The sequence below is a fragment of the Solanum lycopersicum genome, chromosome 8, assembly GCF_036512215.1.
Source record: "Solanum lycopersicum chromosome 8, SLM_r2.1".
Taxonomy (NCBI): domain Eukaryota; kingdom Viridiplantae; phylum Streptophyta; class Magnoliopsida; order Solanales; family Solanaceae; genus Solanum; species Solanum lycopersicum.
The window spans coordinates 66,949,221-67,078,054 of NC_090807.1; the positions used below are offsets into that span (position 1 = coordinate 66,949,221).

The 128,834-nt window shown below is 30.8% G+C and overlaps 11 protein-coding genes, 2 long non-coding RNA genes and 2 pseudogenes across 19 annotated transcripts; 9 read left to right on the plus strand and 6 right to left on the minus strand.

The window, feature by feature from the left end:
- Nucleotides 1–762: 762 nt before the first annotated feature.
- Nucleotides 763–5,614, minus strand: LOC101267333 (cation/H(+) antiporter 18-like). 2 transcript variants are annotated; one of them, XM_010327072.4, is made up of 5 exons: nucleotides 5,292–5,612; nucleotides 5,133–5,193; nucleotides 3,556–3,818; nucleotides 2,271–3,272; nucleotides 763–2,180 (listed from the first exon to the last, which is right to left on the minus strand). In XM_010327072.4, the coding sequence occupies exons 3-5, from the start codon at nucleotides 3,751–3,753 to the stop codon at nucleotides 972–974; spliced, it is 2,409 nt and encodes an 802-aa protein (XP_010325374.1). In that variant the 5' UTR covers nucleotides 3,754–3,818; nucleotides 5,133–5,193; nucleotides 5,292–5,612; the 3' UTR covers nucleotides 763–971. The 2 variants fall into 2 exon arrangements, with proteins under 2 accessions (XP_010325374.1, XP_004245551.1); XM_004245503.5 differs by lacking the exon at nucleotides 5,133–5,193 and having other exon boundaries at nucleotides 5,292–5,614.
- Nucleotides 5,615–12,880: 7,266 nt separating this feature from the next.
- Nucleotides 12,881–17,627, plus strand: LOC101266852 (uncharacterized protein At5g41620). The gene is made up of 3 exons (XM_004245502.5): nucleotides 12,881–13,665; nucleotides 15,018–15,143; nucleotides 15,691–17,627. Exons 1-3 carry the CDS (start codon nucleotides 13,273–13,275, stop codon nucleotides 17,206–17,208), a joined length of 2,037 nt encoding a protein of 678 aa, XP_004245550.1. The 5' UTR covers nucleotides 12,881–13,272; the 3' UTR covers nucleotides 17,209–17,627.
- A 3,268-nt stretch (nucleotides 17,628–20,895) lies between these two features.
- Nucleotides 20,896–21,724, minus strand: LOC104648942 (microRNA miR319a/b precursor). Its single transcript, XR_742876.4, has 2 exons — nucleotides 21,425–21,724; nucleotides 20,896–21,346 (listed from the first exon to the last, which is right to left on the minus strand). It is a non-coding gene; the product is annotated as a microRNA miR319a/b precursor (long non-coding RNA).
- A 6,952-nt stretch (nucleotides 21,725–28,676) lies between these two features.
- On the plus strand, nucleotides 28,677–33,429 carry LOC101257291 (BTB/POZ domain-containing protein POB1-like; annotated as a pseudogene).
- A 1,051-nt stretch (nucleotides 33,430–34,480) lies between these two features.
- LOC101256997 (uncharacterized) lies at nucleotides 34,481–35,407 on the plus strand. Its single transcript, XM_004246056.3, has one exon. It carries the CDS (start codon nucleotides 34,481–34,483, stop codon nucleotides 35,405–35,407), a length of 927 nt encoding a protein of 308 aa, XP_004246104.1.
- Nucleotides 35,408–37,829: 2,422 nt separating this feature from the next.
- LOC138338090 (uncharacterized) lies at nucleotides 37,830–40,486 on the minus strand. Its single transcript, XR_011211335.1, has 2 exons — nucleotides 40,269–40,486; nucleotides 37,830–40,172 (listed from the first exon to the last, which is right to left on the minus strand). It is a non-coding gene; the product is annotated as an uncharacterized lncRNA (long non-coding RNA).
- A 960-nt stretch (nucleotides 40,487–41,446) lies between these two features.
- On the plus strand, nucleotides 41,447–42,716 carry LOC101256698 (BTB/POZ domain-containing protein POB1-like; annotated as a pseudogene).
- A 1,655-nt stretch (nucleotides 42,717–44,371) lies between these two features.
- Nucleotides 44,372–51,536, minus strand: ABCC7 (ABC transporter C family member 7). 4 transcript variants are annotated; one of them, XM_026032456.2, is made up of 13 exons: nucleotides 50,576–50,910; nucleotides 50,456–50,485; nucleotides 48,301–50,334; nucleotides 47,869–48,189; nucleotides 47,703–47,789; nucleotides 47,011–47,598; nucleotides 46,766–46,930; nucleotides 46,192–46,486; nucleotides 45,908–46,122; nucleotides 45,521–45,826; nucleotides 45,132–45,195; nucleotides 44,725–44,964; nucleotides 44,372–44,632 (listed from the first exon to the last, which is right to left on the minus strand). In XM_026032456.2, exons 3-13 carry the CDS (start codon nucleotides 50,323–50,325, stop codon nucleotides 44,496–44,498), a joined length of 4,443 nt encoding a protein of 1,480 aa, XP_025888241.1. In that variant the 5' UTR covers nucleotides 50,326–50,334; nucleotides 50,456–50,485; nucleotides 50,576–50,910; the 3' UTR covers nucleotides 44,372–44,495. The 4 variants fall into 4 exon arrangements, with proteins under 4 accessions (XP_025888241.1, XP_004245548.1, XP_025888240.1 ...); XM_004245500.5 differs by lacking the exons at nucleotides 50,456–50,485; nucleotides 50,576–50,910 and adding an exon at nucleotides 51,402–51,536; XM_026032455.2 differs by having other exon boundaries at nucleotides 48,301–50,485.
- Nucleotides 51,537–53,193: 1,657 nt separating this feature from the next.
- LOC101266248 (translation initiation factor IF-2) lies at nucleotides 53,194–60,254 on the minus strand. Of its 2 annotated transcripts, none has more exons than NM_001366428.1 (8): nucleotides 60,035–60,254; nucleotides 58,686–58,736; nucleotides 58,047–58,170; nucleotides 57,512–57,581; nucleotides 55,345–55,678; nucleotides 54,163–55,233; nucleotides 53,893–54,042; nucleotides 53,194–53,798 (listed from the first exon to the last, which is right to left on the minus strand). In NM_001366428.1, the coding sequence occupies exons 2-8, from the start codon at nucleotides 58,710–58,712 to the stop codon at nucleotides 53,364–53,366; spliced, it is 2,211 nt and encodes a 736-aa protein (NP_001353357.1). In that variant the 5' UTR covers nucleotides 58,713–58,736; nucleotides 60,035–60,254; the 3' UTR covers nucleotides 53,194–53,363. The 2 variants fall into 2 exon arrangements, with proteins under 2 accessions (NP_001353357.1, XP_069143720.1); XM_069287619.1 differs by having other exon boundaries at nucleotides 58,047–58,594; nucleotides 60,035–60,251.
- A 635-nt stretch (nucleotides 60,255–60,889) lies between these two features.
- On the minus strand, nucleotides 60,890–66,149 carry LOC101265947 (V-type proton ATPase subunit E). The gene is made up of 6 exons (XM_004245498.4): nucleotides 65,851–66,149; nucleotides 64,020–64,120; nucleotides 63,072–63,234; nucleotides 62,375–62,568; nucleotides 62,052–62,151; nucleotides 60,890–61,197 (listed from the first exon to the last, which is right to left on the minus strand). Exons 1-6 carry the CDS (start codon nucleotides 65,950–65,952, stop codon nucleotides 61,162–61,164), a joined length of 696 nt encoding a protein of 231 aa, XP_004245546.1. The 5' UTR covers nucleotides 65,953–66,149; the 3' UTR covers nucleotides 60,890–61,161.
- A 2,576-nt stretch (nucleotides 66,150–68,725) lies between these two features.
- On the plus strand, nucleotides 68,726–76,155 carry LOC543789 (beta 1,3-glycosyltransferase-like protein I). Of its 2 annotated transcripts, none has more exons than NM_001247070.2 (12): nucleotides 68,726–69,071; nucleotides 69,541–69,604; nucleotides 70,522–70,571; nucleotides 70,674–70,867; nucleotides 71,154–71,217; nucleotides 71,334–71,406; nucleotides 72,488–72,611; nucleotides 73,537–73,624; nucleotides 73,712–73,762; nucleotides 74,412–74,483; nucleotides 74,813–74,925; nucleotides 75,761–76,155. In NM_001247070.2, exons 1-12 carry the CDS (start codon nucleotides 68,956–68,958, stop codon nucleotides 75,781–75,783), a joined length of 1,032 nt encoding a protein of 343 aa, NP_001233999.1. In that variant the 5' UTR covers nucleotides 68,726–68,955; the 3' UTR covers nucleotides 75,784–76,155. The 2 variants fall into 2 exon arrangements, 1 of the variants encoding a protein (NP_001233999.1); XR_011210957.1 differs by having other exon boundaries at nucleotides 68,729–69,071; nucleotides 74,813–75,504; nucleotides 75,761–76,106.
- A 3,080-nt stretch (nucleotides 76,156–79,235) lies between these two features.
- On the plus strand, nucleotides 79,236–83,405 carry LOC101265664 (putative glucose-6-phosphate 1-epimerase). The gene is made up of 8 exons (XM_004245497.5): nucleotides 79,236–79,949; nucleotides 80,051–80,125; nucleotides 80,513–80,569; nucleotides 80,667–80,830; nucleotides 80,976–81,110; nucleotides 81,462–81,564; nucleotides 82,693–82,792; nucleotides 82,985–83,405. Exons 1-8 carry the CDS (start codon nucleotides 79,842–79,844, stop codon nucleotides 83,152–83,154), a joined length of 912 nt encoding a protein of 303 aa, XP_004245545.1. The 5' UTR covers nucleotides 79,236–79,841; the 3' UTR covers nucleotides 83,155–83,405.
- Nucleotides 83,406–88,137: 4,732 nt separating this feature from the next.
- On the plus strand, nucleotides 88,138–93,402 carry LOC101265354 (probable inactive receptor kinase At4g23740). Its single transcript, XM_004245496.5, has 2 exons — nucleotides 88,138–90,854; nucleotides 92,568–93,402. The coding sequence occupies exons 1-2, from the start codon at nucleotides 89,591–89,593 to the stop codon at nucleotides 93,230–93,232; spliced, it is 1,929 nt and encodes a 642-aa protein (XP_004245544.1). The 5' UTR covers nucleotides 88,138–89,590; the 3' UTR covers nucleotides 93,233–93,402.
- Nucleotides 93,403–94,571: 1,169 nt separating this feature from the next.
- On the plus strand, nucleotides 94,572–98,005 carry LOC101265051 (ubiquitin-conjugating enzyme E2 10). The gene is made up of 5 exons (XM_004245495.5): nucleotides 94,572–94,731; nucleotides 94,829–94,912; nucleotides 96,589–96,716; nucleotides 97,045–97,149; nucleotides 97,609–98,005. Exons 2-5 carry the CDS (start codon nucleotides 94,843–94,845, stop codon nucleotides 97,750–97,752), a joined length of 447 nt encoding a protein of 148 aa, XP_004245543.1. The 5' UTR covers nucleotides 94,572–94,731; nucleotides 94,829–94,842; the 3' UTR covers nucleotides 97,753–98,005.
- Nucleotides 98,006–117,422: 19,417 nt separating this feature from the next.
- On the plus strand, nucleotides 117,423–119,225 carry LOC101264747 (ethylene-responsive transcription factor CRF1). The gene has a single exon (XM_004245494.5). It carries the CDS (start codon nucleotides 117,946–117,948, stop codon nucleotides 118,963–118,965), a length of 1,020 nt encoding a protein of 339 aa, XP_004245542.1. The 5' UTR covers nucleotides 117,423–117,945; the 3' UTR covers nucleotides 118,966–119,225.
- The last annotated feature ends 9,609 nt before the right edge of the window (nucleotides 119,226–128,834 follow it).

Here is a 128,834-nt window from a genome sequence, read left to right on the forward strand (position 1 = left end):
TTCAACAACAAAAACTATAATTGAAACGTAATTATAAATGATATTAATAAAAATGACCAAAGTCATAAATCTTTATCATCTTGCATTATACAATCTAACATTCAATAATGAACAACTAATGACTTTTATTTGTTCCTTTTTTCATTTAATCTCACGATTGGGATATGCAAAGGTCAATATATCGTAAATAAAATTTGTATGTACATCATAAAGAAACTGTTTTCGGTAGATCCTCGGCTCATTTAAAAACAGTACAAAGCAATTTGGAAAGAAAGAAAAAATAGGTATAAAGAGTCGGAAAAAAAATACTAAAAAAAGCATGATACATATACCTATTAAAATAAAATATTCACTTTTGTAAAATAATATAATAATCGAATCGAATTGCAACCAATTCTATGACTACTAGTACGAATGGCTGAGCTAGTGTACAAGATAGTGGTTTGACAAAAAAAGATAATTACCATAAGATTTGAACACATGAATCATGATTGTTATTAATTAAATGTACTTTTCTATGATGATGAAGACACTTAATAGAAGACCAAAAGTTTGTTTTCCTGCATTATTTTCCATAATGTCATAGAGTGGAACAAGCAACAAGAATCTTCCTAGGTGACTAATGACATAATTATAACATTTTTACAATTTTATATTTTGAATAATCTTCTCCATACATTTGCTGGTCGAACTATTATATTGATTATGTCAAAACATAAATTTTAGATACGTTAAAAGCGCGATACGCTTAAAAAGTAAATATAGAAAACAGATAAGTGAGATAGATTAATGAAAATATATACAAGCAATTAGTAATATTGTGCAGCTATTACAATTTACATAATAAGAGTAATGCAGAAGGGAATGCCAAATTATATATATTGTTACAAGTTTCCTTGTTTGGCAATTCCCTCTAATCTAGTATGATAATTATTATTATTTTTTATGCAAATGTATAGTACTTGTGAATTTTAGTTAGATTCATTTCCATCTGATGTCTCACCATCCTCCAAAGAATTCAATGCGTCTTGTGATAACTGGCTGCGATACTGCTGCACCACCAGAAGAGAGGCTGTTGTTGAGAACTCAGATGATGTTAACAAATTTCCGATAGGTCCTAATTCTGGACATTCACTGTTTTTGTTCAAAGATGCAACAACTTGTCCCTCAGGCATTCTTCCAACAAGGAATAGATTGCATTTGTTATATGATTTTGTTGCTTCAATAAGTTCTGTGGAATCTTTAACAGTCTTCTCTTCATATTTGATGGATCCGTCTGTTGAGATGCTCTCTTTCAACTTGGAAATAACAACTTCGTCTTCAGGTTGAACCTCAGGATTGGAGTTGTGGCTCATCTTTAGCTTGACACTGCCTCCAGCAAGCGCAGGGTCAACAGCAAAGCGTACCACAGCTAGGGTAATACCAGGGTGCTCAGCCATGCGCATACCATAAGCAAGTGCTTCACGGTCATCATGGCCTCCGAAGAACAGGATAGTTATTGTAAAGTCAACATTGCTAGCTGGTACATGAGATGCTCCACCAAGACCTCTGTCTACTAATATGCCAACGGAACATGGTGCTTGCTGCAGAACTTTGCGGTTCACATGCCTTAGATCAGTTCTGGTGGTTTCAAAGTGTCCATCGAGTCTCTGGTGCTTGTGGAATGGGAGGATTATCATGGCAACCCTCTTGTTCTCAGCACTTGTGATGATGTCCTCGTGCATGCTGTTCATGGGAGAGATTGCTGTGGTTGGTCGAATGGATACTTTGCTAAGGTGCTCAAATGTCTCGAAAGCAACCACTACTTGGTTAGAATCAGAAACCTCCCCTTTATTCCAGAAGGGCAGACCGTTCCTTTTAACCTTGTGGACCATCAAGATTGCTGATGACCTTTCAGAAAGCTCCATAAGATGCATGGCATACACACGAAGTCCTTCCTTTTTAGCAGTTCCACGAGAAACTTCAATGAGATTGATCAGCGTGGGAATGTTTCTTGTGCTGTAGAAACAGGACAAGATTCGGACTTGTTTGCTCGTGTCTTTCCTCTCTATGGTTCTATGCTTGTATTTAGTCACAGCAAGTTTAGCTGGCCTGTATATTGATATCACAATAGGAGTTGTGATGAATGTAGTGAAGAGAGCCATCAACACCATGATGGCGAATGTTTGATCATTCAGTACCTGCAAAATGATCAGTCAAAACCATGTAAGCTTAGAAATTAAATAAACTCGATAATCAACAAATTAGATGTGAAAGTGAAGATACCCCACCCCTCTGTCTTTGCCAATATTGAGAACAATGAGCTCGACTAAACCTTTAGTGTTCATCAAGAAGCCAAGAGTCAGAGCCTCTTGTACAGGCATCTTGCAAAGGAGTGAGACCACAATCGTGCCAACAATCTTCCCAAAGCATGATGTAAATATAACAAGAGCAAGAAGACCCCATGATTGAGCCCCCTGAATAGTTGCGACATTTGTTTTCAGTCCACTGGAGACAAAGTAGAGTGGAAGGAATAAACCCGATACAAGGTCCTCAACTTTTTCCACTAGTGCGCCTGCGAATGGTCCTTCCTTTGGTACAAGAACTCCAAGCACAAAAGCCCCAAATAGAGCATGAATACCAATACTGTCAGTGACAAATCCTGCAGCCAAAACTGCTGCCAATGTACCACACACATAGATCTCATCTACATGCTCCCCATCCGAACAACGTTTAGCCATCCAGGTGAATATAGGAGGACCAATGAGTATGCAGAGTAGCACAAAACCAGCCCCAGACAAAAGGACCCAAAGCGAAATAAAGGGTGAACTACCATTACCTGAGAGGGCAATGGCAAGAGCAAGTAAAATCCATGCAGCCACATCATTGACTGCTGCAGCAGACATGGCCATTCGGCCAACATCTGTTGTTAAAAGTTTCAGTTCAGCTAGAATACGAGCCAACACAGGAAACGCAGTGATAGAGAGGGCCACTCCCATAAACACCAAAAAAGGGCCTTGATTAACCCCTTGTGATATAGTTGCTCTCAGAGCAAAGGATGTTCCTATTCCTAATACAAAGGGGACACTGATTCCAGCAATGGCAATACATAGAGCTTTCTTTCCAGTCCGACGGAGAGACTTTGGGTCCAACTCCAGCCCAACCAGGAAAAGAAAGAAAAGAAGGCCAAAGTTGGCTAAAGTATCCAACACTGTCAGGCTCTTTGGTGGAAATATTGTGTGCAGATACTTCTCACTGCGGCCTAGAGCAGATGGACCAAGTAAAATCCCTCCCTGCCAAAACAAAAATCCAATGTCACCTCTTGCTCGCGCCAGGGCTAAGTTATTGGTAGGTACTTCTATGGAGCAATAAATCATGCGCGTAGAAATATGCAAAAGAAATCAAATTTACAACCACTAACCTACCTTCAACCACAAACTGTTCAGAGCACAAGAAATTGAATTACTGAATTAGACTAAGTACCAAATTTAACACATATCATCCTTTTCCATGCACATAGAGCCAAATGTAAATGCGTTCATTAATGAAAGAAATCCAAAAGCAAGAAACACTCACAATAATCTCAGCAACAACACGCGGTTGTCTCAATGGACGAAGAATATAGGCAAGGACTCGGGTGAGTACAAGTACTAAACATATCTGCACAATGGCAAGAGGAAGTGCATAATCTAACGGATCATCCCCTTGGAATACTCCATTAGATGTAGCCTTCATGGGCTTTGGACAAGTCAGGGGTGCTGCAGGTGTAGCCATGTTGGCTTTAGTCCTTATATAAAACAACTCCAAATCAACAAGAAACAGCCAAAACCTTCAAAAACCTGCATTTTCATGATCATGTCCAAAACCAATCAGACTATCTCGAATTACTTTATAACATAACATATCCGCGTGACAAACAAATTATAAAATAAGAACTCTAAATCATGATCCCTTAAGGCCATAGATTTACAAAATATCCCATTTGACAAAGTAACTCTAAATTATCCATAGTGCTCGCACATACACTTTATCCTCCCCAGACCCTCAACACCAGGAGCACGTACTTCATATGCAATTGAAATCAATACTTAAAAAAAAGGGGTTGGCGAAACATATTACTATACGTCCCACGCAACTACAAAAGAACATGTACTAATATCAAATACAGGGGACCCAAAGCATCAAGCTAAAACAACAAATTTTAAATAAACAACTTTGAGAAGAACCACACATTGTGGTAATCACATAATGCTTGAAAAAGGAACAATGAAACAATGACATCTACTTTATTCTATTTAAGGAATCTGGAAATAAAAGTCCCTAGCCATTTATAAATCCTCAAAACTCAAAACATATATTTTTTTTTATGAAAAGTGCACACACTATTAATTTCCTAATACTAAATTTTCGTCATGCCGTAATCAGCAATGAACTTTTTAGTGTAAAATGAAATCATTGATCAAATTAACTAGTAATAGAAAATAAAACCAACGTAACTTCTTATATGTTCGAGCCTTGATGGACAGAGTTACACGTAACACCCCATGCAACTTTTGTTCAAATCCAAAACAAATTAATGCTAGCAAAAACTATATGAGAAAGAAAACAAAACTCCATAAATGAACCACCTAGATCACCATGAAAACTCATTTGACATGTAGCCAAATGCTGATATCACAAAAACTACATAAAAAAGTAGCAAAAAAATTTACAATAAAACAGTAAAATACAACCCTCCCTGCCATAATCACTAGTCTGTTTATAGTCGCGACTGTTATCATAGTCAATAAAAAAATTTTAAAAATTCATTTCCAAAATCTGCACAACTGCAGTCTAAAACGTGTTATTTCCTTCTATTTCCACGAAACTCTGCCAACTTTAATATTTTTTAAAAATTACACAAAATATCCAAAAATCACCACCAACCACCCTACTACAATTCTTCCAAAAATCGAATAACAAAAAAACTTAAAATTGACATATTCAATTTAAGCATAAGATATTCGAGTCAGAATTTTCACTAAAAGTTACATAATATTAAAAAATTAAACACACACCAAAAAAAAAAAAAGCAAATAGGATTTCACGTTATTATATATAAAATATAAATATAAACTAATTTTAATCGGTTATAAATAGTATAATTTTCCGACCTTATTATCATAATGCAATTTTTTTCCTCTCTGACATTTCATCAGTCAACATGCACTCAATCTGTCAAAATTTCGTTCAGACTTATTCAGGCCCATTTCGTTATTTCTTCGTATTTTTTTCATATGAGTTTAAAATAAAATGGTTTATTGTATGCATACCTAAATTTTCAAGAGAAATGGTATACACAGAGAGAGAATCTGAATCTTGAAAACTTGGAGAGTTTATAATAAGATAAAAAAAAGTGGGATAAAGAGATAGTTATAGAGAGAAAAAATGGCGTTCAATTGAATCAATTTTTTCTCTGAAAAATTTTGTTAGGAAGGAATCAGAAATTTATATGTGAAATATTTTTGGAAAATGTGAAGAAGAAACAGAAAAATCGGGAGACGAACGAAACAGAAAAATATGAAAAAAAAAAATTAACAGTTCCAAAGAGTGAGGAAAAAGGGCAACGAGAGATAGAGAAAGAGAAGAGGCCCATACATGGAGTTTTCGGTTCTCCGTATTTGTAGAGTTTGAAATATTTTTTTTGTTCCGGTTATACCCTTGGGTGGTTTGGTTATTTACAAGAATAAAAGAATATTTCCCAGAAAAAAATCGAGTTCTTTTAAGTTCGCTTTTAGTCATAAATTTTTGATTTTTTTTTTTTAACTTTTGCGGAATTTATTTGAGTTTTAGTTGAAGATGGAACTATATTTGACTACACTTTTCTTCTATAATATTTATTTTTGTGTTGATTTATGTGTTACTCTCTCCGTTTTATAAAAAATGACTTAATTTGACTTGGCACGGAGTTTAAGAGTATAAAAAAGACTTTTGAATCTTGTGATTCTAAATTAAAGTTAGGTCAAATGTACAAAATTACGCTTTGATCTTGTGGCCTTAAACATGCAACGTAAAAAATTGCTACCCAAAAAGAAAAGAGGTCCTTTTTTCTTAAACATACTAAAAAGAAAAGGATGTCATTCTCTTTTAAGCAGAGAAAGTATTTTTTTTCATCTATTTTTCAGAATCTCAATTAATTTGATATTTACATTACGTAGAACTCTCATTATTCCCATTTTCAAAAGGTTGAATCAAAATTGTCTCGCATTCAAATTTCTCTGCTTGAATATATCGATAGAATAATGTTAAATGATTAAAAAAAATTTGTCGCAATTTGATCAGAAAATTAAAAAATTACAATATTTTTTTTATTTTAAAATAAATTAGTTTTTTAAATTTTTAATTAAAATATATTGAAATTAAAAGAATAATAATATTCAAATAGATATAAATACCAATTTTATGGCTAATAAGATTTTTCCATATAAATTTTAGATTCTAACAATACGTAGATATCTTGCACGCTATTTTATATAGATAATGTCTCCAAATCTTCGGAGGAAATATAACTACTATATTCCTTTTAATATATAGTCATCCTTTTTAAGTGTTTTGACAAATTATATTGGAGTTGCAAAGTGATCATTTTCTAAACTAATTTAAACTTTGGAATTATAACAGTCCACTTTGTTGCACATGAAAGCTAAGTCAATTAGAACTTTGCATTATTAGAGGATCATCAAATTAATGTAGTAATTCTAGTGAAACATTATTTAATACTTTTTCTATCTCAAAAATATTTGTTATATAGTTTATTTTTAAAAAAAAATATAGTTGAACTATATATATATTTTTTATATTTTAAGATATATTTATTACAATCATGTAATTCTTTAAATTTTTTTAAATATAACAAGTATTTAGATATTAATCTTTTGGCACCATAATGATAAAGTTCAATTGCTATAATTTAAGATAGTAATCTTTATTAGTTAGCATAAAATAAATTTTGTTATCTATATTTATGATACATGGCTAAGTGATGTTAGCTAGATTATCTCCTTATTTCTTCTGTAGTTTGTTATAAATAAATATTTATTTATTCACATATATAACAATAAAACCAATAAGTATATAACACAATTCAATAGATTATCATAAAAATTAACATGTTTTATTGTATGTTGTTCTAATTGAATACGATTTATAGCAGAAAATTAAATATGTTTATAGAGTCTTATAAAATATTGATATCTACTATCTCATTTAAATTACACTATTGCACTCTAAAAGTTGATGAATTTATTTATGTTATTTTTTCCTCTACGGCACCTTAACTCTCTCTTTACTAGTATTAAATAAAACTATAATAAAATCATAATTTTACATGGAATAATGTTGATAAAGAAATGATCTTCGTGATTTGCAATCAGTGAGCACATGTGTTCGATAACTTAATGAGTACTTTGCTCTCCTAAAATATCGATTAAATTTAAATCACGTGTGATGGTTATAAAGAGGAACGTTTTTAATATAATTTTGTTTATTTATTATTTAAATTTGATATTTTAATTAAGAATGAAGCAGCATAATCATTTTACTAGTATTATGTTGATTATTTCATATTAATTGATCCATGTTGATTTGAAGTTTTGAACATTCTTTTTTTAAAAAATAATTAGAAGTGTATTTTATTAAATAATATAAAAAACTCAACTCTCTTTTAAGTAATTTGTTAAAATGTATAAATAAAATGAAATTTTGTGAGTTTAAATCTAATATTTATGTCGATCGTGAACAATCACTTGTACTTATGTTTAATTTATATCAAAAAATATTAAATTAAGATCGAATTCATTAACAACGGTTATATTCATAGTAATTTTTGCTATTATAATTTTACGCATACATTCGATTATAGTAAGTTCATAAGGACATTAATAACCTTTAACTCATAATGATAAAATTCTATCTTTTTCATCAATATTGTTTTGATACACTTTACATTTATGGGAATTTTTTTTTGTTGTAGTAAGTTACAGGTCCAAGTCAAAATGTGAAAGCAATCACCTAATAATTTTAGGGGCCATGTGTATTTTTGCTCATATTTTATTTTAGTTTTTTAGTATTTTTTTATTATATTATAAATTTATTTTTTCATATCGTTATATTTTACTAGTCATACCAGGGGCCATGTGCATTTTTGCTCATATTTTATGTTAAGTTTTTTAATTTATCTTCTCGTAATAAATGATTTCTTTTACTAAATATAAATTTATATTTCTCATATATATCGCTACATTTTACAAGTCATACCAGAGGATACGTGCATTTTATATTAGCTTTTAAATTTATGTTCTCGTAATAAAATAATTTCTTTTATTAAATATAAATTTATATTTTTAATTTATATCGTTATATTTTACGAGTGATACTAAGGGCCATGTGCATTTTTGCTTATATTTTATGATAGTATTTTAATTTTTGTCCTTATAATAGATTTTAAAAATTACTAAATACAGATATAACTTTATGTTCTCGTATCGTTATATTTCATAAGTCACACTCAAGTATCAAAATACTTTAATTGACATAAATTTGATTTTCATAGAACAAAAATTTAAAACTAACTATTCAAAAAATAAAACGTCCAATTTTTGTTAATAATTATACACCTTTTCGGTATATATTTAATTTACTACTAAAAAAATTATTATTTTATATTAAAAAATATTCAATAAGTTATTTTTCTAAATATTTTAAGTGAATCAATGAAAAAAAGAAAAAGTAATTTTAGTGAAAAGTTATTTTTCCTCCATGCATTATTTCCGTGATTTGGGTTCGGTGAGAAAATTATACTTTATAACATAATTTTTTCATCGATTAACGATGAGAACAACTTTTGTTTGTAATAAACATTTATAGTACTATATTAATATCTTTGTAACAAATATAATAATTCCAAAGTGTAGCTATCACGAGTAATCTTAATAACTATACACTAACAAGGGACAAGGATTGTGATAGAGTGATAAGTATTCATTCATCCTTAATCAAGAGATTTCGAATTCAAGTCTCCTTGATACGAAATTTCCTTTGTTAGGGAGCGTTTTACTCTCAATGTGGACTTTCCGACGTGAATTCAAATTCAGTCGAGCTTCAATGTAGGTACTGAAAATAAAATACAAAAATCTTAACAACCATTCCAATTACCATAAATAGACTCCCCTTCAATAAATATAAAATTCCTATGTCTTCATAATTTTAGTGTGAAATTTCGTTTTATCTTCGATATTTTAATTGTATATCTTATTTACCCCTATTTTCATGATATTTTTTCCATTTCAAGATATAAAAACAAATACAATCTTTCTTTTTTAACCATCTTTTTTTATAATTAATTACCCTTTATTATTTCTATTAATGAGAGAATATAGTAATGGTGTTTCAAAAATGTCGCAACACAAACAATTGCCCCCCACCCAAAAAAATGAAAAATAAAATAAAGTCTAACATTGTATAAGAAAATATTTTTCAAGTGCTATATTTGCACGACTTCAAAATTGGAACAAATTTTAAATAATAACGTAAAAATGAAATTTACATAATCAGCCTAAAAGTTCCCTAAACATCAAATGGGCTTAGTTAAAAGAGAAAATTTTAGAAATAGCAAAAATAATAGATATAATAAGGTTGTATAATTATGGTTTCAATAATTGCTCTTCATAGTTATGGTTCTGTTTTGCTATAGAATTTACGGTTTGTATATGCTTTCGTCATTTGTATATTTCACTTACAAATGTACATGCATAGTAAGTATATACAAATGGAGGTTGAAGTTTGTATAATTCACTTGCAAATATACAAACAAGATAAGTATATACAAATGGAGGTTGAGGTTTGTATAATTCACTTGCAAATATACAAACAAGATAAGTATATACAAATTATATATTCATACTTTTACAATTTTTCTAGAACTCCGTTTGTATATTTCACTTGACAATATACAAATAAGATAATTTATTATTATGAATTTTTCATAAATCATATATATTGATACAATTAGAAACCGAATTATACAAATTCTAAATTTATACCATTATAAACTAAATTATATAAATTCGAGATTTATACAACTGATAAATCAAATATCAAAATTTCAGGAAACTATAGATACTAATTAAAAATAATTAAAACTATAGCTATATCACATAATATACTTTTTCATTTCCCCTAATATCATTTCTACTTTTATAGCTTATAAAATTGTTTCTTTATGAAATATCTAACAGGTCTAAAGCCCATCAGTACCCATCTTTAGTAAGCCCAGTCCACGTGCTTGGGCCTAGCAAATAAGGACTTTCTTTGTTCTTTCTCTAAATAATGGCGAGTAAATTTTAGGTTTAACAAACATAAAAATAATATTTGTATATTATAGTTATAGTTTTCGTTTATATGATTGAGTTTTATAGAAAATTTTATATTTTCTATGATTATTAATTTGTATATTTCGGTATAAATATACATAAAAAAATAATACAAATGAATCGTGCATTCTTATATTTCGGTATACAAATGGGTCTTTTATATATTTCAGTTTATTTGTATATTTCGATATACAAATGAGTGCTGCATTTGTATATTTTGATATACAAATGGATCTTGCATTTGTATATTTTGATCTATTTGTATATTTCTGTATACAAATGGGTCATGATTTGTATATTTTGGTATACAATTGGGTCCTACATTTGTATATTTCCATATACAAATAGGATGACAAAAAAATAAAATAAAATGTTTGTTGAGAATTATAAAAAAAAACAAAACCTATAACTATAATATTTAGTTTAAATCAATAATTTGCTATTTTATACAAATTTTCCAATAATTTTTCTTTTCATGCCTTAAAGAATCAATTCTTTATTATTTCAATAATCCTATTGCTGATCATCAACTATAATATCAATTTGCACATGCTAAATAAACTCAAAGATATATAATTAGGATCTTAACATGGTGACACAAACTTCGATTTGAAAATTCACACAATTTTTTTACAAAATACCTCTTATTAGGAGTCCTCATACATTATATATATAGCTTCATTTTTTCTTACAATTTTCAAGAAAGGTTATATTTTAACTATTTCGATAGTTTGAGGACATCTTTTAATCAGATAACTCATTAACAACAAGAATATTTATGAACAATTATGCCTTCATACCCTACAACCTTGACTTGGTTGAGATAGCAGGACATTCACCATATTCAAACCTTAATCAATGCTAATTATTACATATAGTTAATTAATAATTAAATACTCTTCTTTAATCAATGCTTTAGTTTTTTTTTCTTTTATATTAAAGAGATTTCAATGAGAAGAAGACACATGTATAATTTTCTGTGCCTTTTGTTTGACATGCTTCCTACATATTTCTTGGTATAATAAAACATAAGTGAGTGTGGTGTTATATTTTATTCGTTTTTACTTGTTATGTTTTATTTTAAGATATAATCAATTTGATTTATCTTTATAAAAAAAATTAATCAATTTAAATAATTTAAGTTTATAATTATATAAAAAATACTACCAGTTTAGAATATAATGTGTTTTTATATTGGTTTTAGGAATTTCATCGAGATTTGATTTTCTTGTTTGTGTTAAAAGACGAGAATATATATACTTGTAATGTGCAAAAACTCTTTCAATATAATTTATGCTAATCATAATTTAATCAGTTATTTTGTCACATACTACTAATTACTGTGTTGTAAGGTTTGTATATTAGAGTAATTATTTAAGGAATAAGTATTACGATTAAAATAAATATTTTGGGTATCATTGGTAAAATAGTTTGGATATAATAATTGAAATAATTAGTAAAAGATATTACGAGAGAATTTGTCTATAATCCTATCTTTTGAGTTAATAATAATATTACTAATCCTGTTACTTTTGTCTTTTGAGATAATATAATAATAAATTCTACGCCTTAGCCCGTTTCTTTCATTTTTTTTTGACTATTTAATATTAATTTTCATATTTTTTATTTTTAAAATCAAATTATAAAAATTTTAATTAACATTTTATAATAATTTTTTTCATTATATTGATATGCAAAAAGTTACAACATATAATACTTTTCATATAACTTTAATAATCTAATTTTTTCATTTAAATTATCAAATTAATCTAATCTAATTTAACTTTAAAAATAATTGACTTTCAAAAAGCAACATCACAAATAAAAAAGACGATGGGGGTAACTATATATTGAGTTATTCACAAGTCAAAATTCGAAAGTCCACGTTAAAGTTAACTTCCTTTAATTTTTTCATGCATTTTAATTGTTAATCATGACTGACATGTTTAGAATAAGTGTTGATGAAAAAAAAAGCCAAGAATTGAAACATGTTTCAGTCGTCAACTTTCTTCTTTTTTTAACACACCATTATCACCTTTTTCTTGTTCTTTAGATAATATACCATTGAAAATATATAAATATAAATATTTTTACTTTTTACACACGTATATATATATATATATATTTCAAAATCATTATTTTCTTTTAGTTACCTTTTCGAATAACATTGAGATAATAGTAACCCAAAAAGGTTAACATGCATGCTAGGTTAAAGAAAGTGTAAATAAAAGCAAGAGTAGCTAGCAATGTCAACTTTCACTTTCTTTTTCCCGCTCGATATTCAATACACATATTAAAGTTTAATTAATCAAAATTCAACCAAATAAAACACTATTCAGAGATACACCTTCTTACTAAAATAGAAATTTTTTCAAACTCAAAAAATTTTAATTAAAAAAGAAATAATTTTATTAACTGCACCGCGTCTTTGACATCAACTTTCACTTTCTAATATTATTACTCTATCCATATCAATAAAATACTTTATTATAAAAAATTGGTTTATCCAAAAGGAGGTAAAATGAGTTGTACTATTTAACATATTAGTCAACAAAATTAAAGGCCTATGTGTCTACACAACATAGAGTTGTTCATTTAGATTTAATCTATGCTCAATGCATACACCACAACACCTATAGAAAAAAACAAAAAAACCATACAGTTTCTTCCCCTATTAAAGTCTTATTTTTGGTTTTTGGCCATGGATGTTGAACTTAAACAACACAAAGAATCTGAATTCAAAGACTCTACTGATGTACAATACAGAGTAGCAGTAGCTGTAACAGTTACTACAGTGAGTTAAACTCAAATGATAATGGGTTGTTGAAGGGGGGGAAAAAGAAAAAGAAAACAATAGAAAATTGTGTAGATGTGAGAGAGAGAGATGAAAAGTGGACAAGGGACAGCAGAAAAGCAAGAAAATTTAGGGGAAAAGTTGAAGAAAATAGGGAAAAGAGGGGGACACACTACACCAGTAATACCCTTTTTGAGGCTCCAACATAATCATCAACAAAGTGTTGTTGTTGTTCAAGAAAGTGATAGTATTAAAGAAAACCCTTTTCAGAATTCTTGTGTTTCTGCTAGAAAACTTGCTGCAATTCTTTGGGAGCTTCATCAATACAAGATACCTTTTTCTGAAATGCATCATGTTAATGGTAATAATGTTACATCTTCAAGAATCCGCCGTCTTCAGCCTTATCGCCACCATAGACACCATATTTATGAGGATAGTAGGGTTCTTGAACATCCTGATCCTTCACCAAGTTCACCTGACCTGGTAATTTCTCTGGCCAAAACCCTTTTGCTTAGTAGTGACAGGACTTGGTAGTAATCTTTTTGACTAGATTTTCTTGATTGTTTGCGGTAAAGTTTGAATCTTTGAGGTGATTTGGATAACCTGATGTAGTTGGAGTTGCTAGTTCATCAGAAGTCTCTTCATTTTTAATGGCTCTGTGAGTGGCAATTACCCTTTTGTTTAGTAGTGGCAGAGCGTGGTAGTTTTGCTAATTTTGTGTTATTTGGTGATTAAATTTTCTTGTTGTTTGTGGTAAAGTTGGAATCTTTGAGGTTACTTTTGAGCTGACTGGTGTTGTTGGAGTTGCTGGTTGATCTGAATTCTCTACTTTTTTTTTTCTTTTGAAATGAAAAAAAGGAGCTATATGTCAATTACCTTTTTGTTTAATAGTGGAAGAATTTGGTAGTTTAGCTAATCTTGTGTCATTTGGAGGTTGCTTTTGATTTGATTTTCTTGATTGTTTGTTGTAAAGTTGGAATCTTTGAGGTTACTTTGGAGCTGACTGATATGTTGAAGTTGCTAGTTCATCAGAATTATCTCCTTTTTCTTAATAAGCTCTTGAATGGCAATTACCCTTTTGTTTAAGAGTGGCAGAACATGGTTGTTTAGCTAATCTTGTGTCATTTAATGGATCCTTTTGATTAAATTTTCTTGATTTTTGTGCTGAAGTTGGGACCTTTGAGGTGACTGATGTTGTTGGAGTTACTGGTTTTGCTGTCCCCTTCTGTTTTTCTGTCTCTGCTGTTTTTGTTCTTATTTGATCTCAATTTGATCCGCAAGACTCCAACCTTTACCATCCATCGTCTGTCTAAGATTCTTTATTTACTCAAATACTCCCGAAATTGGTTCTATGATTCAAGTATCTTAGCGTGCAAGAGATACCGCTAGCCTTTTGATTTGGCAGCCTAGAGTTGATCATCAGGTTAACCCCGAAATAAGTTGATCAACAGTCGCGTCCAAGTAGATAGACTCTATGCCTATTCTGCACTAGAAATTGTATCCTTGATTCCTCAGAGAATTTCAGTGCAATAAGCTTTTCCGGACCAACATATGGTTATGACTCTAACTCAGTCTCCGTCAAGGACTAGAAAACTTGTTTAGCGATCGCGTTGCCTGACTTTGTTTTCATGCTTTTTAGTGCTGTGCTGCCTTTGGACTTAGGCTGAGATGATGTCTCTTTTGTATTCATATAGGCTACCGTAAGTTTGGCATTAATGCACATTTGTTATATTTTTCAGTTCTCGTCTCTCTTCTAAACTAAAGTTCAATTTGAGCTTGCAAAATTTTGAAATTGCTCAGCATTCTCCGTTAACATTTGTGATTTGTTTTGCCAGCCAGGAAGTGCTGGCAGTTTGAGGCGGCATGTTGCTGCATCGTTGATGCAACATCATCGATTGATTGAAAGGACCAATCATGCGATTCAACCTGTATCTCCTGCAAGCTATGGCAGTTCAATGGAGGTAAAGAGAGTGCTAATCTGCATTGACGATATCTTTACGAGTGATACTTAAATTAAACTCCTCTCTAGGTCATTTCAACACAACATTTCATTAAGGAATTTAGAGCTGATGAAAATCTCAAAATAATTTTAGGTAATAAGATTTTATAATCTTTAGCATCTGGAATTCCCAAAGACTTTAGTTTTGACTCCCTGCAGCAATAGAACATTCTAATCTTCGAAGATTCTCTCACCGCAAACATCTGGAGAGCATTAGCTCCAGAAAGTGACTATTAACTTAAAACATTGGCTCCATATATACTATCCCCCTCTTGGTAACTAAGGAACAGTTATCAGCCATCTCTAAACCAACATGCCGCATGCATGATCTTCTCTTTAGTTCATCTTCTACATCTGTTTTCGTCCTAGTTATTGTTAGACCAATATAATCAAATGTCTGTAAACTAGTTAGTGAGGATCAATTTTCAGGAGGGTGGATATGTTAAAAGGTTTTTGCTAAAATGAGCAAAAACATCTTTGCAGTAACTCTTGTGATAAATTTTTTTCAGATTGCACCTTACAACGCTGCAGTTACACCGTCTAGTTCTATAGACTTGAAAGGGAGGATTGGAGAGACAGGCTACAGCCTCAAAACATCTACAGAACTTCTAAAAGTGCTGAATAGAATCTGGGGCCTGGAAGAGCAGCATGCGTCAAACATGTCACTCGTGAAAGCATTAAAGAAAGAACTAGATCATGCTCGTGTGCGGATCAAGGAGCTGGTGCGAGATCAGCAAGTAGATAGACATGAAATAGATGAATTGATGAAGCAGATAACAGAGGATAAAGTGGTAAGGAAAAGTAAGGAGCAAGATCGAATTAGTGCTGCGGTTCAGACTGTCAGAGATGAACTGGAAGATGAAAGAAAGCTAAGAAAACGCTCAGAGAGCTTGCATAGGAGACTGGCCAGGGAGCTGTATGAGGTGAAAACATCTCTTGCCAATGCTTCAAAAGAGTGGGACAAAGAGAAGAAGTCTCGACAACTTCTTGAAGACCTTTGTGATGAGTTCGCTTGGGGAATAAGACATTATGAACAGGAGTTGCATTCTGTAAGACATAAATCTGACAAAGATTGGACTGAAAGGACTAATAGTGATAAACTAATTCTGCACATTTCCGAAGCATGGATTGATGAACGGATGCAGACAAAAATGGAACCTCAATATGGTCAAGGTGAAAAAAGCTCAATCATAGAAAAATTCAGGTCTGAAATAGAGACATTCCTTAAAACTAAACAAACCGGTATTAGGAATAATGTTAACTTAGGGGATACCACCTACCGACGAGGTTCTCTGGATTCTATCCCTCTTAATGTTGCTGGCAGCGCTCCTCAAGACGAGGGCGATGAAGAAGATTCTGTTAGCAGTGACTCGCATTGTTTTGAGTTGCAAAAACCAAGTGCTTCTGACTTGAGATCCCGCGAGAATGGTGCCAAGGAAAAGAGTGCTGAAGAAACCATAAGGCCTAATTACATATTGAGGAAACCTGCATTACACGAAAGATCAAAGAGTAGCAGCATGTCCAATTTACAGGTGAAGTTTGAAGAACAGATGAACCGGGCTGCATTACCAAGTGAAAGCAGGAACAAGTTTGACGAGAATGATCTGGGAGAAACTAGTGAAAAGAACCAAGTTGAAATAAGCACTTCGAACAAGTTTGAGATATGTGAAGTAACAGAAGAAGGTAGTTCTGGGAAAAAGAACAAAGCTGATGGAACTCCTGGAGTTAACTCAAACTATATGATTGATGAGTTAATTAGAAGCCATTATTTATTGTCAGAAAGTGGAAACATGCCACCTGAAAATGATTATGAGTTAACTTCTTATACTACTTCTGTTAGAAGGGCTCAAGCTAGTCCGGTCAGACAATGGACGGAGAAGCTTCCCTCACACGAGAACATCTCCGAGTCATCAACTAAAATGCCACCAGATTTAAAGGAGAACACTTTGAAGGCCAAGTTAATGGAAGCAAGAACAAGAGGTCAACGTTCACGATCACGATTGAAAGGTACCAAGATCTCCCTCTAGTTATACAATCAAATGTTTTGGTAACTTGAAACATTTTATTGCATGCCACAAGGATCCGTTCTATGTGAATATTTTAATTCGTTCCTAATAACCACGAGATGATACACACATATTTGGACCTCTCTTCTTGCTTTACATAAAGAGTCATTGTATAAAACGAGACGAATCAAGTGGATCCTTTTATAATGATGGACGAGATGGCAAGTTCAAACACAACAGAAGATCCGTCAGTGCTATGTTCGAGTGCCTCTGCAGATCTAGATGATAAATGTTACATTAGCTGCAAATCATGTACATTTCTCAGAAGGGTACTACAATGGGCCTTTGATCTTTGGATGATTTTTATACCTTAAATGTTTCATTCAGCTTTCAGTACATTCATGCAGAGACAGTTACATGAGAAATTTGCTTCTAAATTACATAGGATTCTTGTTCTGGTGTTTTTTTTTTTGTTTTGTTGGGGGTTGGGGGGGGGATCCATATATAATTGGTGTTGTTCTTTTCATATAAGTCTGCAACAACTGTGCATAGGGTATATTAAGTACAACTTCATAATCAAACAAATTTTGGTACTTGTATGGGGTAGCATGTCCCCGTGGAATAGTTGAGGTGCATGTAAGCTAGTTCAGACACCATCATGTGTCTATTCGGAGGTAGTAGGTTCGGAATGAAATAATCGAACATCTTTCATAGACAAGGCTCCCTTAATTTAAGAATCTTTCACATAATGGAATTTTTAGATCATCGTTGTCGAAAGATTCCTTTTGAGCAAATTAAAAAATTTATGAGAAAAATGTTAGAATATGGTCAATTTTTTGTTAGTTTGTTCGATGGTATTTAAAATTATAATATGAGCAGATATTAAATCCGATTTAATGTTATTCAAGGGAACAATTTCAAAAATAGAAATGGGCCTAAAAATAGGTATATTTTTGCATAAATCAGTCCTCTATATTGTAAAATTTTCACTTTTATAGTTTATAAAATACTTTATAGCTCAACTTCTTGTTTCAAGTATTTTTGTTTTTTATTTTTTATAAAATGGGCTTCTCTATTAGTGTGTTTCATTTATCAATATATACTTTGGCCCTCACTCCAACAAAACATGGAAGTATCGAACAATCAAACAACTTCTTATGTGTTAAACGAATTTAATTTTTAACTGGGCACGTGTCCCTTCGTTAGTATTAGAGGTTAATTTTTCTAAAGTGATGATGATTTTAATCTATTGCGCATAATATAGAGGCATATCAGATCATTTTTATCGTTATTATTATTATTGACGATTATAATCCGATGGATAAATTTAATATTATTGCCCTCTCATGTTTTTGCTTGCGATATGTATTAATTAATTAATTGTTCTATTATGCTCTTGCTTTAGTTGGACAAAGATTATGAAATCTTAACTTAGCTAGTGGAGTTGACTAAATATGATTTTTTTTAAAAAAACTTTGTTGAAGACAAATCAAAATGATATCTTATTGAAAGGGGCATTTTTATGTTGCATGATCTTTGAATTTATTTTGTAATTATGCATCATTAGTGGACCAAAATTCCCAATAACAATTTAACAACCAACTCCAAACTTTAAAGGAGATATTGTAGCCAATCGTATTGATTATGCCAAAAATTATAGCTAATAATAAAGTCCTTCAAGTTTCAAATAAACGTCACGTTCAATCATGACTCTGACCTAAACCATCCTGACCGCCTCATAAACCTTGTCATCGGCACAATGTTGGTGTTACCCAACAATTATGCTTCCAAAAATCTGTCTCATGCATTATGTTGCTCTTGGTAATCAAACTCATGACTACTACTTAGCACATGGATGTGTTTCAAATACTATAAAAGATTATTTGGTTAAATCATGAAGAGATAGATAAGGATATCTTATGAATCGAGATATCCCTGGAAATAAGTTAAATCACTTTCTATATGGTATACATAGTTAATCTTATCATTTTAATACAAAATATATCTTGAGACTAATTAATGCTCAGAATCAAACACTGAATAAAATAATCTCACATTTTTTTTTATATTTTTATCCCATACACCACCTACTAAAAGATCATTAACATTAATTATTATGTGATTATAAGAGACTAGAAAACACCATTTGTAAATTCATTTTTTGGTGCTAGGTAGTTGAGACCCACTACAAGTTTTGACTTTTTTATTTTCTTGAATTTGTTTATAATTAATTACCCATTTCAATATAGATTTGCAACACTTGTCTATGTAATATTCAAGATTTTTTATGAGATGATGCTTGAAAAGACAGTAGTGATTAATGAACTAATCAAGTTCAATTCACACTAATTTTTTTTTCTCTTAATGGGTTAAAATACATAGGCCCCATTATATAAAGGTAAATCAAACTTTAAAATCTTCCATGTCTTGAAACCAACTAGCAAAATTTAATTCTATGTCATATCAAAGGAATTTTTTTTATGTGATACATTTGCTTTTTCATAATTTAAATTATGTGAATTCTAATTAGTTAAAAATTATATATATTTTTATGGAAGAAGAATTGAGAAAAAAATTATTCCAACAAGGAAAATTATAAATTAACTAGTATAGAGACAATACCTTTGAATAGACTTTAGGTGCATTCGATATGAGGAAAATATTTTGCATAATCTTTTTTTTTTTTTATATTCGAATGATTAAAAAAATTGGATAATATTTTTTTTTTAAAATTAAACTCCTTAAAAGAAGAAGAAAATTATTTTCTTAATGAAAGTAGAAAAAACAAGTTTCATAAGTAGATTTCACGTTAATTATGTCTTTTTCACGTAAAGAGGCGGACCTAGATTATAGCGAACCCCCTCGACAAAAAATTACATTATATATTTAAGGTATTCTTCAGAATTTTTATGTTTATATATTGATTTTGAACTTCCTGAATATAAGATTAAAGGTTGGCTTAGTGATTTATAGGTTCAAATCACTATTTTCTTTTTTCCAAATCCCTTTAATGGAAATCCTGAATCTGTCACTACTCACATACCCTTTCATGATTATCGAATCTTCACCCGAGCATTTGTATCGGCCATGGTATTTGTTAAGATTATAAACAAATATTCTAGAATAGTATTTCTTACTTAGATATCAAATGTAAATAAATTTCTTTTTCTTTTTTTATGAGTATTTTTTGTTGAAATATTTCCCTCCATATCATTTACACCCTTTGTGTTGGTTAAAGATGGTGCATATCCTTCAATTATAAACTTTTAGATTATTTTTTGTTGAATTATGGGAAAGTAGGACCAAAGCCCTAACCATTGTTTAATTTGAGTTTTATGATGCATATCCTAAATAACAAAATGTTCAAGAAATTAATTTACATCATGTTAAAACAAATATATAAAATTAAAAATATCAATCTTTCAAAGATTCCTTTTAAAGGAAAGGAGAAATAATATGTGGTAATTTTTGAATGTTTCTATTTTAATAAAAAATAATGGTTAGTAAATGTTAGTATTTCAATCAAAATACTTATATTTTATCTGATCTATTGAAGTCCTATTTGATTTGAAATATGACTAGTAGGTCAAGATTCTCAATATCAATTATATGCATTGATAAAAGTTGATAAATATTGATGAAATATAAAAATAATATATAGAAATAAAATAAAATTTACAACACGTTCTCATTCCACAAATGTATATATTGGAAAAGAATAATCGATCATCACATATATATATATAACAATATAAAGGGAAGTATACAAAAAAGACAAGAAAAAAGGTCGGACAATAAGAAGAAAATTAGTACAACTTTTTTTTTTTTTGGTTTTCCATCCGTACCATATATTACATAATAGGATAAACCGTTCTAATAAAAGTACTTTCATACTCATAAAATTTAAACTCGAGATCTTTAATTAAGAATATAGAAACACTTTATTAAACTAAGAATCAAAAATAAAATAAAATTGTATTTGAACTTTGTCATCTTATCGTGAGGTAGTATATATCTCTAACAATATAATTAAAAAAAAAAATCCATTGGAGAGCTTCACAAAAACCCTAAACATCCTTGATATCTTCAAAGTCAGAATTGAAATTTGAAATTTAGGAGTTATTGAAATTGAAACTGAATTCATACTCCGTCTTGATCACTGAATTAACAATTAAATATTTATAATACAAGTGTAAAGTTTAAAACAAAAAATTATTGAATTTATCTGAATTCGTACCTAATATGGTAGCTCCGGCCCGGCATCAATAGCTAAAGCTTCACATAAAAACAGCTCAAGGTTAAATTAGGATCAGGCAAACATAAGCTGCAAAAAAAGAAGAAGAGAAAAAGATAAAAAATATTAATTAGTGTGTAAACCTTAATTAATTAACCAAGAAATTTCAAGTGTATATTTAACCCTAGCAAGTTAAACCATGCATGACCACTACTATATATATGTTTAATTTGTCGAATAAATATTAGATACTCAACAAAATAATCGATATTAAAAAAAAGGTAAGAGGGAGCTCCCTTCAGTCCAAGTACAGGAAGCTCAAGACTCAACTTGTACTCCCGCTTCATTCACTCAGTTGCTGAGGTGGCACTCGATTATCAAGACCTCAACATTTGGATGAATGAGTCGGCAGCAAATTGAACCCTATCGTTCCCCATGTGTGGACTAAAGAAAGCTCTCTTCATATATATATCTAATCAGAAAACAATAATTATTATGCCTCAATCAGATATACGTCGATCCATTTAATACTATAAACCTTAACCCTATGACACAAGACATTTGCATATTAATTTTTTTTTAATGTAGATGATATGAGAGAAATATATATAAAGGGTTAAAGAGGAAATGTGGAGTACTAGCTAGGTGTAAGCTCATGAGATTTATTAGTAGAAGAAATGGGCTTTATATAAGCAAGGGAAAAGGCAATGACAAGACAAATATATGATGGTTAATCAATTGAAATATTGATAATATATTTTATTGTTATTATAGCATATATTATTATTATATGGAACAAAGTTATTCATATTCTTCATTTTATTTTTTAAATTATTTTTTCTTAGTTGCCTTGCTTAGCTAGCCTTTGTATTGTACACTCCTTCCAATCTTTATGCATTATGGAAAAGCCCATCACTTCCTTTGCATATGCTTTGCTTTTTATGATTTTAATATTGAAAATATATGCATTAAACTCAAATATATTGTTAATTTCTTATTATAATAATCATTATTTATAACTATATTTTATTATAACAGCTAAATATTTTTTGAAATTGTTTTTTTTTTCATTTTATGTTATCTATTATAACATTTTGTCATTATAGTAATCAAACGATATCTGAACAGATAATATCGTTATAAAAGAACTTGATGATTTATATGGACCTTAGGCAAGAAAATGAAAAATAAGCTGTCTTGCACTTACAATTAATCAACCACTTATAACATTTGATGTTGGGAATTTGTATTTATTTATGTATGTGAAAGTTTTGGTCAAACATTTTATCACTTCTCTTAGTTTTTTTTTTTTTTTGTACATTCAACAAACTAAATATAATAATTAAGCTTTTATATACGTTAATGGGAAATTTAGGTCGAATAATAATAGGACATGACTATGTTATCATGTATCACAAACACTAAAAGTGAGCACGTATAGCTAGAGAGGAGAAGTGTTCAAATTTTATTTAAAACTCTTCAAATCGATTTGATGTAAGATTCTTTCTATCAACGTTACTTTTACGTCTGGATATGGATATTTTTTATCTAGAGTTTTACCATTTATTTCGAAAAGTGGCATTCAAGGGCCAAAAAGGATATCTATTCACAACCCTCACCCCTCCAATTTCCAAACACACAAAAAGAGTTTGTAGGTGTTACAGAAGACACGATAAATCTAATTATGATGTTATGTCAAATCAAATCTTGAACGTACTATATAAAGTTTTGAAAAAAAATAATTAAATGATGCATCATAGAAAGTTATGATGTGCGTAATTGAAAATCTTCATTTTCATCGTCAAATTATTCATGGTCTATTGAATAAAAGACCCGATTCACAAAACTCATGATACGCATAAAATTCATAGAAATGCCAAATTTAACCTTGTAAACGTTTTTTTAATAATCTTACAAACATTGTATTTATGTAAAAGGTTATCTTTATGACTTCAACTCGTGATCTCCTAATCATACGAAAATAAATTTTTTCGTATGCCGATTAATGATTAAATTAACCAACTCTGTTGATAACAATCTTAGATATAGTATAATACATTAATCCTCATTTAGCAAAAAGATTAAGCACCTAATTAAGACAAACCACTTTTGATGTACAGAAAAAACCTAAAGATTTTATAATAGACCCTAATTAGCTCTTTCTTGATTATTGCCAATTAGTATATTAATCCTAGTTTGACAATTACTCTTAGTAGCCTTTTTGTTATGTTCATTCTTGTCTCTATGTGTCTCTAGCCTACTCTTTTTATTCTCCTAGCTATATATATATATATATATATATATAGATATGTAGATAGATAAATAAAAATAAATTAATCTTATAATTATTAATTAATATCAATATTACATGTGTTAAGTATACATTTTCTTATTTGATTATTATTAAAATACACACTTTCTTTAGTTTGGTATAGTACTTCTAGTAGGTGTTTCAACAATAATATTTAATTGAAATTTCAAATTCGAGATCTAGAAATAAAAAGACTTCAGTTAAAAATCTACTAGTTTTTACTATATAACATATTTTACGCATACTAAATCTATATTAATTAAATTAATAAATATCGATATCGAATAGTACCTAAACTAAAAGTAATTCTTTTATGTGTCATTTCATATAATTGATCACACCAAATAATGCACCTTGCCACTAGACAAATACCTCCAAAAGCTTGTGCAGTAGGGAATTTTACACTATATTTAGAATGATATTGAAAAAGAATTAAATAAATGGAAATATTCAATCATTGAAGTTCTTGATAATTTAAGGAGAAATGATAGCTATTTTTTTTAAAAAAAATATACATTATTACTCTTTTAAGTTTTGTATTAAATTGTTCACATATTAATATCAAACAGTGTCTAAACATGTTAAATGTTGAAAAAAAAAAGATTTTTATATCTGAGATGAATTTGATCAACTTTGAAAATAAATCTTTTTTATCAAGCTAACTTATAATGTTAAATTAAATAAATTTTATTTAACATAATATTCGAATTGAACTTACAACACTCATGAGCTTGTTTGGACGTGCGGGGTGGGCTCGATGAGATGAATTATTCTTATATAGTCTTAAATAATTTTTTCATCGTAAATTAAATTTTAAGATTGATTTAATTGAGATTATCTATTTATATATACAACATAATTAGTATTTCTCAAATGTTATTTATATACTATACATAAACTTATTTTTATATTTATAGACTAGAAAAATTATTTTCGATCGCTCGAAATAACGTCACATGCTGTATCCCTATGATGAAGAAAGAACTTTAATAAAGTACACATATATTCCTGTCAAACACAATTATTCGAGCTATAAATGTATAAATATCAAATTATAAAATTATATCAGAATTCTGAACCCACATATCTCTGTTGGCCACAATATTTTGAAGTTCAAATCATATCTTCCTCCCTTCCCCACCATTTGGAAGGGGAAAAAATTGGAAATAATTTGGCTTTGTGTGAGTCATTTTATAACAATTTAAATTATATACATCGTTAGTATTATTTTATATTACAATATTCATGAATTTTCAACGCGTAATTGTAGCTAGTTATCATTTTGTTATCAGAATTACTAATACTATCATAACATTTTGTAGACATAATAAATAAATGTATCATGAGAATTAATTTTATCAGATATTTATATATTCTTCAGTTATAAATATGTACAAATAAATACATGTAACACGTTACGTGTTTGTAGGTCTGATTTTTCTTTCAATTATTTTACTGATCATATTCTCTCTATTCCAATTATCACAACATTTTTTGTTGACAGAAGACAGACATGAAATTAATAGTGAAAAAATTATAATTTTGCAGGCTAAATGTAACAAAGCTAGAAAGATCAAGAAGAAATGCTAACATGAGTTTTATGGTGTAGTAGTACAGTGGCGAAATTAAAAATTTTAATAAGAGATTCAAAATTTGAGAACTAAAAGAACTACTGGAAGGGAATTCGATATTTATTATATATATCTAAAAAATAATTTAAATCATATATAAATAATAATATTTTTCATTGAAAGGGTTCGAATGAACCCCTTATTATATGTTGTCTCCGTCCCTACGGTAGTGAACTGTTCCATCTTTAATTAGAGATCTTGAATCGAATTTTCAATATATATATATATTTTTTAACTTTGTCATTTGGAGGTGACATGACCCTTGTATAGGAGTATATATGTGTCATTTTCATAACGAGAAGTATATTAATTCTAAATGACAATGTTGAAAGATATAGTAGACATTTTTCCAAGAAAAATAACTTATAATGAACTCTACAATATGTAATTTAAATTTCATCGAAACTTTAATATAGATTTCAAACATCAAACGAGAAGTTAAAATAAAATAAAAAATCAAGAAGTGATAAAGTTTATGGATTGTTCAATGTTTCTGAAGTATGTAATGTACTTTATCTGTTGATATTTTACCTATGTTTTTATTAATGTTTCTTTCCTTTTTTTCACTCAAATAATTAAAAACTCCTAGCTAGAAAATAAAAATTATTTAAATATTTATGGTACTGCTTGTACCAGTTTTTATCTTATTATTAATAATTATTTTATTTCTGCAACTTTATATATTCTCTGAAATATTTACTGTATTTATTTTTATTTCTTCATTATCATCATTATAACCTGTTAAATCCAAACATCAATTCAATTGCCAGCAAATTACACAACTGCCCACATGCCATTGTCCTTTTTTTTCATTTCATCAATCCATTATTATTCTTTTTTCTGCATTTTGTGTCATTCTTTAGTCTTTTCTATTTCAAATTTTAGTTACAACTTAACAATAATTGGAATTGGAAAAATTGGACAAATTAGTTACACTTCATGGAAATGGAAATATCCTAGTTTCTTTAGGTAACTGGTATTTCGATTAAATTTAAATTCGTGCTATGAAAGTTTACTTTGAGATTTTTTTTTTAACCTAAAAGTACATTTGTTATTCTTTTGATCCCAATTTATGTAACACGTGAGTGTTATCCTGTCGTTTTGACTTTAATATTTAAAATTACTTTTTAAACTTATAATTATAATCTTTCTTTATTATTTTTTGATAGATTTTTCTATGGTCTCTTCAAAATTCTCCAATGTCACTAGGGATTTGAGAGGTAAGAGAATGAATATTAGAAGTTTATAATTAGGGGTGACAAAATTGATCCATACAAAACAAAATCCATCCAATTTGCTTAAGTTTGGATATACACCCTAGGTTATTTGACTTGTATGTTTTTGAAAAAAAGTTTACGAATTACCTTATTTCAAAATATATAGACTACGATAATTATATAAAACTTAACATGCAATTGAAACTCAAGCAAAATGACTGAATTTTAGACATATGACTCAAAGATATTTTATTTGAAGGCTCTGTAATGTCGAGATCTCAAATATCACGTAAAGTTATTCTGAAATTGATAAACTTATAAATTATACGCGCTACGACTATGACTTAAATTATGATCCAAAAGACTAGCATCTCTCATTTTAATACACACGTTTGAATAGTTTTCAAAAGAAATTCCATGTAGAAAATATTTCCTAACTTATTGTTTGAAAATAGAACAAAACTTTAATCTCTTCCCTTGAGACTATACATTTGGTTCAAAAATAGTATACACCATGTGTAATTTATTTTATTCTAGCTTCTTGAAACAAAAAAAAGAAAAGGAATAAGGAATTTCATTTTTCTAATGCTATATGATTTATTAAAATTCCTCAGCATATTTCATAATTAGAAAAACATACCAATCCTAATGACATGACAAGTATTAATAATAATAAATATACTATTAATAGATTTGCAATATATAAGGCTGCCAACTTCCATGATCCTTGGTATATAATAATAATTAATTTAATAATAATGTTCTTCATGTCTGGCATTTAGCAATAATATAATTAAAGTATTAAGCAAATAATAATTTTCAAATTTTTTTATTGTTATGTTCCATGAGAAGACAGCATTCCACTTTGGTACTGTATTGGAATAAATAATAATGATAAGAAATTGCTGTATTTGTACTAACAAAAGAATAAATATGAATTAATTATGACCCATAGGTACTAATATTAACCAACCAAATTTAGCAAACATTTTTTTGTTTGTTAATTAGGAAAAAGAAAAAAATATATATTCTAAGTGCATATTAACATCATCAAATCTTTTTGAATGACCTTATTCTTCTTTTGTCTTCTTTTAATTTGGTTCTTTCTTATTGTTTAGAACTAATTTGGAATATAATAATTGAAATTTTTACCCTATATGAGTTTAATACTTTAGTGATGTAATTTGATATGCTAAATTCTTTCTTTAATAAGGTTGAAAATAAGAAAAAAGGAACATTTTTGGTAAATAGAAGTAATATAGAATATTGTATGTTCCATATTTTTTCATGAAGTCGCGAATATACTTCAGAACAATCACTAATTAGTATATCTATTGTGAGCATTATGAAAAATTATATAAGAAAGTATTAGACAACGATCTAAAAATATATATAAGTTATTGCAACGTTAGACGATACTTTATCTATAATGCTTGAATATTATATGAGTAAACATTAGACCCGAGTCTAACATTATCCATAAGGGTAATTTTTTTTGGTGACTATATTTGCACAACTTCTTAAAAAAGGAACAAAATTTAAATTATAGCCTAAGAAAAGACATTTGCATAAATTAGCCCACTTTCCTTGTCATTTTCTTTAGGTTGGGCTTTTATATATTGTGGGTTTGGGCTTTTAAGGAAAATCCAAGCCCATATTTGTATTTATGGAAACAGCCTATTTTGTATGAAAACATTTGTTTAGTTTCAGATTGTGTATAAATTATGCAAATAATTGACTGGTTGATCACTTATATATTCATATTAAAAATAATATAATAAACTTTAAAATAATAATTATGAAATAATTTATTTTTCAACTAAACAAGTCTTTATATGGTATGTTTTTTTAAAAAATATTATCTTATTACTCTTATCGAATTGTCTAAAAAAAACAATTTTACCTTCTAAATTTTTATCTTATTTAATAGTTTTAATTCTTTACCTAACATATATAGAAGTACCTAATTAAGTGAAGTAGTATTTTTAAATTTTGCCACCAAATAAAAATCAAACAAAACAAATTAAAATTGGAATATTGATTTTCATAGATTCCTTCAATAATATTTAGTGAGTTCATCAACATACTACTCCAAAGAACATAAATTGGAACTACAGAATTTGATTTTTGATTTTTCCAACTACTGATTTGAACATAAAAAAACAAAAAATTAGCAAAACAACCAAACAGAAAAAGTATTCTTTGAAGAAATTCACACTGTAATCTGTCAATTTTCGATTTGGGTTTCAGAAATGTTTGTTAGTTTTCCATTTGGGTTTGTGTTAATTTCTCTTACTTATTCAATTTTGGATGAAAAAACTGTACTGTTTGATATCCGGGGAGATAATGGATACCCATATCTGTTCTGGGCGTGGGTCTAATGGGTCGGGTTCTCTTTCGACGATAGCAACTTTTCTGATCGGGTATTGAAGATTGAGGTCGTACCGGACTTGCCGGAACTGAAAACGGAGGGAGGTTTGAGTTTAGTTGTTGATTGGGCTCGGAAACGGAAGCGAAGGAGAGAAGAAATCAACAGAAGAGGAAATGGTTTGCTATTCTCAATTTTAATTTAGGGCTTGTTTTTATCTTTTTGAATGCTGGATTGATATTTTAAAATCTTTAGAGTTTTGGGTTTCTGTTATTATTCATTACAAAAAAAAAATCATCTTTTTTTCCTTAATTGTTTTCATGAATGATACAGAATTTTTGTTATAAGAGAGAACAACAACAATATACCGAATGTTAATGTGTATCCGTATGGTGTGAGGCAGTCTGAGGTGGGCAGAGGGTACGTTAGGTCTAAGGTGGGTAGAGTGTAAGTAGATCTTATTTCTACCTTAGAAAGGTTGTTTCCACTAGATGTCGCCTCAAGATAAAAACATATTAGAAAAAGACGTTATGAAGTACAAGAGACAATAGGTAGTAAAACAATAGACAGTAGCACTAAACAAAATAATACTGTAATCGAACTATACGAAAGCAATAGACATCAACAAAGTCAAAGAACAAGAAACTACAAGCATAGCACTAAGACTACTAGTAAGAGCACCGAGATAACACACTCCTACCTACAAGCATGAACACACTCCCCAATACTTCTTCGGTCTATCTTTACCTCTCCTAAATCCATTTTTAGCTAATCTCTCACACCAATCCTCATCACATAGCCGGACTATTAAATGAAATAAAATGGATTTTTCACTTCTTTGTAAGGGTTTAACACCTACTTCACTAATAGATAGGGTTTAACTTCTTTTATTCTATTTGGTTTATAAAGTCGGTTTTTTCATGTGGGAATTTCTTTTTGGTTAATGGATGGAAAAGACAGTTTACAAATCCAAATGGAGTGGAAGCGATGTAGATGATTCATATAGCTCTAGACTCAACTAGTTTAGAGTTAAATTATAATAGTAGTTGTTCTGCGAAATTAGAGTCGAATCTAAGATTTGTAGAACATGAGTGCACTTCTAAGTGAAGAAGGAAAAGATGTTTTAAAGGAAGAATTGATCCCTAGTCCTCTAGGTAAATAACTCTACGTTCAACCAAGTGCATCATTTAGTCTTCTTGTAGGATGGGTGCCACGTGTCAACATTTAATTTTATACCATTTTTTAAAAATATAGAGACAAAATACCTATTTTTTTACAAAGAGACCACGAGTTCACGTGCCCCATTTTTAGTGCATAAATTTGTCCGGGGCGAAAGAGAGTTTATGGATTTAGTGCTCTTTTTTCTTTGCAGATATAACTACTGCAATTTTCTTCTTCAATTTAGAATTCTATTTTTTGTTAAAATAGAGGTTAGAATGGATGAGCATTGATTTTGTTGTTGTAAATATACTATGATCTTGCAGTCCCTTTTCCAGTACAAGTGTGTTTGTCAGTTAAATTTTGTCGCAGATGCTATTGTTTTTAGATGCTGCTATTGTTTGTTGGCTCTTTGAAATCACAGAGGACTTAATTTGTGTGGCTGATAGAAAATATTCATTCTCAAAAGTTTGTGGCCTATTGAAAACAAAATATGCTTCATCTTGTAAACTTTCCTTTTTAGTTGTATATTTGGGAGTTCTGCATATTACTTGACGTTTCCTATTTATTTTTTTCCGTATGCTTATCTCTTTCTCTTGTAAGATGCGGATATGGTCATGCAACATGATGAGCAGGTAGTAAATTGTACTGCTCTAGAAGTGGAAGATGGTCTTGCTGATGATGAACGGGAAGAAGAAGCTTAGTAATGCTTGATGAATCGCCTTCTGGCATAGCGATGACTACAAATCTCCTCGGTACCTATTCACTTCCTTGTAATGCAGTGTTTTTTCCTGCTATTTCAAGGATATCAGTCATTAGTGATTTTTGCTCTTTCCATAAAATCCTGATTATCAGAGTATCTGAGGTTAGATTCTGATATTGCACAATCTTCTTCATATATACTCTGCATGAATAATTGATGATAATTGCATTCTTAATTTTTATTCTACGTGGTCATTGGTTATTTTTCAAGGTTTTGATGCATTTTATAGGCGATGAAGAAGAGTCTGAAAATGACGATTCATCTACTGACATGGAGTCCTCAAACTCCCTTCGTGTGAGAACTTTACATATCAGTTCTCCCATATTGGTGGCTCAGAGTCAATTCTCTTACAAGGTGATTAGTCTTTAATGTAATACTTTGGCCTTAATAATTAGGCATTCCCTTTTTTTTTCGTACAACTATTTGTTTTGTTCGTAGTTGTTCCCAAATGGTATGAAAGAGTCGGCATTACGGCAGATAACTATACAAATCCATGCGTAGGGTAAGTACTTTATTTCAACTACATTTCCTTCTCAAGGCAAGCTTGAAAAAGAATGCAATGTTTGTCAATAGATGAACCGTCTGCTTCTGCTCCCAGTGGCTATTGTTAGGGTTAAAAGTTTAGAATAACTAGATTTTTCTCTAATAGGAAATTTGAATTTTGTATGAACCCGATACATTTTCTGTTTATACTTTTCAATATCAATGTACCATAATAAAAATCATATTACCTACTATGAATGAATTGAAATTGAGATCTTCCTAGGGTTGCCAAAGTCCAAACAACTATATAAGTAAACACCACACTAGGGTCTAGGAACTTTGGTATTTAGCGCCGGCACATGTATCCAATATTTTTTATTTTTTTATTATGGGATCCTTGACATGAATTTTATATGAGATATTCCTGAAGAGTCAATTTGACAAGGATTATCGTGTATGATGTTTGCAAGTTTAGTAGTATTCTCTATACACTTGATGGTTTTTATGTGCAAAATATCCTGCCCACCTCTTAGTTTGTTTCCACTTTTCCCTTCGTTTTAAGAAAAAATTATATGCATATATTTTCTTCTGTTGTTGGTTGACAAAAGAACTAACTTTTTCCTTTCTCAACTTTTTGAGCAGAAGAAGCTGCGCTCATGGATCTCTTGAATTTTATGTATAGTAATACTTTTTCAGCTACAACACCTACTGCTGTGCTTGGTGTGATGATGGTTGCTGACAAATTTGAGGTTGCGTCATGCATGAAATACTGCAGTCACTTACTGCGGAATCTAACCATGACGACTGAATCAGCATTGCTCTATTTGGATCTTCCTTCCAATATATTAGTGGCGGATGAAGTTCAGCCTTTTAACAGATGCTGCAAAACAGTTTCTTGCTCAACGTTTCAAGGACATAACCAAGTGAGTAGCCCTATGTAGACATGGTTCTCTATGGTTTGGTTGAATTTGAGAAAGAAAGTATCTTCATTTGCATTCTTTTTCCTTAAATCCTTCAGGTTCCAAGAAGATGTATTGAGTCTTCCTCTTTTGGAATTGAGGCTGTTTTGTCAAGTGGTAATCTTCAAATTGCTTCAGAGGATGCTGTCTTTGAGTTTGTGTTGAAGTGGGCTCGTATGCATTACCCAAAACTTGAGGAACGACGGGAAGTATGGAGCTCACATCTTCTTCACCTCATTCGATTTCCATGCATGACATGCAGGAAGCTGAAGAAAGTCGTGATGTGCACTGACTTTGATCCCAAGCTTGCTTCAAAGCTTGTTTTCGAGGCTCTTTTTTATAAGGCCAAAGCACCGTATCGGCAGTGCTCAATTGCTGCCGAGGCGGGGAATGTGTCGTACCATCGTTATGTGGAGCGGCATACAAGTACAGACCTATTAAAGCTCTTGAGTTTGAACGCCTCATCAGCAGTGCGTTATATACCTAGATTTGAAAAGAGACGAATGTGCTAGCCTCTTTCCAGCTGGTAGAGTTTAATCACAGGCTTTCCATTTGGGTGGACAGGGTTTTTTCCTGTCAGCTCATTGCAACATGGATCATCAAAGTGCATTCCATTGCTTTGGGTTGTTTCTGGGCATGCAAGAGAAGGGGTCTGTGTCATTTGCAGTTGATTATGAGTTAGCAGATCGTATCAGTCCAGGTGAGGAATATGTGAGCAAGTACAAGGGAGATTACACCTTCACTAGTGGCAAGGCTGTTGGCTACAGGAACCTGTTTGGTGTAGCTTGGACCCCCTTTTTGTCTGAAGATAGTTTATTCTTCATCAATGGAATTCTCCATCTTCGCGCAGAGCTTAGAGTCAGGGAATAGAAAGCCAGAGTCCTGGAGATTTTTTACGTTGTAATAGTATCTTACTTTCTTGCTTAAAGTGCTCCACATATGAGCTAGAGTTTTGTGGGTTATAATGTTTTTTGTCTGTTGCCATAGTTGCACTGTTGTAAATTAGTAAAATCAAACTTGTTGAGTAGTTTCATGTTTTGATCTTTTAATGACTTTAATCATGCTGATTCCAGTTGCTTTGGGATGTGTATTTAAGTACATTCCATCGAAGCTTCAAATTCTATTTTGGTTGTGGATACCAATTCTGCTAGATCATCAATGCATCACAAGCTTTGACTGCCTGCTGTGTTTGAACTTCTAGCATACACAGTAAATGTTGGTTTTCAGATTGACCTAATGCAGGTACTCTTTGCGGCTGGGCGTGGCAGAAGAGAGAAATGCCACCCTTTCTATTAAGCTGTTGCGCACTACATTCTATAACGAGGATCAGAAGGCTGGGTAACGAGGAAAAGCTTGGCAGAGCGTCCTGAGATAACAAGACATCGGTGACAATGTCCAGTGATGAGAATGGCAACATCTTTGTGTAGCTGCTCGAGATGGTAAAGTTTTTTTAACTGACTGTTATGTTTGTTATGGCATGCTTCTTCTTTGACTCTTTGACATTGAAGAATAAAATGCTCCTAGGGAGTTCAAGAGAGTATTTGATTCAGCTGATTCACTTTTTAGATACGCTGTTACATGTTTGATAGGTTTCCACATCACAGGCTGTGCAATGGAAGTTACAGCTTAGATCATGGCTTTTTTGAGTACTCATCAAACTGTCCATATAAATCCTAGCTGTTCCAACTTCTTATAAAGATTTGTCTGCAAAAATACAAAAGAACATGCACTAAAGTCCATGTGATAAATGATAATTTCCGCATTCTATGGAATATCTATGGTCTCTTTTATCAACAGACAAAGTCATCATTGCTTCACCCTAAAGGTGTAATTCCTATTATTATGCTAATGGGACCAACTTAAGCATGACTTTGAGCATATAACCCTACTCCTTTTTTCCTTTTATTGATAATGATGAAGTCTGCGTGTACTCTATCCTCCTCCGACCCCACTTATGTTTATACTGGAATTCAGACCGCCTTGATTTTCCACGATTTTGACCCACTTCATTATCACACCCTTGGTTATAGTCCTACTTTTAGTCCAAAAGAGAAAAAGACTTCCCATCTCCAACCCCTCTTTCTTCCCCTCAATTTCAGCCATTTTCCAAGCTTAAAGTCCTTCATACCGTTTGAAAAGTAAAGCAAACCGAATAGTTACCCAGATTCAATGAAATCCAAGAATAGATCACAATGGCCAAGAAGATCAAATTTTGTGCAGAACTTGTACATACTTCTGTTATTCCTCTTCTTGAAACTCTTTGTTCTTGTTCAATGTTCTAATAATAACAGCCTTACGAAATCATTAGATGTTATTCTTCATGAACATGCTTTCAATACTTTGATCCATCAACATACTGGATCTTTATATAATGCTACTGTTCCTTCAAGTCTAGCAGGAATGAAACTCACATTAGTGAGGTTAAGAAGCAGGACATTGTGGGAAAAAGGTGCAAACTTCAGTGGATTTTCAATTCCTCCAAGAACAATTCCAGTGCCTTATGTCAAAAGAATCCATATCGTGTACAACGATATGGGAAACTTGTCTGCTCAATACTTCAACATATCAGGTTACAATCTCTTGACTTCTGTTATTGGTTTCATTGTTTATGATGCACCATCACATATTAGCACCATCACAAGTCTTAGAAAGCTTGATCTTAGACCAATGAGACAACCTATATCGATCGAGTTCAAGAATTTAACAGAGATGATCAAGGGAAGAAGCACAACAAAGTACTGTGCAATGTTTGATGAAAATGGAAAAGTTTCACTTAGTGAAATGAGGTTTCCCAACTTGTGTTACACAAGAAATCATGGTCATTTCACTATAGTGTTACCTTCAGAGACAAGGAAGAAGAAGAGAATATGGGGTTTTTTGGTTATCGGTTTCGTTATCGGGCTGTTAGGTGTGGGATTGGTGGCTGTTGTAGGAAGGATGGTGTTGGGAGTTTATAAATCCAAGAGAACGTGTGAAATGGAAAGGGAAGCAGAAGAAGGTGAGATTTTGGAAAGTGTTATGGTTGGTAGAAGCAAAATGCCTGTTGCTATGGTTGCAAGAACTCACCCAGTACTTGAAGGACCATGTTTTCCATAGTTTAACGTCAACTTGTTCGAGACTGAGACGTAGTTTTTCATTACATCGTTTTTGTGGTTTTTAAAGATAAACTCTTTACTTTGTAAGAACCTATTTTGATGAGTTCTCATTTGTTTCTTTTTACTCTTGTACATACAAAATAATCTGGTAAATTGTAAGAATTCATTTTTTTTTCTCTTGAAAAGTATTGCATAAAGAAAAAATAAAATAAAGTCATGAAATTATTGCTTTTGTAAATATAAACGACAATTAGAGAATATGATCACAAAGAAGAAGAAAACAACAAAAATGCTATCACTTAGAAGAATTAATTTTGAATTTGGCTTTTATTTTTTGTTTTATTTGCGTTACAGGACAAATGGAGCGGAAGTGATGTAAAGGATTAATATACAACTAAGTTTAGAGTTGATAATAGAAGTAGTTGATGTGCGAAATACTATTTATGAAATGATTGTTTTTTTGAATTTGACTTTTATTTGTGTTCCTAGACAAATAACCATGAAAATTCGTAAACTTTGTAACTCATAAAGATAATTACAAAAATAAAGAAGCAAAACACTTAATTAAAGTGCTTCAATAATCGATTTTCTTCAATTTCCATCCGCATTTCTCCTAATTTTCTCTGTGAAATAAACTCTGTGTTTCATATCAATTTTGAAAATAAAATTTCTACTTACTTCAAATATATCAGAATCTCAACTAAGCTATGAATTTGCGATTAATAACATTAATTACCTAGATCAATGTTGGTGATAGAGATAGTATCCAAATATGTGTGCAGAATACGTGCCCAAATTTGTACATGTATCATAAGAAGTAATATATATAAATATTAAAGTAGATCAATTTTGAGTTGTCATGTGTAAAAGACAAAGAATTACCGAAGTTCATTTTGTAATTGATTTTGTGATTTCATAATATAAAAAAAAGAATTGAAATATAGAGATTTATCTCAATATGGTCTTGCGTTTACATATGGGTTTTTTCATTGAATTGATTAAATTTGTGAAAAAACTCTAATGACTTTGGGTACACAATTTGACTATTCATTTATTTTTAAAGAGTGAAATTACTTTGAAATAATATATGCAATGGAGCTATGAAGAACTTAAATGGCAGAAATAAAAAACAAAACAAAAAACAGAGCCACAAATTTAATGCTTTTAAAAGTTTCGATACAAATTAGAGATTTGGAGCAATGTCATCTAACTGCAGAAAAAAAAAAAAAACAAGAAAAAAGGTATAAATTGAAGAGATAATTTTGAATTTGGTTTTAATATTTTATTTGATTTGATAAATCAGTTACACTGATTAAGATAATTACAAAAACACAGAAACAGAACACTAATTTAAAGTGCTAAAATCAATGATTTTCTTCAATTCCTACCTGCCTTTCTTCCAATTTCTCTGTGAATTTTTTTTTTGCTTCGATTCAATTTTGAAAATAAATTTTCTACGTATTTTGAATATCAAAATCATAATCGAACTATGAGTTTACTTTTAATGACAGAAATTACTCAGATCAAGTATTGATGATAGGTATATACCTAAATACGTGTTCAAATTTGTACATATATCCTAAAAACTAATATTAAAATATTAAAGAAGACCAAATTCTTAGTTGTCATGTGTAAAAGACAAAATCACTGAAATTCATTTTGTAACTGATTTTGTTATTTGACATAAATAAATAAATAAATAAATAAATAAAAAAAAATAGATTTGAAATACAATGTTATCTCAATCTAGTCTTCCTTTTACATTTTGAATTTTTTCTTAAATTTATCTGCATTGATACAATTTGTGAAAAATTCTGATGAATTTTGATACACAAATGAACTATTCATTTGCTAATTATTGTGAAATAATAATATTCAATGACAGAAAAAATAAAATAAAAAATAAAGTCACAAATTTAATTCTTTTGAGCAATATCATCCAACTACACAAAGAAGAAGAAAACAAGAAAAAAGGTATCAATTTGAAGAATTAATTTTGAATTTGTCTTTGATCATATTTTGTTTTATTTGCGTTACAGGATATATTGTCATGAAAATAAGTAAATTATGTAACTACTTAAGGTAATTACAAAAACAAAGAAGCAAAACACTTAATTAAAGTAGTAACATCAAATATGTTGTGTATTTTAAAATATCTAGTTTCAGAGGACGTGCTTTGCACGTGTATTCTATGTGAATTTTTATAGATATGTTATAATGATAAAAAATTTATGGAAATATATATGTAAATTAATGAATAATATAATGTAACAATTACAAAATAAGAATAAAGACTTACGCAATAAAACATTCATAAAAAAACTAAATTAAGAATTCTGATGGTGATAAAAAAAAAAGACAAAAAGAAACAGATTTAAGAAAGATCCAATGTAAACATTGTTCTTATAAGACTGATGTATGTATCGATGAAAAAATAAGTATAAAATTAGTACATAAATAGTATAAAATTAGTACATAACTCTCTGAGTTCTTATCGGCTCCTTTCATATCCTATCAAAATTCAAGAGGTTTCTTCATCTACTTTAACTATAGAATGAAAATGATAGCCTAATAATCTTGGTAGGGGTTTCATGAGATTAAAAAAGTTGAATTTATATAGATAGAATAGGAGGAATATCAAAAGATATATTAAAGTTTTAGTTTAAATATTTGGAGGTTATGAATATGAAAAGATGAGAGTTATGAATATTAAGAGTATAAAGTTGAATAAGTAATTAACAAATAATAATAAATAAATGAAGAATATGAAAAAAGAAGTTAAAATTAGCAAACCATGTAGAAAGAATAACTAAAGGTCTTATCACGTAATTAAGCGTTAATGAATTTAAATTTGTGAAGATAGAGTCATTCTTTAATAATAAACGAGAGGACATTATCAACGTGTGTCTCCATTTTGCATATTTGCATCCTTTATATTATTAAATTCGTTATTTATCATAAAGGATAATACTTTATCCACATAAATTATATTATTCATGAGAGGGGTTAAGGAAAAAGTTATGAGAAAGAGGAAAAATTAGCAATTTAGTAAAGACTTTTTTTTTAAAAAAAAATTTATAATTATTATATACATATATATTATAGATGATAAATATTAATTGGATAATAAATACTAATTGGATATTTAATTAGAAATCAATCTTTAGAAGTCTAAAAGTCATTTACCTTTTAATTAAATTTATACAATCAAATATTTAAATATTTTATAACAATTTAATTTATAGAAGGGGTAAATTGTAATTCAACTTTCAACTTCTTTTGTTCATGCTTTTAGTAATATATGATTTATGTTTAAAAATTTCATACTAAGAAATATAAGATACACGATGTGCAAAATATGTGCCTAAATTTGCACATGTAACCTAAAAACTATTATATTAAAATATTGAAAAAAAAGTACAAAAATATCAACTTTGTTAATCAGTAACACACATAAAAAACTTTCAATCAAGATCGGATAGTCATATTTTAACCAACACTAATTTCATATTAATAATATTTTATATATTTGCACGTATATAAAAGTAATAATATATTTTATATTATTCGACCCGTCCTGGCCTGGCCTTGTCACTAACACTAAGCTACAATGAGCTCTGAAGAAATTACATGGCGAAAAACATAAAACAAGTCATGAAATTAATGCTTTAGCAAATTTTGATAGAAATTGAACAGTTGGAACAATAGAGAAAACAAGATGAAGAAGAAAAAAGATTAGAAGAACATAAATTAGTAGACCAAATTTTTGAGTTGTAACTGATTTTGTGATTTGACATAAATACAAAAAGAAAACATATTTGAAATACGCAGTGTTATCTCAATTTGGTCTTCCTTTTACATTTGGATTTTTTCTTAAATTTCTCAATTTGTGAAAAAACTCTAATGACTTTGGGTATGCAATTGGACTATTCATATGCTTTTAATGAGAGTCATTACTATGAAATAATCATATACAATGGTGCTATGAAGAACTTCTTCAATGGCAGAAAGCAAAAAAACAAAAAAAAAAGAGTCACGAATTTAACGCTTTTGAAAGTTTCAATACAAATTAAAGTACTTCAACCAGTGATTTTCTTCAATTCTCTAAATTTTCTCTCTGAAAAAAACTCTATTCTTCGATTCGATTGTGAGAATGAATTATTTACTTACTTCGAATATATCGGAACCTCAACCGGACTATAGATTTGCTTTTAATAATAGAAATTACTCAGATTGAGTGTTGATGATAGAGGGAGTACCAGATTTGATGGAGCTCAAACCAGAAGGCTGTTGCAATGTTGATGATTCAGCGTGGAAAGGCAAGCGTAAGAGAGAAGAAATCAAAACAAGAAGAAATGGTTTGTTTTTCTTAATTTTGAATTAGGTTTTAGTTGCATTTTTTTTTTCATTTTTGCGTACATTTTTTGTGTGAGAAGAAAAAAAAAATCACGAAATTCTTGCCTTTTTGAATGCTTGATGATTTTATTTTATGTAAAAGATTTTTGCTTTTAAATCGAAGAAAATGATTAGGTTATTCTATATAAGTGTTCAACATCTTTTAATTTTATTTAAATAAGAAAATACAAATACTTCAAAATATATATCATCTTCTCCACCTTTTCAAACAAAAATCAAGTTGGTTGATTAATGCTTCTTACCATTTTATCATAAAATTCGACAATTTCTTCATTATCAACAATCAAAATTTAAAAAAAAACAACACAAAATACCTTTAATCTTGACTTAGAAACATCAAATTGCACAACCTGACACAAAATTATAAAAAATTAAAGTTTTTCATATAAAAATATAAGTACTGTCATGATAATGGAGTTTTTGACATTATTAAAGTATGTACTCACCGCTTTTCTATTCATTTTTGCTTTTTCTTCTTCTTTTGTATCTACTTTCTTGAATAACCATTCCAGATCTGACACAAACACCAATCTTAAAGGAGAGGAGGATGAGAAAAAAAAAGTAAAAGAAACTATAAGGTGAAAGTAGTTCAGAAAAAAAGGAAGAAGGGTGGAGGGGGATGGATTGTTAGAGTGGAGAATGATTGTCGTTAATGATAGATACAAATAAAGAGTCATGGTGATTTAAAGTGAAGATAAGAAAATGGTGTGAAAAGAAAGAGGAAGGTTGGTGAAACTTTTTTTTTAAAAAAAAAAAAATTATTTTATAACTAATTAAATAGTCTTAAAAATAAATTCTTACTCACAATATTTTTTTTTGGTCTATATGTAACATATCTTTATTTAATTCATCCTTTTTACACATCATCATCAAAGAGTATAACATACTCTCTTTAAAAAAAATTGTTAATTGTTTAAAAAAAGTGTCAAAATGACATAATAAAATCTTACCATAGGTGTCTGTCTAGAATGAACAAATTTTAATTGAGATGTTTATGTGAAAATTTGTGCCAAATTTAGAAGGCTACAGATGAATTCCGCCATTTTCAATAGAAAGGGTTTATAACATCTTTTAGTCCATAAATTTTTGGTTTCTAATCATAGATGTGAAAACAATTTTTTTCACTTGAAAATTTGTTTGTGGTTGATGAATGAAAAAGGTAAGTTTATCAATCCAAATGGAGTGGAAGAAATGTAGAAGATTCATATTAGACTTGAGTTATAGAAGTCGTGGTTATGTGAAAGACAATTTACGAATTTAGGGTTTTTTTTCCCTTATGTGGTATGTGGTTGCATTTTCTTTGCAAATACATTATTTATCTTTAGTTTCTTCACTTGGTTTTTCCTAATTATTTCATTCTATATGTTTATTATCTCTTTCACTTTATAAAAAACGCGAAGAAACAGCTACAGGAACGCTAGAGAAATTGCCAACTGACATTTTGATGACTAGAATTCGTCCTCTTAATGTGAGAAAGATAAATATCAGTTCTCCTATTCTTGCTGCCAAAAGTAATTTCTTTCTTAAGGTGAGAGAATACAGTACATTTGTTGTTTTTTTCAATTGACATTCCTTTGTTATTTGATTTCAACTATTTGTTTTCTTATTAATTAGTTGTTCTCGAATGGAACGGAAGAGCAACAGTATGTAATTATGCAAATTCACGAGTTTTTTGTTGATTGAATGAAGTAATAAAACTAATGTGCGTTTTATTGAGCAGAAGAAGCGGCTGTGATGGAGGTTTATATATTGCAATAGCTTATCAAGTAAAACAGCAAGTGGTCTTGTGGATGTGCTGATGGCGGCTGATAAGTTTGAGGTGGCGTCTTGCATGAGATACTGCAGCAAACAACTGCAGAATCAACACGTGACAACTGAAACAGCATTGCGCTATTTGGATCTTCCTTCCAAAGTAGTAAATGTTGATGCAGTTCAGCCATTAGCAGATGCGGCTAAACTCTTTATTATCCTCCGTTTCAGGGACATAAACAAGTAAGTATCCTTTTAACTACTAAATAGCTAGAGAGTATGAATGATTTGCATTTTTCTTTTTCAGGTTTGAAAACGAGGCATTGAGTTTGCCTCTTTCTGGAATTAAGGTTGTTTTGTCCAGTGATCTTCTTCAAATTGCATCAGAGGATGCTGTCTATGATTTTGCGTTGAAGTGGGCTCGTATGCATTACCCTAAATTTGAGGATCGAAGACATGTATGGACCTCACATCTTTGTTTCCTCATTCGATTTCCAGCCATGACATGCACCAAGCTGAAGGAAATCATGACGTGCAATGACTTTGGTTCGGAGCTTGCTTCAAAGTTTGTCTTCGAGGCTCTTTATTACAAGGCCGAAGAACCTTATCAGCAGCGTGCAATGGCTGCCTATTGGGTAGACAAGAGCTTTTCCTGTCCGCACATTGCAACCTAGACCAACAAGGCGTTGAACATTGCTTGGGGTTGTTCCTCGGTATGCAAGGGGAAGAGTCTGAGCCAATTGCACTGGATTACGAGTTTTCAGTGCGTTTGAGACCAGACAACGAATTTCTCAGCATGTACAAGGGAAGCCAATTGCACTGGATTACGAGTTTTCAGTGCGTTTAAATAATGGCATCGTCCTGGGGTGTCGCAACCTTTGTGATATAAGTTGGACCCCTTTTCTCAATGAAGATAGTTTGTATTTCATCAACGGAGTTCTCCATATTCGTGCTGAGATTAGTGTGATCAGGGAATGAATTATTTGCAAATTAGTAAAATCAGACTTGTTTAGTAGTTCTAGTGACTTTGGATGTGCGTATTTAAGTAGTTTCTATAACGTTCCATCTATGCTTCAAATTCTGTGGATACTATTTCTGCATACAAAGTAAATGTTAGTTTTTAATGTTAACATTCTCTTTAACTTTTGCTATGTATTATGATGCACACTCTACTCTCCAGGAGGATCACCAGTGTTCTCACTTACTATCCAGCATGTCGGCTATCAAGTATTATACAAATAACAAACATAAAATTAAAAAGAGAAATATAAAAGTTTAGTCTTGCAGTCTTTCATTTAGTGCGTCTCTGAGCTCTCTTCTTTGGCCTTCTGATCATTTTCTTGAAAAATATGCCTTTCAGAAACATTCTATCTTACGACATTTAAACAGTAGTAGTAAAATATATACTTTTTTTTAGTATATATTTTTTCGATTGTTATTTTTTATTAAGAAGATGAATGTGAGGATCCATAGTTTGGGTCATTTTATTGAGATTAGCTACTTTTCTCTCGAGTCTCGACCTATAGATGCATCGGTGGATATGTGTAAAGTTAAGGTAAGTGAAAAGTTAACAAAAGTGGGCATGCAACCTTAGACCTAAAATTACATGCAAGGAAGTTATTTTCAAAGACCAATAAATTGATCTTCTAAATTTTTATTTTATTTTATGCAGTATGATGGTTATATAATAACGTGAACTTAAACGAAGAAGTGGAGATTGTATAGCCAACCTCAACTCGTTTGAGACTGAAGCGTCATTATTCTTGTTATAGCTGATTTTGTGTTTTTAAAGTTTTACTTGTAGAGTGCATTTCAACAGGTGTTAGTACATAATATTCATGGCCACCTTCGGCATCTTTTTTCTTCTTTAGTTGAACTTGTGTTTAGGATATTTTATAAAATCTTAGAAATTATGTAATACCTCTAATCCTATAACCCCGTTATGTCACGATTTTTTAAGTTCATGACATGTATTATCTTTTCTAGGAACACACATTTTTCTTTCGAGCTATGCAACATTGTGCTCGAAAAGTGACATATGATCCACCTTGCACTCATATTTTAATTTTTCGGTTGTTACATCTTTGTGTTTAGTAGATTCTTAAGCTTAATTTTCAGGTGTTTAACATATTTTTGTGTTGAAAATTCCTTTTTGGTTAATGGATGAAAAAAGGTAAGCTTTCCAATCTAATGGAGTGGAACTAATGCCGATCTTTGCTTTTAAACAAAAGAAAACAATTAGGTCTTTGATTCTGCACAAGATTTTAACATCTTTTTGCCTTAAATTGTTTTCATGAATAAAAATAATAATAATTTAACTATAAATTGTTTTCAGTGTTAGAGTTAAACACCTAAAAAAAGGTAAGTTTATCAATCCAAATGGAGTGGAAGTAATATAGATGACTCTAAGCTACAATGAGCTCTGAAGAAATGACATGGCGAAAAAAAATAAAACGTCATAAAATTAATGCTTTAGCAAATTTTGATAGAAATTGGATAGTTGGAACAATAAAGAAAACAAGACGAAGAAGAAAACAGATTAGAAGAACATAAATTAGTAGACCAAATTTTTGAGTAGTAACTGATTTTGTGATTTGGCATAAATACAAAAAAAAACATATTTGAAATACGCAGTGTTATCTCAATTTGGTCTTCCTTTTACATTTGGTTTTTTTCTTAAATTTCTCAATTTGTGAAAAAACTCTAATGACTTTGGGTATGCAATTGGACTATTCATCTGCTTTTAATGAGTCATTACTATGAAATAATCATATACAATGGTGCTATAGAAGTTCCATCATTTTGACTTGTGAATGCAATGATTTATTAATGTGTAGTTTAGTATTAATTGATAACTGGAAAACAAAAAAAAACATAACGCGTCGTATAAGCGCGAATTAAATGTATATAACTTAAAATTCTTATTAATGAGTTCCATATTGGTTACTCATATGTATGTCAACATGTTGAGAATGTGACCAATATTCATCAACAAGCTGTCCAAATAATGAACTTTCTTTATTCATAAGTTTCATTGGCTTATCATACTCTACCAGCTTCCCTGTAAAACAAATATTTCATGTTAATATAATATTTTTCGTTGTATCGAAAAAGAACCTTGATGAAGTAAGTAAATATTCTGTTGAATCTTACCATCACTTATAGCAAGAACCATAGTGCAATCCATTACTGTTGGGATTCTGTGAGCTACAGTTATGACTGTGCAATCCTCAAATTCTGTCCTAATTGTTTTTTGAATTATTGAATCTGTTGTATTGTCAATTGATGCTGTTGCTTCATCAAGAACTAATATTTTTCTTCTTTTTAATAATGCTCTTCCAAGACAAAATAACTGTCTTTGTCCCATGCTCCAATTTGATCCATCTTGTGACACTATATGTAGTACTTTTGATTGTTAGTACTACATAACTTTTACTATGTTGCTCGGGATCATCAAAAATGTTGTTACCAACCGTGTCATGAGGAGGAGATCAGACACGAACATGGTGACATTTTTTGAAGAGTCTGAGCAGAGGATTTTAAGTTATCATCATGATTACCTGAGGAGTATAGTCTTCCTTCTTTCTGTTGAACAACGTCTTGAAGTTGACATTTCCTCAAAACCTTGCACACATGATGATAAACAGAAATAAGTGTTTGAAATTGATTTTATAAATAAATAGTTATATATGTCAGGATAGAAGTGTTGAACGTGATAATACAAAGTTAATGCGTTTGGTAGAAAGTGCCGATAACACTTCTGTTTAGAGCGACAGAAACGCCTTTTACATTGAAAATAAGGACGAACAACAGAAATGGAATGGAGGGGGTTAGGAGTTTTGTCTTGAAAAGTACTTATGAGTTGGTATTCGTATAACGCGAGTTATCTCTATAAGGTAATTTTGCAGCATAATGAAATTTTTTGACAATGTTTTTAAGGAAATGTTACCTCCCATATCTCCTGATCAGTGTGCTCTGACAGTGGATCAAGATTGTATCTGACAGTTCCGCTAAAAAGCGTGGGATCTTGTGGAATGATTGATAAAGAAGATCGAAGATCATGAATCCCGATTGTTGAGATGTTTATGCCATCTATGATGATCATTCCTTCTGTTGGTTCTACCAAGCGAAACAAGGCACTGATAAGAGTTGTTTTCCCACTACCTGTCCTGCCAACAATTCCAACTTTATATCCACCTTCAATGGTGCAGCTAATGCCTTGTAGAACAAGTGGAGCAGTCGGTTGATATCTGACCTGGAATACAAATCACGTATGATCTATGGTCTACATCGATGAATAAATGAATATCGATAACTAAGGAGCTAGGATACTAACCTTTAAATCAACAATCTCCACTTTACCAATGGAAGGCCAAGAGGGATCAGGTCTATTGTCTTGTAAAAATTCAGTGTGTTCGCTAGGAATATGCATGTATTGCTCTAATCTTTCTACTGAAATAATGGCGTTTTCTAGCATGCATTGGGTTTGGACCGAAGCAACTAGGAACACGTTCAATGAAAGAGCATACGATAGAGCCATGCCAATATATCCTGAAAATCAAATACAAAGTCTTAGTATATGAACCAAACTTCATTTTATTATGTAATGAATTTCATTACCTGAGTCAGAAGCTTCAAAGGGAAGTAAAACCATGGCTAAGGCTGAGGATGAGAGAACTATGGCGCAGAGTATTTCTAGTCGTTGGATCAACCACTCAGTTGCTGAAAAGCTGTGGAAAAATGCAATTGCATTTCTATCAACAAGTTGTAGATATTCTGTGCAAAAACGATCCTCCTCCTCGAAAGCTCTGATGGTCATTGCTCCCGCTATGGCTTCAGCAAGATGGCTAGCAACAGCTGACTTTGTTGTGCCATCAATTCTCATGAGTTCCTTTGCTGAAGCAAAATAGAATCTCTATGCAGAAAAATAAAACAGTGGGACTAAAAAGTTGAGCAGGTAGTCGATATAAGGACTAGTAACGAACAGAGGCGGAGCTAGGATTTTCAATAAGGAGGTTCAAAATCCGTAGAAATAGATACCAGAAGGGGGTTCGAATACTCTATATATATATATAAACTTATTTTAACCATGCATAAATAATATAATTTTTCGCCGAAGTGGGTTCGGATGAACCCCCTTGTATGAAGGTAGCTCCGCCCCCGGTAACGAATCATGAGTAGTTAATATGCTCGCCTGTAATATCACTGTCATATAAATCATCGGTATAATGATAATCAAGATTGGCCAGGTGAGAGCAGCCAATATTCCTAAGCTGAAGTATGTGGTCAAGGTTGAGGATGCAGCCTGACTGAATCGAAATGACAAGTCGAGATCCAAAACACTGAGGTCTGAAGACAACTGCAAAACAAGATTATGTTAGTTTTATATATACTGTCAAGCATTGTTGTCATAGGCTAGCTTAGGTTGTCATTTCTTACCCGACTAAGTATTCTTCCGAGTGGTGTTGAGTCGTAAAATGACATTGGTGCTCGGAATATAGACGTTAGTAACTTAGCAAAAATAGATTTTGAAGACTTGAGGCCTAAATTAATCACTACATAGGACCTAAATAACAAGGTTACCGACATACCAAAACCTATGGATGAGTATATTAGGATGAGACTCAATTTGCTGGTTCTTGAACTCTGTAAATCAGCAGCTAACAAAAGATTTTGTCCTAGCTGGCCAACCATATATAGGAGGTGTGAAAATATAACCAAAAGGAAGTAAAAAAGGCCGTTGCTTTCGCCAAGATATTGTTTATACGGCTTAAGACCGGTGTATCCTGTTTCTCGTTCTTCTTGCTTGATCAACTGTTCACCAACAGGTGTTATCAGCTGTTCTTCCGCACACAATGGATGAATATTTTCTACTGAGCTTTTGGTCCTTTGTTGTGGAGAACACCCTCGATTACTCTCACTTTTAATCGCCTCATCATGTGCATGAATGAGGTTTTGAAACTCTTCACAAGAAAGAAGCAACTGATCAAAAGAAGCTGACTGTATGATGTTTCCTTCAGACATTAGCTAATGACAAAATAGAACTCTGTTAGATCACGTACTTGTATAAAATCTGCTAAAATAAGTCGGCACACAAGCTCATCGAAATGAATGCAGAATAGATTACTAACCAATATTGAATCAAATGTAGGAAGGAAATCTACTTGATGAGTCACAAGCAAGACTGTCTTTCCAGAAAGAGCTCCCATGACATATTCCTGATAATATGAGATTCAAAGTAAGTTATCTTATAAAATGCTTTTCCGATCTCTAGTTTGTCGAGATAAATGTTCTTACATTAAATAGACAGGTTGAGGTATAAGCATCAACTGCGCTGAATGGATCGTCCAATAGATATATGTCTGCATCTTGATACAGTGCACGTGCTAGCTGAACTCGCTGCTTCTGTCCACCACTGAGGTTAACCCCTCTTTCTCCAATAATTGTTTGGTCACCAAAAGGAAACATGTCAAGGTCCTTGACAAGAGAACACCTTTCAAGTACTTCTTGGTATTTGATTCGATCCACTGTGGAACCAAAAAGTATGTTCTCTCTTATTGTTCCTGTCTGAATCCATGCATTCTGAGAGACGTATGCCACCGTTCCATGAACTTGAACCTGAAAATTGAGAAGCCAATGAAACAGGTTTTTAGCATTTGCTGATATCCAGTATTACACAAAAATAAAATGACAGTTAAAAGAGAATGAGAAGTTGACGTGAAAACTTACCAAGCCATCAACGTATGGTACCTCTCCGAGAATTGCAGCTAAAAGAGTCGATTTACCAGAACCAACCTCTCCGCAGATAGCTAGCTTTTGCCCTTGTTTGACATGAAGGTTTACACTTTTCACTGCAGGATTATGTGAACTTGCATCCCATGATATCCCTTTGGACTTGATGATTATAGAATGCTCAAGTTGCTTTCCCTGGTACTTCTGCTCTGTACGTCTGTTTTGCAACTCCGGAGCCTCAAGAAATTCCACAATTCGAGATAACGAGACTTTTGCTTCTATGAATACTCCAAGAATATCAGGAACTGACCTAACAGGTTCCTGGACAATGCGTAAAGTGGCAAGGAATGTGAAGACATTAGTGGTATTAAGAGGGACTTTGAGTAAGTAGCAAGAACAGAAAGTAACCGCAGATACTATAATTGGCGTTGACCAAAACAAAACCAGGTAATAGCCTTTCTGCATCTGCACTGCTGATAGCCATCGGTATTCGTCTTCTCTTAGCTTTTCAATTGCATTCTTAAAATGCTTCTCCCACGCGTATAACTTCAACACTTTCATACTAGTAAGAGCTTCAGTTATGGCCCTTAGCATTCTGTCTTGTGCAATCATAAGCTCTGTCAAGTACTTGTGCTGTGATTTAGCAACCGGAGAATTTCCTAGCACACTTGCTACAACTAATAGTAGCGCTGGTATGGTAGCCAATCCCACAGCATAATACATTATGACTAGTGCAATGCATACCTGAACACCCGTTGTCCATATTTGATGACACCAATATGGAAATTCACCAACTTTAAAGGTATCAACTGTGGCATAGTTTATTATCTCACCAGGTGAGTGAGTATTCTTAGCAGTGTTTGAAAGACGGAGTTGCTTATTGTATATAGCTGCAGTTAACAAGGATTTAACTTGAAGACCGATTAATCTAGTCCTGAAAAACCATTGCCTCTCTGCTAATGATTCTATGCATTTAGCGATAAGGATTCCCCCGGCTAACACATAACCTTCATATTTGAAAGCTCCATTTCCTTTAGCAAGTTCAATGAAGGCATAAAGAAACAAGGGCCCTATTGACACAGTCACCGTCTTAATCAGCGCGAACAATCCAGATACCACAATGGCTTTCCATTGACAGCAGACTATTGCTGAAAATACAGAAGGCCGAGCATTTGAAATGTTTTGCTTTCTTTTATTTACTTGCTCCTTAAACAACGAGTACAACGTCCCAACTTGATCCTCCGGCCTCAACTCTGGAATGTCCTCATCATTGAGAGTTTTCTCCTTGCCCTTCTTCAGTAAATCATTCAACCAGCAAAATGACATTCTACTAAATATTCCAGCTTTGGCAAATGGAGTTGTTTTCTCATTCGATTCAACTTTACCACAGGCATTATCGGCTTCTTCTCCCAGAAGAGTTTCACAAGTGCTTATATCCCGTTGGCCTTTGGATGCAGAAACGGTCACTAAAACCACTCCTAGTAGTGGTAGCATGTCCAAGACTGATTTTGTGTACACTACATTCTCTATGATTACTTGCCATACGGATGAAATACAAAGAAATGCTGCTAGTAAGCTTGCAAGAAAAACACACAGCTTCCCTGGTGAAGAAGTATACTGCTTCTTGTAAATGGAAAGTAAACTCAGCAGCAACCACGTGAGCCCTTGTGACAACGGAACCAGCCATTGATGTAGCGGTAGAACAGTTTGTTGAGCGATGAGTTTCTGCAAAACTTTCCATGTCCCAAAACTCAAGTATGCTAAAGCTAAACTGCCATTGAAAATGTACGAACAACCTGACAAGATAGAATTGCCTTGGAACTCAGAGGACGCCACGCTCTTTCGTGATGAGAACTTGGTAGAAAAGAGGAAAACAAGAATCATCAGAAGCAGGATATTTGCAAAAATGATCAATATATGACTGGTGCATGAAAATGTATCAAGAAAAGTTGAACTGCAACTCTCTCCAGCCTTTTGTGAACACTCATACTTCCCACAGAAAACCAGCCAGAGATCCATCATTTTATGTCCCTGATCCAAGTAAGAGTATCAAAAGAAGAAAGATAATAGGAAAGGTTCATTGGATTTTCACAACGACGACAACTATAACTACTATGCAAGTGAGTCAACGGCTATATGAATCCTCACTGACCGTGCTACTCCATTTAAGCTTGTTTCACTCCTGTATTATACAATTTTTCATGTTCAGACTTTAAAGAAAAAAATCCCGGAAACAACTATCAAGAAACAGTCAGTTCAGAAATAAAATCACCTTTTGATTGCAAGACGCCAACAGCTGAAAGTGCAAATCATTACTCTTTCAAAGCTGGTGCATTCTAAAAGGCATAATACTTTAACTTGGCCTCAGCCAATTAAACACTCCAGCTTTGAGTACGCACGTCTAGACACCTCAACTCATCTCCACTGCGTCATAAGTTAAAACACTCCAATTTTCAAAATGATCATCTAGACACCTCCAAATTTACGTGTCACATCAGCATAGGGTGTCCACAAGACACATCGGAGATGAATTTAGAGTTTTAGTTGTTAGTTGAGATGTCTAAATGTGCACTCTCAAAGTTGGAGTATTAGTCCGAGTTTGAGTGTCTGTTTAAAATGTACAAATGGAGCATCTTTAAATGTACAAGACATCAAAAAATCCAATAAAGAGCATCTACTTTAATCAAATAAGGTCCCACTTTCAGACAAAAGGGAAAACATATCATAAACAAGCATTTCCATTATTGGGAAGATCTTTTTGCTTTTGTTCACCATTTCTCTGCCTTAGACCTTTTAACTTACGGATTCAGCAGAACTCAATAACTTTAGTCTAAACTCTATAATATCGTAAAATATTCATCAAAATATACAAATTTTAAAACTCACTAACTCAGAAAAGACTATAATCCCGAACTCATAAACTTCAAATCCTGACTCCATTTCTAACCACTGTAGGTTGTAAGGACAAGTACTAGTGCAATACACCCTAAAAGCACTAATCTTTGAACTTAAAAGTGAACAAAACACATTAACATAACTAGCTAAAGTATATCAAATCAAGAAAAGAAAGTAATAAAATCAAAAGCATTGGAATTTACCTTTCTTGTATACACGTCTCAAGCTATGAGAATTTCCTACAATGTTCGTGAAAAAATATTTTTCGTAAGATTTCCAACAATGTCAGCTCCAAGAACAATCTTTTTTTTTTTATCCCCTCAACTTCAATGAATTTTTAAAGTAGTTTGTGTGTACACTATAATATAACTACATTCTTGTTTGTTAAATACCATATTTGTATAAAAGTGTACTAATATTATGTTCTGGTAATTGTTAAAATATGGCAAAAATACCAAAAGTGTAAACTTGGGAAGTTTCATTACTATGATTGTTATTTTTTTCACACAAATTTCAACCACTAACACTTGATGATATTTTATCTTTTTGTGCTTTTTGATAGTATAATATAAAGTTTTTGTCTGTTACAAAGAATACATTTGTTGAAAAAGAAAGGGGTAGAAGCCAAAAATCTTTGTTTGCTTTAAATTTGTAAATTATTCTTAAAAAAGAATGGGTTGTTAGAGAATCAGATGCTATTAGACAAAAAGTATATTCATATTTACATCAAGAATTCAAGATAAAAGAGTAAGTTTATATCAGTTTTGAAATCTTAATTTGAAGTTGACGTTTTGTTTGAATATATAATTTAAATTTTTTAAGTTATATTTTTTTCATAAATATAAAAATAGAGATAATAATAAAACAAAGTCTTGTTAAGATTTTGATCCGTCCTATTCGTCCCATGCATACATGCATTCTTCAAACTTTTTGAAATAAATTAAGATAACAAAAGTTAAATTTAAAGTATTAACCACAAATTGAAAAAAATAAATAATAATAATAATAATAATATTAAAAAAAATCTGCCTTTTGCAGTCTGCTACAAATTAAAAACTGAAATATTTTGGTCTGCCCCCGACCCATTATGATTTTAACTTATCGTAAAAACCTTACGAGTTGTGAAAAATATCAAACAAAATTTAATTTTTTTCATAAATTTAATGAATGAGCAAATGGTATTCATAAACAAAATGCCAGTACATAATTGTATAGGGATTCATTAATCAACAAAAATAATAAGTAACATAATTTTATCATATGATATAAATAATATCTTCGAGTCGAGAATTAATTTCTTTTTTTTTATAAAGTTTTAATTCTTAGTCTTTCTTTACCAATATTAACTTAGAGGTCGTTTGATAAATATATAAAAAAATATTTTTATGAATATATTAAAGACGGTAGAACTTATACGACATTTGATAAATATATAAAAAAATTAATCATATACATAATAGATTGAAAAAATAAAATATATATATAGGGGTAGGACAAGTATTTTATTTTTTCAATTTATCTCAAGAGAAAGAGGGTCCCAACACACAATCATGAAATTAAAGTTTTGCTTATTTCAAAAATTAAATTAAATACACCAAAATGCTGTGATATTGAGTAGACTACACGTTGCACTGTCTTTTTTTTTTGGACAGTTGGTGAACGTCAGAGCAACTTGTTTTTGTTAATGCTCCGTCTATTTTTAATTGTTATCATTGTGTTTATAGTATCAAATAATAATAACTTTAATTAATATTTTATAGCGTATGTTTTAATCATATTAATTTGAAAAAAAAGTTAAAATTTATAGTACTTTCTAGTTTTTATTTTTAAAATATCAAATTTATATAAGTTATATTTTGATTTAAAAATTAATTAAAAAACATAATATAACAATTAAAAATGAACAATACATTAAGCGCATACTAGGACTGAGTTATAGTCAACAACTCGAACACAAAACTGTCGAGTGAAGTCAAGTGATAATCAACCAAACAATGGAGAAGAACAAAAGCTATGACCATACAATCTTTTAATTGTTGTTCAGTGTAAAAGAGTTCAATATAGAGTATTATACAGCAAAATTGTTTTACTTCTACTCAAATAAATAGAGGCAAAGGTTTCTACAATGCCAAAAAAAGGATTGCTCATTCTTAGTCAAAATTCTATCAACATTCTATTCTAACAGCACCACTTTGAGATGAAATAAATTTGGGTTTTCTATTGACTTGCTCCAAGCATTGGATGACATCTCCAACCTTGAAGTCATCCCAGTTTTGAATGACAAGTCCACATTCATTCCCCTTTCCAACTGCTTCAACATCCTGCTTCTCACGCTTTAACGATGCACAACATCCTTCGAAAACAACCTCACCACTTCTAAGAAGCCTCATTGTTGATGATCTGATGAGTCTGCCATCTATCACACGACAACCAGCTATCTTGACGTCCTCTCCCTTAGCTTTGCTTCTTCCTTTAAGCTCAAATATGCTCAGTATCTGTGCCTCACCTGAAACCTGTGTCTCAAATGTACCGGGGGCTTTTTCAACAATTGAGTTGCCAATATCCTCTAGAAGATGATAGATCACACGATGGATTTTTATCTGCGACAGAATCATAATAAGTATGAGCTTAACGTTTTCAGCGTGTACTAGGAGCATCACAGTGACCACATTAAGTATTGACCAGAAAAAGCACCTTAATGCCAGCTTTGTTTGCTGCTTGACTTATTGAACCAGGTGGAGTTGGTATGCTGAACCCAACAATAAATGCACCACAAGCTTGTGCTAAGTCCACGTCGGACTCAGAAATAGGCCCAACACCTCCATGGACAATATTCACGAAAACCTATAAAAAGGGCAATTTTCACAATTTTGAAACTGAAGTTTCTCTAGGAAGTATGAAAAATGAGGATGAACACTAAAATAGAGCTGATCAATGCATCTGAAACACTACTATTTGTCTCACCTGAGAACTATCCAAACTCTTCAATGCGTCTGTAACGGCTTGGACAGTTCCCTGAACATCTGCTTTTACTATTATTGTCATTTCAACCCTCTTGGGCTTCTCTTCAACCTCACCTTCTTCATCTTCTAAATTAGATTCTGACACTAGAGCTCCTAATTTTTCTGCGTCCATCTTCCTCCCAAGTCTATCTTTTTCAAATTTCTTTTTCCTCCCAGCGCTAAGCATCCTTGCCCTTTCCTCAGTGTGAACGACAATAATGTCATCACCAGCCATTGGAAGCCCCTTGAGTCCTTCGATCTCTACAGGCATAGCTGGCCTAGCCCTATCAGTTGATTTTCCTAGCATATCCCTAATAGCCCTGATTTTTCCCCACTCGGCACCTACAACAACATGCTGACCACAGACAAGGGTCCCTGCTTTCACTATTGCAGTAGCCAATGGACCCCGTCCTCTATCAACCCTAGCCTCGACGACATAAGCTTGGGCTGGTCCATCTACACGTGATTTCAGATCCATCATCTCAGCCTGGAGAAGCAACGCCTCCTCCAGCTTATCCAATCCAGTTTTTGTTACAGCAGAGACTTCAACAACCTGAATATCTCCACCCATCTCCTCCAGAGCCAACCCTTCTGTTGCAAGCTGGATTTTCACTTTTTCAGGATTTGCTGCCGGCTTATCACATTTATTGACAGCGACAACGATTGGAACATCAGCTGCTTTTGCATGGGACATTGCTTCCAGCGTTTGTGGCATAACACCGTCATCAGCAGCCACTACCAATACAACAATGTCAGTAACCGCTGCACCTCTTTGTCGCATAGCGCTAAATGCCGCATGACCAGGAGTGTCAAGGAACGTGATAGATGCCCCAGAAGACATTCCAACAACAAATGCTCCCAAATGCTGAGTTATGCCTCCAGCTTCCTTAGCAGCCACAGAAGTCAGACGTAGAGCATCTAAAAGGGATGTTTTACCATGATCAACATGACCCATCACTGTGACCACAGGTGGACGTGGAAGGACTTCAGCACCTTCGTTAGAATGCAGCCTTCTAACATTCACTCCAATTTCCTGCAAAGGGAACAAGAAAACATTTATTTTAGTCCATATCCACAGATAGCATCCTGCTTGGAAGGTCAGACACTCAAATTGAAAAACAGAAAGGAAAAACAATTGCTTTACCATCGCAACAAGCTCAGAAATATCGATGCTAAGAGGATCATATTCTGAGTCAACCTTCTCCCCCACATTTTTAAGGATATCCTGCACGACAGGTATTGACACGCCACAACGTTTGGCCAGCTCAACAATTGTCATGCCCTCGAATATCTCTACAGTTCTATCTGATAAGGAGGAGCTAGCAGTTTTTTTAAGCTTGGGAGGGACATAAGGAGCTTCAACGGGTGGTGAGGAATCCTTTGTCCTTTTCTTGAACTTCCCTTTCTTCTGTATCTTCAAACCCAAAGCTTCTGGTTCTTTTTTCCAAGCCAGTGTTTCTGGACTGGCATGAAAACACCTGGAGGAAAAAAAAAACTATATTATCTCTATTACGTCAACCAAAAGGTAACACTGTTAGGTTTTTCAGGCTGCCCACATTCTTTAACTTAACTCTATCATGCTGCCTATGATCTTAAATTTCACCTTTCATTGTTTAGATAAACCCTCAGAGAAGAAACCACTGTGCAAATTTATCCTTATTTTCTTTGGAGTGTTATAAAAGAAGTGCAATTAACTTTAAGGGAAAAATAACAGCTCACCATTGGCAACCAACTTGACCACTTTAGAAGTAACATTATTCGGTTCTGCCAAACTTATTACTTAACCATGGCAAACCACTAACTGAAGAAAAAAACACATCTCCACACAATGTCAACGAAAATTTATTTAAACTTAACCATGGCAAACCCCCAACTGAAAAAGAGCAGGCCAAAGATGTCGTGTATTCTCTAAAGATGTAGTGAAGTCTCTTTCTTTATTACTATCCATTGCCTGTTGTTTGAAATTATTGATTAAAAAACCTGGCTAAACCTTTTATTCTTGCATAAAAGTTTCCACTCAAATTGATGCTTAACAGCTACCTCCTGAGTTGCATAAGTCTTAATTCCTGAGTTTCATTATTCAGCAGGCACTCTATTTCAAGATTTAACCTCTTCACTGAAATTCTTATTACTGGACAATGCAGGTAGCATCCACCACTTTTTTGGTAAGTCTTTTGGTACAGGAGTGCTAAATTATACTCTTATGCATTTTGCTGAAAGGGAACTGTTAAAGCATTTTGTTTGCCAATAATGATTCCCTCCATTGCACCACCTAGCCAATAATGATTCCCTTCATTGCACCGCCTAGCTGTAAACTTTTTCTTTTAAGTGTTCAAAAATTTTGTTACACTAATGTAATTTTCTCTTATTGATTTGCCTGTTTGATAGCTGTGATAATAGACTACTAACGGAAATCTGCAAACCAAAAACTTTTCAAAGATAAAACTTTGTGCTTGCTTCAAATATAGTTTTTTCACACACCAATTTCTTCTCACATAATCCTCCCCCTTTTCAACCACACAGAGAGAAGAAAAGCATTCAAGAAACCAGCAATTGTAGAATGAAATGGTTGAAAGATCATTCCCTTCAGCATCTGAAAGGGATTTCCTTCAACAGGAAAAACTGGAAGCACTAGAGTGTTCTTCTAGCAAATTAGTAAGAGATCTCCACTTGAGCACAACATAATTTTGAAGAACAACATAATTAGCAAATGGTTGATAGAACTCTTTCCGAACCAACATGTTCATTATGAAAAGCAAAAAGTTATTTCTGACCCATCTTTTAACTTCTTAGGGATTCAAGTTCTTTAGCTTGTGGAAAATGTCTAATCCTCATTTTGGCTGAAACTGAAAGGTAAAGGTCTTTCCGAAACAGCCTCTCTACCTCAACAAGGTAGGGGGGGCAAGATCTGCATTTATTCTACCCTCCTCAAACCCCATTTATGGGATCACACTAATTATGTTATTGTTGTTGAGAAGATAAAGTTCTTTGAGAAGCACTAGAATGTTCTTCTAGCTACTTTCTGCCACAGTTCAATACAACATAAAATTAGAATCTTGAACATCAGCACTTGCCTCATTTTTTAAAGGAAAAAGATTCTCTTTGCATTCTAAAGCAGTTGGGTGTTATGTAACTTACCATTAGTCATTACTCAATATGCAACAAGATTCAAGATTTTTATTTAGTGAATTTATTCATCTAATTCTATATTTCTTAGAACACAACTTATCATCAGAATGATGTCACTTACTTCTATAAATGAATCAACCAAAAAATCCCTGGGAAAGTTAAAGTAAAGTTGTGGACTTCACCTTATTGAAGTTCTGTAAGTTAGGAAGTTGGTACAGTTCGACTTCCATTGAGCTGCTATCAGAAAGCATCCTGCAATATAAAGGGAAAATATATGATACATGCCTGTACATCATCTGAAGCCATGTTCTCATTTAATTTCAGCTCTCAGAAAATATAGCCAAGAATTAGAAAATAAGAAGCATGTCACCCAGATGTAGCACGAATAATCGGCCTTATAAAACTAAAACTTTTGTATTTCAAGGGGCGTGGAAAAAAAAACACAACGTCTACAAGCAGCGGACAAGAACTAGAATTATTTGCCTCTCCTCCTGTACCAAAAACCAAGTTCAGAAAAATAGGGAAGATGATGAGCTCGCAACCCATCTGAGTTAGAAAATCACCAAACAAACTATTCAAAGGATGATGATTAAGCACAATGTTTAATATAAACAAATGAAATTTAGTGCAGACCTTGTACTGAAGATGGTTAATATAAACAAATGAATAAGTGCAGGCCTTGTACATGAAGAAATCAAGAATAACGAATGTACAGACCTTGTATTTGTCCAGCCAAAACTGGAATTTTTCTCTGCACGTCTTCAAGGTTAGATTTGGAAACTGATGCTGCAGTATACCTGGATCTTACTGCCAATGCCTTTGTAAGACTAGTGAAGGTACCCTGCAGAAACACTCCATGTAAAAGTCTGCATAGAACTACCTCGAAAGCACAGTAACTAGGCAAAGAGGGAGTCTCAACAATGGCATAGTAGAATACATAATATGTAGACAGGGGTGGACAGATTTGTGCATTGGCGGACACGAGAGACAAATCAGATAATATCGGGTGGTAGCTTTTCAATAGAAGTGATTAACCAACTTATATTTGCTCAATGCAGAGCACAACAGCACATATTTTGGGAATTCATTTGGGCAATGCAGTTTACATCATCATTGGAGCTCTAAATAGATCCAAAACAACACTTTGCAGGAGACGGTTCCACATAACCATCTAAACATACAACCCTCCTGTTTTTGCTAATGGAAATGTTATAGATGTCGATGTTATGAAGTACAAGCATGGAAAGCTAATAAACTCTCTTTTCCTGTATAAAACCAAATAGACAATTTGAAAGGTCAAGGATCAGTTATGAAGTGATTTTCAGTTGAACCGAATAGAAGAGGCTAAAAACACACCTTTTTCCCTGCCGCCCTCCACGCCATTCATATGTATTACAACCTCCAGACCTGTAGACAATAAAACAAAAAGAAAGGCACTATTATAAGCCATGCTAGTCTAAATTGACACTGCTAAATGACTTGAGACAAAAAGGCTAAATAATGTATAGAATTAACCTCAAAAGAAAGAATGTACCAACCAACTATGTTATCCTAAATATATTTGGATTCGGCTATATAAATCCAGGGGAACTACTCCTCTCTATTTGGGCCCAATTCATTCCAACACTACATTGCCTAAGGAGTTCACTAAAATGATAGAATACATTAATGTGAATCAGTAAGGCCAAAAACACTGAGTTCAAATGGAAACTGAAGGTATACCCAGAACGTCAGGCAAATCACCCAAATCCCCTCAGAATGAGTGATTCTTAACATAAGTTTGCTTCATAGAGAAGTTCAGATGCATACATAAAACTAAAAGAAGTTCAAGTTTTTTATGTGAACTTCCCATTGAAAAGACAGATATTGGTTGCCTCTCATTTTCCAATACATCAGCAGGGGAAGATGGAATACAAATGATAGAGCTTTTCCGAGAATTATAAAGGTAACAATATCCTAAAGCACGAGTAGAATCAACCTAAATCGAAAACAGTGATATTGATAAACGATAAAATACAGTAATGAAAATCAACAACATGACCAAAACCCTAAGCTAACAATAGAAATGCATAACTTACACCCTAAGAGCTAAAAACAGAAAATAAATCCATACCCTCAAATTTCTTCATCAAACCCATAACACCCCTCTTCGCAAGGGAGCAAATCTTAGCATAAGATTGGTTCAATACTTAAAAAACAAGTAAAGATGCATACGTTGTGTCCAAGCCAGCTTACCCTCAGCTCAACTAATTCCACGGGACACCTGCCACCTCCCACTAGCAAAAGGTACTAGGTAACACTGTCTACCAAGGTTAGGACAGATACAAAGAATCTCCTAATGTTTTTGTCTCCGGATTTGAACCTAGGACCTCACCGCTCTCAACTACTTAATTAGCCACTAGGCCACACCCTTGGGTTCAATTAACTAAAAACTCTATATCCTTTCAGTTCTATCCGAGACCATTTTCATATAATAACAAGTACAGACAGATACATATAAAAACTGATAAAGTTCACATTTTTATGAAAAAATTGCATTGAAAAGATAAAATTCAGATATTTCCAACCCCTAAACAGCTTCCAACATATCAAAAAGGCAAGATGGTATGCGAAAAAGAAAATCTTTATGGAAATTATACAGGTGAAATTACAATCTTTGGTACATAATGAAGTAGAATAAGAAAGAAGAGGTTCGGTATAATGACCTGATAATGGATCTACTAAAGAGGCGAGAAACTGATGTTGAAATGAGAACTGCAGATTCTTGAAGGCACCCCACAGAGTCTAATGGCTTTTTCTTTCTGTGTTATTGTTCGAAAGTCCCAGAGGGTGCGAGGCCAAAGAGAGGGAGAAGAGAAGAGGCTCTCTGGTTGAAAAGGATTTTATTTTATTTTTTAGTAGGGTAAACAGAGTCAAAAAACTAATTAAGGAAAAAATCTTTGAAAAGCTTTATTAACCAAAAAAAAGATATTTTTGAAACGTGCAATTTTAGTTTGATGGAGTTCTTTTAAAAAAATTTATTTGTGAGAAATTGCTATGCCCTACTATTAGTAGGATATGATGAATTTCGATGAGAAGAATTAATTTTACGAATGAAATTATTTATAGATTTGATGGATTATTTATACAAAATTTAATATATAAAATAATTATATGAAATTGTTATATGATTAGCATTTTTAAAGACTTACTTATTGCATACGACACCTTTTTCTTTATTTCATTTTTTTTTTGATATGTAACTTATATTTGTTTAATTATTTAATTATATAATGCTTGGTTTCCGATATTAAAATCTGCCTAACTGGAAACCCAACAAATTAATGCATTCCTTCTCTGGTTTGTCTTTAGATAATTTTGCAAATTATTCCTGTTTCAACTATCATTTATTAGTATTATTATTATTATTACTATTAATTAATTATAATGGGACTTTTGGCCTTCCAAGATTAGTATTAACAAATTTAAATTGTTTAAGTTCATTTTCTTGAGCTGGCTCATACATGACAACATATCGAAATTATAAGGATAATAAAGCGTTGACATAGAGATGCGAATACTTCTATTGATAAAGTATGGAGAGCCATCAACTCCGAATAATTTTATTCTCTCGACCCAGCAAACTCAGGGTTCCAGCAACTTAACACTTATTGTACAACATTGAAAACGAGAATATAACGTTGTTGAAGAAAATATCCCTCTAACATGAGTCCGTTATAATAGTATATAAGCACAACAGTGCAGAGAAAAAAGGAAATAGTATACGAGCAGGTGCCATTTTCAGAATATCCCAAGAGTCGTGAGCAAAAATGCTAATGCTTCTCATGTAGTATTAGACAGCAACTTGACCGAACAGACACTTGCGAATCTGCATGCAGAGACAGATGAATTATTAAACGAATAGACACTTGCGAATGGAAACCAATAGAACAAACATTTGAGAAATACAGTACCACTTGTCTAATGGAGACAAATCGATGGATGGAGCTACAGTAAAGTAGGTTATGGTTTGTTTTTCTTTTTCTTTTTGATAACGGATTAACACTAGCATCCAGACCAGCTTGCACCCACTCAACATACGTACAAAGTAACTTTGTCATTGATGGCTAAAAGTAGGAGATCTCCTCGTGCTCTCACACATACTTCTTAGGAAGACTAGAAAATGTTAAACCCGTCAGACTGGAATGTGATCTTTTTCTCTCATCCAACACATGCTCTCTGGCATTGTTGATGTGATTATCTAAGTCTTAGTGTTACCCTACCTCAAACAGGCTGAATTACCTATTTGTGGTTTTGGGGAGGGGCACGTAGTCTAACATCATCAGACACTAGTAAGCAACAGACTTGCCCTCATCACTACCTAAGTTCTGTACCAGGAAGAACATAAAAGAAGATGACTGAAGTTTTTTAAAGTTTAAACCGTATTTGGTAAGAGGTAGACAATGTCTATAACTTAGTTGAAACTTGAAAGTACTACGTGACGTCTAGAACTTGCTGGGGAAAATTTAATCCACTGAGATGCCTATCAAAAACATGTAAGATTTTGTAGCTCATTTGATTGACATCTCAAAGTAGAAGGGAACTACTACAGAGAGCTAAAGTTAATAGGTGGACCACAAGAGTGTAAAACATGGGTGGAACCATGAACGTCAAAGTAGAAATTTGACAACATCAATAGGAAATTTTCAAAAGTACAAAAGGACTGAGGAGCACAGAGAGTACCTCTGGTAGCTTCTTACGGAACACAACTTCTAATCTGGCGTCAAGTGTATTTTCACATACAATTTTCCCATCTCGAGAAGCCAAAACTACTCCTCCAGAGCTGTGGCATAGAAAGAGGGAGAAAGAGAGAGAGAGATCAGTAATGGTACCTAATTAGTGCTTTAACTTTCTCTGTAGAGCAATGATACACGGTAAGCAAGAGAAACAAAAGGCCAATCCAAGTCCAACTGCACATGAGTCGCCTCCATCTAGTGGAGCGCCAATTTGAGAACTAAGAGCTTTCTAAAGTTCCCTATTGAAAGTAAGAATGAATGGCAGTGTACCAGGAAGGGCCATGAGCATTGTGATGTGATGGAGCTGGTGGAAGGTAGATCTGGTCAACTATGACCTCAGGTGCATGAACTTGAGACTTCTCTGCATACTCTTCCTTTGCTGCATCCAAGACATCTTCAACCAAGGGAACATCATCTTCCCGACAACGTAGTAGGACAGAAGGCTCTTTAAGTCTGAGCAAACTCTGTAGCACAAATAGTTGATTGTTAGTTATGCCCAAATAAGTCCCAAAAGTCATCAAGAAATGTAGAGAAAAACACAAACTTTGTAGCAACTTTGGCACAGCACTCAACAGTTTCTAAGAAAATGTGATAACCTTCATATTATCCCTAAAAGAATGTTAACCAGCTTGAGATACTGAAAATAAAACATCAACTTCCAAAGGATCCAACTTGAAGGGTAGAAGCAATAGAAGATTACATTTCAGGCTCAGGCTATTCAAATGATACTCTAATATCTGTAATTGCAACCACTCCTACAATATATCTTCACATCTAAACATTCTAATGCACAATCAGAACTTCATACAAGAAATCACATGAGAAGTCATATGAAAATAGATTGTCTTTCATAAAATAGCCTACTCATTTTCTACGATACAAAGTATATTCTGCCAACTCCAGTAAGAGAAAAAAGGGGAGGCAGTGACAGAAAACTCATGCAGCTTATTGCTGTCAGCCAAAGTACCTGAACAATAAGAGCTTGCAGAAGCTTCTTATAGATATGGTGGTTGTGGTGATGGCTGACATTTAAAAGTTCCTTTGATGCTGCCTCCTTCATGGAGCAGACCAAGTCATCCTGAGCTTGAAGAACCTTGATTCGAGAGGCATTGAGTTGCATGGAGTACTCACTGCAAAAACAGTATCAAGAAACTTTAACCACTCTACTTTGCCCAAACAAAATTGAAATTGGATTACTTTAGCCACAGAAATTGTTGTGTTCACAGCAAAACAATTTTAGAGAATCAACTTTAGACTAATAATACAATGAAATACGTTAAAAGAAGGTTTATATAGGCCAAGTGGAGTCACTAAAAAATCTATCAATCAAGATCAGTTGTACGAATTACTTCAGTTGTTCAGAAATTTTTTACATGATAGAACAACAACATGACCAGTGTAAATCCCATAGGTGGGGTCACGAAAGGGCTGTTCCAGTAGACTGTCGAGAAACACACATCAAAGCAATTTAAAAAAGAAAAATACAGAAGTAAAGAGGACCTCACAAATAATAGGGAATATGACTTTTAGCATATGTCAAGGCCAAAACACTCCCGCAAATACAGATGTTACCACAAATGTTTTATCCAATCAATGCCCAATAAGATCACAGCTAATCCACGGAACTGATGATGTCATGCAAAACAAATTACAATATTGTCTGTTCAACCTCATAATCACGGAGAAACAAATAAAACCACCTGAACAACTCTAACTTCCAAGTAAATTTTAAGCATAATTTTGATATTTGTTTTATGTTTGTAATATGTGTCTGAGAGCATCGGAAGACCACAAATCCAGACAGAACTGTGATCTTAAATTTTACTCATACCATAATTAATTGCATAATCTTTTTTTAATGACTGGTGTCAATGATGGATGAAAATTGCTATACAACCCAAATTGGGGAAATTACATTTTCTTGCGAACATCAACTTGTTTCTCCTTACGCTCGTATTCCTGTCTGATCTTCTTTTTCTCTGCTTCCACTAGCTGCAACTTCTCAATGTTGAATTCCTAAAACAATCACAAATCCAACATGCTCATTAACACTCTAACAACAGTATCAGTATGACTAAACACCGTAAACTTTCCAATTGGAGCCAAATTTGTATAATCATGCCTCCATTCTCCATGAATGCATTATTACTCTAAGACGAGGTAAATATAATTAACAAACTCCATTTTACTTAAAGATGAGCATAATTTGTATAAGAACAGCTTACTTCTTCGCACATTCTTACTCTAAGAACAGCAGATATATCTATGACTAAACTCAAATTAACTTCAAATTTGTTGTGTAGATTTTATAATAACTGTTTAGTACTTTGGAGCAAACGTTATTACTTTTGAGAACGAGAGATAAACTGACTACCAAACTGAGATCAACTGCAAACGGATCAACAGCATGTCTAGCCATACTTTTAAAATCAGCTAATTTTGAAAAGTGTTTTTTACTTTTTATCTAAAAGCGGTTTTCAAAAAAGTAATTCTTGTAAGAAGCATTTTGTGTTTGGAGAAAAAGCACATTTAAGCAACAATTAGTGTTTTGCCGAACTTCTAGGGAAAAACTACTTTCTTAGCTTCAGAAAAACAGCTTATGCTACTTTCCAGAAGCTCTTATTCTCTCCAAAAGTTTGGGCAAACACCTCACTTTTAAAAAATAAGCATTTTTGGTCTCCCACAAGCTTGGCCAAATAAGCTGACTTATGTACACAGTTAGTACAAAGATTTCTTATTTGTCGATGTATTTTGACCTTTTGAGTAAAAATGTTACTTGCAGTTTCCTTTTAAGTGACTTGATGTCGTCCATGCATAGGACTTATATTCACTTCAAAATCGGACCATGATTTTATAATTAAGGGTTACTTCTCCAATGCCACATTATTACACTATGACCAAATTTGACAACAATATTGGAGCATATCTTGAAAAAATAATGCTTACTTCTTTCATGTGCACATTAGTACCCTAAACTAAATTAACTTCAATATCAAGCCATGTTTTGTATTAGTAAGACTTACTTCTTTGATGCGCGAATTATTACTCTATATCAAAATTTAACTTCAACATTGGATCAAATTCTGAATAACTAAGACTTACTTCTTGGATGTGCACATTATAACTCTAAAACTAAATCAACTTCAACATCAAGCAATGATTTGCATTACTGAGCCTTACTTCTTCTATGAGCACATTATTACTCTGTATCTAAGGCTAAATTCAAAATTAGAGCATATTTTTTAACAACTGAGGTTCACACTTCTTCAATGTTTCATATTATTACTCTAAAACTTAATTTTCAACATCAAGCCATGATTTGTATTACTAAGCCTTACTTCTTCAATGAACACAAGCACATTATTACTCTATGACTAAAATTAAATTCAAAATTAGAGCATATTTTTAAAAATAATTAAGATTTAGAATTCTTCGATGCTTCATATTATTACTCTAAAACAAATTAATTTCAACATCAAGCCATGATTTGTAGATCGTTACTCTATGACTGAATTTAGCTTCAAACTAAGAGAATATTACTAACAAATAAGGTTTACACTTCTTCCATGCTTCACATTATCACTCTGAAACTAAATTAACTTCAACATCAATCCATGATTTGAATTCGTACTCAATAACTAAATTAGCCTCAAATTAGAGCATATCTTATACTTATTCGATCCTTCGAACTACTAAAAACTGAATTCAGTTCAAAAAATAGTGAATAGCAAGTAAATAGGGCATACTTCTTCGGCGGAGACGGAGATCTCATTGGCTTTTTCTTCAGCTTCCTGACGGATGAATCTGACCATCTGCTGGATCTGCTTTGATACATCTGCATCGTTCATCTTCGCAAATTTTGGATCGTAGAAGAAATGTGGATTCTGATATTAGCGAAATGAGAAACTTGTGGAGTAGTAGTAGTTTTATTGGTTCTCTGGTGAATTCACATGACTCACGTCTCCGATTTTTATAGGCCGCTATATGCCAGCAACACACATCGCATCAACTCACACTATAATTGAAATAATCGAAATTTTAATTTATTTATCTGAATTAATACGAAATATACGTAGAATATATAAATTATTTGTTCAATAAATTTTAATTAATTTGAGACGAAAGTGATATTTTGAATAAACATACATGATATGTAATGGTAAATTTTAATCGAAATATAGTGAGCGAATTTATTTTATCATTTTCTTTTCCCCCTTTCTTGAGTTTTTTATTATATATATATCCACATCATATTATATAATTTATATTTAATATATATTGAACAAATAGCAATTACATATTAAGAAAGAAAATTAATTAGCATTAGGTGGATAAGCTTTATATACTATAAAGTAACAAACTAAGCAATTATACTGATTAAAGAAAGAACTTACAAAATTGTTATCAACTTAAGTATTTAAAGAAACCAAAAGGAAAATATGGAATGAAGATTTTAGATTGCTATCACAATTAGGTAATGAAAATAAAATAACATGATAATAATAATAATAATAATAATAATAATAATAATAATAATAATAATAATAATAATATAAATATTTAATAATTCATTTTTCTCATAACATTTTCTTAAAGTTTCAAATATTAATTAGATTTATGACATTTTTGTTTAGAGAAATCTCAACATGTTAAGGAAGTTTCCTCCCCACATGGTCCCTTGTCTTTTAGTATAACTTTTTTCTTTTCAAAATGTGCATTTTTGGCCGGAAAATGTGTGTATTTTTATTTTTATTGAGAATTAAAATAATATATATGTGTATAGTACGGTGATAAGGTTAATTGCATAATAGTCGTTGAATAGGTTTAGATAACATAAATTTAGGGTGAAGAAACATAATTCATATGCTTACCTCTGTAGCACAAATGGATTAATTAATTTTGGGAGACTTGAAAAATTAAACTGCTAAAAAATTTTACTCTTTTTATTTTTGCCTAATTTGAATTGTAAATGTAATCAATTTCTTTGAGAAATAGTCACCATTCATTATTGCATAGCCCAATTGATTGATTATATTTCTACTCTACATAAATTATTGTTATAGCCCCTCAAGTAACTAAACATAAGTTATTGATATCAATATTAGACATGTGACAATTGATACTCATATAATTTGAGAAACTAAAAATGATGACTAAATCCCGTTTCTATAAATATAATTCTCCTAACCTTATAAGAATTGATTCCTAATTATTGATAAGCTAAAATAAAAATAAATCACATAACATATTGTACAATTAAATATTGTTGTGTTAATCCTTTTTGTTTTTGACTTATATATAAAGGTAATATATATATATATATATATATATATATATATATATAATATTTAAATTATGTGTATTATTTAGAGGATAAATATCAATTAATTTAAAGGATGGTTATTTATACAAATGAATATTAATCTTTTGACATTACATTTTAAAAGTTCAGCGATAATTTATATTTTAAAATGTGATTTAAAATAATGCAATCTCTAGAATTATTTTTTCTGCTTAATCAACTCAAGTCGTAAATCAAGTATGACTACTAAAATACAATTTAAACTAATATCATCTCCAAAAATATTGGCTTGATTAATTAACTCAATGAGGTATGTAAATAACACTTCATACATGGCTCCACATATTTGAAATAATTTAATAATTTTATGTTTCAATGATCATTTTCCAATTTTTCGTGATTCTTTTTAACTAATATTTGTCAATTGGTCACTTAATCGTATGAATTGTGATTCTTTTTAACTAATATTTGTCAATCGATCACTAAACCATATGTGCAGGGATAATAAAATTTCGTTAAAATTATAGCATATTGTTTTTCTTTTTTTTTCAATTTTGTCATGATATAAGATTTAAGAAAGAAATTTTAAAATTTCATAATTTTTTTATGAGTAATTTTCATATATACTAAACATAAAAATTATATTTGTATGTCATAGATATACTTTGCATAATTGCATGCCATAACAAATATAAATATACATATTTTGCTATACATTTAAAAAAAATTGTTGTATAATTTGCTATATATATACAAAGATATCAATTATATAATTTGATATACATATACAAAAAAAAAGCAGTTGTATACAAATCAATTGTATAATTTGTGTATGTATAAAATGAGAAAGAGAGAAGACAAAAGAAAATTGGATAGAAAAATATTTCATTGTATAATTATAAGTGTATAGGACCAAGATATCTATATTTGCAGGTGTGTATACAATTTTATCTCGCTTTATACAAATAGAAACACAATTTATACATTTATTTTCTGTTTGTATGAGCGATAGAGGCGAGGATGGCGAGCGAGATCAGGGAGAGGGGAGAAAGAGGAACGAAAATATATGAAAATCAATTCTCTCGCTTTATACAAACACAAACACATCATATATATTCGTGTTTGTATAAAAGCAAGAGGAAGTGAGCGAGAGAGGCAACTGACAACCTATTTGCTACAGAACACAACAAAATCAAAATATAATTATAACATTTAATTCAAATTATTAATTTATCACTATATACAAATTTTTTTTTTTAAAAAAAATTACCTTTTATAGAACCTTTATTTAAGTACCTATCAACTTATTAATGAGTTGCAATGTATCAGTAAGACTATTTACATCCTTAATTAATGCCAGAGTTAAAATTCTGAATAGGAAAAAAAATTCTTAAAATATGAAAATAAAAAAAATATCCCAAATTGACAATTGGATCGAAAATCTAGGCAATTCAATCAGCTCCGATCAGTCTAAATTCATCCGATATCAATCGACGTATCCGGCCGCTGACGAGTACTGATCCGTCGGAGTCGACGACGTATAGTAGAAATGAATAGCAGGGGTTCCGCCAACCGGTTATCATCCACCTCCAATTTCCGATCTCGAATCTCGTTTCTAATGCTCTCTATGTTCTCTACAATGGCTGCTCTTTATGTTGCCGGCAGGTTGCTCTCTCTTTTGTATATATATTTATTTGTACATCCATGCATAGCTGCACATTTTCCTTTTTTTTTGGTTTGTTTATTGTTACACTGCTAGTGTCGTGAAATTTTGTTTTAACTTGCTGAACTGGGCTATGTGAGATTTGCTAAGTGGAGATACGTATTTAGTCCTTGATAACAGGGTGAGTAGTTGATTAATGGAATGATTTCTTTCAATTAGCTCTCTCATCATTTGTTGTTTATGGTGAATCAGTTATAACACTATTTTGTTGTTGTTACTGTTTCCTTATTAGTTTCTAGGTTTGTTTTATTATTGTTTTTCCTTTTCATGCCTACTTTGATTTGTTGTAGTCAGTTGAGAGTCCTCTATGAGTTACGGGAAACCCCACTTGTGGGATTTCACTGGGTGTGTTGTTTTTGTAGTTGACGATGATGATTTAACTGTGGCAACTGGTAATTGCATTATTGGCAGGTTGTGGATGGACTCGGAGAATAGGGTATATCTTATTCAAGAGCTTGATAGGAGAACCGGACAGGTATTTTCTCTCTAATGGTAATATTGTTCTATTCATGTGGTAGATAAAGCTGATTCATTTTCCCTGAATTCTCCTGTCATCTTTGTTTTAGTAAGTTGTAGTATGTAGGATCAAATAAGCTCTATAAAGATCAAGGTGGTTGTCATGTGAGGATTATAATAGCTGACCATGAGGTAGTCTCCTTGATCTGAATATAGAATATGATTGATTATAAAGAAAATACAAGGTTCCACATTATCAAATGTTAACTAGCCATCTGTATAGGTTTGGTGAAGAGTGCATTTCCCTCATGTAAGACTCAACATTGTCACAAGTTTTACTTGGGCTAATCTGCTAGAACTTCACCCAAGTTGAGGAACCCCCAACCGTGCACCAATAAGATCACCAAAAGCCTTTTATGCCTGGTTTTTGCTAGTTGTTCACTTGTTGTAGTAACATAAAATGAATGAGCTCAGAAACAGGAAGAAATTCTATTCATTATTAGTATGACATAGTCATGCCAGATTATGCACCAAACCCCTTTTACATGAAAGACCTGGGTTTTATTGCTATTTAAAGGGCTTAGGAAGCGGCAAGAGTCCTCTCTTTCATATGTTCACCTGAAAATTCATTCACGAGAGGAATCTCAAGGTAAATGGTACTGCACTGCTCAGGCTAGCCCTTCTAAAAGCCTTCGTTACATATGCCTGTTTATGCTTGATATCCGATGTAAACTTACCCTAATAAAGATTCTTTCTTCAATTATAAGTTTTTTGTCAAAAAGTGTACTTCAAAAAAGGTTTTTTTTTTTCCAGATAGTTTGATGAAGTTGGCATTGAGATCTCAATTTTTTGTTGTCTCATTGGTCCTGATGAGTTGAGTCTTGAGATGGTTAATGTTATATCGAAAGTTATTAGCATGCTTATCTTCCTTTGTAGGGCCGTTCGGCTATATCAGTAGATGATACACTGAAGATCATAACCTGCAGGTTAGATGATTGTTATTGAATTTCAGTCATAGCTTTGAGGGAATTTCTCATTATATTGGAATTTTATGCTGGGATTATACAGGCTTATGTTGTCTTTGCCAGGGAACAACAGAAGAGGCTGACTGCACTTCAGATGGAACTGGGTAAAGCCAGTGAGGAAGGTTTTGTGTCAAAGCATCTACTGGATAACAATGAGAAGGATTCAAAGAAAAAACTTCTAGCTGTTATAGGTGTCTCTACAAATTTTGGCAACAAGAAAAACAGAGACGCAATTCGCAAAGCATGGATGCCTACTGGTTTAGCTTGCTTATCCTCTCCCCTTTTTCTTGATTTCTTTTGTTAGGCCTTTTGTGAAAGCTAAAATTGAACCAATTCGACTAAGATGCTGAAGTTATATTTCAGCTCACCTTGTTGATAAAATCATTGTCTGTTGAACACATTTAGACTGGATTCCTGTGGAATTCCCTAGTAATATCATTGATCTTGTCTTAATCAGGAGTATCTGCAGTACAACTGCTATAATGACGAGTTAATTTTTGAAACAACTGATTTCATTCTAAATTTGTAAGTTACTTTTGGCAGGTCCTGCTCGTAAAAAGTTAGAGGAGGAGAAAGGTATCGTAATTCGATTTGTCATAGGAAGAAGGTACCTACCTTGATAAATCTGAATTAAATAAAGGATACACCATAATGCTCTTTGAAAATAAGGAACTAGATGTTTCTTTCAATCAGGTTACTTACTCGAATTTGCACCTCATGCAGTTTGAATCGTGGAGATAGTTCGGATAGAGCCATTGATGATGAAAGCAGGAGTTTCGATGACTTCATCATTCTTGTATGTGAAGCTTTTGCATGTCATTTCTTATAAACTAAGTTTCTTGTTATCAACTAAAGATAGAATTTTTTTTATTTATTACCATTAAAGAAACGAGCTTTAAGAATGTTAATTTAACTGAGATTTGTTAGTCGTTCTAACCTATTAAAATCAGTGTTGTGAAAGACGATCGCCTCGTCGCAATGGCAAGAGGCGAGGCGAGGCGATCCTCATCGACTTTTAGCTTTGTGACGAGGCGATTTTCAAAGGCGACGCCATGACGACAAAAGGCGAGAGGGAAGAGGCGAGAAAGGCGTCACCTTTTGTACTTTCTTAGAAAAAGGTGACTAATTTAGGGTTTTAAAAGTTAAAAGGTAATTTTAGGGTTTTCGACTTGACTCCTCCGACAATTAGACAGTCTTCTCTGGCGACTCCAAAGTCTACCAATACATATTTCTTCTTTTCTTCTTCAGATTTCTTCTCCTCTATTGTTTTTCCTTCTTCTTCTTCTTCTTCTTCAGACTTTAGAGTCACTTCTACCCTTGTTTTGACTTTTGTTATGTTTTTTTTCTCATTCAAGTTCTAGACGTTTAGTATGTACTATCTATTTTTTGATTTTGAATTGAAAAAATTGCTAAAATGTTACTGTTTGATTATTTACATCCGCAATTAAATATTTTAATTTTTTTGTATAAAATGGTGCCACACTTCAAAATGGCGAGCGCCTCGCCGCTCGCCTTGCCTTGTGGAGAGGCAGACCCTTGTCGCCTTTTATCGCCTTTCGCTGTCCAAAACACTGATCAAAATAGAATAAATCTTCTTGCGTTATTCACATCCTTCCTCCACCAGAGAAAGAAATAGTAGTAAATTAACGGTAATCAAATTCCACTTTCTTTTCGAGGAAAAGAATTTTTCAAATAATAAATGGGTAGCAATTGTGTTGTTATATGTCAGCACACTCATGTCGTGTGAGCTTATTTGTATGTCTTTATAAGTATATCTTACCGTTCTGAAAATCGGGTTACTTTACTGTGCAATCTATTTCTTGAAGTACATATTTCTAGAAAACTCAGTATGTGAATATTATGTTCTTCCTGAACAGAATGATCATGTGGAGTCCCCTCAAGAGCAATCAAAGAAGACAAAGTCATTTTTTGCTCACGCTGTTGAGCATTGGGATGCTGAGTTTTATGCCAAGGTCAACGACAATGTCTATGTTAATTTAGGTAACAAGTATTAGGAGCCTCCAATATGTACGTTAGTGTATCTGTTGTGTTCTGTAGTCTGTGCTCTACGAACTTCTTTCCATTATCTATGATTTAATTTTCTTTCCATTTAAGAAACTGTTATGGTACATTTGAAGTCATTAAATTCTTAGACTCTTTAAGTGTAGGAAAGAGATCGCGAAAGAGTTACCTAATGTATGTCAGCATTGGCATGTTGAATTTGGAAATGATAATGAGGTAAAGAACAGAAAGAAGTTGTACCTAGGTGATTTTAAATTTCATTCTTGTCAAGCTGTAGTCTTCTCAAAGAGACAGTAAGGTCTAACATAAATCACAAAAAATGTACAAAAGCAAGACACTGTTGAATTGGTGTCATGTTACCTAAAATATTAAAGGCATGGTGCCTGTTTGTGGCCAACCAGGTCTAAATTGATTTCCCTAAGTGAGCAAATGTAGAATGCGCCATATTGTGTGAAAGTTGCTCAAAAGAAAAGTTGCCTCATTTACAAAGCTAGGACCAGAATGAATCCTATTGAATTACGATTTGGAGCGTTCAAACAACTACCCTGAGTTCTATAACAGGGTCTCTTTTGATTAAATAAAGTTTGCAATAACCTTGAATAGTCTATTTATTCAATAGTTGTATCAAGATGCCAATGAGAATCTTGTTGTATCTTCTTACTCTACTCTCTAACCATCGCGAAATTGATTGGAGATGATCCCTTGAGATACTATAATCCTAGTGATAGAATCTCGATTGGCTATGTCCTTCACAGAAAATTGCAACGCCATAACCAATGAGACATAATATTATAACGCCATATCTATGATGTTCTTTGCTGAGGTCTTAACCTGTTAACACCTACAATATTCTTATGTTTTAAAAATATGTGCTGTATGCTTACGGGCTTTAGTTTATCCACAGATGCTATTGGATCTGTACTTACCACCTATCTGGATAAGCCTCGTGCCTACATAGGGTGTATGAAATCTGGCGAAGTTTTTTCACAGCCGTAAGTTTCTCCTGTTTATTGGATGATTGCTGTTTTGCTGAAACAGTGTTAGTTCTTCATAACCTAATTTTTGTTTCTTGTTCACAGGGAACAGAAATGGTATGAGCCAGAGTGGTGGAAATTTGGGGATGGAAAATCGTGAGTACTTCTGTAATATTTACTGAAATCATCTGGCTGAAGCAGGCAGTGCTAGATATACTGCAGAGACCCACTGCTGCATGTATTGTAGTTATACCTCTTCTCTGTCTAGTGCTAGTTGCTCGTGAGTCTTGGTTGGAAATATTGATCATACATAATTTGAATCTCAGAGTCAGCCCTCATAAACTGAGGGAGAGGACAATCTTTTTGCCGAGATAGACAAGAAAATATATTAATTATGGTTTCTGACATATATGTTCCAAACAAAAATGAAGATACACTATTTCAAATGATTAAAGGAAAATAAATATAGTAGTATTGCAAAAGAGGAAAATTGTTGGAGAAGGAAAATGAGTATATATTCAATGGAAATTGCATTATGAGTATTGGATTCGTATCTTCTTCCTTTTCTTCTTTCTTTATCTTTTGTGTTAGCAAACTTGAAGAGTTTTAATTTCATTAGTTATGTTAATATTTGTTGTAGAAATTGCACAAAATATTTGTGAATGGAGATTACTTAATATTTCCGGTCATGCTGCTATTCTGCTGATATCGATCAGGCATGACCTGCCAGCATCTGCATGCTGTTGAGTCTTCAACTTGTTTAGATGCTAATTCTTCCATTTTTTTTGTACTCTTTCGCAACCAGATACTTCAGGCATGCTTCCGGTGAAATATTTGCTGTATCGAAGGCCTTGGCTCAATTTATTTCTATCAACAGGTAAAATATGAGGGATTGACTGTGTACTTATTTTCAGAAAAAAGGTGGATTAGCATTATGTTTTTATTGCATGTTGAAGTAGCAACAACTGAGGTGCCAAGAACCTTGAGCTGGGTTTCTACTCTCATTAAAGGGTCGGTCGGTTTTGTTTGTAACATGTGTTTACTTACTTCTCCATAATTGTTTCCATGTTGGATTGATTGTATCTGTTAGTAGGCTATCTTTTATGCACACCACTCCACTTAAAAAGAAAAACAAAGCCATACGTTTCCATTAATTGTGATGGCAATAGTGAAATGCTTACTGTTTTGTCTCCCTCCACTTTGTAGATCAATGCTTCGCTCATATGCTCATGATGATGTGAGTGCTGGATCCTGGTTCATTGGCCTTGATGTGAAGTATGTTGATGAAGGGAAGTTCTGCTGTTCTTCCTGGTCTTCAGGTCTCTCTTTCTCTCTCTCTCTCCCTCTCCCTCTCCCTCTCCCCCCATAGGAAATAGGAGAGAGAAAAAAGCGATTGGCGCCTCCTTTTGCAGCAGTTATTGACCATATAAACAAATTGCTGTCTCTGTATGAGTTGTGGATTGTTTTATTTAGGAGGTTCTGCGGGAGTATCTCTAAATTTGAGTATGAAAATTGTTACTTCCTATTATAAATAGTTTTTTCCTCGTTAAAAATATAGATGATAGAGTGGTTTGAGTACACTGAGAATTATTACAAGGAAAAAAGGAAGTTTTCATATACGGACATCATTGTTATAATATACTGATAGCATTGTCTTGGTAATTTTTGGAGTAAATTTTACTTGCATCCCATTTTCTTTTTCCTTTTATAGAAATAGAACTGATCCATTTTGAAGGGAATGGTAGAAGATCCACTTTGAAGTGAAAGGTAGAAGAGATAAATCTTGGTGCTAGAAAAGGAACTGAAGACAATTGTTGCCAGAGTTATTATGTCAGTAGGTGTTTTGGTTAAAGAAAGCTTATATAAAGAGGGGTGGAGAAAAAACAACTCCTGTATTGGTGAGGCCAGCTGAAGTTACTCCTGTCTTTATTTAGGGAACTGTTTTGAGGTCAATTACTTTGTTGTTTTCATCAAGCTTAAGTCATTTTGCTCTCTTGCCTGACGAGTTGAGACCTATAGATATTGTTTGTTTGTATCTTGAGAGTCAAGAGATGCTCTATACAATTGCGTCGTAGAAAAAGAACAAGGAATTTACTGCTATTGTTATTGCTCCTTGTGACATCATGGTATACTAAATTGCTCTTCTTTTTTTAGGGTCTGTATGCGCAGCAGCTTGATTGGATCGCCTCATTTAGTACATATAGAGAACAAGTCACTGGAGATCAGTTTTGCTGCAATTTGCATTTGGTGCCGTGTACAAAGGTGGTTGAAGTTTTTCACTCCAATCATGAAGAGCCGCGTGATAGAGAGAGCACACACCTTAGTTCTTGACATCACCATGCCTTCCAGTAGGAATGTAGAAAGGGTTGTTGGAGTGTAAGACACTATGGTCAGAAAAGTTATTTGCATGGTGATGTATTCACAGAGTGCACACATTGTCCATTATTTAAGCATGGACTATTACTATCAATGTTATGCAGATATTAAGTTTGTTGAACTATGTGAGGATTGTCAAATCTCTTGAAGATTGCTTCTTTAGCAATTTCAAATATGAATTAGTGAGCTTTGAACTTACGACTTATATCGTGTAGATTTGTGCGATCACCTTATTTACAAGCCTCTATCGTTCCATCTTCATCATTGCCAGAGACCCACAACTACTCAATATCATGAGCTATCTTTTTCTCCAAAAACCATCACATTTTCAACCATATTTTCTATCTCAAATCAAGATCCCCTCAAATTGGAATTAAATCTTCTTTAGAGATTTGAGCATGACACAGTATCACTAAATAACGTGTAAAATGTAATTGTGCATAATAGTCAATTGGTGAAAAGATCTAATAATAATAACAATATTTATGGAAAAGGTCTAATATGTTGTGGACAGGCATAATGTCATTTCTGTTTTTACTCAGTCTCATATATTTGCTCTTTTAGATTAATTCATCAAAGACATCAACTATGCCTTAAATTCTCATTATTATTTCGAGAATACACGAGTTCACTCTCGATATTCATATATATTCTAATATGAGATAAAATCATAAATTAAAATAAGAACGTGTGGATAATTAACTAGTGCTATTTATTTGGTATATATTGAGTAATACGTAAAGACGTGTGTCATGTATTCCTTTATTTAAGCTAAGAGATATGCAAAAACTTATGTAACATGAGCTTTTGTGGCTATTCTAGTGACACACTTTTAAAATTCTCATATTAATGATGATGGGGTAAGTGATGTTATTTGAATTTTGTCATTTGGTTTTGGGGATGGCCCTATATTTTATGTTGATATGGCTATGGAGTTTGGCATTATTCCTCAATCCAACCATTTGTCCCCATGTCTCTTTTTGTTGGTTAGCTAATTTAATGTATAAAATAATTATTTTACAAAGAGTAATGATTTGATTTATCGGTGGCGGAGACAGAATTTATACGTATAGTGTGATTTTCGATAAGGTATGCTCCTAGTTTCGCTTCTCGATTCAATCGAATCTAACAATTTTGACACGAAGAGAATATGTTATTATTATATTGATTTTTGAATTAATAATTTTAAAGGTATAATTAATTCAACGATAACTATCTAAAGATTGAATACATCAAATCTAACTAATTATGTTGGCTTGAAACATCCCTCTTCATCACAAAGAAAAAGCTTTATCCAAAAAATTATTAGTTAAAAATATTGTTTTGTAGCTAAATTTTAATTATTTGACAAGTCTACTTTCGAAAATGACTGCCATTTGCTTTCAAAATATTGAATAATCAAAGGTCAAATATTATTGTGAAAAATTTGCAAAAAAAAATTAAAATTGTTCCTACGAGTCAACTTAGGACACATAATTCGATAGCATAAGAAATAGAGGACATTCACTGATATTTACAAATTATAAAAATGGGCTAATTATTTTACAAATGGCAATAATAATTAAGATATGATTAAATCCAATTATTGACTATCTCTTGTTCAAGATAATTATATTTGATTCTATATATACTTCATTAAAATATTTATTTTAAAAAAATTGATGACAAGTGCTTAAATCATGTTGGAGCCACTAGCCATCCAAGTTGTGCTTAAATTTGAACTATATTTGCAATTTATTTAGTCAAAAAATGGTAGGGAGCATTTCCTCCACCCTCGGCTCTACGTGGCATAAATTTAAAATAATTTAGCTTCATTGTAGATATCTAACATCGAATAAATATTAATCAAAATTTTAGTTTAACTTTTTTACTCTCCCTTTTTATTTTCTCGTTCTTTGTCGCCCTAACATAAAAACAGTGGAGCTGAGTTCAGTTTCAGAAAATAAAATCATCCTTAATAAAAAATATTTTATTATTAAATAAATTCTTCAATATAAATTTAAATAAATCAAATCATAATATAAATATCAAAATCGAACAACAAAAAGGAAAAGAGAAAAAAGATATAGTTGGATATTTCAACAACTATATCCCTACTAATTCATTTCAAATTCCTCCCCCTCCTTGGAATTGACTCATACCATATTAAATCTAAGAAAATTGATTAGATGGTTGTTGGGAGAAATAAGTAAGAGAGAAAGCTAAGTAAAAATAATAATAATACATTCGATATAATTTTATAAGTAAAATTTAAGAAAATGATGCGTATGTAAACTTTGATATGGTGAAGCGAAGTAATTTTCGAAAGACACTCAGTTCAAATAAAAATAATTCAAAGCAAATTTAAAAAAAGAAAATCATATTAAAGTCTATAGAAAGAGAAAAGGTTACACCAACTAACAAAATGAAATGGATGAAAAAAAAACTTAAATAGAAATAAAATAATAACGTTACATGCGTTCAAAATTAATTAATCTCAAATCAAATATCAAATTTCGAAACGAAAAAAAAGAAAATATATGACATGTTTCAACAGCTATATACCACCTACCAACTACAAAAGGTTGGTTCAATAGTCTAAGGATGATGCTTTTAATCTAGACATCTTTAATTATGTTCCTATCAAAAAAAATTCCTAGGATGCTTGAAAAAGAAAACAAGGTATGAAATGACAAAAAAAAATTTATAAAAGTTGACGATAAGAGAAAAAAAGTATTATGCGATTAGATATAATGTATTTGATCATTACAAGAATGAAATTATCCTTCATATATATGCAAGTTACTATATAGTCATTATGAATAAAAAGAAAAAACAAGACTTACATGAGAATTTCTTAAATTATCCTAGTGCAAAATCTAATGTTATAAATTGTTCATTGTAATCAGATTTTTTTCTTAAATTTCATAAACATTGTTCATTGATAAGAGTCGTTATGAAATAATAAATACTTTTTTTTATGATCAACATAAGTTATACTGCAGGGTGAATTTGCTTCACTCTAAATTATATGTTTCGAATTTAAATCTTAAATATGAAGTTTGGAGTTAGTCGAGATTTCGAATAATGTAAGGAAAATTCAAAGGAAAATAAAATATGAGGTGTAACATTGTTTTACCCTTGGTATTTGACGTTTTCATATATATTTAAATTTAATCAAGTTATAAACCGAATCGGAAATTAAAAGTTAAAAAAAGGAGAAGTCAAGAGAACGTATATTTAGACCAAGATTGTCTTCAAAGGCCGTTAATTCAGGTAATCAACGTCCAATTAAATGTTGAAATGACAAATTCTAAGCTTTCATAATATAATTTAATGTAATGTATATACATTTATGCTCCCCATTTTTTTCTGTTCAAATATCTGACTTTTCTCAAGATTAATTAATAGCTGCAAATAAGTCCAAAGAGTCATTATGATAAAAAGAAAATAAAATCACTATTTGAAGAAAATAATTGGTTAGAGAATTTTCGTTCTTCCCTTTTTTGTTCTTGAAATTCTACACAACTGTAGATTCTTGGGGTTGCTTCATTTTTGGAGAAAAAGTAAAAAAGTTCAAATCTTTTTGAGTAAAAAAAGGGTATTTCTTGCTTTTTATGGTCATTAATAATTTCCACAAGAAAGATAAATTAGTGGAGTTGAGTTTGTTAGGATTTTGGTAGACTTTTCACAGGAAAACTGGGATTGTCACAAGGGGAAAAGTATCCAATTTTCAACTGCTTTGAGTAATTGCAGCTCAAGTGTTTGTTGTTTTGTCTAAATTAGAAATTTGTATAAAATTTGGAGGATTTATGCTGTGTTATATCAGAGAAAAACACAAGTTAGTTCTTCATATTGATATCCAGTTTGTGTTGTTGAAATGGATCATTCTGCAGCAGATAAGGATTATAAAGCTGTAGAATTTGCAAAGGATAAGAATGGGGTTGGTCAAGTTTTGCTTCGAAGTCTACGTGGCGCTTCTGTTCGAGTTAGTTTACTTTTGAGATTGATATCTTGTGTTTGTGTTTGATTGAAGGGTGTTTAAGATGAGAATTTTGTAAATCCTTTTGTATTGTTTTATGTATCCAGGTTAGCCTGCATGGAGGACAGGTTCTTTCATGGAAGACTGACCATGGTGAAGAATTACTTTTTATAAGTAGCAAGGTACATTTCTGAAGCCAATTGTGCTGAAACAATCGTTCTTGTCTTTCTTCTCGATTTGATTTGCAGATGAAAAGCTTGTAAGCAGAGGCAAACAGAATTTAGAGTTGTGAGTTCAGTATGAGCATGATTGTATATGCAGTTATTTCAAATATTTTTTTGGGCATATACTGATATACGTACATAATTCGAGCTGAAAGTAATGAGTTCAGTTGAAACAATGGAAGCCTCCTAAATCTGTCTAGTTTTGGGCATATTTTCACTAATCTTGCAATGAAAACTAAAAAGGAAATCTTGTAAACTGAAGAGAAGAGAGGAGTTAATATGTGTGAAACAAAGAATCTATTGCTATGTGAAAACTGATAGCTTACTCTCCTTTATGTGTTTTAGGCAACTTTTAAGCCACCAACAGCTGTGAGGGGAGGGATTCAAATTTGTTTTCCTCAGGTAACGCGGTAGTTTTCTATATACTTTATGTCCCTCTACAAATATGCTCTCACTAGTCCTTTCGGAATGTGACTGATGTGCATGTATACTTCTGAAGTTTGGAAACCGGGGCTCTCTCGAGCAACATGGATTTGCCAGAAATAAGATGTGGGTCATTGACGATAATCCTCCCCCACTGCACCCAAATGATTCCAATGGCAAAACATATATTGACTTACTACTTAAATCATCTGACGATGATCTTAAAATCTGGCCTCATGGGTACGAACTTTATAATCCATTTCTTTTCTTAATAGGCAACATAGTTATACTGTTGTGGAGCTTAGTTATAACTATTACATGTTTGAACGATATACTAGTAAACTTTCAGCTAGTGATGTTAGTCCTATCTTTCCTCTTTCTCCAGTTTTGAGTTCCGCCTGAGAGTGGCTTTGGCTTTTGATGGATCTCTTACCCTGACATCACGCATCAGGAATGTTAATTGCAAGCCTTTTAGTTTCTCCATTGCATACCATACTTATTTTTCTGTCTCAGATATCAGGTAACTATCATAAACTTTTGTTACTGAAGGATTCTTTTAAGCATAATGATGGTTTTCCGGCTCTAGTTTTGACTTATTGAAAAATTGCTATCGAATCTTTGAGGAGTATCTACACTCAAACTTTCTATATGAACTCAAGAATATGATTAGTTGTTTAAAATTTAATCCTAGAGCATACACCTTTTTGTTGTTCCAAATTATAAGCCAAATATGTATATTGTATTGGTAAAGTCATATTTTATCTTGTTAGTCTTCTATTTCCACATGTTCGAATAAACTTATGAGTTATGACATATCCATACCGTCTTCCTTGGATGGATAGCTAAGCTAAACTAACTGCTCTTGTGACAGTGAAGTGAGAGTGGAAGGCTTGGAGACTCTCGACTACCTTGACAATTTGTGCAACAGAGAACGTTTCACAGAGCAAGGAGATGCCTTAACATTTGAATCCGAGGTAAATTACAGCATATATCTTATCAAACTAGCATGTCATAGTTCAATAAGGTACTCCCATGATTCGGCTATTAGTTGGTGGGTAAATTTCTCATATGGTCACCTAGCTATTGCTTCTATCTTTTTCGACAAAAATCAGTTGACGATCATTTACAAAAAATACTAAACTTTGAGTATACTAACACAAAAATCACACAACATGAAATACTAACTTTCCGGTTGATAACTCATATTGCTTTTTTAAAAAAAAGAAAATCAGCAAATCAACTAAAAAGCTCTAATCCGACATGATCCAAAACCCAAAACCCATATGAAGAAAGTAAAATATCAAAAGAACTGAACAGGCCTCTGAAAAATCAGGTTGAAACTTTGTTGCCTCCTCCCTAATTTTCAACATATTTTTTGTGAAGTGCAGTTCTGTTCCTTCTTTTAATATATTCTTCTTATGGATTTTGGGTTTTGGTTCGGTTTAGTGCTTTTTAATTGAATTTTTATTCGTTAGATATTTAAAAACGAGAGTAAAACCTGAGTATCCATCGGAAAGTTGGTATTTTCAGGTTGTGTTTTTTCTTTGTTATTAGTCCATTCAAAGTTTAGTGAGTTTTGTGTTAGAAATGATAGTTAAGTGACTTTTTGGAAAAATTGCTTCTCTTTGCTATTGCTTAATAATTTTGGCTCCTAAATGGGTGAGAACTGAAAGTACCTCTATTGATTCTACGCCCACCTACCTTTCCACTCTTTTGAGCATGCATATTAATGTAGTTATGCTATGTGGTGTTGCTTTTGTTACTAATGTCCTCCTCCTCATTTGTTTTAAATATGTATACTAAGCAGCCGCTGATGTCTTGTTCTATAAGCATGATGTTAGTTGCAGATCATTTTTGTCGGTTACAATCCCGAGATCTTACTTTTTATGTACGTTTACATTCTTGTTCCAATATAGAGCAAAATTGACCCAAAAAGAAATAAGTAGATATGAAATGAACGATGATAGTAGATCAATGTCTACCTTGTTTGGATTATAATCTGTGGGAGCAAATTATTTGTTGAACTTGATTCATGTTTTTGTTTCCTAACAATTAATGAGTTTGTAATTTCACACCTTTTTCAAAAAATTCTTTGTTGGTAGGTGGATCGAGTTTATCTTAGTTCATCTGATGTGATAGCAGTTTTCGATCACGAGAAAAAGAGGACTTTTCTGATAAAGAAAGAAGGACTTCCTGATGTTGGTGAGCTCAACTTTACTTTTGCATTTCTTTTTCCATCCCATTCATCAATTTTTTTTCTTGAATTTGGATATTCCGGTGCACCCAACCCTTGTATGGTAACTTCAAAACATTGGACATGTTCAGTTTGTAATCTAGTGTCTGCGCGTTTTCCTGTCTGATTGTCGTTCAACATTCTACATTAACCTATGACAGTGGTTTGGAATCCATGGGAGAAGAAATCTAAAGTCATAGCTGATCTCGGAGATGAAGAATACAAGCATATGCTTTGTGTAGACGGAGCAGCTATTGAGAAACCAATCGCCTTGAAGCCAGGTGAAGAATGGACCGGAAGGTTGGAACTGTCTGTCACGCCTACAAGTTGAAGGATCACTCTAATCTCGTTTCCAACTCAAATGTGCACAACACAACCTAATTTATGACCTCCTTAATATTAGCAGCGAGGTCATACACTAAAAGTCAATATATTATATCAATGTTCTTTTATTGGTATGAAATTATTGATTGATGTTTAGAAGTTCCAATTATCATTCTTGTGTTAGTGTACATCACACAGTGCATGTAATGGAACTGGTGTAATTTCAATGAATCTTTTTATATCAATTTGTTTTCCAGAGGTAATGTGTATTGGTGGGTTAAGCAAATTACTAACTTAAAAGCTAAAATAAGTTGACGTCTATGCATACTTTTTTATATGCTTTATGTTTCTCTTGCATGGATCTTTTTGGAATGACGTCTATGCATACTTTTGAAGTAACGAGGGAGAAGGGGTGAAATCGTTTATGAAATGAAGGGGGAAAAGAGTAATTACGATTTAGAGATTTAGTCTATGTGGCAGTGGAAAAAAGAGTAATTAGTATTGGCGTGCAATCTGGTATCCACATGACATTTAACAACTTTCGTTAATAAGAAGGGTTTTTGCCCGTATAATTTGAAGGGAAGGATAGTTTTGAGCTGAAATATAGTTTAAGAGTAAATATAAGCTATTTCAAATAGGTAAAGGACATTTTTAACCTTTTTCCGTTGCAGAAATGAAGGTTTTTAGAAATTCGTATTAGAATTCAATTAAAATAGGAAAGAATTTGATATAAAATATATCGATCCTGGGACCTGTGGGTTATGGGCCCACCACGCTTTCGCTGCGCCACTCTGATTTTTTTTGTCAATTTGCCCAAAGCACTAATATAACAAAATTTTCAGAAACTCCTAGTAGAATTTACTATTCTGTACACGGTTAAAATCATGTTTTATGTATATAGAGTCGATGTTGAGATTGACCCTCTTTCAGCTTCTTGGTGTATTTAATTTTTTCAAATTTTGAACTCTTTTAGTGGAGGTCTAGATAGGAAGGAGTTATGGTTATAGATTAGGATTGACAGTTAGTGTCTTGTTATGTGTAGGTTTAAACTTGTTAGGGCATGTTGTAATACAGTACATATCTTTATAGTTCTTGCTCTATGATGTGTATCATGTTTTGATCACACTATTTTGTTGTTATTATTATTATTTTTTTCTTCTAAACTTTATACTACTTTCCTTATTATTGACTGTTTTTTTTTTATTGTTTTTTTCTTCTTTTACTTGGCTTTGATGCGCTTGAACTGAAGATTTTCTGAAAACATCTCTATCTCTACAAGGTGTTGGTAAGGTGCCTTGACAATCTACCCTCTCTGTATTCCACTGAATATATTATTATTTTTTTTAGAAAAAATTCTAGCTCCGTCAATATCTATGTACATGATTGAAAAGATCATCTTATCTTAACATGATATCTACCGAATCAAATCAAACTGATAGAAAAACGTTGGACCAATCTTACATCAAGAAGCTAGAGGCCAAGGAATTGTTGACATTCATAATACAAATCACCAAAAAACAAAGAAATAGTCAAATCTAAAAACTCAAATAGCAAAACAATACACATGGATTCTATTATTCTAATGTATATCCCATACAAAGCAAAAGGAATAATTGAAATCGTTCCCTTTCAAATATATGCATCCGTATATTTAAGGACAAATCAAACTAAATCGTGTTAAGATGATTATATTTTTTTTTTATCTTTAATTAAATTTTTCGAGTCAAAATCTTTAAAATCAACACATATTTTTTATTGAGAACGCTACATTAATAAAATAATTCATACTATATATGACTTGAAATAAATTAAATTCTAGTATGAATATCGAAATATCGATAAAATCCAATGGGACAAATGAATGTTGATGGTTAAGTGAAAAGAAAGAAATTACAAGTGCATTGTCTCTATTTTCATTGGATACTCCCAAAAGGGCAGTTGACTATCTTTATTATCTTAATAATTATCCAAGTTGATTTTTCTCTCTTTTTTTAAAAAAAAATAATTAGTTTTTAATTTAATTTCATTAATTTATGATGTGATGCAAGTCCCTTTTAATAATTCCATATTGACAAAACATTTTCTACCCACCAACATGAAAAACCATAGTCAATGATTTTTGACTAAACATATTTAATCGATACATGCACTTTAATTCTCTCAAATTGTAAATTCTAAAAAATATTAATGAATTATTAAGTACAGAATTATTCAATTTGTCAAAGTATTATATTAAATTTGTACTAGTACTTTATATTTGAAGGTGATATAGTTATAAATAACTTAACTATCACAGTATATAATGTATAAAGGGATCTAAAACAAGAATTTTAATTAATTGAAGGTTGTTAGTGAACCTCGATTAATTTATTAAATCTCAATTAAAATAATTTCCGATACTTCACAACTGTGGATTGTAAAATAAATTCAAAAAATAACTCAAGAGGATATATATTATATTAATTAATGAGATTTATATTCTGATAAAGTATGGATGTTCATTTGTCATTCACGTGGAATTATATGGACCATCACTTGCAATTATCTAGCTTGGCATGTATTTTTTCGGTGGAAATAATGAATATATATACTAGCTAAAAGTCCGTATACGAGTTCAGTTAAATTTGATAATTATTATTTAAATATGTTAACATTTTTAACACTTGGTGTAGGTACTTTAAAGTTCAAAAATATATAAAATCTAAATTTCAATTTATGTTTTTGTGTATATATATCGTATAATTCATTGTGTTAGCCTTAAACATGTAGGAAAAATAATAATTATCTAAAGTCTTTTGTCAAAAATCTAATGATTTAATTCGAACATTTCTATATTTAGAAGAAAGTAAAAATATTTATCTGAATTTCTTTGATAAAATATTATTAGGTAATTATAGTTGGATAGATAAAAGATGTGTTTGGTTTGGAGAAGAGAGCCACAAGAGTTGTCATCATTTCCAAATTTGTCCTATTTTTATATATCTCTGCAATAATGTATAATTGTAATTTGTATGTATGACAATGATACACCTAATAGTCCCCACTTATTTGTACTACTAATTAAATACTAACTTTACGACAAATATTGTTAATTGGAGTCGGACCCCAATATGGTACTAGAGGGACGAGAACGGATTATTCAGATGGTAAATATTTTTTTTACTTTTTTTTGATATTAAGATTAAGGCTTTAAGTTAATAAAAAAGAAAGGAATATAAAAATATCTAGAAAGTGATGAAAACAAAAAAAAAGGTAAAATAAGTGTGACGATTTAAGTTCGTAACATGTATTATACGGTTGTATGCAATAAATTTCACGAATTTCTCGATTGGATTATATTTTTAGTGAGTTTAGAAGTATGTATCATGTGAATATGTACTAATTCACTTTTTACCTCTTTTTTTCTTTTTTGAACTTTGATTCGTTTATAGCGACATGCGATTCTTGTTTATCGAAATATATTCAAGTATAAAATTCATAGATTCTGACAAGTCTCTTTTACTATTAAATCCCTAATTTGTTTATGTCGTTAAGTTTACAACTATTTTTGTATACATATAATTCAAAACTATTGAATTTTATTTAACTCATATTATACATTGTACGTTCGTCTGTGATTATTCACAACTGATTAAAAACGTTTAACAATATTTCGCATAACAAATAGAAAGTTTGATCAACAATCACCATTAAGTCAAATTATATTTTATTTGGTTATGATTTTTTAAAAAAGCATCCCTTAAGAAAAGTTGATACTAATACTCAAGTGTATTAGTATCAATAAAGTCACTCAGCTTATGAATTTTATTTTATAAAATCAATCAACTTAAACTATTCTTCTAGGAAATCATTATAACTAAAATAACAAAAGAAATATTTACACAACTCACCCTTCAAGTTTAGTTTTGTAATACTTATTTTCATTATAGTTTATAATATTATGTTTAATCTCTCATTTTATTTTCTTTAACAAATATTTTCTTAACCTAATAAATTTATGATTTAATTAAATTTTCATTTATCACACATTTATTTAATTGGTCAACATACATGCAGTTTCTTAAGAAAAAAATTAAATAAATACTTAAACGGAATGCGTAGTTTATGAAAAGAATGTACAAATCAACTTAATGAAGCCAAAATCAACAACAAATATATTCATTTAATCATTATGGATGCACGTCTGTAAATTGTAATCATATACAAATAATCGAAAAATATATATTAATGGAAGAAAGAAAATATATCAATCATAAAAAATTAAATAAAAGTATGATAAATGAAAATTTAATTATATCATAAATTTTTATGTTAACAGCAATTAGGTTAAAAAAACATTTGTTAAAGAAAATAAAATAAGAGAGTTAAGCATAATATTATAAACTACAATGAAAATAAGTATTACAAAACTAAACTTCAAGGGTGATTTGTGCAATTATTTCTTTTATTTTTTGGTTATAATGATTTTATAGAAAAATAGTTCAAATTAAATGATTTTATAAAAAAAAAATCTATAAATTAAATGACTTTACCGATACAAAATAAAATTGAGTGACTTTTTAAAATAATCACATTTTTGAGTGATCTTTTAAAATATTTACTCTACGTTATAACAAATCACTACATATTCTTCTTATTGTTATATTTTGTTGGTCATAGTTACCTTTATATATATATATATATATATGCTAATGATTTTAAACAAATTACTATATATTCTTGTTGTTGTTATTTTGTTGGTCATAGATTTACCTTTTTATATTTTTTCTAAAAAAAAAATATTGTGGGGTAAATGCCAATAAGATCATTTTCATTTGTTCATCTCGTGACTTTTTAACTCTATTTTATGTACACATAGGTCTACTCACTATTTCTTTTGTACATATATTCAATGTTGTTATAATACACAAATTTTGTACTAGAGAGTTTGGACTTAATAATATTATATATATATATATATATATACACACACACACCTGGTTAACAAGACACCTTTGAAATCATTGACAAGATATTCATGACAACATTGACAAGATATTCATGATAGCAGTGAAAAATAATATTTTTTTCTCTTAGAAAAAAGAAATGCATCATAAATTGGTGTATAATAAATTTCATTAGTCCATATTTCAAATTTTGATATAACTTCTTTTTTTTATTAGTTATTTTATATTTTTTAATATTATAATTTTTTTTAATAACGGCTTTGATTTGTCATATTTGAGTCGACAACAATAATCTACCTCTATGCAATAGAAATAAGATAAGTGTGCACTTGATTTTCTCCACAATTCGTTTATAAAACTAAATTAGATATATTGTTATTATTATAAGACGAGTTTTTTTTATATTTCGTATATGATAACTTTAAGTAAAAATAAATATTATATTCATATTTCGAATATATAAAAAATTTTATGGCACCATCATAACTCTCATGTTTTTTAATCAAAACAAGATAATTGTACTACTAGCTGGATGTCCATTCACATGTCTTGTTAATTTTATGTAAATGAAAATCAAATTTTTTTCTCTTCCCCACCAATTAAACCTCAGTTCTCCATGAACAATAAGAACACAAAGTGAAAAAATCAAGAAAATGTGAGAATTTTTGTAAGTGTCTTGGTTTTGGCATTCAAATGGAAAGTTAAAGCACAAAGAACAAAAAGAAAAGCTTCTTCTACTACAGATTCTGACTAGCAGCTACTTTCATTTTAAAATTACACCCTTTTGACCCTAACTTCCCCTATTTCAAACCTTGTGAGTGACCTCCAATTTTTTAATCACATTTTTTCAGAACCCCACATTGCTTTTTGCAGACACCATTCTTGGGAATTTGACTCTTTTTTCTCACACCTATATATATTTACACATGCATCTACATATTGTTGTTGTCAGAGTGCATTTCTCTTTTTTGTTTTCTTTCTTCTTTTTTTTCACTTTAAGCTTGTGTTAAGCTGCTGCTGCTACTACCTTTAATGAGGTTTTGAATTAAAGTTGTGAGCTTTAGATTGTTGTGGGTTGAGGGTGTTGTTGGAGAGTTTTTGAAATAGTTGAAAAAGTTTTGAACTTTAGAATCTTGATGGTTGCTTGCTTGTGTGACTATAAAAGCTAAGTTCTTGAGGTTTGTTTTTTGAATTAAAGTTTTGAGCTTTAGATTTCCTTTTGTGGATTGAGGGTGTTTGTAGAATGTTTGAAATAGTTGAAAAGTTTTGAACTTTAGAATCTTGATGCTTGCTTATTCTTATGTGTCTACAAAAGCTAAGTTTTGGAGGGGGTTTTTTGAATTAAAGTTTTGTGCTTTAGATTTCCTTTTGTGGATTGAGGATGTTTGCAGAGTTTTTGAAAAGTTTTGAACTTTAGATTCTTGATGCTCTTTTTTCTTTTTATGTGACTATAAAAGCTAAGTTTTTGAGGGGTTGGGGGCATTCAGAGTCTTTGAAATGGTTAAAGTTTTGAACTTTAGGGAGTGGTGGGGGACTGTTTCTTTGGGTTTCTTGTTGGGGTTGTTTCTGTTGTCGCAAGGCACTGTTGCTCTTCTTGAAAATGATAAGCAAGCATTGTTGGATTTTGTTAATCAGTTGCCTCATTTGCACCCTTTGAACTGGGATGCCAATTCTTCAGTTTGCAAGAACTGGACTGGAGTGGGGTGTAATGAAGATGGTTCTAGAGTTATAGCACTGAGGTTACCTGGGGTTGGGTTCAATGGTCCAATTCCTAATAATACACTCAGTCGTTTGACTGCATTGCAGATCTTGAGCCTTAGATCTAATGGTATCAATGGCACTTTCCCTATGGACTTTGATAACCTGAAAAACTTGTCTTATCTTTACCTTCATTACAACAATTTTTCAGGTCCTCTACCTTTTGATTTCTCTGTTTGGCAAAATCTCACCAGTTTGAACTTGTCAAACAACAGATTCAATGGCACCATTTCTAGCTCGATATCGGGTTTAAGTCATCTTACTGCCCTTAATCTTGCGAACAACTTACTTTCTGGTACCATTCCTGATTTGCATTTGCCCAACTTGCAGCTACTGAATTTGTCAAACAATAACCTTATAGGTACTGTGCCTAAATCACTTCAAAAATTCCCAAAGAATGTGTTCATTGGTAATAATATGTCTTTACTTGATTATCCCGTTTCAAATTCTTCTATTATTTCCCTACCTCAGCAACCAAATCCAAAACTCAATAATGGTGGTAAATTGAGTGAGAGGGCTTTGCTTGGGATTATAGTAGCTAGTAGTGTAATTGGGATTCTTGGATTTGGTTTCTTGATGGTTGTTTGTTGTTTTAGAAGAAAGAAAGAACATAGTTCATTTCCTGGCAAGATGGAGAAGGGAGATATGTCTCCTGATAAGGCGATCTCGAGGAGTCAAGATGCTAATAATAGATTGGTTTTCTTTGAGGGTTGTAACTATGCTTTTGATTTAGAAGATTTGCTTAGAGCTTCCGCAGAGGTATTGGGGAAGGGCACGTTTGGTATGGCATATAAAGCAATATTAGAAGATGCTACCACAGTGGTGGTAAAGAGGTTGAAAGATGTAGGTGCTGGGAAGAAGGAATTTGAGCAGCAAATGGAGGTTGTGGGAAGCATAAAACATGAAAATGTTGTCGAGCTTCGAGCATATTACTATTCAAAAGACGAAAAGCTTACTGTCTCTGACTATTTCAGTGAGGGTAGTGTTGCTGCAATGCTCCATGGTATGATCACTTTATGCACTCTCTAAATTTCATGGTTTTGAACTTTTCAACTTTGTCACACTTTGTTAGCATATTCATACTGCTCCATTATTTGCTTTGAATAGGTAGATTAGTTATGATTGTTGGAACCAGTTATCTGTTATCCCAAACTATGTAGATTCTAACTAAGTTGCTACGAATCTTCAAAAAATGCCACGGGGTGCATGTCGCATCCACCAAAACTAGTGCACTTTTAGAGTATCCGACAAAGGTATGACAACATTCTTGGGGAGTCCGAGCTACATAGTCCCTAAGTGAGTGCTTACAACCAGACCATGCTAGTTTAGTGAATTGAAAAAACATTAAGTAATTAAAAACAACATAGAATCTTCCAAACTAAAGGCCAACTAATATAATTTGTTGTGTTATGGGTAGGGCCAAGATGGGAATCCACATATATTATATGCTCCATATATTCTCTTTCCAGCTTAATAGTTAGTTGTACCAAAAATGTAAATGATCCTAACATGTGGTTTACGCATCTCTGTGGGACAGTGATTCCTTTCTGTTAACAAAATAAGCAAAATCCTATCTCTATCTTAAAACTATACAAATCATTGTCACTTCTCCTTTGTCACTAGAGTCTTTCAGCTATAAGACTATATGACTGAATTATTTCATTGCATGTGGATAATCATTTCTGCCTTTGTATCTGTTACTCTCTTGTTTTTCAGTTACCGCATTATTTTGTGTCGTTGTTACTGTTCCTTTTCTTGATGTCCTGTACTGTTTTTCGTATTAATTGACATATTTCTCCACTGCCGTTCTTTCTTTTTTCAAAACTACTTTGATTTGTTGCAATTGAACCGAGTCTTTTGGAAACAGCCTCTCTACCTCCACGAGGTAGGGGTAAGGTCTGCGTACATTCTACCCTCCCCAGACCCCACTTGTGGGCGTAAGCCGGTTTTTTCGTTGTGGATTTTTGGTTCTGCTTTTTATCTACTTTCTATAGCAAAGTCAAAATAGTTCATGATTTTGTTGAGGTCCCAGCTTCCTTTTCCCTAATTCTTTGTCACACCAGGCAAATGCACATGATGTCAAAGTGCATGAATGGCTAAGCTTTTGCGATAATTTATTTGGTGTTGGTTGGCATCTTTCCTTACAATTTTCACTGGTGGGACCTGATTTAATTAACTAAGAGTTTAGGTTAAGGAATCCTAAGCTAATGTCAACCTTAATATGCTTAGTATCTATTGAGAACATTATAACAAAATTCTTTTTGGTTATTTGCTTATTACTCTCCTAATTTTGCTGTTAGAGCTAGGAGTTCTGTTTGTTCTTCTCGAACGAAATGAAGTGAAATGGAAACTTGTAGAAATGTTACTTTTTCCATATTGTATCTCAGTTATGCTAGCCTAATAGTTCTACAAGGGATGTTCTAACTTTTAAGCACTTTGCGATTTGCTTATTCTAAGTTAAGGATCGACCAAGAGCTACAAGGATACTGTTTACTCTAATATTTGGCATGTTATAGAATGATAACTAAAATATGAACAAATGAGAGATAAAGGATTGAACACGCGATCCTTTTTGTCAAACTTGTGATGGTTACCTGTGGTATCAGAGTTATCTGGTATGCAGGATAAGGCGAGATATTCCAGGATTGACTGTGCTACCAGTTATTCTCCTTTTGCTACTCGATCGTGTTGACACCTATTAATATGCAACTTATAGGTAAACGGGGAGAAAACAGGATCCCTTTAGACTGGGAAACTCGACTTCGGATAGCAATTGGAGCAGCTAGAGGTATTGCTAGGATACATACTGAGAATGGTGGCAAGTTAGTCCACGGAAACGTCAAATCCTCAAATATCTTTCTGAACTCTAAACAATACGGTTGTGTATCTGATGTTGGTCTGTCAACAATAATGAGCTCGTTAGCTCATCCAGTTGCACGTGCTGCTGGTTTTCGCGCTCCAGAAGTAACAGACACACGTAAAGCCACTCAACCTTCTGACGTGTACAGCTTTGGTGTGTTGCTATTAGAGCTCTTGACAGGCAAGTCCCCCATCCATACAACAAACGGAGATGAGGTCATACACTTGGTCCGATGGGTTCATTCGGTTGTCCGAGAGGAGTGGACTGCTGAAGTATTCGACTTGGAACTATTGAGGTACCCAAACATAGAGGAAGAAATGGTGGAAATGTTGCAGATAGCCATGTCTTGTGTGGTAAGGATGTCAGATCAAAGACCAAAAATGTTTGAAGTTGTTAAAATGATCGAGAACGTTCGTCCCACGAGCTTAGAGAATCAGCTTTCATCTGAAGGAAAAGCAGAAACTTCAACCCCAAGAGAAGAAGCCACACCTCTGCCTGATACACAATCTGATTCTCAATGAGTTTGCCATTTTTATCATAGTTTACCATCTTAATTCATGTTGAAAAATGCTTTACTTCACTCTCTCAGTGAAATTATTGAATACTTTGTAACTTAATTCCAATAGGCACTTTATATTAAGTATTCTTGAAATAGTACTTTGATTATATATCTCTCTTCTCACTCTCAAAATACTTCATCTCTTCCATGTTCTTGATGCAATGATCACAAGAACATAATTGACGTGGGACTAATTCAAGATTTAGAGTCAGTAAGTTCTGAGTAGGTGTGCATTATTTCGTATCTTCTTCTATTTTCTCACTATAGTAGTACTTGTTCTTTTCCTTGCTTCAACTATCGAGTTATTTGTAATGCTACTTGTTCTCTTCTTAATTGTTGTAAACATGATTTTTTGTTTTACAAATTTTTTTATATGCTTTCTCGAGTTTATCAAAAGTAGTTTTGTAGGTAAATTTTCAAAATCTGATACAAGATCAATGAACGAATAAACATTTGAAGATAATATTAAGAATTTGGTTCAAAATTTATAACAAGATGCTTGCGAAAGTTTTTCTTTATTGACAAGAAGAAATTGCTTGGATGATAAGCATCCCTCACTTCAAAGGTTGGAAATTCGAGTCACATCGGAGAAAAAGGGGTGGGATCTCAGGGTGTAAAAACGAGAAAAAGAAGTTCTTTATTATTAATTTAAGCTGAGCTACTCAAATACATAACTAGTTAATCATAAAATCAATAATTTAAAAATATTAAAACTCAACACTTGTCAACAATCTTTTAATTATTTAAGCTAGACAAGCTCCACTGTTGTTTGTAATTTTATATATATATATACATACATGTTTTTTATTTATTATTATTATAAATAAACAAACAACTAAACACATCATATTATCACAAACTCACTTTACTACTCATCACTTTTAAATTAATCCTTTTATTTTATATGTGTTGTATTAAATGGTTAAATTGTCTAGAAAAATGGACAAAGAGTTTCAACTATCTAAATTAGTTTTAAATTAGCTAATACAAAAATAATTATTTTTTAAATAATCATAAGAGTAAATATTGAGCATAATTTATAAATGTATATTTATGGCAATTGTCACGAGATACACTTGATCTGATTTACTCGTATTTACTTAGATTGAAAATTATATTAAAACTTTTTTTTTAAAAAAAAATTGGAATTGGCATGAAATACACTTGATCTGATTTGACTCGTATTTATTTAGATTGAAAATTATATTAACAATTTGTTATTTTTATTTATTTTTTTAAAAAAGGAAAATTTGGATGTATTTGCCACATGTTAAAGAAAGAAAGGAATCTAAGTGCCAAATATTGAAACCATTAGGGGTGTAATTGAAAATTGTGCAACAAAAAATACCAAAAGCCATTTCTTTTTTCTATATAAACAACTGTTCTCAGTTCAAAGCAAAAACTCTTTCACTTCTCAGAATCGGAAAAAAAAATCGGAAGCTTTGTAGGAGGATCTCTCAGGTAAATTCATCATCTTCTTCGATCAGTTCTGATTATTTTTTGATGTTTAGTTGTTAATTTTTTTGAATTTTTTGTTGTTGATTTTTTCTCTCTCTAGGGATTTAGTCGGCGATGGCGTCCAAGCGGATTCTGAAAGAGCTCAAGGATCTGCAGAAAGATCCTCCTACTTCTTGCAGTGCTGGTGAGTTTCTAGAACCTTCCTGAACTACTTTTTTTTTTTCAAAAATACTTGATATAGCTCGTGTTTCTTCATTTTGCTTGTGAGTTGTGAAGTTAGTTGTTTTTTGCTTAGATTTAGCATTTTAGCATCTCGATGATGTGATCGCACGTTTTTTGTGTTAAAATTTCTAGGAACTTCGTTTGTTTGGGTTAAAGGTTTCTAGAAACTTCCTGTTCTTAGTTTGAAGTTTTGTTTTATCTTCATGTGATATATAGCTTGTGTTTTTTCATGCGAAGTTAGTTGATTTTTGCTTAGCTTTGTTATGAGCAGCTTTACGAAGTGATGCGGAATTTTCATCTGCTAAGTGTTATTTCCTTTTGGATTTTTGCGGTATGGGTGAGAAATAGTCAAATTCTGTGGGTTGTTCTGCATGATTTCGATTGGGCTGAAAATGAGAGAGTTTAGGTTACAAGGTGTCTAGATGAACAGGTTAGGAACTGAAGTTAAACTTGAAATCAGCTTGTTTTTAATTGTGGAACTTGGTGGATGATGGGAAGCCTCGGGCAGTTTCTACCCTTTTCCACTTAGAACGTGTTTGGCATGAAGGAAAATGATTTTCTGGAAAAAAAATCAGCAAAATAAGTAAGTTTTACTTGTATTCTTGTGTGCGATACATAAGCAAAATAATATTATTCGAAAAATATTTGTATATAAATAGGAGGTGGAGGTGAGGTTTTGGGGATGGGGGCTACAAAAGGGGAGGTGAAGATGAGTTGTGTAGGTGGGCAGGGAGGTCACAATCAATGTGGAATGCCACCTGTGGTACTGGTTTTTCCTTATTTCAGTCTTTCGCTAGGGAAGTCATTTTCCTCAATTTAGGAACTTGTATTCCTAGAAAATGATTTTAAAATAGTTTGACCAACCAAATATGGAAAAATTGGAAAACATTATGTTTTTCTCCATACCAAACACACCCTTGATCATCAGATCAGCTTAGAAGAATCAAAGTACTGATGTGGGCCTACCAATGATCCCAACCTATGCTATTTGGACTAAAGCTGGGCCCTTAATTACCAATCTTCAGTTCAAAGGGGATGTAATTGTGGTATTTTGACCTGGGTTTTTGTTGCTGATTATCATAAGATTGAGAAAATAGGTAGAGTGAATTATGATGCAAGCTTGTGACTGTGGATAGTTAAGGGTTGAAGTTATATGATATGGTTAGAGGTGGATCCAGGTTTTTAAACTTTTGGGTTCCTACATTGATCTCAAGTTATATGATCTTTTGGTGTTTGAATTAGTTCTTTATCCAAAAAAACTATAGTCCTTGAAAATTTTTGTTTAGTAGAAAGATTAGGAAGAGTTGGAACAGAAACATATATTTTGGTTTGGTGAAGGCTAAGAATTTGACGAGACAAGATTCTAAAACTTGGAAATGACCCTTATAGTTAGAAATGCCTACCTCTTCCCAAGCTTACCATCTCCTTGCTCATGCTTGAGACTTGTTTGTAGTCTGCATCTCCAAAGTGGATCTCTGATTCTGTGTGCTTTTATCTATGTGCCGTTTTTTTAGGCAAGCAAATGTAAATGTCACTGTATTAAGCCTAAATCCCCAAATATTATGCGAAAAATTGCCTGAGGTCTGCATTTGGAGATTTCTGATTGTTATGTTCTTGCCTCCTATTGTTTAATATTAGGTCCAGTTGGCGAAGATATGTTTCACTGGCAAGCAACAATCATGGGTCCACCTGACAGTCCCTATGCCGGTGGACTGTTTCTCATTACCATTCATTTTCCACCTGATTATCCATTTAAGCCACCCAAGGTATTTTACCCAGCATGAATTGTACACAATTTTTAATGACTTGCTTGATAGGTTTCCTACTTATGGTAAATTGTGCAGAGATTCTCTTGCAGACACAGAGGTGCAATCATTTTCTTGGCTTGTAATGTCGCGATATCTTTGTGTAAACAAATATATTTGTTCATTATTAAATTTTACTAGTAGGGAGAGAACTGCTTTTCAAAACATAAAAAAGGGTAGCTGGGTCGTTTGGAGAATGTTGTGTTCTATGATGTGTTGTAGTTCTTATTCTTCCTTGACACACTTTTTCCTGGACAAAATCCATGACTAATACAAGATAATTGTGCAGGTTGCTTTTAGGACAAAGGTTTTCCACCCGAACATCAACAGCAATGGTAGCATTTGCCTTGACATTCTGAAGGAGCAGTGGAGCCCAGCTCTTACAATCTCCAAGGTGAGGTTCATTTGTATTCTTTCTCATGCTGAAATTTGTCTTCTGATTTTTCTTCTTATTTACGTCCCCCAAGTGTTCTCAGGTCTAAAACCATCCCTGTTTGGATAGAGTGCTCACATTAGTTATCAACTGTATATCGATGATCGACTATGTGGACTTTAACGCATTAATTATCTAGTTCTAGTTCTCGTTCAAGGTTAACATAAGTGATTCAAACATGAGAGATTAAAATATATTCACCTAATACACTGCTTGTATAGTTTTTATGGAACATCTTCGATATTTTGAGATTGAAGTTGTGTGAGAACCAGTACCTTAGTCTTTCCCTTTCCTAATTCTGACAAAAGAATGACTACCTCATTCCTAATGAAGATCTTTTATCAGTTAAAAATAGATACTGCTCCTTGTTTCATAATATCTTTTAAAGATAATCGATTGATCAAAGTCCGTCCCTTGCAGGTGTTGCTGTCCATCTGTTCTCTGCTAACAGACCCTAATCCTGATGACCCTTTGGTGCCGGAGATTGCTCATATGTACAAGACTGATCGAAACAAGTATGAAACAACTGCTCGAAGCTGGACCCAAAAGTACGCCATGGGTTAGTTGCTGTTGCAATGCATCTGTAGAGGGGGTCTCCTTTCCCTCTGTGTTTTTGGGCATTATCAGTAATGTGTTTAGATATGAAGTGTTTTTTATGGCTTAATCAGTTTCAAGGGGAACAGTTGTGTTTTTGTCTCTTGAAACACAAATCTTTGCCTTTTGTTTTGTAAAATCCAACGGTTATGCTACTCTTATGGATAGGTCAAAATTAAGCAGTTTGACCATTTTGTATGTGTATGAAAATGTTTCCTTAAAATATGAATGGTTTCTTACATTTTATTTAGTGTTGGGTAAGCAAGTAAAAAAATATCAAAGAGTATTTATATGTGGGGAATGGGGTGGCATGGTTAAGGGATTTGGGGGTATTGGGTGAGTGAATAAAGAATAAGGAACTTGAAATGTACCAATGGAATTTGTTTTTCTCATCTTTATTTTGGAAATCATTCTTTTTTCTAAAGAACATGTTTTTAAGAATATTTTGGCCAACTAAACAAGATGGAATATGAAATGCAATTATCAAAATTATAATTATAAAGTCTTACTATATCTATTATGTGTGTTATTTTTGAAATTTTTCTCTTGAAAATTTACAAGTGAGACAATATCATGAAGGGCCTAATTGCAAGCCCAAGCATCTCTTATGGGTCAGCCCATCTCAATTGTAAAATGAAAGAAATCATTTCCTCTCCTTTATTTGTTAACTTCTTTATCCAAACTTTGTATCATTTGAACATATCTAGATGATCTCAATTGGTGATCATGGCCTAGGGTAGAAATGTGTATAGTCAATTGCTCTTAGGAGTACTTACCTAAGTGGTTTGAGCTTTGGTTATAGTTTGTGACAATAAGGGCTAGTGTTAGTGTGGACATTGGACCATGACTTTTCAAAGAAGAATATTTGAAGTACAAATAAACTATATGTTTTCATGAATAATTTGTCTGGAAAATTTTGAAAAAAACTCAAAAATCCAAAAAGGTTCAAAATAACTCAAAGTTTAAAAATTCGAATTTCATTGATTTGATTAAATCGATACAAATAATTTGATTTGATTTCTAAACAATTCGAATAGCTTGTGACAATAAGGGATAGTGTTAGTATGGACCATGACTTTTCAAAGTAAAATATATCTTAGCGGCGGCTAAAGAAGGTAACTTCTAGATTTCTCTCAAAACTTTCAAGTGTTTTGCATTAAAAAAATTTTAAAAAATAATAGCATTGCCAAAAAATTATAAAATTAAATGTGTAATATTAAAATTTAAAACTAGTATTCCCTCTGTCTCAATTTATATGCACCTTTTATGTTTTGAGAGTTAAACAATTTAAGTTTGATTGAAAATTTGCGCATTAATTCTTCAATTTTTTGAAATAAAATTTACATATTTGTAAACTACGTAAAAAGTACTATGAGTCACAATAATTGATAATTCTAAATGTTTAAAAGATCTATGTAAAATTTATGGTAAAAAATAGACTTGTTTAACTCTTGAACTCCGAAAGGTGACATATAAAATAAAACAGACGTATAGTATTATATATGTTGGACCTATAACTTTTAAAATTTAAAGGTTTAATGTTAAAAACATAAAGATTAAATCGATCAAATTATATCTTAGATACATTTTTGATAATAATGCACTTAACCTTTCGAAAATTCTGAATATGCCTCTAATTATCCAATTGATTGAGCTCATGTCATTGTTGTGTTAGTATAGACACTAACTTCCTTAAAATAGAAAAATACACTTCAGGGCGCTTATATAAGGTAACTTATCAATTCACACAAAAGTCCCAAACCAATAATTAATATAATACTTTTGGATCAATAATATACTTTTACTTTCCTCTTCATTTCCATTAGTATTGCTTTGTTTTTATCAACCAAATATAATTAATGAAATATAGAAGAGCATCGAAGAAAATATATTTTGCATAAATGCATTTGAAGTTATCTGCAAAAGTAGTTTTATATTTAATGCACACTAGAGAGTTATGAAAACTAAAAGAATTAGGTATTGCTCTACCATACTCATTTATGAGCAATATAATATATATACAAATCAATGAATTGAACTAATTCCAAAGCAAAATATATAGTACTTATAACATCACGACTTTACCACTACTAGCTTTTCTATTCTTTGTTTTTTTTTATTGAAATCGTAAATTTAGTCTGAATTTGAAAAAGTCTATAATATCTTTTTTATTTTAAAATAAACAATCTTTTTTCCATTTTTTAGCTAAAAAATAAATGTTCAAAAAGATAAAATATCATTCTGATCGAATTCTAGATAAATTTTTTGGCCGACAGAATTTCTCTTTTTATATTTATTAAAAAATACATATTATATTGATCTCGTTTTGTATATGCAATCAGAATCTCAAAGTAGAAAAGGTTAGTAGGATTTAATATCTCTTATTTATTGTATTTGCCATATTCAAAACCTCAATAATGATAAAACCCAACATTCATGTCAACTTAAATGCAATAAATCCCAACACCAGAGTTTCTCCCTTATGGTTAGTTAAGATCAATAATAATTCATAAATACATCAAAAGAGACGGGGAAAAAATACGCCCTTCGTTTTATATTATTTGATCCTTATTGACTTGACACGCTTAAAAAAAACTTTTAGATGTGCTTTTCTTATACAATTATAATCTTCTTAATAATGTTTTGAACTTTTAATTTCACTACTACTACTCTACATAATTATCTAATATTAAATGTGGTACCAAAAAAATACTAAAAAATCTCTTTTGATTTTCTTAGATGAACGAGTAAGTTGATATACGAGTTAAAATAAAATGAAACGGAAGAAGTACTATTTATCTAAATTTGATTGGCAAAGTAAAAATATAATGTAATGAGATTCATACGAGTCTATTTGTTTATTATAATTTCTCAACGAAGAACGTTCAGTTAAAACCTTGAGAAAATATAGCTCTATATCTCTAGATCGAAGACCAAATACTTGGTAGAATATTTGAGAAGCAGGTTGACTCGAACATGCAAGCTGACTCAAACATTGTTACCAATGGCAAAATCAAATGTAGTTTAGGGGTGTCGACCGATGACATCTGCAAAATTTTATTTCTTTATATTTTGATATTTCTTAAATAAAATTCTAACTCCACCGGTGATCATTAGGAAGTTCAATATTTGGAGAGAATTAAACTCAGAAATAAGTTCAATGCACCAAAAGATAGAATCTTGGTTCTTACTACTTCAATACGCACTATATAAAAATATGGAAATAAATATAGGTTTGCTGTATATTTATGAACCAAAAAAACATTACTATAAAGATCACCAATTCTATTTATATATAATTTGCAGTAAATATAGAATTAATGACAGCGGAAAATACGGAGTCAAAATTCAAAGAATTTAATTATAATTTAAATAAATTGGATTTCTTTAATCTTTCCCATAAAAAGAAAGTGGAATTAAAGCAAATAAAGAGCTGTTTGTATCTTCTTTTAATTATTTGCTTTATGTGTATGGGACACTGTGACCCTTGTCTTTTATTGTGGAATTTTATTCAACCTTTTCCCATCATTAATTAAAATCCTTTTTTTTTTTTATCATTTAAGATACAACAATAATAATTATAATAATAATAATAACATATTTAGTATAATTTTATATTTTTATCCGAAAAATAGATTATACATCATAGATCAAAAGGTTATTTTTGAAAAATCATCTACTCAAATGAGTCATATATTACAATGATATGAAAAGGAAAAAAGTTACCGAATAATAGAAGAAAATATTATATATTCTTCAGAAAAAGAATATCAATAACAATAAAAATTAGGGATAACGCATAACTATCCACTCAATTTATGCTCGAAATCTCAGAGACACATTTATTTGTTATACTAAGGTCCTATTACCCCTGAACTTATTCTATTAATAATTTTCTACCCCATTTTGACCTACGTAACACTATCTCGTGGGTTCAATGCTTGTTGACTTTTTTTTCAAGCTAGTGTCACATCGACCGAAAAAGAGTAGAAAATTATTTATAATATAAATTCAAAGGGTAATATAACCTACAGTATAAATGTGTCTCTAAAATTTCAGACATATATTGAGAAGGTACTCGTACATTCTCTCTAAAAATTAAGAAAAATAGTATATTAAACAAACACTATTAGTATGACAGGAAAATTAAATACAAGTCATCAAATTATCATCAAACCTATATCCCGTAGACAAGCAAAACAACTTTCCATTAAACAATTACAAGATACTTTTTTTAAAAAAAAAATACAATAATCTGTATTTTCAGCATAAAATATGGCACGTGCAGACCCTATTGAAGATCAAAAAAACAATTAATTAAAAAAAATTGTATTTTAATTCAGGCAAAGTATAGTCGTGCACACGAGTGATATGTTACATTATTATTTTAGATATTTAGTTCTAATTAAACTTCTCTAGTTTAATCATAATTAATATTAATCCCTGTATATTTTAATCACTATACATAATACATTAATGCTAATCTCCTCTAGATTATTCCTTAATTATGTACTTAAATATTGTCTCTATTATAACTAAAACAGTCTTAAAGAATCACAACGTATTCTACCAAAAATAAAATAAAAATTACAACCTGACAATCCACCTAATGTAGACCAAATTTAAACTAGTGGATGAAAAATACAGTATACATATGGTTTATTTATTCTATAATATATATTTTTGTAACCTTTTGAATAATTTGTGTTATGAATCTCAAACAACCTTCCTATTTAATAAATATAGAAATAATATTTCATACATTTTATCATTTTTACAGATAACTTTTTAGAATTATACTAAATATGTTATTACTGTTATGCATTTGTAATATTTTTTAAATATGATTTATTGAATTTTTCTAAAAAATTAACGTTTAAACTTATTTATGAGTCTGAATATAATATTTTTTGATACTTTAATTGATTCTTACGAAGTATATATCAATATCTCGTGTCAAAAATTATGAATTCGGATGAATCAAAGTCAAAAGATTATATCCTTCCTCCTATTTTTATGATCCAAACTAGACGTTAATATAACTAATAAATCACGAGTTTAACTAAAAATGATATTTTTGTTATTATATTTCGACAAATATTTAAATTTTGAAAACATATTTTTAAAAGTACAATATAGTCAATCTTAAAAATTTTAAATATTGAATTATTAAGTCTAATTTCTGAAATGGCCTCAAATTTCCGATGGTATTAATCCATAACTCCATATGCTAACTGAGTTCACCCACATGGATGCTTAGCCATTGCTGACTTGGAATTCCTTGATTCTCATTTTAAAAAACCTTACAATAATTAACATCAACCTTAATAATTCCCTAATCACTCTTAAGCTTGTATAATCTTTCATTAATCATTTGATTATAATATTTTATTAAGATAATTAAATTGCCCTTTGGGGTACCTTAATTGTACTATAAAAATTGTTCTTTTGATTAATAATATGTGTTGGCATAGATAATTTTTCCCTTTTTATTTACTTTTGAGTTGTCTACTTCAATTCATTTTAGACAAATAGTAGTGATGACTCATACTTCTCTCTTAATTATTAATTTTATTTTAATAAAAATAATTAAAGTGAGGACCAAAAGAATATATGCATTTTGTAAGAAGTAAAAGTGAACTTTAAGTTAACTAAACGAATTTAGACAGAATTAATGCTAAAAAAAAAACTATAGTCAACTTTAGTTTAATTTGATAAGGTTTCATAATAAAGCAAAAATTAAAATATTTAAAAATATATATTAAAAAAATACCTATATATGTATATATATATCTAGCAATATCGGCATACATTCCAAGAGTATTTCAGTATTTTAATGACCCCTACCTAAACCTATATCTCACATTTTAAACATAATATTACATTTATATTAATCATATTATAAGATGTATATAATAATAAATTAAATATATTTTGTTTGGGTGAAAAATAAGTAATTGCCACATTTATTCACAGCAAATATAAAATAAATTTAATTGACTAAGAGGTAGGCACCAGAGTACTAAGCTAAAACAAATTAAAGTCCCATGAATCTAGCCTTTTGTGAAGAAAAAAAAAATTTATATTGATTTTTTCATAAAGGTGAAATAATATTAATTTTTTATTAAATATTAGTTGATTTTTTTTAAAAATATTTCTCTACTTGTTTCTCATCCTTCCACGTGACATGTTTAATATCAAAAAATATTTTAATACATTTCTACTTTAAAATTATAATATTCAAAATTATTACTTTCTTAAATTCATATCAAGTTAAACTAAATTAATTTGAAACTAAGGGAGCATGCTACTAAAAAACAAGACTTAGGATAAATTTTATATCTGAACAATAGAATTTGTCGCCAATCTTATTTAATAACAAATTAACAACAATTTTCTATGAGATACGAATAATTAGCGACCAAATTCGTAACTAAATTAATTTTTTTTACTAAACTCCTAACTGGATTAATTGTATTTTTTTAAACGAAAAATAAAAGAAAGTCAAAATTTCAAACAGAAACGTCATGCTTCATGCTTTATGTAGACTAATTGAGATTAATTAAACAAAATAGATTCTTCAATTAGATTAACTTGATTATTTTTTAGCTACTGCTCATATGTAATTAACTAAAATATTGTAGAACATAGTGTTGTTGCATGTTTATGTAAGATTTTAGATTCTTCACTCTATTTTTTATAAAAAAAAATATCATATGATAAGAAAAAATGTACGAATGTTCCTTCGTAAAACATATTTTAATTTAAATAGAAGATAATATTACTCGCTTGAGCAACGATGGAATCGCGGAATAGTTCAAAAATTATAAACTTCAAATATTTGATCGTTTAAGTAAAGATATGTGAAAGATTTTTTTTATTACTTCTTAAATTTTCAAGCCATCATGACGATGACACGTCGACGTCACGAGGTAGTACACGTTTCATCTAACGGAGGAGCACAAACGGTGCCGGTAACGGAAGTATTCAAATGGGTTGACGGTGTGGAAGCAGGTGGGCCCATTTACTTCGAATTGTTCATTTTTATCTGTCACATTTAATATTTAATTAATTTGACTAATATTTAAAACTTGTTGAATTAAATTGATTTAATTTTAGTACTTTTTATTAAAAATAGAAAAAGGATCGGTTTATTTTTTTTAAAAAAAAGATATTATAAATTTTTAAATTTTTGGCCAAACTTTGATTAAATTTCTGATCATTTAGCATTACTCTTTAAAAACTACTCCCTCCTTTCCAATTTGATTTCCAGAGCCAAAAGATCTATCTTTGACCGTAATTTTTTCATAGACCTTTTAAACATTTTGAGTTATCGATTATTGTGACTCATAATATTTTTACGTAATTTACAAATATATAAATTTTATGTTAAAAATTAAAAATATATATATCAAATACTGATCAAACTTAAACAATTTAACTCTTAATACATAAAAAGTATTATATAAATTAGGACGAAAGGAATATATTGAATAGAATTGTAATCTTTCTCGGATTAATATAAAAAAGATTGTTTTAAAATATTAATTAAAATAATCGTAATAAATAAAAGTGAATTAGCAAATAAATAATGTCTTATCATTAAATTATTTTGGACTTTCGAGACATAGCCCGTACGGCCCGGTTATTCTTCCTATGAGCCTTTTCTCTCCTAAATAAATTTATTTTCTCTATTAAATGATTTTTCTTTACAAATATTTATAGAAAAAATTAAAATGTTAATGAAATAACAATGATTATTAAATTAAATTTGTTGAGCGAGAGTCCTTTTTCATGTAATTATCAAAATCATTATGATCCTATTACGTCTAATTTGTATATTAAATGTTAGTACATCGATTTACAAACATATTACTATGTTTATGAGGCTTGAATCAACGTCACACAAGTAAACGTTATGTTTAATTATGATTATAATTATATTATTTTAAATTCAATATGCAACTCGACTTAGACAGAATATTGACATTAATCATTTGATATTATTTTGACTGTTCAGCTAATTACAATAAGTATCAAATAATTAAACTCTAAATATTCTTAAAATGTCACAAGCCTTTATAATATATATGTCCAAATACTATGTATCCAAAGATGAAACACGAGGTAATTTAATTTTCATTTTAGGTAAATATAATTTCCGTCAATAACATTATAGCATATCAGACAAAACAAATGACATTGTTATTTATTAATAGTGCTAATAGACTCAGAATTTTCATTAAAATTATTTCTAAAATAATAAAGTATAACGTAAAAAAAAGTCACGAGAATTCATATTTATTATATATTACAAAAAAATACTAATTTATATCTTGTATATTAGTATAATATATAGTCATAGGAAACTCTTGCCCATTCAACTAGTTTTTTATATTCAAATTAGGCCCAAAATTCAATACTTAAAGTGATATAGACTCATCTCAATTCTTGATTTCTCTAAATATTATTGAATCAATGATAGAATAAGAAATTTCATGAAAGGTGTTCACGTGCTACAGTAAGCCTCCTCTACTTAAAAAGTTAAAAAAGGAGTTGGCACTAGCTAGTTAGATTCAACACACAAAATTTTTAAATTTGTATGTTTTTGCTCTTTCTAGGGGCCTGAATCCACTAAACTACATCATATTGTTATATTAAGAATTTTAAGAATATGTTATTTAATCACTTTGTTTAAACATTTTACTTATATATACTGTATAGTTTTTCAACAAATAATGTCCAATTGAACTCCCTGACATGAATCTAGCTACGCCCCTGGGTTGAACCCACATATCATGTCGTCAATGCTCTAATTGACAGGTTTGCACATGCACGGAGAGAGTATATAGATTTTAAACTCTAGAAAATAACTCAACTACTAATTTTTTAAATAAATTACTTACAAATTTAACCATAAACTATCTATCGAGTATTAAGTAGCTCCAATCCAAACTTATATATATATATATATATATGTAATAGTATTTATGAAAGTCAAATAGCAGTAGAATGTAGTTTGTAGTGCTTGAGTAGTAGCCTGCACGATAAAAAAAACAAATTGAAGATGAAAACACACGTACACGCATGCAAAATATTATATATATATATATATATATATATATACACATATATAGCCCAATACTTCATAAACTCTAGACACTATAGTATATTAACAAATACAAGAAGAACAAGATTCATATATATCAAATATCATTACGTGAAATGATCAGTATTCTCTCATTTTTAAAATATAAAATTTTGAGATCAACTTCTAGAGAGTAGTTACCTTTGTCAAGGAGTTATATCAATTTCCATTGTAGGACTTTTTAACATAAATATATTTATATTTAATCAAGTCTCTACACATATCACAAAGAAAAAAATCACAAATTAATAAAAATTTAAACCATGAATATACCAAAAGTCATTTGACTTTGCTTGTACGTACCATCGCATGAATTTGGAAGCTTAACTTGGAACTTTGCCTCATCTGATATTTCAAAAAAAAATTCGAAGGACACAAATTAACATCAAATATGTAGTTCATATACTTACATGCAAAAATATCAAAATAATCATCGAGCAATGTAACAAATGTTAGGATTGATATCTTCAACTTTAATTGAATATCTCAAATTTTAAGTTTTGAAACGAAGAATTTTTGTAAATTTATCTCACAAATAATCCTTTCCGTATGAATATGGATTAATTAATCGAGCCAGTGAACTTTTCATACGCATCAAATTATTACACCTAAAGAAAAAAATATACTGAATTCCAAGAAATATAATGTTGGTACTTGTAGGGATACTTTTTATACTATAAATTATTACTACTAAAATAAAAAATGAATAAAAGTAGGTATCTAAATTCTAAGTTGAAGCACTAAACCTCATCATATATAGAAGATCCAAGTTTTGTCTTCTAATTACTTATAGGTCCCTGCATGGAATAATTATTATTTTCAACTTTGATTATATTAAAATTAAAATATTGTAATAATAACTTGGAAAATTAAAATTTGGAATGAATTGTCGGTTGTCTTATTTCATGTCCTTTTGAACGTATTACAAACAACAATACTGATTTAACACTAACAATTTTTATTATTATTTTTTTAAAAAAAAATAAAATAAAAAAAATATATATATATAAACATGCAGACAAGTATCATCTTTTTCCTCTCTTTTATTTAATTAAAGCCAAAATTTAACGAATATTCCATGTCTATTGATTTGTTTTAATGTTATGAGAGAAAAAAAAGATATTTAGAAAGAATTGAAAAAATTATGATTAAAAAATATATTTTTTTGTCCAAAATCCAAAGGGTAACTAAATAGTGTGTGTTTAATTTTGCAGTCAATTTTTTCTTTTTACTGCCTAAATTGAAAATATCTTTTATTAATTTGTATTACTTAATGCTCATGAGAAGTGCATTGTTATATAGTTGAGTTCATCTAAACTTGATATTTTCTGAGAGATTAATTTTGTAGGTAAAATTTTAAAATTTAAATCCTAAAATTCAGTCAAATTAAAATATTTATATGTATGTGAACGCATAAATCTAAAAATACAATGCGCTTAACATGAATTAAAAATTATTAATCTAAGTGTTCCCAAACATGTGTTTGTTTTCTCTTTTTCCCAATAATTAATAGGTTCACAATTCAATTATATTTAGCATAAATCAAGGTACTAATCTGGAACTTGATGCATAATCTTGACTTCTTAGAACCTAATTAGAAACAACTAATAATTCTGTCTCCAATTAAAATGATTAATTAATAGAATTGTTTTTTTTTCTCTATTTTTTTCGTAGCTCGAAGTAACAAACTAGTACACCACTTGCTATCTTGGGGTTAATAAATTTTCTTTGTTGTTTTGTAATTTATTATCACCACTTGCAAATAAATTATCAATTAAAAATCTCATATTCGTTGTTTGATATCTATATTAAAACTCAACTAATTTAAATTTATATGTTGCAAGATTTATTTTTGAGAGTGACTCTCCTGAAAGAAAATTTTCCCCTATTTCAAAATTTCAACCTAAAACTCTTGATTAAAAATATAGAATCTCAATCATTTTATCAGCGTTAGAAATTAAATTTTTTTCAAAGATTTGAGAAATCAAAACAAATATCAATGTAAATTTTAACGAGAAACTTTCTTAAGAAATAATTTTGTCGATTCTAATGTTTCTTAATTGTTTGTCTTTTTGTGATTGGTCTCATGCACGTTGAAATTTTTGTTTAGTCCAAGAAAAAAAAAACCACAACTAGCTCTTATTTTGTCTTTGTGCTAATCCATATACCCTTCTTTATTTTTCACTTATAATTAAAATTAATTAACACTAAAAAAATTACTATTCAGCAACTTTCAAGAACTTTTTCAAGTCTTTTCACACAGACACACACATTTTATGATTCAAATGCTTCACTTTCTTTTTTTGAGATTTCCCAAAATATTCGTCAATTTTATTAAATGAATAAGCTTTAGTAACATAGCATGAAAAAAATCGTTGACTTGAAAATTTAGTTAGAATAATATTTTATTAATATTTTTTTAACTAAAAATGAACGAAAGATTAATTTAATTTAAAATAAAAAGGTATTTCACACCATTACTATAATTTTAAATTCTTTTATTTTTCATTCAATGTCTAATATAAATATCGGAATACGACCAAATATAAGAAAATCTCACATACATTGCCAAGAGGGGGGTAGGCGGGTAAACACATTTTAACAAAAAAAAAAAGAACTTCATATTTAGAACTCGAACACGAAACTTCTACTTAAAAATAAAAAAATATTTATCATCATCCTCGTTGGTATCAATATAAGAAATTTTTACAACATGAAATTACATTTCTTATTTTTAAAATTACAAATTTAATTTACTGTATTTTAAGAAACTCAACTTACCAGTCGATCAATATCTAAAGCGATCAACTAATCCTATTATAAAAAAAAAAATTTATACTGGCTATATATATAACTTAAACTAAGCTTTCTAACCCCAAGATATTATTAATGATATGAGTGCCTTTGTACTTATTATTCATTTACTAATCATCTTAAGTTGTTATTAATTGTTTCTCATAAACGTCCTTGAAATTGTTGGTTGTCTCCAACCAGCCACCGACCCCCACCACCCACAACTCCCAACCTAAATAAAACAAAGAGGAAAAAATATGAACAATTTTTTAGTGGCATAGTCAAAATTTGAAAGTTATGAATTCACTATTTCAATTTTTTAAAGTGGTTAATTTTTAAATTAATAATTCATACATAATCGATAAATTTATCTTACTATCAATATAAGCTTTGAATTAGAATTACTGAATTAAATTCGATTAATTCATAAACTATACCATAGCTCCACTTCTATTAATATAGAGATAACGTGTCATAACTAGACATGTGAAAATTCACGTTCCAAATAATCATAACTTCAAAGTAAATTATAGATGGTAAAGTTGAGTAACCATATGGAACATTAACCTAATATAAAAAATGTTTTAAAAATGAAATTTGAAAAAAATAGAATATGTACGTAAATTTTATTTTTACTTTGTGAAAATGAAGAGGATTTTATTTTTACTTTGTGAAAATGAAGAGGCTATTTTTGAAACACGTTAGACTAGAAATAAAACAAACTAAAAATAGCTGCCTCTTTGAAACAAGTAGTTAAGGCTTAAGACAAAATAATTTGGACAATAATATTCTCCAACAACCTTTATTGTTTTAATGAATATGAGAGGACAAATTAACAATAAAGTTTGTAGCAAAATTTATAGCAGTGTGTACTTTGTTCTCTTCTCTTTGATTAGATTCTTTTTATTCGATTAATAATTTAGCATATAGTTAATATATCTCTAATAAAACAAGAGGAATCAATTTTGATCAAATTTCACTGCAGTCTTTTCTTGAATCAACTTGTCAAGTTGGGGAGTAATAGTTTAATTAGACTATATCTTATAATGACCATTCAAAAATCTATCCTCTTCTTAAAGACAATATGATGGTCAAACTTGTAAAAAAATCAATATCTTATTACATCTATTATTTTAAGTTTATAAGTCATATAAAATGCGTTTAAATTAGTTGATTAAAAATAATTGATAAAAATCAAATGCTTAAGTTAGTATAAAAAAAGGGATAATGCTCAAGTATCTCCTCAACCTATGCCCGAAATTTCAGAGACACACTTATACTATACTAAGGTTCTATTACCCCATAAACTTATTTTATTAATAATCTTTTACCCCTTTTTAGCTTACGTGGCACTATCTTGTGGGACCAATGATGGTTGACTTTTTTTTCGAACTAGTGCCACGTAGGCTAAAAAGGGGTAGAAAATTACATATAAAATAAGTTCAGGGGATAAAAGGACCCTAGTATAATATAAGCGTGTCTCTGGAATTTCGGGCATAGGTTGAGAGAATACTTAGGTATTTTCCCATAAAAAAACACATATTTGGATGGAAATGTGAAAATTAATAGTAATGAATAGAATAGTACTTAGCGTGTTTGATTTTTAAAAAAAAAGCTAAATAAGTAATTTTTTTTTAATTAAAATAACTTGAAAGTAATTTTACAATTATTTTTGACCATGAGATGAGCAAAAAAATTAAAAGTTTTGCTTTGGGAAGAGTATATATTGGAGATTACAAAACATATTAGAGATAAAACATAATAGGCTTGGTAAAATAACTTTTTATACATTGTAAAATCATAAGTTGATCACTCTCAATTTATGATTTTTTTATTAATTTTTAATTTATAAATACTTTGATATTTGTCAAACACGTAAACAAGTGATATAAGGTTAATCAAATAAATATTTTCGTATAATTTTTAACTCCTATATTTTAATCACGTTGTTAATGATGAGCTAGAAAAAAAAATGTAATTATAAAATTTAATAAGAATATTTTGCCCCACTTTGAGATATAAAAAACAAATACTCAAAACTAAGCACTAAGTGATCATAAAAGGTCCAAATTTAAGTAAAAGACAAAACGGCAAATATTAATTATGAATTTAAATTTTTAAACACCAAATAATTCAAAGTAATAGGGTATTGCCAGGCAAACACAAAGGTGCCTTTTGTTTGATAGTAATTAAACCACTTAATTCATAATAAAATTTCACATATTTAATGTCACGATCCAAATCGGGCCGCGACTGACACCCACACTTACCCTCCTGTGTGAGCGAACCAATCAAATCTAAACTTTAACATTTCAATGTACTATCAACATAAAGTAATGCGGAAGACTTAAACTCATTAATAAAAACCAATTCAATAACTATTATTTCCCAAAATCTGAAAGTCATCATCACAAGAACATCTACTTCAAATTACTAAATCTAAGAGTTTCTAAGAAGCTAAAAATATATAAAAGCTAGTCCATATTCTATCCTGGTGTCGGAACGTGACACTCCGATCCTCATATACTATCCTGGTACCGGAACGTGGCACCCGATCCATATTCTATCCTGGTGTCGGAACGTGACACTCCGATCCTCATATACTATCCTGGTACCGGAACGTGGCACCCGATCACCTAATCTCCTTCTATCAATTTATCGAGCCTTCTTTCTTACCAAGGCATCATCAATCTCATTATTTTAGTTCATCACGCCTTCTTTTATACCAAGGCCTCATCATTAACAAAGAGATTAGGGTTTTTCAAGATTTGGGATTCAATAACTTCATCATGCTTATATAATCACAATTATATAATTACATTCATGCAAGCATACAATTAAGCACATAGCAGGGTTTACAATATTATCAATACATATCATTCGCTATTAAGAGTTTACAACGAATATCGTAAGAGAAACCATAACCTACCTCCACCGAAGACTAGTGATCAAGCAAGAATTTCCCAAAGCCTTGTGTTTTTCCTCTTCGTTCGTCTCTCTCTATCGATTCTCCTTCTCTCTCTTTCTGTTCTTTTCTTTTTCTTATTCAAACCCCCTTTCTTTTACCCTAATTAGCAATAATTAAGAATAAAAGATGGAAATAATAATCCACTAATTTACTCAAGGTTACCTCTTTTAACTCCCAAGTAATTATACTTATTAACATAAATCCACTAACTTTATAATTAAAGTAGGAATAGTCCAAAACGTCCCTTAAAACGTGTAAAGAAATCTGATCCAGACTGGGATTACGCAACCTGTGACGGCCCGTCGTGCCTGCGACGGTCCGTCCTGCAGGTCGTCGCAAGGTTCGGAGACTCAATTTCCACCAAAGAGTCTGTGACGGTCCGTCCTGCCATTCCGTTACGAAGTTCAGAGAGTCGATTTTCAGTACCCAATTTCAGAATTTCTAAGTGTTTTGAAACGAGACCCCTCGACGGTCCGTCGTGGGTTCCGTCGTCTCAGCCCTGTTTTTCCAGAAATAAAATCTGCTGCTCAAAACGACTAAACATGTCGTTACATTTAATATAATATAAAATAAAAAATAATGATATTTATATATTGAATAATATATGTATTAAATTATACAAAAATAAATTAAATATTTAATGGGAAATAAAATGTGAAACGTACAAAAATATGGAATTAAACTATTTAAAGACAAAATTACTTGAAAGGGAATAACTTAATAAAGACGTGTTAACCTTTATCCAAATTGTTACATAAATTAAGTACTAAAGAAGAAAAAGACTTAAATCAACTTTTTCATACATGTTAGGACAATTTTGTTTGCATCGAACTATTCTCATATTTACTAATTTTGGATTTGATTATGACTTTTTGTATGAATATATGACTCAAATCAAGTGGAATTTGGAACCATATTATAATTCTAACTATGACTTGACAATAATATTCTCTATATATACAATCAATCATTTTAAATGGAATTTAATTTGAACATCTAACACCATTTGTTTCTAACGGCCGCTCAAACAACATTTTTAATTAGCTTATAAAGTTTTAAATATCAAGGATAATTAAATCAAATTTTGTATCATTTTTTTTTATTTAACTCATATTAAGAGTGAGGTACTTACTATTTTACCGTTAATTAAATGCCTTGATAAAATATATTAATTACTCTTTAATGGTATAAAACTTCATATATTAAAATAAGGCTAATTTTAAAAGACGAGAATTATTTCTTAATTCTTTATTATGAAAAAACTAGTTACAAACATCATGCATTGATTATAATTTGTTCTTGCGTATATTAATACGAAAGGTGAATTTAAAATTTTAATTCGATTTTAACTTTTAAATTTTTAATATTGAGTTTTTTGAAATTAAAAATATTGAGTTCGAATAAATTTATTTATCCACCCCTTGTACAAGCTTGATCAATCTTATAAATATCAAATTACTTTAAACTATTCCATATCATAAAACTAACTTATTCATGCTGATAATTGACTGATAAATTAATTACTTATAGTGATTTGACAGTTAAAATTCAAAGTAGATATAATGTTAAAAGGCAATTTCAACAATACAACAAGTTCGATTTTTACTACGAAAGTGGGAAAAATCACTTAATTTTAATCCGGCATTATCGCAATAATTATGAATGATTAGCCGTTCTTAATTAAGAAAAATAATAATTAATTCTATAATTTGATTTTGAAAACAAAAATGATCAAATGAAACAAAGAGAAGACGGCTTTGTTTGTTTGATACGGTGTTAAGAAATGTTTGGAGTTTGTAGGTTACTAAGCAATAATCCAATTAGCTTAATCCGGCTAATTAAGTACTCTAATTAATTCCTAGTAATCTCAGACAATTTTACTTCCCAAGTTATTGCTACTTCATCATTTGTTCTTGTTTCCTAGATGGTAACACTTATTTATGTTATATAATATACGATACAATTTGAATCGATACGGATAAAATTTTTAAAGATTAAAAGTATTAAATATAATATTGCTTGTTATTATATAATCGAAAATTGATAAAGTTTTTAATTTGGTGAGTAAAACGAATGTCATATGTACATGTCATAACTCATGATTATAACGTTTAAATTTTGATTAATATGTATATTTTATCTTTATAGGTTAAAGTATTATTTTTAAATAGACCTCTAACTTAAAAAAAAATATAATCAAAATTGCAAAACATAATACCCCACATAAAATAATAAGAGACAATCTCATTACCAGATATGACTACCAATAAATTGTGAAGAGGAAAAGGAGGATTCTTGCCCTTTATGATCCTACGTAAAGGCGAGACAATACTTATTATGATCGATATTTATACATATTTATCTGAAAATTATGTTTTATTTAATCATTTTTTTCTTAAAAAAATAGTTTTTAAACATATTTTACCTCTCCTTACTAATACAACCAACTTCTCATACTTGTTTAATAAGAAGTTTAAAGATACCAATTTACTTATTTTTGAATAACATATATGAAATAAATTCATATTTTCCCCATTTAAAAAATAATATAAATATTAAAAATTTTGTATATATTGTAACAAAAAAATAGTACTAGTAAGTTTATTACACGTTGCACCCATTAGTGGAAGCTAGATACTGTTAGGCCGTTTTATTTGGATTGAATCTGTTAATTGGATAATCAAGAATCCAACTGTACGAACTAGATAAGTTTCACAGTCATATTCCTTTGGATCAACCTTTATATTTCATCTACTTTTTAAAAAAAAAAAAAAAAAAAAAAAAATCTTGAAAATATGAAATTATATCTATATATTAAAATATAATATTTAATAATCTTGAAAAAAAGATAGGATATCTGCTGTAGTATTTTAAATACATGTCATAAGTTTTATGAATGATATAATTATATTCAAATTTCATCGTTAATTATATCACTTTTTGATTGTAAAAAAAATAATTTTTTAAGCTATACTATCATAATAAAAGATCAAAAATCTATAAATATCTAAGATATTTCTACCTTAGAAATATAATGTACTATAGATATTTATATAAATACTCTTACGATGTCTTGATTAAAATTTTTTGCAATCAAGTAACTTATGTAGAATGCAAATAACTTATAATTAAGATTCGTGAAAAGCCTTGAAATAATATCTTTAGACTTTGTAATCTAACAGACAATTTACAAGTAACTCAAGCATAGAGAGACATTCCTAAAAACTTATCATCAACTTTCTGAAAATGATTGAATAACAAGTTGGACCAATTTATTTGTATGTCGATTTAAGAGAAATAAAATATTTTAGTATTTAAAAGTTAACCTATATACTATAAGTTTTTAATTTTTATTTCATATTAAAATTTTTATTTTTTTAAAAAAGAAATGCCACGTTTAATGAAAAGATTGATTATAGGAGAAAGTTGGTGACGATTGGGGAAACAGAAACTAGTACAAATATTGTAAGATAAGTGGAAGGGAACAGACTCACAGTAAATAATTAATTAAATAAATTAATTAATTAATTTATTTATATTAAAAAAACAGAACTTTTATTTAAAATGTGACCAAAAAACGAGGTTGCCTTCCCACGTTGTTCTGTTCATAAGCTGTAATTAAGGTAATTAAAACTTTTAAAATATATTGATTAATTTTTTTTTAAAACAAGTCAAGTGGGGTAAAAGATTAAACTTTTTTTTCTGTTTATAGAAGGCCTCGAGTCATTATGCGCCAAATACAGAATAAAGGATATTATTAACAAAGGAACTATATAGTTAAATTGTTTTATAAAAGGCCTCGAGTCATTGTGTGATTAAAAAAAAAGCATTTAGATAAAGCTTTTGTTTTTGAAAAGTTAGATAGATTTTTCCAAAGTATTTTAAGAAATATCATAAGTAACATTAAAATGCTATAAATAATAATTCATTCGCTTCTAATTATTTGCTTTTTTTTTAATTGAAATTGATAATGCTATTATAAAAATAAAAATTGACTTTACCGTTTTAATAGTTATGAAGTTGATAATTTTTAATTTTAAAAATTTGAAAAGATCTAAACGAAGAAATAAATAAATAATTAAGAACAGATGGAGTAGTACATAATATTACAACATACATAGAGTATTTACATATTTTTGATTTCTCGTTCTATATTTAGTATCTCAAATTTAGATTCACGCCATATAAAACTTATCAAGTTCTCTCGAATAAGTGTTTTTCATATCAAGGTTTCATAATCAAGATTTTTAAATAAAGAAATAAATAATCACATCAACTGCACCACATTATTTGATCGGTGAGCACTTAATACAAATAAATTAATGTTAATATGGGAGGTTAAATTTACTTTTTAGTCAAAGATAGACTGACGTGGTAGTACTTAAACCATTTGACTGACTAAATTAACGGAACCGTCCGGTCCGGTATCACGTGACCTGAATCACAGTTTTCAAGGCTCACAAGTTCCGCCCATTGCTGACTCACCTTAACTTATCTACACCGTTAATTCACGCCGTTAGTGGGACCATAATCCACGTGTCGCCATCACCTTCCACCAAAAATGCGGCGGCTCGTAAAATATCTCAACCTCATTGGCCGGTACCTTAAACCTCCGGTAGAACCCCACCGTTAATTAAATTTTTACTGTTTAATTAGTCTTAATTAATTATTTTTAATTTTTTTGCACTGTTTCGACTAGAAGATCCTATATAATAGGATTTCCAGTTGTTTCGGTCTCCACTCTTTACTCTTCCTTCTTTACACTCAGTTCAATATTGTACTCTGTTTCATTTTCTCTCTGAAAATTTCAAATTTCTTCACAAATTTTTGCTTCTTATATATAGCAAAGTGATTGATTCTTCAGAGTTGATCTTTTTTTTGGGCTCCTTTTATACGGTTCTGTCTGTCTCTGTTTTCTTCTGAAACTTTTTTTCTGCTTCTGGTGTTGCAGAACTGACGTAACCCATATTCTTATCTTTGAAAAAAAGATTTTGAAGCTCTTAATCTTCTTTTTATTTTTCTGCTACTTTTTTTTTGGGGTTTAAAAGGGGTGGTTTCCAACATAATCAGTTCTTTGAAGATTTTTGTTTTTTCACTTTTTTTCATACTTAAAAACTGTTACAAAAGCTTGTGAACTTAAAGACCCTCTTCTCTCTTTAGTCGTCTTTATTCGTAGAATCTTTTTCCCCTTTTCTACTTCACGCCCTCTCTCACACTTTCGCTTTCAATGCGAATCTGAGAAAATCACATAAAGATGGACCAACAAACCATGTTGTCTAGTGGTGTTAAGTATACCGAACATAGAAAGCAAATCACTATGGTTAGACCAGCACCTCCGGTGACTTTTAATGGTCGGAGGAGAAGCTCTGAGATGAATGCTGCCGGTCCTAGAGTTGTAAGGATTACTGTTACTGATGCTGATGCTACTGACTCTTCGAGTGATGAAGGGGAACAGGGGTTTTATGGCCGTCAAAGAGTGAGAAAGTTTGTGAATGAAGTTCGGATAGAGCAGAGCAGCCACTGTAATGGAAGTGTAAATGGGGTTTTGAGAAATGGGTCATCGTCGGAAACTGCTCCCGTTGTCGCTGCAGCACCGAAGAGGAGGAAGAAGACCGCCGGAGCAACAACGGCGGCGAGTAAGCTAAAAGTGAACCATGTTAAAAAGTTTCGCGGCGTACGGCAACGGCCTTGGGGCAAATGGGCGGCAGAAATCAGAGATCCACTGAGACGTGTACGGTTATGGTTAGGCACTTACGATACTGCTGAAGAAGCTGCCATGGTTTATGACCACGCGGCTATTCAGCTACGTGGGCCTGACGCGCTCACAAACTTCGCCACTCCTCCGGCGACGAAAATCAGCTGCTCCAGCTACAACTCCGGCGAAGAATCGCACAACGATCAACGCTCGCCGAAGTCCGTTCTACGATGTGCTTCAACTTCATTTGATGAATCTCAGAATAACGAGGAAGCCGAAGCTGAGTCATTACCGATTTTACCCTCCGATATCAGGGACAAAAATGACATTTCCATGTCGGAAAACTTCTGCGATTTACCACCGTTCGAGAGTTTCTTCCCCGATGATTTGTTTCAGTTCGAGAACCCGATTACCATATCCGACTTGTTTTTTGAACCGGATACTTTACCCGACTACAATAATATGTTATTCGGGTCAAGTACTACAGATTACGGTTTCGGATCTTCATCCTGGCCCGAAGAGGACTTCTTTCAGGATTTCGGAGATGTATTCGGGTCTGACCCGCTTGTGGCTCTTTGATTTCATCGGCAGATTTATCGGCGATCAGTATAAATGGTTTAATATTCGTATTTTAAAATTTAATTTTGTGTTTAGTTTATCAGTTTTGTTTAAATTTGTTGATTAATGTGAGTGATTAGTGAGTAATTAGTAGTATTAATATGTAACAGCTCCGTCACATTAACGGTGATGATGATGGATGAGATTTTGCGGTACAGTGTTGTTTTTGTGTTTTGTGCTTCTGCTAATATTTCATTAATAACAATAAGCGACTTTAGCAATTGTTAATTATTCACTAATTATTATTTTAATTGCTAATTAATTATTATTATTTTTTAATTGTGAAGGGGGTGGGGTGGGGTCTGATAAAGGCACGTGTACGGACACGTGACTTTAGTAGCAATAAGAATTAGGTGAAAGAATGAAATGGCATGAATGCTTTTAGCCTGCATTCACACATGCTTAACCTGAACACATTCTCAATCCTTCAAATTTTATAATTCGTTTTGTTCGATATTTCATATCTGTATTCAACATTTGAAGTTTTGATTATTTTAAAAATATATTAAACTCGAAATTTCTAGCTTAGCTTAGAGTTTGACTTAATAGTACAAACCTTTATTTATATGTATACAATATGTTCAACTCATCACTGTGTATTTTATTCTAATTCAAATTCAAAATGCTCACACAAAGAAATAAATGTATGGACTTTTTACCTAACTAATTGTGCTCCAACATTAGTTGAACTGAAAAAAGGTATATTTTTTTTACCAATAAATGAATAGGATGAAACTTTTGGTACCACAAACTATATAATAGAGGACAATATAAGAGTTTTGGTTTTGGTTTTTCCACGTTGCATTTCAAGATTCACAAAGCATTGGTACTAATGACTTTCTATTCATGATTAACCAACTAATAAACCTTTTTATTCGTGATTAAGTTTTGAATGAAATTTTAAAAATTGAATTTGGCGAGTTTAAGTATTCAGCTGACAAAGCCGGAATCTAGTTGATATTTCAATCTAAGTGTAATAACCTTCGATGTCATTCTATCTAAAATTTACTATTGTATTCAGAATAAATTTATACCTTTAATCAAATATAACACAATTTTTTTTCTAATTTTATTATTAAATATCTCAATGTATCTAACGTATCAAATATTCTCGGGGAATTGTTAGCGGGATTATAACTCTACACTTAAAAGAATGTAAGATGGATTTGCAACTACTACTATTGTAGTTTCTTAGTCTACATTCTTTATATTTGTTTATATTTTTTATGGTTTTATTATATCATATCTTTAGTGCAATGAAACAATAATTTAGTATAGTGTTTAATCATGTAAAGTAAATTGCAATAAAGCGGGACAAATAGGTCACATGTGTACATATTATAATTATTAATTGTAATATAGCCTTTTAGCATAATGTTTGTAGATATATAAATACTAGTCCACACGAATTAAAAACGGCATGTATGAGTTGTAAAAGGACTTAACTAACTAAATGCCACACTATAGTACAATTATTTTATTAGTGAGCCTTTATTTGATCAGGCAAATTAACGGATTAAAAATAGTTGATAAGCATTCGAAATTAAAAACATTAAATATCGAAATTAATGCTTAGAAGTGTTTTTTTTTTAACATAAAAAAGGATGATTAACAAATATTGGAAACAGAGATAATCAAATAGGAAAATGTTATTACGTTAAACAAAAAATACTTGTAATAAATTTTAAAACTACAAGTTGGGATTGACCAACTTATGATTTATAATTTGTTTTTAGTTTATCTAATATGTTACTCGTTTGACTAATTTACCTTGATGTCTTTAGTTTAGTAAATACGCTTGTTAGTTTTGATCAACTTATAAGTTAAAATTTTTATCTTGATTTAGTAAGTATTCTGATTAATTTTGACCAACTTATAAGCTTTTATCACGTTGTCCTAGTTTAGTAGTTGTATATTGTCACTATATTAATTTCTCTTCTAATTTTTGCACCAATAAGTAACATCTTCTAATGAATGAAGGAATAATTTGTTGAAAAATGAATTGTGATTTTTGATATGAAATGTAGTCAGTAAATTCAGTTAGAGAAACACAAATAATATTGTTGGAATTATAGGAAAATGAGGCAATAATTGTATAGGTTGACAACATGTTTGTTTGGGACAGAAGAGATTTCCATTTATCTTCCAAAAATATGAATTTTTTGTTTTCAATTTTTTCTTCAGGTGATGATTCATTGGGACCCTTTTTTCTCATGTTTATGTCCTTTTCCTCAAATTAGCAATTTTTATACGCAATAAAAAAAAAAATGCATATCAATATAAAAAGTTTTATTTATTTTTGTATACAAATATAAGGAGTTTAGCAAAATTTTCTACAAGTGATTTATAAGGAGTTTCATATACGTAGTTTTAAGTATAATTGTAAGCTTGTTTTGATCTTGAAATGCAATATATCAAAATTATGTATATGGCGTATATAAATGTTATTATAAATGTGTTTGATGTATAGACGTTGTGATTCAAATATAGAGGAGAGATATAATATGATTATTAAGTTTAACATTTCTTTTAAAAGTGAAATAACATAAATGATTTAAATATACTAGTAAATTCGTTTTAATCTTAAACACAATATATTAATAATCATGAAATAAAATGATTATTCCATATCTTCTTTTTTTCCTTTTACCTTTCTATTCACAAGAATAGAATCCTACACAAAAATCAATATGACACTTTTTAATAATATATAGACTATAGTCATACTCATACATTAACAAATTTCCAAGAAGTCACGATAAAAAAGTTCTATATTAATGATTTAAGATTACTAATTAAGTTCGTTTTGATCTTAAACACAATATATCAAATATATAAATGACCATGAATATATGTTATTATTATGTCTACATGCAATATGATAAGGTTTTTTTTTTTTTCGTGCCAACATGCAATTCGTACATAGAGAATAAAAATAAGATGATTATTCCATCCTCTCTTTTTTTCTTCCATCTCCTTTGTATTCCTTTTCCCAAAAAGGAGATATATATATATATAAGATGACTGTTTTTTTTTCACGATTCGTTTATTTTCTAGTGAAAAAGGAGTCTACAAGAATTTCGAAAAACAGTTAACTTGTTTTGTAAAAATCAATATCAAACTCAACATGGTAATAAGTGGTCCTATGATGAGCTGTTATTGATTCAGAAATGACAAATTTTTGGACAATCAACTAGGCCTTTCTCTGTTGTTACACTGCAACACCCAAACAGACCCTTCTGCATCACAAAATTTTTTTTTTTTTAAAAAAACATATGTTGCCCACATATTATCAGACAAAATACAAGAATTACATTAATTAGACTTTATTTGGAATATAGTTTTTATTTTTCTCTTACATGACCAACAAATTGACAGCAAATCAAACTTTCTATATTGGACATCTTTAAAGAACCTAAACACAACAAAATGTCCCTCTCATTTTCTCCTGATTTCTGCCTGAAGAAAATCAGCCTTTTCTGATTATTATCTTTCTTAAATATTTTGTGAAATCTTACAAGATTTATTTTCAAAAAAATGTAACATGTGAATGAGGGGTCCAATTCAAGTTCTTAGTAAATGGAACAATTTCTTATATTTTTTTAAAAATCTATAAATTTAATTTTGCGTGACTAGGCATTCTAAATTCTATGATCGAGTCTTTCTAGCCCCTCTGAATTTTTCTTCTTCTTAATGTATCAAAGAAAATCTCTCTAACTGGTGAAATGTAATGAATGTCAATTAACGACCCTCCCTAGTTATGGCTTGCAGAACATACCATTTTTAGTAAAAATTTATCTATAAAGACGATATCTTGATATACAGATAGAATAGATATTCAAATTCCTTTATGTATAAGTACGTTTCTCGTTTAATGTCATCACGATTCACATCAAATTAAAATATAGTGGACTCAAGCAATCAACACAATGAACAATTCAAGTTCTTAATAAATGGAACGATTATTCGTTTAGATTTAAATAAAAAAGCATACAGATCAAATTTTACTAGCCCGTAGATATTCTAAATTTCATGTTAGACTCTTTCTGAACCCTGCCAACATTTTTTAGCATCTCTTATCGATGACAAGTAATGGACGTACACTAACGATTATCCATACATACGACTCGTAGATCATATCATTCTTAAATATACAAAAAGAATAGATGTTCAAATCTCTTCTTGCATTAGTACATTTCTCGTTTAATGTCATCACGTCAAATTAAAACGAAATATAGACTCAAATAATTAACGCAATGAACAATATCGTCCTTTAAAAAAAAAGAAAAAGAGAAAAGGGGAATTTTGATATTTTTATTGGAATAAAGTGGGATATATATTTTGGTTGGTCTAGAATGTTTATAATTTATATTTTGAAAAAAAGAAAGCAAAAAAAGGATAGGAAGGGACCTACAATTAGTAGGATATTCTGAGTTTTCTAGCCTTAGCACCAAATTGCCTCTTGAAGACATCAATTTGCTGGCAAAAGTCATTTTCTTTAGAAATTCTATGGTATCTTTGTTTTGGGTCCCAGAAAATCTTGTAGAATAACAAGTGAATTTTCCATCTTACTACTACTTGCATTGCTTCTATTATTATTATTACACATAATTCCATGACTATTTTATGTCCTTCTCTTTTGATGATATTTCAATTTTGAATACTATTGTTAAAGTATTGTTTCCTTGCTAGGACACTAAGAAAAGTAAATGATATATAAGGCTCTCTTACCCTACATTGCTTAAAATGATGTGCTAATGATAAACTTACTATAATAATATATACAGTGTAATCTCACAATATAAGTAAAGTCACTTTGGATAGAGTAGTTGGATAGGTAGAGATGAACTAAGTGGGGTTTATGGGTTTGAATAAACTAGTAGCTTTTTTCTGTGAAACGTTAGAAAATTAAATAAATAAATATGTAAAACTTGTAAACCCATTAACAAGTTTGATAGATGGTTTAGTGATAAGAAAAGGACCGTAGAAATGCTTTCTACACTAGTGTTGTGGTATGAACCCCACTATCAACAAAAGTTTCACTTTTTTTAAGAAAAAAGACGAAGAAACACGTTTTGCAATATTTTTTCTTTTATCCTAAATAGTATTCAATCTATTTTCTAATTAAGGCGACATACTTTATATATCGTTTCTCTCAAAAGAAATGATAATTTTTTTATGTTTTATGCTGATTTAGATTAAAAGTTTTAAAAAATAATCTTTTTTCATTAACTTTGATGTCCGAGCAAACAATGTTAAAAAAGATTATGACGGAAGAAATATATCATATATACATATACCCAACCCAAGGATTCTCCAAATAATAGTATGATATTTTTCTTTTTATACTTCAAATTTTCTTAAGCAAGCTTCAATCATTCGTATCTCAAATCAATCAATCGCCAAATTAATGAGCTTATATTAGATTTTTATTCATATTATATATTAGGCAAGTTTCAATTGTTTGTACCTCAAATCAATCAATCGCCAGATTAACGAGCTTATGTTAAATTTTTATTCATATTATATATTCGTGTATTTATGACGATCAAAAGCCCAAATACATAGGAGTACGTATTTATTTTGGTTATACGCATGCTTTCTAAACATTTATCTCAAATATCATCTCATATAAAAAAATATAATGCTAATGTTTTTAAATAAAACAAAACCAATAACAAAAAAAAAGTAGTTAAGCGTGAGCTACATTTACGCCAAATTAAATTAAAGGTATGCTTTGGCTGTTTCCACGCTTCAAAATATGACTTCCTTTTTCTTACTTTTTGACAAAGTATTTGATATTTTCGAAACACAACTTTTATTTCAGTTCACTAGAAACTTCTCCCTCATTCACACCAATTACTAAAAAGATATTGATATCCTAAACATAACTCGTGATAATTTATCTTTGTTATAAATTTATAACGATAATAACAATATATTCGATACTTCGTTATAATTTCAAAAGCAGAGTTAACGAAAAATAGGATATATAATGACTTTATTCTTTAAATATTTTTTAAGACATTCGATTTAAAAAGAATCATGAATATATGTATCTATTTATTTGTATGAAATACGAAATGATTTAAGTTATGTCACATAGAATACATATGTGTACTTACTCAACTATATACACATTTAAGTGTCATATTATGTATATCAAAAGTTTAGAAAACATAAATATCAAATTAAAATCGAATTAATTAAAAACTAAATTAGAAAACATAATCTTAAAAGGTTAAATTTCCAAAACATGAGGGTCCAAGAGAAATCAGTTAAGAGTAGTGGTCAAATAAAGATTCTAAAAACTTTACAAAGATTGGACTATTCAAAATTTAATTTTTATGAGTTTAAAATCAACAAAAAAAATTATTAAGCATTGAATCAATTATTTATTTTAAAAGTTATGAAATCATACTTACTATAATTTTTTTTTTATATTTATATACATAAATTTATATTTCAAATAAAATACATTAAATTCAGATAAATTCGATATTACGAGCTCTAAGTCATATGGTCCCGTAAAATGATGAGGCACCCCCACTTGGTATAATTCAGCCACTGTTGCTAAAAACAAATACTGCCAATTGCGGCGGCAGAGCTATTTTGCGCAGGGTGAGTACTCTGTACTAAAACTGATTTTTAATTTTTTTATTCTTCTTTTTTTAAAAAAATTATGTTGTTGGAAATTTTTAAAAAATAACCTATTAGTGATATGGGTGTTTTGAGCAATATTACGTGAGTTTGACCCTAAGCAATTGATATGTTGAATTGAATTAGCCAATAATTATAATGAAAGTCAATGACTCGATAAAATAAGTACGAATATTATAGTGATGAATTTATTTATTATTTTTAATTATAGTTATTTGCAAGCTTGATGATATAATTAAGTGCCTGATCAATATTAATTTCATTAATAAAAAAACACACATGTTTAACCCAAAGCGATCGCGAAAAAACAAAATTCTACACAATTTTACTATTCACTATCAATATATTTTAACCTTTACCACTAAATAGCTATAAAATCTCGTTAAACACGCAAATAAATTAAAAAACATTTAACGTATATTATACGTTATATTTGAATGTTTTAGATAATATAATTTTATATAGAAGAATCACTCGATCCTATCTGACTCCGTTCCGTCGAACTTTGGGAAAAGTCAGAAATGGTAATGGGAAAAATAGCATATAGTAAGTGCCCATTTGACCTTTCCGTCCTTTGTAAGGGCAACCCCTCTGCTCTGTCTGCATGCCCATGGTCCCTCACTGCCCTAAATGTTATTCTTTTTTTTTAAAAAAAAAATTAAAAAAAATTTGAACTTTTTTATTTTTCGAAAAACTATATTTAACAAAACTATATTGAATCTCGAAAGGAGAAAATTGATTACGATTTCCTTTTTAGGGGCTCTCTATCTTTATAAGATAGGGATACAACTGATTAAATAGACATTCCACATCAATAAGGAATGAAATTCGTATAAACTACTTATATGATTTTGAGTTAAGTCAAATATTTATTTAATAATGTAAACGCTATTTATGAACTTACACTCAATATGTTATTATTAATTTTATGAATATTCAAATCATTAAACATAATGGCCTTTCTATTATTCTCTGTTGAACTATCACATCGAATGTTCCTTTATAACTATGTAACATCAAACAACTTGAAGTGGTGGTGCTATTATATAAATAGGTGTTTGGACGTGAATTTTATTGAGTTTGAAATGAAATATATTATCTACATTATAATTGACAAATTTGAATTTGTAGAGATATTTATAGTTATTGGAATAATTATCAATGATACAACCTAGATTTTTTATTATTCACTCGTAAAAACTACACTTAAACAAACGTGTATTATTGTTGTGTATTTTGTCCACTTGATGTCCCTTTTGAGGAAGAAATAATTTAATTTATGAACCAAAAAAAAAGAGAGCATAAAAGTGGTCCACTATGTAATATGCATGAACTTTAATTAAATTTTAGCAACAAAGGAAGAAGGCATTCATGTGAAATATGTATGGAGGTACTATTATGGAATACTTTATATTGGTATAAATAATAAAAAATTATTGGTGGAATTTTCTTATTTTTACATCCCTCTATTTAAATTTATATATCTAAAAAAAAAAATAACATTTCTATAATTAGTAATGACTAACTTTAAATATCCATTAGTGACACCAATATTTACAACTTTTTTTAAAATATAAATTTAATTTTCTTTTCTCTTCTTTTACTTTGATTTGATACTTTTAAGTCGAGAGTTTTTCAGAAATAATCGCTCTGACTATTTCTATGAGATAATGATTAAGTTTGCGTTAACCCTTTCAAGACTCCACTTGTGTTATCATTCTTTCTTTCTTTTTTAAATTCAGTCTCAAGTCAAATTACATCACATAAATTGAAATCAAGAAAAAATATATTTTTTTAATAAAAATCCACGTGTCAACACAGGGTGCCACTCTGTATGGGTGAAATATTAAAGGCCATTGTTATGTGTCTCTTCATGCAATTTGGCTGCTAAATAAAAGCCTGTTTTTTAAATAAAACCCAATTTCTGCACAAGTAGGGCCAAATATGTCATTCTCACCTACCGACAGGAAAGTGATGGGGCAGAATGTAAGAAATCTTTGGGCTGATTTCTTAAGACCCAAAATCCGAGGTAAGTTCTGCGTTCATTCTGTTCTCGAAAACTTTTATAGAGCTATGTAAGGTATGTTATACTACGTAACATATAATCTAGATTTATACGTTACAAATAAAAATAACATATTCAATATAGTATCACAGAGTACGATCTGGTATATACAGATTTTTTTATTACCTTATAAAGATAGAGAACTTATTTTCGACAGACGTTAATATCAAAGATAAAAGAAAATCTATAAATTAGTACTAAAAATTCTATTAATTTTTTAAAGATTGTTTGTAAAAATTGAGGACTGTAGACACATAAAGAGGCATGATATTTTTTATGATAATAAGTACAAAATGGGCTAAATTTAATATATTCACGCTTCGCATGCCAAAACTTGTGGGCCTCTTTATATACACACACTTTGTATCAAAATTTTCAAATATCATGCTTTTGTATGGGTTCTCAATAAACTGCTTATAGGATAGATATGTTTTTCTAATGAAAAAGTCAAAGGTTATAGTCAACTCCATAATCAATAGTTTTCATTGGATCAAACCAATCTTTTTCCATTATTTTCGCTCGATATTTGATACTCGATTGCTTGATCATGTATCGCATGAAACAACAATAATGAAGTTGTGGTTAATTATATGAGTTTTTATTGTTCATGTCACTCCAGATAAACCATCTCAGTCTTATTATTAACATAAATTTTAATTTATCTAGTTTACTATAATTTACTTACATTTTTATCAGGATATATCTTTGACATTCCTTGAAAAACTAAAAGATAATCTTTATCTAATTGGTAATTGGGAATAATGACAAGTTAAATTGCAAGTGGGAGCAATTTGGGCCTAAAATACAAAAATGTAGGATGAAAGCCCAAGTCCACATTTATGGGCCTTATCTGAAACACATTATAACAGGCCCACAAACAATATACAGAATATTTAACGTCTTTGCTATATCGGAAACAACCTCCCTACTTGTAAGATAGAGGTTAGGTTGATCTTTTCTATATTTAACAAAAACGAAAAAAATTAATTTTCATTAACTGGTACCTATTACTAGAAAATTCTTTTGTTTATTTGGATTCGTCGGGGACAAGGGAAGACTAAACTAGATTAACATTGTTTGAAAAAAGAAAATTCAAATTCGTGAC

Bases quoted from the DNA above. Each gene is read 5' to 3' on its own strand.
- LOC101267333 (XM_004245503.5), bottom strand. From the start codon at position 3,753: ATGGCTACACCTGCAGCACCCCTGACTTGTCCAAAGCCCATGAAGGCT. The intron at 3,273-3,555 runs GTGAGTGTTTCT...TTGTTTTGGCAG, and splicing joins GTGTTGTTGCTGAGATTATT to GGAGGGATTTTACTTGGTCC. The intron at 2,181-2,270 runs GTGGGGTATCTT...ATCATTTTGCAG, and splicing joins ATATTGGCAAAGACAGAGGG to GTACTGAATGATCAAACATT.
- LOC101266852 (XM_004245502.5), top strand. From the start codon at position 13,273: ATGAAAAGTGGACAAGGGACAGCAGAAAAGCAAGAAAATTTAGGGGAA. The intron at 13,666-15,017 runs GTAATTTCTCTG...TTGTTTTGCCAG, and splicing joins CACCAAGTTCACCTGACCTG to CCAGGAAGTGCTGGCAGTTT. The intron at 15,144-15,690 runs GTAAAGAGAGTG...AATTTTTTTCAG, and splicing joins GCTATGGCAGTTCAATGGAG to ATTGCACCTTACAACGCTGC.
- LOC101256997 (XM_004246056.3), top strand. From the start codon at position 34,481: ATGAAATCCAAGAATAGATCACAATGGCCAAGAAGATCAAATTTTGTG.
- ABCC7 (XM_004245500.5), bottom strand. From the start codon at position 50,325: ATGATGGATCTCTGGCTGGTTTTCTGTGGGAAGTATGAGTGTTCACAA. The intron at 47,790-47,868 runs GTAAGAACATTT...TCATATTATCAG, and splicing joins CCTCAACCTGTCTATTTAAT to GAATATGTCATGGGAGCTCT. The intron at 47,599-47,702 runs GTTAGTAATCTA...TTTTGTCATTAG, and splicing joins CTACATTTGATTCAATATTG to CTAATGTCTGAAGGAAACAT.
- LOC101266248 (NM_001366428.1), bottom strand. From the start codon at position 58,712: ATGGCGTGGAGGGCGGCAGGGAAAAAG. The intron at 57,582-58,046 runs GTCTGTACATTC...TTTATATTGCAG, and splicing joins TTTGGCTGGACAAATACAAG to GATGCTTTCTGATAGCAGCT. The intron at 54,043-54,162 runs GTGAGACAAATA...CCCTTTTTATAG, and splicing joins AGAGTTTGGATAGTTCTCAG to GTTTTCGTGAATATTGTCCA.
- LOC101265947 (XM_004245498.4), bottom strand. From the start codon at position 65,952: ATGAACGATGCAGATGTATCAAAGCAGATCCAGCAGATGGTCAGATTC. The intron at 62,152-62,374 runs GTACACTGCCAT...TCTATGCCACAG, and splicing joins AATGCTCATGGCCCTTCCTG to CTCTGGAGGAGTAGTTTTGG. The intron at 61,198-62,051 runs GTACTCTCTGTG...CTCTGCATGCAG, and splicing joins TCCGTAAGAAGCTACCAGAG to ATTCGCAAGTGTCTGTTCGG.
- LOC543789 (NM_001247070.2), top strand. From the start codon at position 68,956: ATGAATAGCAGGGGTTCCGCCAACCGGTTATCATCCACCTCCAATTTC. The intron at 72,612-73,536 runs GTAACAAGTATT...GTTTATCCACAG, and splicing joins CAATGTCTATGTTAATTTAG to ATGCTATTGGATCTGTACTT. The intron at 74,926-75,760 runs GTCTCTCTTTCT...TTCTTTTTTTAG, and splicing joins CTGTTCTTCCTGGTCTTCAG to GGTCTGTATGCGCAGCAGCT.
- LOC101265664 (XM_004245497.5), top strand. From the start codon at position 79,842: ATGGATCATTCTGCAGCAGATAAGGATTATAAAGCTGTAGAATTTGCA. The intron at 79,950-80,050 runs GTTAGTTTACTT...TTATGTATCCAG, and splicing joins TACGTGGCGCTTCTGTTCGA to GTTAGCCTGCATGGAGGACA. The intron at 80,831-80,975 runs GTACGAACTTTA...CTCTTTCTCCAG, and splicing joins CTTAAAATCTGGCCTCATGG to TTTTGAGTTCCGCCTGAGAG.
- LOC101265354 (XM_004245496.5), top strand. From the start codon at position 89,591: ATGGTTAAAGTTTTGAACTTTAGGGAGTGGTGGGGGACTGTTTCTTTG. The intron at 90,855-92,567 runs GTATGATCACTT...TGCAACTTATAG, and splicing joins TGTTGCTGCAATGCTCCATG to GTAAACGGGGAGAAAACAGG.
- LOC101265051 (XM_004245495.5), top strand. From the start codon at position 94,843: ATGGCGTCCAAGCGGATTCTGAAAGAGCTCAAGGATCTGCAGAAAGAT. The intron at 96,717-97,044 runs GTATTTTACCCA...ATAATTGTGCAG, and splicing joins ATCCATTTAAGCCACCCAAG to GTTGCTTTTAGGACAAAGGT. The intron at 97,150-97,608 runs GTGAGGTTCATT...CGTCCCTTGCAG, and splicing joins CAGCTCTTACAATCTCCAAG to GTGTTGCTGTCCATCTGTTC.
- LOC101264747 (XM_004245494.5), top strand. From the start codon at position 117,946: ATGGACCAACAAACCATGTTGTCTAGTGGTGTTAAGTATACCGAACAT.